General features: G+C 44.7%; 1 protein-coding gene across 3 annotated transcripts; it reads right to left on the bottom strand.

The window, feature by feature from the left end:
- Window positions 1-2,353: 2,353 nt before the first annotated feature.
- On the bottom strand, window positions 2,354-114,201 carry RNF130 (ring finger protein 130). Of its 3 annotated transcripts, none has more exons than XM_077138203.1 (9): window positions 113,955-114,201; window positions 86,212-86,406; window positions 69,404-69,654; window positions 51,203-51,274; window positions 45,288-45,370; window positions 33,535-33,631; window positions 31,398-31,602; window positions 28,380-28,473; window positions 2,355-2,742 (listed from the first exon to the last, which is right to left on the bottom strand). In XM_077138203.1, the coding sequence occupies exons 1-9, from the start codon at window positions 114,199-114,201 to the stop codon at window positions 2,685-2,687; spliced, it is 1,302 nt and encodes a 433-aa protein (XP_076994318.1). In that variant the 3' UTR covers window positions 2,355-2,684. The 3 variants fall into 3 exon arrangements, with proteins under 3 accessions (XP_076994321.1, XP_076994318.1, XP_076994319.1); XM_077138204.1 differs by lacking the exon at window positions 2,355-2,742 and adding an exon at window positions 22,047-22,253; XM_077138206.1 differs by lacking the exon at window positions 28,380-28,473 and having other exon boundaries at window positions 2,354-2,742.
- Window positions 114,202-121,896: the final 7,695 nt, after the last annotated feature.

The raw sequence follows: 121,896 nt of genomic DNA, 5'->3' as shown, positions 1-121,896 counted from the left end.
ATGCCGGTGCTCTACCCCAGCAGGTCTACAGAAGCAGGGCTTGGCCTGGGGCAGGTTTCGGGGAGCCGCCTGTGCCCGCCCTTCCTGGCCCGTTCTCGGGGGTTCCTCCCTTAGGAAGCAGAAAATCACCCAGCTGCAAGTACTGACCTTTTCAGGGTCATGACCCAATTCCCAACGGTGCTCCAGACCCCGCTCAGCAGCTCGGCCGTGCTGGCCTGTCCCTCGGCCAACCCACCGCCCCACGGTTTGGTGAAGGCGGGAGTGGGGCTGGGGGGTACTTGAATGGGTGGCTGCAGGGACTAGAGACGGGCCCAGCTCAGAGCTGTCCACCCAAGGAACTGCGACCAGCGGTAGAACACTGCAAACCCAGCAGCTGGCCAGGACAAAGTGGCCTGCTTCTCTGCCTCTTCCTTTCTTCAAATTGCCTGCCCCACCCCGCAAGAAAATGGTCAGAAGTTCTCGTGCACTTCCTACCTAACAAGTACCACGCCGAGGCTTGCGACACTGGACATGCTAAAATGTTGGGAAGAAACACCTCTCTGTGCTCTGGATCCCAGGGCCAGAAACTCTGCTCCTCAAACCTCAAGATCTCACAGAGCTCCAGCGCAAACAGCCCCTGCTGTGCCCGCCTGCTCCGTGGGTCTCCGGGGTGGCTAGTCTAGGGCTTCCCTGCAGCCCAGCTGTTAGCAAAGCAACAGCTGCTACTTGGGCTAAATAATGTCATCCTCTCTATCCTGAAACACATATCCTTCGTGGAGAAGTTGGCATCTCTCCTAACAAAAAGAAGAGGGTGTGCTCTATGTAAGCAGAGAAGTGGCCCTGAATTTCCAGAAAAGGGTGTCAGACTGGAATCTGAGGCACTGCTCTGACAAAGGGCCTGTAACAGACCTCTTCCTGGTTATTGTATGGTGACTGTGCCCCAGATTTCCCAGAAGTTCCAATATCATATAAATAGATTTTAGGGGCCTGAATTTTTTATTTTCTTTCAAGCAAGTTTATCCTTTTTGTGAAGAAACTGTCTAGAGTGAAATGTAAGGCAGGTGCCTTGGTGAGACTGCACAAATCAGAAGAAACTTCGATGGATCTGAGCTTTGTTTCAGGAACACCAGGTGGCTGTGCGCAGCCAGGTGGGACCCGGACGTGGGCGGCCTCCCTGAGCCGACAGGCCGAGGCCGGTGCCTGGGGGGCCGGTGGGGGCCCAGCCTCCCTATGGGGCGGCCCCTGCGAGCCCTGGGGCACTGGCACTCTGAACCCGGCTCTCTTGAAACAGTTTATCAAAAATATTTTTATAGTACAAAGACTATAAAAAGGAAAAAAAAACCCAAACCAAAACAAAGCCCTTAGTAAAAGGCGAAAAGAAGACGCTGCACAGACCTTAAAAATCTGCACTGTTCCAGCCTCAAATGGTGAGAACTAAAACGCTGCTGCCCCCAGCGCACTCCTCACGCGGCGCAGGGTCCTGGTGTGGGGGGCGCTGCAGGTGCTCCCCGCACGTGTGCGTGCCGTGCCAGGAAAACCTCAGCGCAGGGGACTCGCGGGCCCGCCCTAAGCCTCGTCTGCGCGCACACTGGGGTGGGAGCGCGAGTTGGGCCTCCGCCGCGGGGAGGGGGCGGCTGTGCGGGGGGATCCGGCATGGCAGCGGTCCTGCAAGGCGTTTCTCCCCGGGGGACCTGCTGCCCCTCCCGCTGGGTGGGGGACCAGGGCCCTGGTCCGTGCCCCGGGCCTTCGTCCATCCCAGGCCGAGGCTGGTGGAGAGTTCTGGAGGGCACCCGCCGCTGAAGAGGGGCGCCTGGAGGGCACCGCGAGGAGGCGGCCTGGTCTTCCGGAGAGGGTGGTCAGTTCCGTTTCCATCTTCGCATCCGCCGACCACGGCCGTGGGCTTCGGGGGCGCGGGGCGAGCTCCCTGCAGACAGCACTGCGGAGCAGCGCGGCACACAGCTGCGGGAACGCGTCGGGGCCCGCGCACAGGCCCCCCTGCACACGCCCCCCCCCCCACAGGCCCCCCAAGCACGGTCCCTCCGCACAGATCCCCCCAGCACAGGCCCCCTGCGCACGGTCCCTCCTCCGCACGGCCCACCCTCGCACACGCCCCCCGCGCACTGTCCCTCCTCCGCACGGATCCCCCCAGCACAGGCCCCCGCGCATGGTCCCTCCTCTGCACGGATCCCCCCCCCCCCCCCGCACAGGCCACTCCGCGCACAGCCCACCCCCACGCAGGCTCCCTCCCCGCACAGGCTCCCAGCGCACGCCCGCCCGCCCCCCCCCCCCCCCCGCCACAAGCTCCCGCGCACAGGCCCCGCGCCCCCGCCAGTGCACCCAGAGGCCCGGGGCGGTGCCGAGAGGGGCGGGGGCAGCAGCTGGGGCTCCCCTGGGGTCCAGGCGCTGCAGGCGGGAGCGTCCTGACACCTCGCACGTCGCGGGGCGGCCGCCTCTCCACACGCAGCGGGATCTGGGGGGCTGTCCTCGTGTGATGCACCTGGGCGCGTGGTCCTCAAAAGGCTCACCTCGGGGGGGACTCGGCGATGCAACCCGCCCAGCCTGCCACGCTCGACGCGACCGGCAGGTGCAAACCAAGTGAAGGAGGCGGTGGGCGCCGGTCCCCGGAGCCACCGCCGCGGCCGCCTCGTAAAGATCAGGTTTTGTTCTCATCGTACATGTCCAGGGAAGGCTCCACTGCGGAGAATTCACTCTCGTGGGCCAGGCTGCGCGGGGACAGCGAGTTCCGGTGGAAGAAATGGCCACCTGGAAGAGGAGAGAGAAAGACAGCCTCAGGGGCAGGGGCCTCCGTTCCTGCGGCGGGAGCGGAGGCGTCCCCGGCGCAGCGCACACTTCCCCACGGCCGCGCGGCTGCCTCGGGTTTCGGCGGTGTGTTGGAGCCCGCCATAAAGATCAGAGATTTTTGGGGGGCGAGGTGCATGGTCCGGAAACCGGACTCAGGTGTCCCACATGGCTGTGAGAATTCTACCACTGAGCTCCCCTCCAAGACTAAAGCTTTTAAATAACTGAAATGCCCACCCACCGAGGGCTGACGTCCTCTACATGCATTTGTCCATATTAATGAGAACGAGGCGGTCACACTGTATTGCAGGATAGGGGATAATCTCCAAATACTGGGAAAGAAAACTATCACAGACCACACATTCTTTTCTTGAAAACGTGTCTTGTTCTGTATGCTTAGCCCCAATGCTGTCCAGCACTTGTTGTGTGATTTAGTCCTAGCAAGGGCCAGCGGAAGCCTAGGCCTTGAAGCCACAAGCTTTAGCAGGAAGGACCTGTAGGTCAATGCAGAAGCAAAGTGGGAAGCGAACTGTGTACAGCGAAGCCTTTGGGGAGAAATTCGTAAGGTTAGGGACATTCACAGAAGCGTTGGTTTTAGCTGTTTGCAAACGCGAGCAGAAGAGGGTCTCCTGAGGGTCCCGTGAAGTCCATTTCTGAGCCTGCTGGACTTCCGAGGTGAGAGGCCTTACTGGGGGAAGTTATACTTATTCTTCAAGTGCCCTGTGCCCTGTGCACACGTGTTGCCATGGACACCAAGTCCCCACAGTCACTGAAAGGCTGTTCTGTGAATAAAATGTAGGGATTCTTCTGTTAGGTGGGAGAGTCAAAATCCCGACACCCCCACCCACCTTGGGCTAAAGGAAAATTAGCAGATTAGTGAATAAAAGATGACTTGTTTTAAAACTATATAAAGGAGACATACAAAAACTATATAAAGGAGAGATCTTCTTGGAGAAGACGAGGTGTATATTATGGTAACAGTCTTAAAAAGGTGTACATCAAAAATCTATTTGTATACGTGCAAAATCTCTCTGGGAGTGTACACACAAGACACAGGCAATGGACTGCCGGGAGATGTGCTTTCTGCTTTATATCTTTTGTACTGTTCTGATACTTTTTACTATAGGCATCTATTATTTATTCAGAAAAAATAACTTTAAAAGATTTACAAATATAAAAAAAGGGGATGAGGGGGAAAAAAACTTTATATATACTTTCACAACAACCCTGCAAGACAGATGTGTTATTCTTATTTCATAGACAGAAAAACTGAAGCTCGGAGAGATGAAATAACTTACTCAAAATCACAAAGCTCGGATTAGAATTCAGGTAAATCTGAACTCAAAGCTGAGTATCTTTCAGTTTTATACTCTTAATACAGAAGTAACTTGGACTGGAGCTATGACAGACTGCAAGAAATGTTCAAGAATAATTTAAATTTCCTGGTTGCAACACTACTGATGCCTTTTTTTTCCTGCTAAATAAGAAACAGCAACAGTAAATGAGGAGGAGCATTTTTCTACACTGATCACAGGGAAGCTAAACTTCAGCAACCTCCCAGGGCTTACAGAGGTCCCAGTGACAGCAGAGACGCAAAGTTGCAGCTGCATCTGCTTCTTCTCTAGAAATTTAAAGAACTGTGACACGACGGAAGACAGGTCAGCCTTCAGGGGCTCAGGGTCAGGCCCCTGTTCCCAAGAGTGCCAATGAAATAACTAAAGGGTCTGACAAATTTTTTTAAAAAAACTTTTAATTGTAAAGTATAACATATGTACAAAGCAAAGACAGAAAAAAGCAATAGTTTTCAAAGCGCTCTTCGACACTAGTTACAGGACAGCTCCCAGAGTTTGCAGTGGCGACCTTTCCACCGTCCCAGCTTCTTCCTTCTCGCTGCTCCAGGGCTCTGAGCTGGTGTCACCACAGAGACTCAGCGGCCACACTCCACGCCCGTTTAAGTCTCATTTTCTCTGTGACCCCTCGCCCTCCTCCTCTGATCCTTCCGCGAATCTGCAGGATCTTTCGGCATAGCCCGTTGTCTTTTCCGTGCTGCGAAGGGGCGGGACTTGGCAAACTGAACAATGAGCCTCCCGCTGGAAACCTGGGCTGCGCGGCGCCTAGACAGGTGCCCTGCACACCTGCGCCGGGTTTCCTCTGGTCGCGCCGGGGCTCGCGGCGCTGCGGGCAGCCTTTCTCTCCTGATCCCCTCTAGGCTTATTTCTCTGCGTGACTTCGAGCCTACCTGGCAGGCCCCAGTGCCGGGCAGATGCCTAGATTTGCTCCAGAGGGGCCACAGCCTGTCTTATCATCACATTTTAGGCTTAACATGTCCTGTACCTGCGATGATCAGAATTTCCCCACAGGCCGGTTTGGAGGGTGTATGGACCCCAGAAAGGACCATGTACTTTTAATCCGTTCGTGTGGGTGTAGACCTGTCTGGGAGGGACCTTTTTGCCAGGTTGCTTCAGTGGGGGCTGCCCCGTGGGTCTTAATCCGCTTACCCCGGTCCTTTATGAGAGGGGAAAAGACACAGAGACAGAAGCAAAAAAAGATGAAATTAAGAGAAGCTCACCATAAAAGCCCCACGGGAGGAACTGAGAGGGGACCCATGGGAAACAGACGAGGCCACAGGAGCCAGAGCTGAGAGCAAAAACCCTGGAGTGAAGGGGCAGGAGAGGCTGGCTGCACACCTTCCCACGTGCCAGAGGCGCCCTGGGGGCTGCATGCCTGAAACCCGGATGGTCCCTGGACCACATAAGTCCTGAAACCCAGAGGGGCCAGCCTCTCTAGACATCAGCTAGTTCCATCCCACTATCCCATATTATCAACAGCCCCTTCCAACATGAAAAGGTTGGGCAGAGCCCAAATACCCCTAAAGAGTGGGAGAAAGATCAAAGGAGAAGGAAAAGTTAGAACAGAGAGGATAGGATTTAACAAATGAGCATGACTGCTGAGTCATTATAGTGATACTTCTTTTAGACTCTGGTGTCTTGGAGCAGCTGGAAGGAAACGCCTGAAATTGTGGGAACTGTAACCCACACCAAACTCTAAAATCTGTTCTATAACCACTTCTTGCAATGTATTTTGAAATTTATTGCTTTTTTGAATATATGTTACTTTTCATAAAAAAAAAAAGTCGATTGTGATGATAAAAAAACTTATTCCCTCTAGTCTCCTATATCCTGGAGTAGCTAGAAGGAAAAATCTGAGCGGATCATATGGTAGCCCATGACAAACTCTGGGATCTGTCCTGTAACCACTTGTTAAAGAGTGCTTTGAAAACAAAATAAAACAAAACAAAACAAAATCAATTATCAACAAAAATCCTCAAGTTTATTTTTTGATGTACAATCTATTCTCTCAGTCTCACATAAATACCCATGTCAAGTAATAGTTATAAAGCATAGATGCTAATAAAAAATTTATACCAGAAAAAAGAAATAATGTAAAATTAATTTGATAAAATAAGACACAAGATCATATAAAAATTCCAAATTAGAGAAACATGGGCCTCTAATTAAATACAAATTTAAGGAAATATTCTCTATGTATAGTCTTAACAATGACAAAATAACAAAGTGTACATGTAGAACCTAAAAAAAAAAGGGCAAAAAACTTTTATATCATCTCCCCGAAGACGACATAAAAATGGCCAGAAAGTATATGAAACAAAGCTCAACAGCCATCAGGGAAATGCAAATCAAAATCACAATGTATCATTTCATATCCAACAGAATGGCTGATATTAGAAATTGGGAAATAACAAATGTTGGAGGATGCGGAGAAACAGGCACCCTCATTCACAGTGGTGGCAATGGAAAATCCTAGCTGCGGCTGGGGACGAGAGCTGGCAGCAACTCAGCAAGCCAAGTACGGAAGTGCCACGTGGCCCAGTGATCCCAGTGCCAGGTATTCATCCCAAGTACTGAAAGCAGAGGCTGCATAGATACTCGCACACTGATGCTCAGAACAGCATTGTTTACAATTTCCAAAAGAGGGAAGCAACACAAGTAGCTGTCCACTGATGAATGGACAAATAAAACGTAGTACACACACATGATGGGATGTGACTCAGCTGTGAAAAGGAATGCAGTCCTAACACATGCGACAGCATGGATGAAACCTGAAAACATTATGCTGAGTGGAAGAAGCCAGACACAAAAGGACAAATACTGTATGCTCTCACTGATTATTAGAACCAGCAAACTCATAGAGCCAGAATCTAGACTACAGGTTACCAGGAGACAGGTAGCAATAGGGAATGGGAATTAAGGCTTATAATGCACTGGGTTTTGGAAATCTTTGGTAATAGATGGTGGTGATGGTAGCCCAACATTGTCAATGCAACCAGGAGCACTGAAATACATATTTGAGCATGATTAAAAGTGGAAACGTTAGATTATATATATGGTAACAGAATGAAAATTAAAAAACAAATCCATAGAACCACACTATACAAACTGTGAACCCTAATTTAAACCATGGATTTTTTTTTTTTACAACATTTAGAAATCCTTCCATTCTACATATGCAATCAGTAATTCTTAATATCATCACATAGATGTGTGATCATCATTTCTTAGTACATTTGCATCGATTTAGGAAAAGAACTAGCAAAACAACAGAAAAAGATATAGAATGATAATAGAGAAAAAGATAAAAATAATAATAAAAATAAAAAATAAAAAATATATATAAAAAAGGAAAAAAACAAAAAACACTAACAAAAAAAACTATAGCTCAGATGCAGCTTCATTCAGTGTTTTAACATAATTATATTACAATTAGGTAGTATTGTGCTGTCCATTTTTGAGTTTTTGTATCTAGTCCTGTTGCACAGTCTGTAACCCTTCAGCTCCAATTACCCATTATCTTACCCTGTTTCTAACTCCTGATGGTCTCTGTTACCAATGACATATCCCAAGTTTATTCTCGAATGTTGGTTCACATCAGTGGGACCATACAGTATTTGTCCTTTAGTTTTTGGCTAGTCTCACTCAGCATAATGTTCTCTAGGTCCATCCATGTTATTACATGCTTCATAAGTTTATTCTGTCTTAAAGCTGCATAATATTCCATCGTATGTATATACCACAGTTTGTTTAGCCACTTGTCTGTTGATGGACATTTTGGCTGTTTCCACCTCTTTGCAATTGTAAATAATGCTGCTATAAACGTTGGTGTGCAAATGTCCGTTTGTGTCTTTGCCCTTAAGTCCTTTGAGTAGATACCTAGCAATGGTATTGCTGGGTCGTATGGCATAAACCATGGATTTTAATTAAGAGTCCAATTGTAAAAAATGTGCTGTCATCAATTACAACAAATGTTCCATATAATGCAAGGTATTGGTGGTGGGGTGGTATAAGGGAGTCCTGTACCTTATACATGCTTGTTCTATAAACCCACAATTTCTCTAATAAAGGAAAAATTATAATAATATTTTTGATTCATCAATTATAACAAATGCACCATACTAATGCAAAGTGTGAATAATAGGGAAATCTATGTGTATATGCGCGTGTGGAGGCGTATTTTACACATGATTTTTCTGCAAACCTACAACTTCTCTAATAAAAATAAAAACAAATTAAGAAAAAAAGCACAAACAAAAGAAAAAAGAGATAAAATAGACCTTGTCAAAATGTAAAACTTTAGTGCATTAAAGAGCACTATCAAGAAATTGAGAAGATAACCCAAGGAACTGGAAACATATATGCAGATCACTATCTGATAAGGGTTTAGTATCCAGAACATATAAAGAACTCCTATAACATAACACAAAAAGACAAATAACGCAATTAATAAATGGGAGAAGGAGTTGGTAGAGATAGTTGGTTTGAGGCGCCCAGGGCTCTGCCCCTTCGCAGAAACTGAGCAGCCAATAGAAACGGGCAGAGCTGGGTTCTTCGGTGCTCCAGACAATAGTTAAAGGTTTGCAATAACTGGGCAAGTGTTGAGTAGAGAAAAGAGCTTACACACTATACGTGGTGCCCTCAATTCCCCTCCACGAGCCCGTCTCCAGCCAGGTGTGGGCCAACCATGCCTTGGAGGGGGTCCCTGGTCCCGCTCTGGGGGAGCAGAGCAGCCCCATGTGCACACCAAGGGTCTGTCTATCTGTGGGAGCCTGGTGGACACAACCAGGACACTTATCTGTGGCTTGCTGTCCCAGAACTTGTCCTTCATACAAAAGCAGCTTGTAGACAGCTAAATCAGTGTGAGCAACAATCAAACTGAACAGCCCTGGGACAAAGGATTACTGGCTCTCAGACATGCAATACAGCACCTACGATGGGGAAAGTTTACTTTACAGAGGGAAGAGGTGCATTCAGATCTCTCAAATGGGGGAATGCCTAAGGTCATGTGAGTATGTCCGGGGCAGGATGCATGCTCTGAAAAGACTGAAAAAGGCCTCCACTTTCACCTTGGGCTCCTCTTCAGGCTCACTGACAGAAGGGCTCATCTCTCACGAAGAGCGCCATCTAATAATGAGCCAATTTGCAAACACTATGAAAGGTGGTTTTTGCTTTGGTTTATTTTTGTTGGATCTCAGCACGCAAGAAAATCTGTATCGTATCACTAGTTAGACACAAACTTAGGGAACATATAGAGTACATAACAAAAGATTACAAAAGCAAGCAAAAGCCCATCCAAAGAACAAGATAAAAAGCCAGAAACCATCAATGAAGAAGACCAGACTTTGGACATATCAGATAAAGGTGTTTAAAAAAAAAAGTTAGATGTTCTCAAAGAACTAAAGAAAAATGCAGAGAAGAAACTAGAGGGTATAGGTAAATGGTAAATGATCAAAACAAGCATCTCAATAAAATGACAGAAATTATAAAAAGGAATTAAACAAATTTTGGTGTTGAAAACCACAATAACTGAAATAAAAAATTCTCAACTGCAGATTGGAGGCAGTAAAAGAAAGAAGAAAGAAAGATAAGACAATAGAAATGATTCAGGCTGAGGAGGAGGAAGAAAAAAGGATGAAGAAAAGCAAATAGCTTACAGACCAGTGGTACACCATCAAGTGCATCAATATATATATTACTGGGTCCCCAGAATGAAAAAGAAAGAAAGGGGCAGAAGGAACACTCAAAGAAATAATGGCAAAACATTCCCCAAATTTAAAGAGAGATGCTTATGCTCATTCAAGAAACTCAACAAGCCCCAAACAGGGTCAACCCGGGGAGAAGCACATGGAGACACACAGCCGTCAAATCTGTGAATGCCAAACACAAGGAAAGAGTTCTGAAAACCACAAGAGAAAAGCAATGTGTTATGTATGAGGAAGGGCCAATAAGATTATGAGCTAATTTGTCATCAAAAACCACAGAGGCAGGGGGGAAGTATAATTAATAAAGTATCAGTGGCAGAGAGAGTTCAAATAGAGTCAAGAGGCTACTCTGGAGGTTGGTCTTACCCAAGTTTCACGTAGACCTTGTTACCTATCATAACCTGCCAACCCCCAACCAGGACCATTCCACCCAATCCTAAAGAACATCGAGAGCAATATATAAGATTCCACAAGGGTTCCAGGCACTAGAGTAACTTCCCAGAAACCTACAACCTCCAGATGGGTCCCTGGTCCAGATAAGTCCTGAAACCTCGTCCAGCTTCTCCAGAAAATCAGACAGTTCCATCTCCCGACCCTATCTTAGTGACAGACCCTCCCAATATGGGAAATCTGGAACTATTGCCGCAGGTCAAACACCCCTCGGGAGAGTGACAGAAAGATCAAAGGTGATGGTGGAGTTATAAGGAGAAGATAGGACTTAACAAATAAATATGATTGCTGAATCATTGAACTGATATCTCTTCTGGTCTCCAGTGTTTTGGAGCAGCTGGAAGTGAAAACCTAAAATTGTGAAATTGTAACTCATGTCAAACTCTGGGATATGTTCTACAACTAATTGTGGTACTGTGCTTTGAAATTTATTGCTTTTTTGTATATATGCTATTTTTCACAAAAAAAGAAGGGAAAAAAGTCTATTGTGATCATAAAAAAATATTTAAGCCCTCTAGCCTCCTATATTCTGGATCAGCTAGAAAGAAAAATCTGAGATGATGGTATGGTAGCCCATGACAAACTCTGGGATCTGTCCTGTAACTACGTGTTGAAGAGTGCTTTGAAAACTATTGCTTTTTTATTTCTTTGCTTTGTATATGTGATATACTATACAATTAAAAAAAAAGTTAAAAAAACCCATAGAGGCACGAAGGCAGTTGGAGGAAATATTTAAAGTATTGAAAGAAAACAACTGCCGCCAAGAATTTTATATCTAGTAAGAGATTATCTTTCAAAAATGAGGGAGAGATTAAGACATTCCCAAATAAAAAAGGGAGTTCACTGCCAGACCTTTCCTGTGTGCAGTGCTAAAGGGAACCCTCTGGACTGAAAAGAAAGGATACTGGACAGTGGAATGAAGCCACATGAAGAAATACTCTCCAGTGAAGGTGATGACGTAGGTGGACGTAAACGCCAGAACAGATCAAATGACAGTGGTACAGATTCAGGATGTCAGATTTCAGCTCCATGGTAACTCAAAGAAAATATCTGAAAAACATACACAGAAGGAAAAGAGGAGAGACTCAAAACGGTTCACTACAAAATAGCAAATAAATGTGAAAGTAGGCAATAATGGAAGAGTCAAGGTTAAAAACGTATCATAGTTATAGAAACGGAATAGCAAATGGGAGAAAAAAGTTCTCCATTATCAGTAGTTACTTTAACTGAAAAGTAACTATTAGAGATTAAACTGTCTAATCAAAAGGCAGAAACTGGCAGAATGAATAAAAAAGCATGATACAACTATATGTTGTTTATAAGAAACTCACATTAAAGTCAAAGACAGAGAGGTGAAAGTGAAAGGATGGAAAAATATATGATGCAAATAGGAACAAAAAGAGAGATGAGGTAGCTATACAAAAATTCAGATAAAATAGACTTTAAGTCAAAAACTCTTACGACAATCAAAGAAGGCCACTATATACTGTGAAGGGGTCAATTCAACGAGAAGACATTCCAGTTATAAACACATATGCATGTAATGGGGGGACCAATGTATAAAAAGCAAATATTGACAGATTTGAAGAAAGAAATAGATTGTTCTACATTAATAGCAGTAGACATCAACATGCCACTTTTAATGGACAGAATATCTAGACCGAAGATCAATAAAGAAATGAAAGACTTGAATGATATTATATACCAATTAGATCTAACAGACATACATCGAACACTGCCCCACCACAGCAGAATACACACTTGTCTCAAGTGTGAATTCATGGATCATTCTCTAGGAGAGATCATATTTAAATCACAAAACAAATCTCAATAAATTTAAAAATATTGAAATCTTATAATGTATCATCTTCAATCACAATGGAATGGAGCTAGAAATCAATAACCAAGAGAGAACTGGAAAATGCACAAATATGTGGAAAGCAAACATTAGATTCTTGGCCACAGAAGAAATCACAAGGGAAATTAGGAAGTATCTTGAGGTGAATGAAAATGAAAACACAACACATCAAAATTTATGAGATGCTGCAAAGGCAGTGCTGAGAGATGAATTTATAGCTCTAAATGCTCACATAAAACAGTGACCTAACTCCACACCTGGAGGAACCAGGAATAGATGAGCAAACCAAACCCAATGGGAGCAGAGGAAGGATATAAGAAAGATTAGAGGAGTTAAAAGAAATGGAAAATAAAAAAACAATAGAATCAATGAATTTATAAGTTGTTTCTTGACACAATCAATAAAATCAACAAACCTACACTGACAAAGAAAAAAAGAGTAGGCAAATTATTAAAATCCTAAAAGAAAGTGGGGCATTACAAATGACTCGCAGAAATAATAGTGATTATAGGAAGATGTTATGAAAAATTGTATGTCTATAAATTAGATAACCAAGATGAAATGGGCAAATTCCTGAAGCATGAAAACTATCTACACTAACTCTAGAAGAAAGAGAGGTCTTCAAGGTAACAATAACAAGTGAAAATATGGAATCAGTCATCAAAAGCCAACGAATAAAAAAATCCCAGCAGCAGCTGGATTTGCTAGTGAATTCTACCACAGCCATTCGAGAAGAATCAATACCAATCCTCCTCAAACTCTTCCAAAGTCTAGAAGAGAGATCAATTCATAACTCATTTTGGGAGGCCAACATTTCCCTCACACCAAGGCCAGAAAAGGTGCCTCAATTAAAGAATATTTAAAAAAATCCTCAGCAAAATATTAGCAAAGTGAATCCAACAGCACATTAAAAGAATTATATACCATGATCAAGTGTGATTTATTCCAAGAATGTGAGGCAGTTTAACATAAGAAAGTCAGTTAATTTAATAGACCATTATTACTAAGTTGAAGGGAAAAAACCAGCTGATCATTTCAATTGACAAAAAAAAAAAAAAAGGCATTTGACAAAATTCAGCAGCCCTTCATGACAAAAACCCTCAGAAAACTAGGAAAAGAAGGGGACTTCCTCACGTGCTGAAGGGCACACATGGCCACCCCAGCCAACTGGACACTCAGTGGTGAAGGGCTTTCCCCGGGAAGGAGCTGCACCAGCCACCCAACCCCGTACTGGAAGTTAAAGCCAGAGCAATTAGGGAAGATTTAATAATAATAAAAAATAAAAAGAAAGAAAGGGCATCACATTGGAAAAGAAGAACTTTAACTTTCCTTATATACTAATGACATGAACCTGTAGATAGAAAATTCTGAAAAATCTACAACAAAGTTACCAGAGCTAATAAATGCATTCAGCAAAGTGGTAGAGTACAACATCAACTTACAAAAATCAGTATGTGTTTCCATACACTAGTAGGGAACAATCCCAAAGGAAAATAAGAAAAAATTCCTCTTACAACAGCAACTAAAAGAATCAAATTCTAGGAATAAATTTAACCAAGGATGTAAAGGTCTCATACACAGAAAACTGTAAGACATTGCTAAAATACATCACAGAAGACCTAACCAAATGGAAGGACATCCCATGTTCATGGATAGGAAGACCAAATATCATCTCAGTGTCAATTCTATCCAAAGTGACTTAGAGACTCAATGCAATCTCAATCAAAACCCAACAGCCCTTTTGCAGAAACGGAGAAGCCAATCATCAAATTCATATGGAAGGGTAAGGAGCCATGAATAGACAGAACCATCTTGAAAAACAAAGGTAGACTCACGTCTCCATTTAAAGAGCTATTACAAAGCCGCAGTAGTAAACGGCAGCATGGCTCTGGTCCAAGGACAGATATGCGTATAGATCAATGGAATTGAACTGAGAGTTCAGAAATAAACCCTCAGTCTTTAGCCAAAATATTTTTTTAAAATAACCTCACTGACAAATCTTCATGCACATACATTCCATACGTGGTGTGCAATCAATGGCTCACATCATCACAAAGCCACACACTCATCAGCACGACCATCTCCTAGAACATTCACATCCCTCCAGAAAAAGAAGCAAAAAGAAGGAAGAAAAAAATTCACATATTACACCCCCAGCCCCCCACCCCCACCGACCACCAGCACCTCCATCTACCCAATTTATTCCACCCCCCTGTCCCTCCCATTACCCATTTACCCCTCATCCACATTTTTCTACTCATCTGTCCATACTCTGGATAAAGAGAACATCAGCCACAAGATTCTCACAATCACACAGTCTCAAGAAACAAGGCTACTGCTTACACATAGTGAAATGCTGTTTTTCACCGACAAAATTGCTTGAAAGTGAATGGAGCTGGCAAGTCAATGTGCTCTCAAAACACATTCACAAACTGTTCTCATATTTTACTAGGAAACATTACTTTGCAATGTTGTTTTCCATTAAAAATGCATGGAAGCAGGGCCATAGCCATATTGACCGTGAGGCATCCTGCCAGTTGTGAACATTGTGTATCTATGAAGGAAGGAGCGCCAAGGGGAGTGTGCCTGGCAGACACAGGGACTCTCGAATCATGCACCTTGTTTTTCCTCTTCCCATGTCCCTGTTTACCTGTGGCCAGGGTATTTGCAGGAACCAGGATCCACAAAGAAGACTTATGAGCACTGTTCCTTGTTAGCAAAGGATTTATATATTTCACAAGTGGGCTTAGCTTTCTCAGAGTACAGTACTGTTTCCTGATGAGCACTAGTGAAAGTTTATCAGTTCAAACCCCACGGCGGACCTTCTTTAGCAGGAATTCACAACGGTTTAGATGCTGTAAACTCCTGTAGCTCAGGAACATAACTATTATTTGTTAGTTTGTTTGCTTGGGTTCTTGCAAGAACACATGGGGTGGCTGTTCCAGCAGGTACTGGCTTCATTGTTACCCCAGAGCTTCTTTGCTGTGAAGATGTTTGCATTTCAACACAGCAACTGATACAGATTTTTTTCTTCTTACTGTTTCAGTGACATTTATTTTAAAGACATATAGCTTAAAAATTTATTTTTGTACTGACATTAGTTTGGATGTGCCACTTTTGGCACCAAACATGTATGTCATTTTTATTTCGATTTTATAAAACATGTAAATAATAGCGATATTCTATTAATAGTAAAACTTTATACCTAAAGTAAATGTGTTCCCTCCCCCCCCAAAAAAATGCATGGAAATGTGCGCAGATATTATTATTCCTCGGTTTTTGAAACAGATTATGTTAATGTTAGTGTTAGGCTCAGGGTTAGGTTTAGGGTTAATGTAGGTGTAGCATTAGTGTTAGGTTGTGGGTTAGGGTTAGGGTTAGGCTAGGGTTAGGATTTGGATTGTGCTCAGGGTGGGGTTAAGGTTGGTGTGAAGCTTCAGGTTGGTTTGGGTTTGATGTTGGTTTTTATACAATCATCTTCAAGAAACAAGGCTACTGGAACACAGCTCTACAGTTTCAGGTACTTCTCTCTAGCCTCTCCAATACACCACACACTAAAAATGGATATCTATACAGTGTGTAAGAACAATCTCCAGGATAATCTTACGACTCTGAAATCTCTCCGCCACTGACACTCTCCCTGGTCTCATTTGTTACCTCCCCCCACTAGTCAAGAAGGCCCTCCCAATCCCTTGACGCTGGGTCCCAGCCCAGCCCAACAGCCCCGTCCCATGTGGTCAGGGAGACCCACACCCTTGGGAGTCATGCCCCAAGGAGGGGGGATGCAGCGAGTTCACCCCCCGAGTTGGCTGAGAGAGGCAACATCTGAGCAACAAAAGAGGTTCTCTGGGGGTGACTCTTAGGCAAAATTATAAGTAGCTTAGACTGTCCCCTGCAGGAAGAAGTTTCATATGGGTGAACCCCAAGATCAAGGGCTTGGCCTATTGATATGGTTGTCCTCCCTGCTTGCGAGACTGTAAGAAATTCTCCACATGGAGAAGTTGAATATTTCCCCCTTTCTCCCCAGCCCCACAAGGGGACTTTGCAAATACTTCTTTATTTGCTGCCCAAATTACTCTGAGATATTTGGGGCATCACACTAACCTGGACAAATCAACAAAATCTCATGACTTATTCAAGATTCCATGTACTTATGGTATTAACTAAACTGAACATACAAGTTAGATTAGGTAATACACTATCCAAAATATAAATTTTGCACTAAATAAACGTCTCTTCCTTTGGCCTCAAACAGAAGTTGAAGTTTTAAAATAAGGACGATATCCTCCTTTACCCTGTGTTCTGATCTACCCCAGTCCTGTCCAGATCAGCTTCCTTCCTACCTCTAGTTGAAGTCTGATCACGTTTTCAACGTTTTAACAGTTCCTGTATGGGGTACTGCTGACTTTCATAGCTTCAGAGCTCTAACTGTGAGGCTCAGGTGTCACATAAATACCCGAAGTTTCTGGGAAAGACCAAGTGATATACAAACAGCTTAGGATCTCAGAATTGAGAAATAACAGTTTAAACTCCTGAATAGATGTTACAATCTAGGACCCTTTATGATAGGCCCCAGCCTGATAACGCATGTGCTCAACTTCAGTTCACCAAGGTTTTATATATTAGTCAGTCCATATGACTGAGGCATGATAATATGTCTTTTTGTCCTGACATTTCATTCAACATACAGTCCTTAAGGTTCATTCACCTAGTTGCATGTCCCACAACCTCATTCCTTCCGCAGATAATCAGTAGTCCATTGTGTGTGCACCCCACAGCTCCCCCTTCCATTCCTCAGTCGCGGTGCCCTTAGGCCGCCCCCACCCACTGTGGATGGGAACACTGCCTCCAGAGACCCCAGTGTGCAAACGTCCATTCCGGTCCCTTCTCAGCTCCTCCAGGTATGTACTCAACAACGGGGCTGCAGGATCCTACAGCAGCCCCGCCCCAGCCTCCTGGGGACCCACCACACTGCCCTCCACGGGGCTGCACCTCTCTTTCCCTACCGACGGGGAATAGGGGCATCCCTCTCTCCACATTTCCTCCAGCACTTGTTTCTCTCTGTTCATTCGTAAACAGTTTTATTCACACATCATACAATGACCAACAGATTTTTGAAAAGGGTGCTAAGACCACCAACAGGGAATGAATAATCTCTTCAATGACTAGTTTTGGGAGAACTGGAAATACGTATGCAGAAGAACAAGGTGAAGCCTTACTTCACACCATCTACAAATACTAACCCAAATTGATCAAAGACACAAACATAAGAACAAAATCATTTAAAGTCCTAGAAGAAACAAAGGGAAGCATCTTCAGGCCTTGTTTTAACGGAGGAGTGCCGTCTCGGATGGACACCTGTGAGCGTGCCCACACCTCAGGAGGGGGGCTGGAAGTTTTCCTCCTTGACCTTCTCTGGAATTTGAGTATTTTAACATACCCTTGATTGTCTCTGATGTTACTGAAGTACATATTTTCAGATATTAATGCTAAGAACACAAATACATTTTAGTCTATTTAATGTTTAGAGAGAAATAAAATTACAAAAAAAAAAGCATGTGCAAACGTAAAAACAGATAAATGGGGCGGGCCGCGGTGGCTCAGCGGGCAAGAGTGCTTGCCTGCCGTGCCGGAGGACCCCGGTTCGATTCCCGGCCCCAGCCCATGTAAAAAACAAACAAACAAACAAAATATAATAAAACAAGAAAAAAGAAAATGTTTAAAAAAAATGTTTCCCTTTCTTCCTCCCTTCCTTCCTTCCATCCTTCCTTCCTTCTCTGTCTTTCCTTCCCTTCCTCCCTTTCTCTAAAAAAAAAAAAAAAAAAACAGATAAATGGGACTTCATCATAAACAATTTTTGTACATCAAAGGTTAATCATAAAAGTAAAAAGGCAACCTACAGAATGGGAGAGAATATTTGAGACTCACATATCCAGAAAGGATTTAATATCTTGAATATACAAAGAAATTCTACAACTCAACAACAGAAAGATACACAACCCAGTTAAGAAATGGTAAAGGGCTTGAAGAGATATTTCTCCACTGAAGATACACAAACGGCCAATAAACACACGGAAAAAGATCCTTGCCATCGTCAGCCATCAGAGAAAGCAGCTCAAAGCCACAAAAAGCCAGCACCGCACACTCACAGAACAGCCACTGCCGTGGAAAACTCAAGCACTGGTGGGGACAGGAGGACAGGGAGCCTTGCGTGGGGCTGGGGGGACGGGGGACGTGGCGGTGAAGATAATGTGAAGTTCCCCAGAAGGTTAAGTATGGAAGTGCCACATACTGCAACCCCACGTCTCAGTGTGTGCCCCAGAGAATTCATGGTAGGCATTCAAACAGATATTTGCATACCAGCTTTGTTCATAGCAGCCATATTCACAATTGCCAAGAGGTGGAACTAACCCAAGTTAGTACATATAACCCAAGCGCAAACACACTATACACAGTGGGATATGTCCAGCCACAGAAAGAATGGTGTTCTGATGCACGAGTCCACATGGACGAATCCTGAAGGCCATGCTGAGTGAATAAGCCCCACACAAAGGACAATTAACGCATGACCTCGCGCGTGTGCCATAACCAGAATATGTAAATTGATTGGCAGAAATGTAGGTACGGGTCAACGGGGCAGGGCTGGGGTGGACAGTGGGGAGCGAAGGCTCACATGGCAGTTTCTGTGTGTGGGGGGGGGGGGGCGGGAAAGTTTTATTACTGGGGGGTGATGACCACCACACACTGAAAGGGGCCTAAATGTGTAATCTCAGTTTGCATGTGCGGAGGCTGGTCCCTGACCCATGAGAGGCCCGGTGGGTCCCTGTGCAGAGCTGCTGGCCGCGCTGGGTGCAAGCTGAAGGAGGGGGTGCGCTGGGGGGGGGGAGGGGGCCTGCAGGAGGGGTGCGGGGAGGGGGGCCCACAACAGGGGGACGACGGTGGGGTGGGTGCCACCACAAGTGAGCAGGACACGGGATGAACACGCAGCCTGCCCCTGCCGTGAACGGGGCCCCTGGAACGCGTCTTGGGAGAAAGGGTGCCCTGCCTCGAATTCGGACTCTCATAGCCTCCAAACCTGGGCCAATACATCCCAGTGTTTACGCCGACCCACCGCATGGTGTTTGTTTCAGCAGGCGTGTGGGGCGCTGCTTTGACAAGGACTACAGATGTGGGAGGCTCTGAAACTGGGGAGTGGGCGAGGCTGGGGAGCCGTGCGGGGCTGGGCAGGAGAAGCCCAGGCTGCTGGGAAGAGGATACTGGCAGAAATAAGGCCCTTCAGGCCCTGCCATGAGGCCGCACGGGATGAGGAACGTGGTGCTGGCAGCTGGAGGGACACCGTTGGGCTGTGTGGCGCAGGGGACTCTGTGAAATCGTGCTCTGACGGGGGGAGGCAGAACTCAGCGGCCCTCCAAGCTGCGTGCGGAAGATGCAGCCTGGATCCCCTTGGCAGCTAACAGGAAAATGCGAGAGGAAAGGGGTAAGCTGGGAATTAAGGGCTTCTGCACAAAGGGACCAGACACTGGTGATGGCAACCCCCAGCCTGTCCGGGCAGCGTGTGCCGAGCCCCGGGCCAGAGGCGGTGGCCATGGGTGCAGCCCACATTTCAGTGGAGTCGGGGCTGGAGATGCTGCGTCCAGGCTGATGGGCGGGAGCCCGCCTGGCCCGTGTTCGGCACCCACATGAACTGCTTGTAGAGACAAGATCTTGGTAAATATGGAATGAGTAGGACCACGGCCAGCCTGTCCTGAAAGTGACAAACGAAGGAAGAACAACTTCAAGGGCAGAGCTGTGGAAGCCAAGGTTGCAGCCCGGTGCTTGGAGGGGGCGACCCACATGCCCCTCTCACGGATGGTCTGGCCATCCTGATGTTCAGGGAGGGTGGCCTTCGGCCGGGGAGAACATGGTAGCTGCTCAACGACTTTTAAGGAATGGTGCAGTGAGCACAGGCTGGCGGGAAAAGCAATGCACAAGAGCAGAACGGCCCAGCGAGCTGACCCCGACGAGGCTGCGGCACTGCAGCCCTAATGCTGCCCCGCCAGCTCTTCAGCTGTGCGCATAACGCAGCGTTAGCAGGGAAAACTGGCTGTGTGTGCCAGATGGGAACTCTGCGTTCTCTGCATGACTTTTCTGTAAACCTCAACTGCTCTAAAAAAAAAAAAAAAAGACCATATACTGCATGAGTCCATTTACATAAGACGGCAAATCCACGGAGACAGAAAGCATGTGAGTGCCTGCCACAGGAACATGCGGGCCGAATGCTCATGCATCAGGCATCTTTCGGGGGGATGGAAATGTTCTGGAATTAGACTGTGGTGAGGCTTACACAATCCTGGGAATACAACTAGAAACCACTGAATTGTGTACTTTCGAAGGCTGAAGTTTATGGTCTATGAATTATATCTAAACTAGAAAAACAGAACAAACAAAAAACAAAGAAAAAGTCCTTTAACCACCTGGTAATTAGGGAATCGCTGACAGAGAGAATGCCTGTTATCAGTGTTCTCACTCCTCAGGTGGCTGATAGTCCTCTAAACACATAATTAAAGATCACATAAATACTTCAAAAATTCCCTCATCAAGTTGCTTCCAGAAGACCTTTCTTTTGCTCAGATGTGGGCTGTCTCTAAGCCCAACTCTGTAAGTGAAATCACTGCCCTCTCCCTACGTGGGATATGACATCCAGGGGTGAAAGTCTCCCTGGCAACGTGGGACGTGACTCCCAGGGATGAATCTGGTCCTGACACTGTGGGATCAACAATGCCATCCTGGCCAAAAGGGGGGAAAGAAATGCAACAAATGAGGCATCAGTGGCTGAGAGAGTTCAAATAGAGTCGAGAGTTTACTCTTAACGCAAGCTTCAGCTAGATACTGCTAATTGCCATGGTTTGCCAAACCCCGACTGACACCATTCCTGCCAACCCTAAAGAACACCCAGGGCTCTGTCTGAGACCCTACAAAAGTTTCATGCACTAAGTCTGCTTTCCTGGAACCTATAATTTCCAGAGGGCTCCTAGGCCAGATAAACCCTGAAACTCAGAGGGATCAGTCTCTCCAAGATTATCAATTAACTGCATCCCCTTATCCTTCTGAACATGAAAAATTCAGAACAGGCATTGTCCAAAGATCCCTATAGACTGAGAGAAGGATCAAAGGAGAAGGGGGAGTTATAACAGAGAAGACAGGATTTAACAAATAAGTATGACTGCTGAGTCATTATACTGAAATTTCTTTTAGTCTCCAGTGTTTTGGAGCAGCTAGAAGGAAAAACCTGAAAGTGTGGAACTGTGACCCATACCAAACTCTGAAATCTATTCTGTCACTACCTGTTAAAATGTATTTTGAAATTTATTGCCTTTTTTTTGTGTGTGTATATATTTCACAGTATAAAATGTAAAAAAAGAACTCCCTCATCAAGAAAGCAAAAATATATCATATACATGGGTAAAATTACTTTCCTCCAACTTTTCAGAATTTGCAATTTTTAAGAGAATTCTATGCCAACTAAGTCTAGAACAGATACCATTCATTACTAATCAATCTGTATTTTGGAAAACTCTTCTGACACCCACCTTTTCAACCCACGAGTATTTATGGAGCACTCACTACATGGAAAGCACCCGAGCAGGTGCAGAGGACACAGCAGTGGACGGCAGAGCTAAGTGTCTCTGCTGCTGTGGAGCCAAGGCCCTGGCAGATGAGACCCTGTGCCAACAAAGGCACACGAAATTCTCAGTGAGCACACGGTGAGCTTGAGGGAATGAAAACACATGGACTCACTCCACGAGCACCTCACAGCGTCACTGTGCTGCCTGCGGGCAGCAAGAGCACCTTTCGTCCCTGAGACACGTCCAGACGAATTCCTGGCCTGTGAGCGCCACGCCTGTCTTTCAAACTCGAATAGGCGAATGATACTCAATGGCGCCGGCTTTTTGTTTCATTATTTATTTAATACAAAGCTTTGGCATTAGCAATTTTATGAAAAAATAAAATGTACTAAAAATAAATGCTTGTGTGACATGATCGGTAAATGATGCACAAAAATAGTTCTTTTTTTTCCTTCAAGGCAATCAGTCGGAAAGCAGTTTTTGTTTTCTTCTTCAAAACCATTCTACCCTATGGAGTGAAAGGGAAAAAAGACAGAGGTCAAGAATGAGTCAAAGGGCAGTGGCTGGTATTTTAAAACATCATAGAACATGACTGTGACTGGAGAAGGAGGGGGCCAGGCAACAGCCCTGTTTGGTGAAGTCGGTGAGCTACCAGCATTTTTCTGAAATTGGTGGTTTCAGATCTGTGATCAAGTGTATGCATGATCTTAGAAGTGCTTTAATATTCACAAAAGGCATGCAGGAAAATGTATACTTCTAATATCATCTTGGTTAAAAAATACAGGGGTAATGATTATAGGATGCACAAGCTTTTCTGGTTTAAATTCAGGTTCTAACAGCTGAGTGCTCAGTATCTGCAGCTCTTGTCCTTGAAACACGGCCCCTGTCATCTGCGTGTGCCTCTCCCCACACTAGGTGCTACCGAGTGCCCTGGGCCATGCTGCCTTACCGGGCCCCCAGGCCCAGGTGCACATGATCTCCCCGAGCCCCTGCTCGCCCTCTCCCTGGGCCTCCCTAGGCAGTCTGCCCAGTCCCCAAATCAAGTCCTTGGTTCTGGTGCCTTTTCTTCCACCTGAGCTCCAGACCTGTAGTGCAAACTGCGTCACCTGTGGTGACCATACACCTCTCGAGCATCTCTGGCTTTAACTTCTCCCCAACCCTGACTTCCTCCTGCAACTCCAGACTCAGCCCTTTGCTGTTTATGCTTTTACTGAACCTACCTCCCAATCTTTATCAGTCCAGAATGATTTTTCAGCTAGCAGCAGTTCTCTTTCTGCTGAGAAGCCTCTGAGGTTACCTGCTGTTTACCAAGTCAAGTGCCACTCCCCACTTCCAGCAGGCACACCAAGCCACACCACTCCCTAGCCCTGCTCACGTCTGGCCTGGCCCCTAGACTATTCCCTCTGGGCAGCCTTCCTCGACTACCCCAGGACAAAATCCGCAGTCCCGGTGGATGTGAGGCTGAGCACAGCTGTGCTCGTGTCACACGGGCGATGGCTCTCCCAGTCAGCTCACACAAGCGCATGTTCCAGGCACACCGCAGGCGCACAGCAGATGCACCGCGTGGCTGGCAGGAGCCCTCTCTCTCAGAGCCCCCAAGGGCAAGGCCAGGGCTCCACAAACCCAGCCCGGGCCCCAAGCTTGGCCCCTCCTGGGCATCAGGGAGATGTCGTCCCAGTGATGGGAGGGGCTCAACTTTCCCAGCCAGGGCCCGGGTAAAGGACGTCACTGTACTTTGTTATTTACGGTGTTTCATGCTTACACTAACAAACTGTCTTTATGGTATTTCCTCAGGAAAATGGGTATTAGCTATGGGGACTCAAGATTTTTAAACTTTGTTATTTTTGCTGCCCTTTTAAGAAATTATAAACAATATATATAGCCATGACCTCAAGGTACTACTGAAAAACGAAAAAAAAAAAAGAGTAGAGCACTGCCCCTTATTAAAGGTCCCCATGCATCTTAGTCCAACGCTGGTCACACGTTTCCAGAGAACATGTGTGCCTTCCCCACCACATCACCTGGAGCCTCAACAGCTACGTGCAGCAATTGAAGTCAATGGTGTAATGGAGAGAGGTGGAACTAGAAGGGTTTGCACCCGTGCCCTCCTTCCTCTGGAATCTCCGGGGAGCCCCTCAGTGCCCCCGGGCCTTGGAATGGCTCAGGGAGAAAGAAGAGGAGTCACTACCCACCAGTACATCTCAGACTGAGGGTAGGGGGAAACCTTGCTGGAACTGCTGCAAGAAAGGTAGTCTCAGGAAAATAAAAGTAAATCAAGCAATGGGTGCTAGTGCAGGTAGTGTGGGCCAAAGGTATTAGATGAAGAACTAAAAATTGAAGGTTCTCTTGCTCAGTGTTTCTCAAACTGCAAGCTGTAGCCCATCACTACGTGATGAAGTCGGTTTAGGAGTTCATTTCTTGTACTGACACTGACAAAAGTATGGAGCAGCACGTTATCAGAGGACACTGAATGTAGCAAGGAAAATGTGAAACTTGTTTCTGCTACAGATTTGGGAGTGCGGGCCCACAGGTAAAACGCATCCCTCGGGGTGCCAGGTGGTAAAAACAAGGATAAGCAATGCTGCTCTGCACGCGTGAGCTCTACAAGAGGCAGCTGGAAGAACACCGGGCCCTCAGCCTCCCCGGGCTCTGGTCTCCTAAGAAGGGGTCACTCACGACAGATCATTCGGCAGGGGCGTGCAGACACCCCACGAGGAGCCGCCCCTGCATCAGCCCTGCCTGAACCGCCCGCGTCCGGCAAGCTCACTGGCTTTCCGAGTCTCCCAGGTCCTGGGCGGCAATTCCACTGGTCGAAAGGCCTTCCTGGGGCTCAGCGGAAACCCACCCTCTGTGGCTGCCTCTTGGACTTCCAGAGCTACAGGGAAGTATCCCCTCTTGTGCTGACTGGTCAGCCAACACGGGGCAACTATGAGGATAAAACAAGGCAATATGGGTAAAAGGCCCAGATGCAGGAGGCTCTTTGCAGGCACTCAGAGAACAGCAGCCGCTCTTCTCCGCGGCAGCCCCTCAAATGCCTGGACACAATGCCCAAGTCACCCACGCCACCTCGTTTCTAAGCCAAGCCTCCCCCGTAACACATGCTCATCTCTCCATGTTCCTCTTAAAAAGTGTGCCCAGCAGAATGATTTGGAAATCTTCAGCAGGGAGTGCACCTGGGGGTTCAGGTTCCTTTTCCTACCAGCACACCTAGGAGGAGGAGAGCTCACGGCAGTGCGGGTGGACAACCAAACCCAGTGGCCGCTGCAAAAGCTAGAGCGTCCTCGTGTGGACTTTATGCGACAAGGTGTTACGTCTGTCCTGCTTATTTCATCCTGTTAACCACATCAGACCCATTTCCTCCTGCCAAGACTGTTCTGAATGAAGGGGTGGGTTACACTCCTCTGCAAACCTTCAGGCATGATTTCTAGGAATCAGAAAAGGTCATTAGATGGACACCTAGTCGAACTTCCCATTCAATTCAAAATCCCTTCTAAATCAACCACATATCTTGCAATTTGTTCCTCAAAGAAAAACAATAACTAAAATATCTACTTTCTTATATGAGCGAAAAACAGACCAACACAAATATAAGCTGGTAAATGCTGGGGTTTTTCAAGATTTACTTGAATAACAAAGTAGAGCAGAAAACATTCTTTGGGAATGGAAGTTCAATACCCTTGCTTACCTAAGTACTAGCATAAAGAAGTGTGAGATGAGAATACATAGATATTTACCTTGCAATTGTTTGCTTCCTTGTCTAACTACCTGACTACCATCCTGTTTATATGTGTAAAGTCTCAAAATCTGCCAGATTTGTTTGAGGTGTTAAAAATACTGAAGCACAGCTGGTCATCCTGGAGTACTTAAATCAGACTTTGAAGTGCCTGGAGGGGAGTGGCCCAAAGCCCAGCAACATGGCAGGTGGCCGAGCCCTGGGCCCCTGCAGGAGGGGGTTGGCTGCCAGGGCCCCCTTGCCTGTCTCGCCGCCTCTGCTCTCAGGGTCTGGCCAGCTGCTAGACTGGGCCAAGGAACAGCTAAAGTCACAGCATACAGAGCAGCGCCTGGTAAGGTAGCCAAAAAGTAAACTACTCTGGGAGGTGTGGTGTAGAGGTGAAGTCACAGCACACAGAGCAGGGTCTGTGAGGCGGCTCAAAGAGTAAACTACTCTGGGAGGTGTGGTGTAGAGGTGAAGTTCACCATCAACTTCTCCCAAAGTCACTAAAATGTCCAAAGACAGGAGCTGGTATACAGGAGACTATCTCACGAAAGAAAGTTAAAACAGGGCAATTAAAATGAAAAAGGAATCTCAATTTGGCTGTAAGTTTCTTGGTACATAGAGTCTAAAAGAGAAATAAGACAGATTTCATAGGATTCATGCATGAAGGGATGATCATAAATTTATTTGCTAAAACAACCTTTCCCCTGGAATGAAAAATAGCAGGAAATTTTCATCCACATTTATGAGAATGAGACACTAAGAGTGGGCATAACTTTTTTTAAATCTCCCCCCACAATAAAAACAGCCTTAAAAAATTAGTTATGTCTATTAAAAAAAAAATGTACAAAAGCATAAGTGGGAGAGAAACATCACCCCGAAGTCCTTCCCTGCGACAGGCAGCACTGGCGCTTCGTGCCACTCTCTCCAGCACCTGTGTACACACACTCACTCTTTTTCTTTTGATCTCTCTCTACAGGGGACCATGGAGATCACCCTTCGGGGTGGTTCTGACTGAAGGCACAGTCAAAGTTCAAATGAACGACTCCAGGGCTGACCTTACAGAAAGGCTGGGCACGCCGGGTTGGGCCAGGCGTGGACGTAAGACCCGCGTCCCAGGTCCCCAGGCAGGAGGTATTTATGCACGGCCCTGAAACATGGCGGCCGAGGACCTCGCTTCCGAGGGCCCACACGTCTGTGGAGTGTTCTCTAAAACACCTGATATGTGAACCGAGCACCAGGCAGATTCTGAGTGGTGGTCTGATTACCGCAGAATTACTTAATAATTCTCTAAAAGTGTCCAGAGTGCCGTTATTTGCTGTTATCATTCATCTGCGAAATTTTTAAGTAGGCTTACATTATCTGGTCTGATGGGTCAACATAGGAATAAGTAAAAGAGGTAACTGAAGGTAAAATAAATATTTCCCTCTTGACTGAGGTTTGAACCACAGGCACTGGTGGAGCTCGTGTGGTTCGGGTATGTTATCTCATGGAAGAAATGAAGTTCACTTGTCAATGGTAAGGGCAGATGGCCATGTCAATCAAAGAACTCTGGAGAAATCCCAGCAGAATTGCTTTGGTTAACATTTACTGAGGACTTATTATGTGCCAGGCAGTATGCTAAGCACTCTATGTCCCAATTCTTTCAACCACCCTATGGGGAGGTCCTACAAGAATCCCTGTTTTAAGGGCCAGAAAGTTGAACTTCAGACAAATAAAACTGCCCAGATCTCACAACTAAGCAACGGAGGGGCTGGGAGTGAAATCCAGCGCTGTCCAACTGCACACAGCCTGGGCAGTAACCCCATGCTCTCCTGGGGGGCCAGCTGCTGACCTGAGGATGAAGCTGGACCCAGGCAGCTGAGGGGTGAGAGGTGCCAGCCGACTCATCTGCGGTGGCCAGGACTGCCAAGGGCATTCCTGGTGAGGAGTGCGCCAACAGCTCTGGATAAAACCATGGTGCTGCAATGGAGACTGCCTTACCTGTTGCTTCTATAGTGGACAACAGGCAACCAATTAAGTCAACTGCACGAGCTTGTGTGGCTATTATTCATCAGCTACAGTGCCAGGACATAACTGAATAGGGGCAGCACATGAATTTCATCTGCACAAATTTGGTTCAACTTGGGCAGTGCCCCAGGGTTGCTTTCATTGCTAGTTAGTTTTCACGAATACTGGTGAAAAAAAAAAAAGGACTGAAAAATATCCCACAGTAAATGCCCTAAATTAAAAACAAAACAACAAAACCAGAAAACCTTTTTGATATGTTACCTTGTGTGGAAAGCCACTCTTGGCAAGTCATTGGATCAAAGTGGGTCTTAGCCGCCACCTAGTCCAGCTTTCTGTGTTCTGTAAACAGCTCACCTACGGCAGCCCTGCCCTGCCTGCACCCGCCCTAGGCACGCTCCACTCCCCAAGGCAAACTTGGGTGACGTCTTCCTGTTTTGCACCCTTTGCCCTTTGGAAGTCAGTCTACACTTAAATCCTCTTCCACCCGACAGGCTTCCAAGCGGTTTCCCTGCTGCAGGCTCACGACCCAGTCACTGCTCTCCGGACACAGGCTGTGCCGGTGTTCTGCCCGGCGCTATGTGTGAGACGCCGAGCACACAGTAACGCGAAGAACCAGGGCCAGAGGCATCCGTGTTGCCCCGTTATTCATTCCAAGTCTGTACTCAGGAGACCCCTCCAGATCTTTTTCCAGTGAGCTGCTGTTGAACAAGGTGAGCTCCCACCCTGCACAGTGACTGGACATGTCTGTCCATGAAACCAACTGTCCACTGAGACGTGAGCCCTGTAGTCAGCTTGGAATTGGTGGAAAGCCAAGTCTCTCCACCTTCATGAAAAAAACAGTCTACGTACTTTCTTAGGATTATCTGGTACATGCAACCCAAGCAACAAAACAAACAATGTGCTACTTACTCGTTAGCATTCAAGCTAGCTGTGGCTCTGATGATCATGTAGCAGAGGGTAAGGGCACTGAGCAGGCCAAAACTGGCAATAATAAACCATTCTTCTGTTGACAAAGGAAAGGGAGGAAATCACTCTGAGGTGAAGTCTTAAGTCAAGTCGGTGTCAACATTTCCCGCAAATGCAACGGAGCAGATGTCAACGGAGGCGAAGCCAAGACTGGCCTCAGGAGTGGAGCAGAAGGAGGTGTGCCAGAGCTACCGGCTGGAGGTTAGTGGGAGAAGAGGTGAAAGCTGCAAGGGAGAAAAGAGGGCACGGCCCAGCCATTTCTTCCAGGTAAGGTCCTGGGGCGTGCAGGCAGCGTGGCCGCCAAAAAGCGGGTCCAGAAAATAGGTCTCTAAAACCGCATGGGGACAGGTTTCTAACTGTCGTTTTCGATGGCGCTGAGGTGGACTAGCTGTCCACGTGACCTTCCCTTCTTGTCCAGCCCGTCCCTTCGCGTGGCAGCAGGGCTCCTCCGTAAAGGCGGCTCCTGCGGCCTGGGTGCCCTCCACCAGCCACCTTCCCACCGGCGTGCTCCGTCCTCCTGCGCGTCCTCCTGCGCTGGCAGGCACGGTTCTGATCCACGCCGACAGGCCATCTCGCTGGTCCCGCGCAAGCAGGGCCTCCTGCTCCCGAGCACAGGTTCTGTGGCATCGGCAAGCACAAGCAGGGACTGGGTGCCGCGTGCGCTTCCTGGCCCCACAGAGACTGAGCACCTCTGGTACACGGGGCTCTACGGGCTCTGATCTACCCTCTCTCTAGATCCAGGAAGTCAGTTAATGTAGTCCTTTAACTTTCCAAAGCCTGCATTGTCAAGGGAACATTCTAAAAACCGTATTTATTGAGAACCTCAAAAAAAAAAAAAAATCAAAATCAAAACACCAGAGAACCAATCTGACTTCCTGCAAAGTCTTAATTATAAGATATTTTCTGAGCACATACTAGCTAGGATTGGATTAATAAAGAGTTACATGGTGCAATTTCCCTTACAGCTGCAATAAAGCACAGAGAAGAAAGACTCACACTTGGAATGCAAACTGTTCATATGCAAAAGCTGCTCTTAATAGGTTTTAAAAAAAATCTGGGACCCATGAACCCTAAAATTATATGCAAAACTGTATGTGCCCAGGCATTTTCCTAGAGATAGAGGTGGTGACATTCAAAAGGGTGAGAACTGCTCTACAGGATTCCAGGACACTGAGCTTGCGCCAAACCCATCTGTCTACCCACCTTGGTTTAGATTACTGAAATGCTTAGTAAACCCTTTCTTTTTAGATAACAGTGCAGAGAATGTTTTTTATATTACAAACCACTCATTGGCAGAGTGATTTTATGAAGTTTTTATGCAAGTCAAAATGAACATTTTTCATTTTGTATATATTTCAAATTAGGAAAAATGTATACTGGTGTTTAAAAATACTCAAGAGCTCAACGGTTCTCATGGTCAAGGAGCTTAGCCCAGCTTTCCTTTCTTTTTCTCCGTGCACGCTTCTATTCATGACACACAGACTCATGTCTGAACTTCGGCTGTGTCTGCGTTTTCTGATGGAAGATACCAGGCACATCCAGGTGAGCCATCCAACGCAGGTCCCCCCAGACAGACTGGCTGCAGCCTCTGGAGCGACAGCACACAGAGCTTTGGTCTAATTTCACCACATGAATTTTTTTAACTAACATCATGTGTAAATTCTGCTAAGGGTGATTAATTTGGCCCATGAAGTAATATTTTTTCTCACCAAAATGTAAGACTTTGAAAGGGCTTTTCTATATAAAATATAGTGGGCTCAGTATGTAATGTAGTAGTAGGTGCTCAATAAATGTCTGATTAATAAAGGATCTACTCAGTAAAAACCAACAATCTTTGCCTCTGTTATTACCACTACATCATTTTTTTTAAACATCTAGACTATAAAATCTAAATACCCAAAGTAGGAAAATCATGAAATGCTGCTAAAACAAGTCGTTGGGAAATGGGAGAAATGAGTCAAACTACATTAAAGAATAGTTTTACTCATTTCATTAATGAATGAAGGTTCTTTGCGCTTAGATGAATGACAGAATAAAGCTTGGGTAAGTGTTTTAGTAACAACCTCTGGCTGGTTGAAAGCGTGTCTACTTCAGTTGAAGAGGCCGCAGGAGTCGACAGCGGCCGAGGGAAAAGTGTCCTGCCGCAGGTGGGGCCGTTTTACTGACTCCCAGAGCAAGGCGGAGGCCGTCGGCTTGGAGTTGAAGGGTCACAGCCAAGCAACAGCACGAACCGGAGAAGGCAGCCCAGGGTGGAGACAAGGAGGGGAATGGAAGGCGTGAGTGGAGTGAAGCGCAGACAGAGGAACTGAGGACACGCTGGTCTGTCACAGGAGCATGTGCACCGCGCCCACCCACAGGCCAGCCCCACGCACACTGAGGAACCACGGGACCTTCACAGCTGGCCTGGGGACGACTCGTAAGCAGAGCATCCTCCAGATTTTCTCCTGCCTTGTGCACAACTCTATCAACATCAAATGTCAAGAGGTCAACGTCGAACAAACTTCCGTAAAAAAGTAAAGTGACAACAGACCATCTCAACTATTTCTAAAGTTGTGCACTTTCACATTAAAATTCCAGATCAGCCTCGTGCTAGGTTGTCTGACGTGTGGGAAGCAAAAAGCACTAGCGCTCACCCTTGTAAAACATACCAGGAGAGGCTGTGGACAAGTCTACGTCAAATTCCAAAATCACCTTTTGAAATAGTTTGTAATTTGGCGACTTCGGAACATGTTTATGAAACAAACCTCTGAGGAACCACTCACCAAATGGCAACGACCACTGGGAGTTGGGCACGAATATAAGCTCCCTGCAGTAAGGAGTGTTCCATTATTCCAGCACCTGGGACAACAAAAGCTCACACTTCTTTCTCGGTTCCAGAGGCAGTCACGGTCCAGGAAATGTCTCAGCACTTCTCTGGAGCGGCCACCCATGCCGGACACAAGCCCCAGGATGCCCACTTACTTGTCACTGCAATGTTGATTTCCCCGGCCCTGGGAGTCAGCTCCCCCTCCTGAGGGAGAGGCGAGATCCCTGACGTGCGAAGCGGCTCGAGGCCGAGGGGGTGGCTGCTGGCCAGGTCTCCGAGCGCTGACCTCCGGCTCACCGCCTGGGTTCTGGTGAGTCTTTCCATGTCAAATGCTACGTTATCCGTACACGGCAAGTTTGGCTGCAAGACATTACAGAGTAAAATCATTTTAAGACTAACAAATCCTTTTATAAAATTCTAAATGCTTCACAGCATTGTTAGAAGGGTTAAGGTAACGCATACAAAGCACTTAGAACAGTGCTCTCTTGACACATAAGTACTAAATAACTGTTACATATTTATATATACACACATTCTCTGTTATCTGTCTCTCTATATACACACACACACATTCTCTAATAATAACCAAACAGCACCCAAAGAAAAAGATCGTTCAATAAATTTTTATAGGAGGAGAAGAAAACAAAACAAAAATTCTAAATGTTCGATACCCCACGGAGAAAACTCTCTACCAAGTCTTTTACTATGAGAGTTCCTCTAATTTCTCTCCCATTCTATCCTTTCCATTCTCACCGGGAATTTTTCTTCAAAAGGAATGAATCACCTCCTACCCAAAATGGTCCCGAATGAAACCAAGTCCCACACAGAACGGAGAAATATGGCCCTGCATCTCCTGAAAGGACCGCCACCTTGTGCAGGCGCAGCTCCAGGCAGCAACAGCACAACACCGACTCCTGACTCACGACCAGAGACTGCATGGTCTGGCCGACGGCAGGGTGTGGCAGGGAACGCAAAGCCCTTCCTGGTCCAATTCACTTCCCAGGAGCATTCCATTTATCTGGCAGTCAGTTTTAAAACACCTTCTACCTTAAACCAACCAACAGCCAAAGAAAGCCAAAAAAACTTCAGAATTGCCAGAAAATGGCTGCAGAGCCCAAGCACCCAATCCTGAAGAAGTGTGGAGGTGACTGAGCCAAAGCCTACCAATGACAAAATGAGTATAAAAGTCTCCTGATTTACCTTTTTTTTGTATTTTAAATATGTAAAGTATGTAGGAAGTGTTTTTGTTAAGGAAAAAGAGTACCTTTTCCCCTAAAGTAAAATAACTTTGCAGAGTGAGAAACAATTTGTAGGACAAAATGGATGAAAACAGGAAGTTGAAGAAGTCTTTTTGGAAGTGAATTTTATTGGTTGAGGTTAAGGTTGGCTGTGATTTTTAGTTTTATAAGATTTTTAATAGTTTTCTTATCAGATGTATCTTCATGCAAAACAACAATTTGGTTTTCACAGATTATTTGTTTGCTCTTATTGAGAAGCTATAAAAGGTTTTTAACCACCTGAGTAACCTGCCTAGATGACAAAGACCCTATGTCCTGTCAGACCAAAATACTTATTAATATGCAGGCTGACCATCTCCGTCCTTAGTGTTTAGATGATGCCTCCTCACTTTTAAAACATTGTCTTTTTTAAAATCGTGTTAACTCTCCTATTTAATTCCAAACTTTTATGTCACCTTGATTAAATAAAGAACAACAACAAAAGTAAAAAAAAAAAAAAAGTCTTCTGATTTAGTAATATGGCTAATTGGTTTCCCAAGCAACCTTTGCTTCTTTCAGCCTGCTGTGAACAGCATCTCAGAAGCACAGCTGGGAGAGGCGGCCGAGAAAGGTTGATGCAGAAAACGGACAGCTAGCCAGACCAGCACCTGGCAACACAATCTCTCATCATGAAGAGGGCAGAAAGAATGCTACTGGGCCAGAAGTCAAAAGTCTGTTTCACTCTCTCTTCCTTTCAGGACACTGGAATAAAGGAACGCCAAGTCCTTTCGCCAGCCCAGTTCTTCACCACACACCCACGTCCAACAGAAGCATACTTAAAAAGAGAATTTGTGTCATTATTTATCTTCTCTTCTGAGAGCTCCCTGTGACGGATTAGATTTTAAGTAATCTGGAAGAAAAGACACTGTTGGATCAATAGGGCTACAGGGCAGAGAAGAACTGTATTTTCTTGGGAGACATAACCATGCTTCTTCTTTTCCAAACTGTAGTAACTTAATTCTATTACACTCAGATATGATGCTACACAAAAGCAGTGAAAAAAGAGGAAACCTACCACAATTCCCAGAGCCTTCAAAATATTAAGTTTGCACATAGGACAGGTGCAGTGTTCACTAAGCCAAGGGTCCACGCAGGACTTGTGGAAGACGTGCCTGTAGGACAGCGGAGAGAGACGACAGATTACACGCGGGCATGCCTCCCTCTGCCGTGCTGTGCAGATGCCGCACTGTTTCACAAATAGAAGGGGGGTGCACACGGGTGTTGAGCAAGTCGATGGTGCCATTCTCCCAACAGCACGTCTTACTTCGTGTCTCTGTCTCATATTTTGGTAATTCTCGTATATTTCAAATGTTGTCATTAGTACTAGATCTGTCGTGGTGACCTGTGACCTTTAATGTCACTATCGCTAATGGTCTGGGGGTGCCATGACCCACACCCCTATAAGAACAGTGAACTTAATCAAGAAATGCTGTGTTCCGCCTGCTCCACTGCCAGCCGTGCCCGTCTCTCTCCCTCTCCTAGGGCCTCCCTATTCCCTGAGACAAAACAATACTGAAATTAGGCCAATTAACAACCCCACAATGGCCACTAAGTGTTCAAAGGAAAGGAAGAGTCACACGTCTGTCACTTTAAGTCAAGAGCTACAAATGGCCAAGCTTTGTGAGGAAGGCATGTCAAAAGCTGGGATGGGCCAAAAGCAAGGCCTCTTGTGCCAAACAGTTAACCAACTTGGGAATACAAAGGAAAAGTTCATGAAGGAAATTTAAAGTGCCTCTCCAGTGAACACATGAATGATAAGAAGAGAAAGTGCCTTAGTGCTGATATGGAGAGTTTTAGTGTACTGGATAGAAGATCAAACTAGCCACAACATTTCCTTAAGCCAAAGCCTGATCCAGAGCAAGGTCCCAACTCTTTAATTCTCTGAAGCCCGAGAGAGATAACAAAGCTGCAGAAGACAAATCTGAAGCTAGCAGAGGTTGTTTCGTCAGGTTAAGGGAGGAAGCCGTCTCCATATCATAAGTGTCCAGTGAGATGGCGAGCGCTGACGCAGAAGCTGTAGCGAGTTATCCAGAAGATCTAGCTAAAAAGAACTGATGAAAGCAATTAAACAACAAATTTTCAATGTAGGTGAACAGCCTTCAATTGGAAGACACCATCCAGAACATTCCTACCTAGTGAGGAGAAGTCAATGCCTGGCTTCAAAGCTTCAAAGGACAGGCTGATTCTCCCGTGAGGGGTTAATGCAGCTGGTGAATTTAAATGGAAGCCAATGCTCATTTACCATTCTGAAAATCCTAGGGCCCTTAAGAATTAACCCTAAATCTACTCTGCCTGTGCTCTAGAAATGGGACAAAGCTGGATGGCAGCACATCTGTTTACAACATGGTTTGTTGAATGGTTAAGCCCACAGTCAAGACCTAGTGCTCAGAAAAAAGATTCCTTTGAACATATTTCCGCTCACTGATAAGGCACTTGGTCCCACGAGAGCTTTGCTGCAGATGTACAATGAGATGAACGCTGTCTTCACGCCTGCTAATGTAACATCCACTCTGCAGCCTGCAGATCGAAGGGTCGTTTCAATATTCATCTTGTCACTGAAGACATCCACTTCATAAGGCCGTGGCTGCCACAGATGGTGAGTCCTCTGATGGATCTAGGCAAAGTCATCGAAAACCTCCTAGAAAGGATTCCCCATTCTAGATGCCACTAAGAACATTCATGATTCATGGAAAGAAATAACAGGACTTTGGTAGAAGCTGACTTCAACCGTCTTGGATGACTTTGAGGGGTTAAGACTTGAGCAGTGGACGTCACTGCAGACGTGGTGGAAACAGTCCGAGAACTAGATCAGAAGTGGAGCTTGAAGGTGTGACTGCATGGCAACAATCTCACAACAAAACTTATACATGAGGCATGCTCCATATGAAAGTAGTATTGGGATGGGAATCTATTCCCAGCAAAGGTGCTGTGAACGTTGTTGAAATGACATCAAAGGAGTTAGAACGCTACATCAGCACGGTTGATAAAGCAGTGGCAGGGTTGGAGAATATCAATCCAGTTTTAAAGAAGTTTCACAGTGGGTAAAACACTATCAAACAGCATCACATGCTACGGAGAAATCTTTCATGAAGGGAGGAGTCAACCGAGATGGCCAACTCCATTGCCATGGCCACCGAAACCTTCAGGCCTGCCACCTGGGCAGTTAGTTGCACACTTAAAAGACTACAGGATAGTATAAATTAATTTTCATATGCCCTGGGAAACCAACAAATCTGGTGACTTGCTGTACTGCGGTGTGTAGAGCCGAGCCTGCAACTCTTCACGAGGTGTACCTGTTCTCCTAGCCCGATAATGTGAAGAAATGAAAACTTTAGTCTGTTTTTATCCTTTTAAGACATATTCACAAGACCCAAGAAGTGAATATTGAAGATTTATTAAAATACAACTTGTAGAAAATCTCCTGGGCTTAATCATATATCTATAGTACTATATAATGAGAACTGATTGGTAGAATTTGGCCATTGGGACTTTTATTCCAAATCCCTAAATGGATCTGAGGAAACTTAGGAAATTTATTCAGAAAGGGAGAGGCTTAGCTACACATCCAGGCCCAGTGACCTTCACATGCCCCAGGGACCCCTGAGCGCAGCCCGACGCTCCTCCTGCAGCAGTGCGTCCTCTCGCGGACCTGAGGGGCACCAACGTCCAGAAAGAGCCAAGGACAAGGCGCATGGGGCAGTCCCAGCCTTTCCGGGAAGCCTTCCCCACTGTCACGCACTGGCGCAGGTAACAGAAACTCACACGAAGACAGAAAGGGCTCTCCGCAGGCGGAAAGCCGACCAGGGCCGGGGGAGGGCGCGCACGTCGGCGCCCCAGCAGAAGACCTTCACCTGCACCAAGCACCTGAGCAAACTGGACACGAGCAGCAGGACGGAGACGTCTCCCACTGCCCACACATGCCACACATGAGAGTGCGACGGGACCACGGCTGGGGTGGGGCAAGGGCCCGTGGCCTGCAGCCTCGGGGGTGGGGGGCGAGCAGGCATAACAGGGTCCAGGGGCGCCAGGCCTGCTGCATCTCCCGAGGGCCAGCTCGCCGGCCTTCATCCCAGCTGCAGCAAGAGGGCACCCATTGTCTTTGCTACTAAACCATCCTAGTGCTGACCTTTACAGAAGTGAGGCAAACATGGGGGACGGTGCTTTAGCTTCTGAGATGTGCTGGCTAACAGCCAAAGAATGACCAACAGTGGTCATCAACGACATCAAGCGGGGGTCCCCAAAGCAGCACCGGCCACCAGCTGGCCTCTACCACCTGGCCACCAGAAGCAGGAAGTAAAGGTCACCAACAAAGCCAGCAATCCCCGGGGGCTGCCAGCCACAGACACAGTCTCAGCTCGGCCTCCTGAGGCGCTTGGTGAGAACTAAGCACAGAGGCAAGAGTGCCCGGGATCCCAGTGGGCAAGGGTCCTCCCCCTGTCTGCAGGGGTGCCACAGCTTGGAGGGGCTGGTTCTGACCATGGCAGTGGAAATGTGTGCGCGTGATGAAAGGCTGACTGGGAGGCAGAGAAGAAACTGGGCTTGTGGGAGCAAGGCCCCAACAGTAGGCAAGAGCCAGAACACAGAGTCCCGGCGGGAGGTGGGCCGGTCCCATGTGGATAGGAGGCAAAACGCCAGGGAGAAGGCAGGGCAACAAGCTGCAGGACGGGGTCAGGAAGGGGGGGCACTTCTGTCTGACCGCTGTCATTTCCTCTGGGAAGCCAAGGACACGTCACCTGCTGAGAGTGAGGGATGAAGGGGTAAGTAAAGGTAATGTTTAGGGAGAAGGAATACACCTGCCTACACCTGACAGTGCTGCAAGGACAGAAAGGCAGCATCGACCAGGAAGCGTGACGGGGTGTCCGGGAGGGCTCACAGCCGGTTGAGGTCCACCGGCTGGAGCTGCATCCGCACGGCCTGCCGAGTCCAGGGGAAAGAAAATGAGACGTCAGAGCTGCCTGGCAGCGTAGGCCTGACGAAGACTTCTGAGCTTGGTTTCCAAGACCATATCAACAAAAGGGGAAGGGAAGGGACAAGAGAGCTTGGCAGAGGTGACAGCGCAAAGCAGAAGCATGAGGCAAGACTGGACTTGCAGGCACTCCTTGAGAGGTATCTGCTGGAAACAAAGGTATAGAGTAAAGAGGAGAATTTTGGGGTAGCCAGGGGTGATTTGACCCGCTGGGGGTAGCTTGTAGCACCTGGGGACCTGGGGGTGGTGCCCGGGACACCTGCAAAGCACCCTGCAGCAGCACACAGGAGAGCCCCACAAGACAGGATTGTCTGGTCCAGGGCACCAACAGGGCTCTAGGTCAGAAGGCATCAACATGGGCCCCACAAAGCACCGCTCAATGCAACATTAATTTCTACTGAACCCGAGAATCATGCACTTGTGCCATTTCAGTTAGGTGAACTGTTTAGTTTAGCCGGGCAGTCGTGAAACAAGGTTTAAGGAGAGCAACTACTCGCTGGGATGCAGCTGGGAGAGGAAAGACATGAGCTGCCTCAGAGCGGCATGGAGAACTCAGATGCAGTCAGGGCAGCAACGGCACCGGTCAGACAAGGCCCAACAATGGAAGAGAACCAAGTGAACACTGCACTGCTACGGACACCAAGAACACACTAAGCTTGCCAAAATTTCTAACATTCAAAAGTTGATCAAGAACAAGAAGGCTGAGACTTGCAGGAAGATGCTGACAAGGGAGCTGCTGGGCTCCCTTCTCTCCAGGAAAGCTGTGAGGGCTCCGCACAGCCTTCTGCTGCAGTCCTCAGGCTTCGGAGATCAGGGCACGCTGTGGAGACACAGTGGGCCGCACCCCAGCCTGGATCCTGGTGCCCACTCTCGGGCGCACTGCCAGCAGCTGCATACCCAGACACCCGCGGATATCCAAGGTCCAGCCCTGTTCCAGCGTTTGGCCAGTGAGTTTAGATCATTGTTTTCACGTGTGCCAGGGAGCCTGTGCAGCATTAAGAACAGGCTGCCACCCAAGGGCTGGGGGAGCAGCTGCCTGGGGGCACCACCTGCTGAGCAGGCCGGGGGGGGGGGGGGGGGGGGGGGAAGCACACTCCTGGGGAGTGGAGGGCAAGGCTCTTTGGCGTTTTTACCTTACCCTGTCCCTGGGGTCCTGTGAACTGGTATGTGGCCCCTTCATGGACTCCTGGCCCTGCCTGGATGGATAAAACTAACAAGCAAGTGTCAAAGAAGAGTATTACCACAAACCAAATCAACCACAAAATCTTAGATGAGAGAGAATTTGACTGTCAGAGTAAATTCATCAAGATAATTAGATGCCAAAGACATCAGTAAAAAATTACAAGCCATATAAGAAGCAGGAAGATACGGCTCAGTCAAAAGAGCAAATTACAAAAGATGGAGGACACGCAGAATTTGGAATAACTAATCAAAGATGTCAAACAAATCTCCTAAATTTATGGAGGCTAGACAACACATTCAAACAATCAGTGGGCTAAAGAGGAAATTGCAAGAGAAATCTGTTGATATCTCAAGACAGATGAAAACGAGAACACAACATATCAAAACCTCTGGGATGCAGCAAAGGCTGTGCTGAGAGGGAAATGTATAGCCCTAAGGGCCTATATTAAAAGGAGGGAAGAGCTAAAACCAAAGACCAAACTGCACACCTGGAAGAACTAGAAAAAGAATAGAAAATTAATTCCCATCAAGCAGAAGGAAAGACATAACAAAGATTAGAGTAGAAATAAATGAAATTGCGAACAAAAAAATCAATAGAGAAAATCAACAAAACCAAAAGTTGGTTTTCCTGAAAAAAAAAAATAAACAAAATTGACAAATCTTTAGTTAGACTTAACAAAGAAAGAGAGAGAGGAAAGGTACAAATCAAAAACATCAGAAACAAGAAGTGATACATTCCTAATGACCACACAGAGATAAAAAGGATCACAAGAGAATCCTATGAAGATCTGTACACCAACAAACTACACAATTTCAAGGAAACGGACAATTTGCTAGAAACACACAAACAACTACACTGACTCAAGAGAAGACCTCAACATGCTTACCACAAGTAAAGAGATGGAAATGGTCATCAAAAACCTCCCAACAAATGAAAATCCAGGACCAGATGGCTCCACAGGTAAACGCCACCAAACATTCTAAGAATTCCTGCAAAAAAACTGAAGAGGAGAGTAAGCCACTTAACTCATCCTATGAAGTCAACATCACCCTAATACGAAAGCCAGATAAAGATACTATAAGAAAATTACAGACTGATCTCTGTAATGAATGTAGATGTAAAAACTCTCCACAAAAATATTTGCAAACTGAATACAACAGGATGTTAAAAGCATTATACATCATGATCAAGTGGGTTTTTTCCAGGTATGCAGGGGTGGCGCAGCACAAGAAAATCAATTAAAGTAATAGAGCACATTAACAAACCGAAGGAGAAAAACCACATGATCATCTCAATCGAAGCAGCAAAGGTATCTGACAAAATCTAACCTCCTTTTTGATAAAAACACTTTGGAAGACAGAAATAGAAGGAAACTTTCTCTACATGGTAAAGGGCATGCATGAAGATCCCACAGCTAACACCATACTCAGATTTTAGGTGGAGGACTAAAATCTTTCCCTCTAAGATCGGGAACAAAACAAGCATGCCCACTGTCACCACTCACATTCAGCACTGTACTGGAAGTTCTAGCCAGAGCCATTAGGGAAGAAAAAGAAATAAAAGGCATCCACATGGAAAAGAAGAAGTAGAACTTCCACTATCTGCAGATGGCATGATCCTATACTTGGAAAATCCTAAAGAATCTACAAGAAAGCTACCTGAGCTAATAAATGGGTTCAGTAAAGTGTTGGGGTACAAGATTAACACGCAAAAATTAGGAGTGTTTCTATACAGTAGTAATGAGCAATCCGAGGAGGGACCCAAGAAAAAAATCCACTTCAACTGAAAGAATAAATACGTAGGAATAAATCTAACCGAGGACATATAGAATTTGTACAAAGAATACTACAAAACGTTGCTAAAAGAAATCAAAGAAGATCTAAACGAATGGAAGGACATTCTGTGTTCATGGAGTGGAACATAAATTTGTTAACAGGGCAATTCTACTTAAATTGATTTATAGATTCAAAGCAATCCCAATCAAAATTCCAACAGCCTATTTTACAGAATTGGAAGAGCCAATTATCAAATGTATTTGCAAGGGTAAGAGGCCCCGAATAGTCTAAACCATCTTGAAAAAAGAAGAATGAAGTTGGACGACTCACATTTCCTGACTTTAAAGCATATTACAAAGCTACACTGGTAAAAACATATCATAGTAGCATAAAGATACACATATTGATCAATGGAATTGACTTGAGAGTTCAGAAATAGACCCTGACATCTATGGTCAATTGATTTTTGACAAAGATGGCAAGTCCACTCAAGTGGAACAGAACACTCTCTTCAATAAACAGGATGGGAGAATGAATATCCATATCTGAAAGAATGAGAGAGGTCCCCCATCTCACACCTTATACAAACATTAACTCAAAATGGATCAAAGACCTAAATGTAAGGGCAGGACCATAAAGCTCCTAGAAGAAAACGTAGGGAAGCATCTTTAAGATCGTGTGGTAGGAGGTAGCTTCTTAGACCTTACACCCAAAGCACAAGCAAAAAAAGGGAAAAGCGATCAATGGGACTGCCACAAAACAGAATACTTTTGTGCCTCAAAGGACTCTTGTCAAAAGGGTGAAAAGGCAGCCTACTCAATGGGACAAAATATTTGAAAACCACATATCTGATAAGGGTTGAATATTTAGGATATAGAAAGAAATCCTACAATTCAATGATAAAATGACAACCCAATTAAACAATGGGCAAAAAATCTTGAATAGACATTTTTCCAAAGAGGTTATATAAATGGCTGAAAAGCACATGAAAAGATGCTCAACATCTCTAGCTATTAGGGAAATGCAAATCAAAACCACAATGAGGTATCATTTCACACCTACTAAAACAGTCACTTTTATTCAAACAGAAAACTACAAGTATTGGACAGAAATAGGAACATTCATCACTGGTGATGGGAATACAGAATGGTGAAGCTGCTGTAGGAGACAACCCGGCGATTATACAGAAAACTAAGTATAGAACTGCCATACGATCTGGCAGTCACATGAGCCGGTAGATACCCAGAAGAGCTGAAGGCAGGGACATGAACAGACATTTGCACATCGATGTTCACAGAGGCATTATTCACAATTGCCAAAAGACAGAAACAAACCAAGTGTCCATCAATCGATGAATGCATAAACAAAATGTAGAACATATGTATGATGGAGTATTATTCAAATATAAATAAAAGTCTCCATGCATGTGACAACATGGATGAAACTTGAGGACATTATGTTGAGTGAATAAGTCAGAACAAAAGGACAAATATTGTATGGCCTCATTAATATGCACTAAATACAATGAGCAAACTCACAGTTAATATCTAGAATACAGGTCACCAGAAGACAGAATGAGGACAAGAGAACGTGGAGCTGATGGTTAATCTGTGTGGAATTTATTCTAAAGAAATGGATGGAGGTGATGGGAGTACATTAAACAAGCATAATTAGCAGTGATGATATGTGCGTCATGTAGCTGAAAAGGGAAGCTTAGCCTCATGTGTGTCACTAGAAGGAAAGCCAGGGGATGAAACCAAGGGCTGTGGAACACACTAAGCCTGGTTGTCGACGATGAAGGTATGGTAATAGTGCAAGTACAAGAATGTTCTTCCATGAACTAGAGCAAATGCACATCACTATTACAAGGTGTGAATAGGGTGGCACATGGGTAAAAATACACCTTAATCAAACCATGGACTGTAGTAAATAGTAATATATGAATATTATTCCACCAATTACAAAAATACCCCAACAAAACCCTAGTACCATGCTAAGTGAAAGAAAGCAGACATGTGTTGCTTGACTTCATTTCTATAAACTGTAAATGTAAACAAATTTATAGAGACAGAAAAAAGTCTTTTTTCTGAAAGAAACAGATTAGTGACTATGCAGGGCAGGAAGGACAGAGGGACTGATGGGTGATGCCAGGGGTATCGAGCTTTGCTTTTTGGAGTAATGAAGGTGCTCTGGGACTGACTGTGGTGATGAACGCACAACTCAGAGCACACTAAAAGCCACTCACTGTACACTGTGGATGGTGTGCTGGTTTGTTATGTTCCCTGGAAGAGCCGCGTTATGTTTTGTTTTTTTTTATGCTTATATGGCGGGGTCACATTTCATTCTTTTTCCATGTGAGTATCCTGTTATTGCCACACCATTTTGTTGAATTTCTGTTTGTTTTTTCTTTCTTCCTTTGCCTGTTTGTTTTGGGAAGTGCATGGGCTGGGAATCTAACCTTGGTCTCCCACATGGCAGGCGAAAATTCTACCGCTGAACCACCCTTGTGCCCCCGAGCCCTGTCCTTTTAGTTCCAGTCCAGTCTTGCAGAGCAGACCTCTTCTTCAGGGGTGGCCTTTTGATCTGATGAAGCTGGGAGCCCACTCATTCAAGGCAGGTCTGAGACAGTTTACTGGACTCCTTAAAAGAGCTCTTGGAGGGAGAAAGAGGAGATCTGTCAAAGACAGCTGACACAGATAGTTGGAGATGCATGGAGAACGGACTTGGAGAGCAGAGAATGAAACCAATCCACAGAAGTTTGGAGATGCTGAGATAAGAGATGAAATCCAGAGTCTGCCTCCCAGAAACTAAGTGAGGAACCACAGGAGCTCAGAGAGGAGGCACTGGACCTGAAAGCGGAAAGTACCAAAACCTGGGCACACAGGGCCAGCAGACCTCGCCCTGTGCCTTCGCATGGGACGAGGAACTGGTCAGCCTTCTTGCTGATGCCTTAATGTGGACATCTTCATGGCCTTACAACTGTTCATTTGTAACCTAATAAATCCCCTTAAAAAAGACATTCCATTTCTGGTATATTCTATTCTGGCAACTTTAGCAAATTGAAACAGATGGATTGTATGGTATGTGAATATATCTCAATAAAATTCCTAAAAAAAGAACACAGACGTTGCAAAACCTGCATCTCAGCCACAGAGGTGGATGACATCAACCAGAGCTCTGGCCCTCAGGGGAGCGCCAGAACCACCCAGGTATGTATTGAAAACAAAAATGCCTGGGCTCCCCTGGGATGTGATTCTGAAAGCTCCTCTGCCGATTTGGCACATGGTCAGGTTTGGAAAGCACTGGACTAAACTAAGGAAGTGGAGAACGAACAGCCAAAGGCTGGGAAAGCGGGTGCTGAAGGGGGGGAGAAGGGGAAGCTCCCTGGAAGAGCGTGCCCAGGCGCTCCCCTGCCACGGTGCTCCTCAGCGCAGACGCCTCGGCTCTGGACTTCCCTTTCCCTAGGGCACAAACGTTTCCGGGGAAGCTCAGACACAGAATTCTTCCTGGGAGCACAGAATTGGGAAAGATTTGGTTTCTTCATGGTTGTTCCAGCATCCAAAGAGTTCTGTGCAGGTAAAAATATATATTTTAAAAGCAGGTAGTAACCGATTATGATTTAGAATGGATTCCACCAATCCTTTACCAGGGCTGTGTTTGTATCTAGACTCAGGTTTTTAGATTACAAACAGCTCCACGTGAAGACAGACTGGTCATTATACAGTTTAATTCTTATGGAACAGCTTACATTAAGTTTTTTTATAGATGTTCCTTCATTCGTAAACTAGAGTGGCTTGACTTCTGGAATCTTGGTTTTGCTCTTTCAATATTCAGAATTATTCTTAAGCTCTACAATTTTTTAAAAAACAGATCTTCCTTGGCTCAAAACAGAGTACTGTGTGAATAGACAAAATAATGGCAGTGGCTTCGTGAGGACAACTAGTAACAATTATTCTTTTCATTCACTCATTCCATATTATTAGAAGGCCAGTGTTGTGTGGATGTGTTTTAAATTAAAGAGGGGAGGGGCGAAGAGGAGGCAAAGTTTTTGATTTTAGGCTTGCCAGTAGGCGATTTTATATTTTTACAACTGACAGACAGAATCACAACATCTTAATGTTTCACACTTCCTCTGTTAGGATTGGAGGCTGGCAGCAATCTCCGGGCTCTGTGGAGAACCTCTGCCCATTCTTCGCAGGCCTGGCCAGGGGCCCTCGTCCTCGGGAGGGTGGTACTGCAAGAGCACTGATGGGTAAGCCTGTGCATGGGGACAGGCTCCACAGTCTGCAAAGCATGCCTCATGGCCAACCACGGGGCTTCCCTACCCTTCCCTGCAAGATGCGGATGAAAACACTGACTTCTCAGGGCTGCCGAGAGGTGGGAGGAGACAGCAAATGCCAGTGAGACCTCCTGGAGCAGGGCCCGACCCAGAAGGTCATGTGCCAAGCACCAGTCCTCCGCACTCTGCGTAACAAAGGCCCAGTGAAGACCCACCCGCATCCTGCGAGCTGGTGAGCTGTACCCACAGGGGTGACACTGCTAGGTTCTGCTGGACGCACTCTGATTTTAGATGAGGAACAAGGGGTTGTTTCTGAAACCCACAGGAGATGCGGAATAAAAACTCTCGACAGTGATGTCGCTAAACTATGGTGTGTCTGGAGGTCTACCTGCGTGTTTCTTGTCACCAGACAAGGCCATATGATCTGTCCCTGCCGAAGCAGTAGGCTTGATCTGTTGCCATTCCCTGCTGCAGCTGCGGCAGCTGGGCCTGCAAAGCCAGGGTCTCCCAGAGGCGAGGTATGCGAGCCGCAGCAGCGCCCCTCACTAGAAACTAAGGGACATACTTGCAGGGCAGGACGCGGAGGACATCACTCTGCTTGTAGGCCTCAATGCAGACAGCGCAGTGGTCAAAGTCGGGCTCTGCTTCCTGTAATGCAAAGCACAGGGACAGCATCACACATGGGCACATGGGCAGAAAAACAGCCCAGCCAAGGGTTTTCCTGAGGCAACTGCCTAAGTGAGCGACTGAAAGCTGGAAGGCTATGAAGAACTTATTCAATCTTCATATGCTATAAATATCATGACCCAGATTATGATAATATCTAAGCCAATCCACATCTTTTCAACCAGGTTGTGGTAATTCATACTAATTCTGTTTACGAAACGTCTTAAAATAAGTTGAAATTATTCAAGAGTCACCCCAGCTCTCACCTGTCCTTGTGCCCACACACCCCACTCCCTGCAGCAAGTTTCTGCCTTCAGGCCACTGGCCACCTAGGGTTTTGGGCACTTGCCCAGCGTAACCATGCTACGACTTTCTTACAGTGCCTGGGAAAGCCCCAGCATAAAGCGTATCATTAACGAACCCCTTCTCTGTGTTCAGCCCAAACTGTCTTATGATGTTTCTCTGAATGAAAATTTATCTGACAAGGTAAAAAAAAAAAAAAAAACCCAACTTATAATATCTCCACAGCACTACATCTACTTTGTTACATTTAACATTAAATTACACATCACACTTTCCCATCATTCTACACTTGATGCCATTTAACTTTCATCATGTCCTAAGAACTAGAGAAATAAAGTGGGTGAGGATAAGGTGAGTTCCTGTGAAGAGGCCTTAGTGCGTGGCCTGGACAGTGGGGCGGTGATGGCAGGGGCTGGGCAGGGCAGTCGAATGGGCTCTGGACGGCAGGGGCCAGAGACTCCTGAGCCAGAGGCAGCGTGGCACATTAATGGAACACCTGGCAGACTGCTGCACGGATAGGGGCGGCAGTGTTTGAAGGATGGTGACAGGAGAGAGACGCCATCTCTGTAAGATGAAATGGACTGTGTACAGTGTCTGGCAGGAGGGCAACAAGCAAGGTGGGCCCCAGGACGGCCCAGCCTGCCCCCTGGAGAGGCCTTCCAGCCCGCACAGTGGCCGGGGTCTTGGGTAAGTGAAGAGGACCCAGCCCAGGTGCAGGGAGACCCAGGCTGCTGGAACATGCAGGTAACAAGCAGAGGGCACACTCCAGGGAGCTACAGAAAGGCCTGGGCCTCTGGCCTGAGAACAGGCTTGGCTGCAACTGTCCAAGGCCAGGGAAAGAACCACTGGGAAGGAAAGGCAGGACGAGCCCCGGAATTTGCAAAATTCCCACCGCCAAGAAGAACACTTTCTAAGAAGAGGGGCCTCGAGTGGAGGCCTCAGGAGAGTGTCTCCTCAGAAGAGGGGCCACACTTGGCTGAGACCGAAGGCTGCTCCTCCACAAAGCTTAAAAGCAGGTATCAAAAGGTTTGAGATGATTCCTAGTAAGAGAACTTTGTCGCAGAAGGAAACCCAATAATACTTAAAGAAATCAACAAAATCTGGCATCCAAAACACAATTCACAACATTCAGCAATCAATAAAAAAAAAAGCCAAGCATGCAAAAGAAAGAAGAAAATACAATTAATAGAAACATACCCAGAAATGACACAGATGATAATTAGCAGGTCAGGACATTAAAACAATTACCATAAATATAGAAAAAATGGAACTTAGAGGCAAACAGATCATGATGAGGGGGGGAAGTGAAATATAGAAGACCCAACTCTAAACTTCAGAGATGAAAGTAAGTGTGTTTGAGAGGTTAGACACTGCAGAAGTAAAGATCAGAAAAGTTGGAAGACTCAGCAATAGAAACTCTCCAAAATGAGACACAAAGACTGGGGAAAAAATCAACAGTATCAACGAGCTGAGTGAAGATATCAAGCCATCTAACATATTCGTAACTGAAGTCTCAGAAGGGCGGTGGCGGGAGGGGGGCATAAAATATTTAAAGAAATAATGGCAGAATTTTTTTTTCAAATTTGATGAATATTATAAACTCACAAAAGTCAGATACAAGGAGCCCATCAGACTCCAAGGAGAAGACACGAGAAAAATCACATCAACGTACTTCGCAATCAAATTTCCAAAAACCAATGGTAAAGAGAGAATCTCACAAGCAACCGGAGACAAAAGATATTAATTATATCAAGATGAAAAGAGATAAGAATCAGAAGACTTTTCAACAGAAACTATGTTAGCCAGAAGGAAAAAGTCAACTTACAATTCAATCCCCAGCAAAAACATCTTCTAAATGTGTGAAGAAGAAATGAAAGGTTTTGTAGAAAGGAAAGTAATACCAGATGGAAGTCTGGATCTTCACAACTGAAGAGGCCTATAATGTGCTCAAATATCAAATTTCTTTTCCCTGCATTTCTAACTTATTCCAGTTAATGTCTTCTACAGCTCTTTTGAGTTATTCTGAGAAGCAGAATATAGCTGTTAGGTACTCAAACTGATTGGGTTCAAATTTCAAGTCTGTCGATTCTTGGCTGTTTATCCTTGAGCAATTTACTTAACTTCTCTTGTTCAACTTTAATCCATCCCTAAATTTGATATAAAACAGTCTACCTCATTGGGAAGATTAAAAAAGATGATGCAGATAAAGCACTTCAGAGTGCCCAATACCCATTAAATGATCAATAAGTACTAGCTATTATATTTTTAATTACTGTATTCAATCTGCCTTAATTTTCTGTTAAAACATTTTGAAATAAAAAGAAGTATCTAATAAGTAATTGGAGATATTGGTTAGGAACTGAGAAAAGGAAGCTGGGCAGGATTTAAATTTAGGAGTATAAAATCCCATTATAGCCTTTACAGCCACGAAAGCAGTATATTTCCTCTTAACATAAGACATCTGCATTTATATCCACTTCTGCAAAAAATAGTGTCGTCAAATGGCAGAAGAGAAAAAACAACACCGTGTACAGTTCTGCTGATTCTACAAATATGAAACACATTAATTAAATTACCTGTCATTTACAAAACAATTGCTTAAACTTCTAGGTTCTAAAGTTCATAGAACCTATTTCCAAGAAAATAACAACATTTCCAGGACTTATTACGAATCAATAGACTTTCAATTTATTTTTAATTTTTGCATTGCTTGCATTTGTAAGGATATGTGAATGTAACAGTTTTATGAAATCAGATTTTTGAAACAAAGTTTTTCTTTTTTATTGATTTCTATTTTTGTTCCACAAAATCACTCAAAACTTGTTTAGTATAAGAGCACTATAAATGCCAAGGACTGACTGTCTGGAATAGAAATCCATTTATAACAGCTGGAAGAGAGTGTCAGGGTGCTCTGGGGTGGCTCTGGAAAGTGCGTGGGAATCAGGGAGAGTGGCACCGAACATGTGGAGGGTTGGCAGACCACAGCTTGTGGGCCAAACCTGCCTGTTTTTGTGAGTAAAGTCAGACAGGAATACAACCACTCTTTCATTTATGTTCCGCCAATGGCTGCTTTCTTGGGCTGCAACGGCGGAGCTGAGTAACTGTGAGGGTCTACATGGCTTGTGGAGCTGAAAACATTTAGCATTTGGGCCTTTGCAGAAAAATGTGCAAACCTGTACTTAAGGGAGAAGCAGTTTACAGTGAAGCATGGAAACAGAAGGAAGTCTGATGTGAGATGCGCAGATGTACGGTGACTGTGATCACAACAAACGGGGGTTTTCCAGGGACAGGTTCAGGGAATAGAGCACAAGGACCTAGAACCCGACGAGGACAGAGAGCGACTGCAAACACAGTACTGAAGACACATCAGCGCCAGAGGACAGGGCCAGGCGAATCTACTGCTGTCACCCGAAACCCGGCGCCGACTACCAACTTCAACTTATTCGGGAGCCCCCGGGCCCCTGAAGGGACTGTTCTTTGTTCACACTGCCTCCTCCATTTAGAGTCCTCTGTCTCATGTCTGAATCTCTAAATAAGCACACACCTCACCCATTCGCTAAGGTCCCACTAACCTGCTGACTCCCCTGGCCTCCTGCACACTGGGGCCTCATCTGTTCTTTCTATATGTCAAGCAGGTAGCAAGAAGCACCTGGCAGTAAGGACAGGGACCTCGGACGAGAACACCCTCCTCCCCCGGCCACAGCCCTGGCTCACGGGTGGGCCCCGGGTCCCGGTGACTGACGAGCGCCACTGCCCAGCAACAAGAACAGGACCCATCCCACCCAGACCCCACCCCCACCCCCACCCCCGCTCAAGGGAACAACTTCTCTGGGCCCTAAGTGTTTCACAGGTTACCGGGAGTACTAAAGGCGTGACGCGTAAGATATCACGGCAGCACAGACACCGTCCTTCCGTGCAAGGGGCACTCGGCCAAAACGGGGAGCGCAGGAGGTGCTCCCACTAAGCCAGGAGACAGCTGGTCGGGGTGGCCAGGGACCCTGGGCATGAGGGCCAGCAGGCAGGTCAGAAGCAATGGCAGCAGGGAAAGGAGCCCTCCTCCCGCCAAGTTTCTGCTTCAAAGGGGAAGTGAAGTTGGTTTTGAGAAAAAGTCAGGGTACCTGGGCTGGAGGGAGGCTATGCTGGGGTGTGATTCTGGTGCAGTTACGAGGCCTGCTACCCACCAGCAAGGGCACCACCTGGCCCGCTCCTGGGAAGCCACTGCCATGCCTGCTCGGCCTCTCTCACTCTGCTGCATACCCCACAGTCCGGTCCTCGGCAGGGGACCCACATTCTCATGCACCTGTGTGCAGGTGGAGAGGTGGGGCGTCCCCAAAATTGGCACTTGGAGACCCACACTGCTCACTGGTTTGGGGCCCAGCCGCACCCTGGGCCTTCATCAAGAGTCCACAAGAGCCCGCCAGGTGTCGGTCACCTGGTCAGCAATTCCCCCCTCCTCAGGCAGGGGGCCTGCTTGCTGTGTCACTGCCCCTTGGACAGAAACCCAGCAGGACGCCGCCTTGGAGGTCTAGGAGGGACACACTGGGAAGACATGCTGGCCCTATTGGGAGAGCCTGTTGTGCCCGCCTGGGGAGTACATGGCAGGTTGCATGGGAGCCAGGAACCCCAGGGCCTGCTGAAGCTGTAAGGCCAGGTGGAGAAGAACTCGATGGGGCCAAAGCGCAGCAGTGTTGATGCACCTTGTACTTCCTGCAAGTGCTTTTTTACCTTTGCTTCTTTCCTTAGTGTACAAGAAAATTACTGAACATGTCTCTACCTTCTGGAGCCGTGTCTAGGGAAACCAGACATGGTGAGTCAAGAAAGTGGTAGAACATAGAGGGATGGAGAAGCCTCTGAAATGATTCTTCTGGATGCATCGTTAACATTTCAGAGTGGGGGGTAGAGCAGGAGGCAATTTTGGATCTACACTTTTATAGATGCCATTCTTTTATTTGAGAGATCTGTGAGCATGTCTGCTATGGGGTTTAAAACGAAGCTGCTGTGCTTTAACTCTAGAGCAGAAGTGAGGCTCCACCCTCGTGTGAGGTCTGACCGGGGTGCCTTGGTTTGAGGCCCCAGCACAGCGCTGTCCTGGTGCAGGCCCTCGAAGCTGTGCCCCAACCCTGACCAGCTGTGCCATGTTCTTCCAAGCTGCCGACCACTGTGCAGAGAGCACCTCGTTAATCAAACCCCCTCAACCAGGCCTTCCAGCTTGCACCTATCCGGTGAACAAAACAGAGGGGATTAGCAAAGCCACTGGAGACACAGTGCAGGCTGCAGCAGAGGAGAATGCTACTAAGAGACAGCTTGGCTAACTGCAGGCGACTGGTGACGCCAGCGGCAAGAGTATGTGAAGTCCAGCAGGTACAACTGTGTGGAGGGCTTCCAAATGACAGGCATGCCAAGGATAAGACCTCAAAGAGAAGCTCGTTTAAAATAAAGTATTCTGTAATACGCTTGGAGAAGAAGACTCTTTATTAGTTCTACAACATTAAAGTCATGTCATTACTGTACCTTGTCACCCTTTTTTACGGTTCTGGTTGTCAGTTTGCTGATGGCTTTCTTGGCTGCATCTCCAAGACGACGCTGTGAAATTTGCAAAGAAAAACAGGTATTAAATACAAGATCTCTGAATGATGCTCTCTTTTTCTTAAATAGTTAAATGTACAAAGTCTCCATTATCCTAAATTGCTTTCCATGTCCACAGCATAAGAAGATTCTAAAAAAGCAGTGTAAAAAATTAGAGAAACTGGCAGCTGTCCCTTGGATTCAGCTTTCTGGCTGACCAATGCAAAGTGTGTATAATGAAAAGAGCAGGTGTCATAGTTGCTAGTGCAATATGCATTTTATAATCATCGGAAACATCATCAGAATCGACTTCCTGTACACTCTTACAGAAACTTTCCTTTCCTGTACAAGGATGGTCACTGTCAGACACTTCAACTCTGATTCAGGCCAAGGACACCTGACATGCCCTCCATCCCCCGCTGGGTGAGGGAGAAGGGAAGCCCCGCCATGAGCTGTCCTCCTGTCTCAGCCACTCCTGCGCTCTGTGATGAGGAAAGTGTGTTCGCCTTTCCGGCATGCCATCACTGTCCTGTCTGAGGACGGAGCCAAGGGTGTGTACCCATCACCCAGCTTCAGTGAACAATGTGCTGGCTACATTTTCACGTATTCCCCACCTCCGTTCTGTTTATTGTGCCAGACAATGTCACAGCAAGTCACAAGCTTCATTTAACTTCAGCCAGGAAGTTCTTCATTACACATCTCTGACACATACGGGCCTATACCAGAAATTTGACGCCATTCTCTCTCTTTTTTAAAATTTTTTAATTTTATTTTTTTAAATACCAAAAAAACACCAAACGCAAACATTCCTATTTTGATTATTCTGTTCTACATAAATAATCAGTAATTCACAATATCATCACATAGTTGCATATTCATCATCATGATCATTTCTTGGAACATTTGTGATGCCATTATCTTACCTAATAAAATTAACAGTGATTGATCAACATTGCCTAATATTTGGGTTACACTGCAGTGTTCCCAGTTATCTCAAGCACATCTTTAGTAGCTGCTTGTCTGAATCGGGAGATGAGCTGTGGACAGTGTCTGGGCGCTCTGCCTCTCAAGTCGCCTCCAACCTGCAAGAGTTTTATCTTTCAATGAAGAGCCATATGGCGACTTACTTGGTTGAAATCAAGTGCACATATCTGAAGTACAGAATCTGATGTTTTGACATCTACAGACAACCCATCGTACATAGAAGACCTACATTTGATCATATTTTGCTGGCCTGTGAGGTGGGACTGGCAAGCCACATGGCAATTCTCTGCTTGAGACCCATGGAAGGTTTTCTGTGGCCTTAGGGAGGTGCCACGTGCAAGGCTGACCAGGAATTCTGGGCGTCCTCGGGGTAGGTGGACGCTCTGCAACCCTGGGGCTGCCTTCTCTGTGCAGTCCCCACCTCCTGCCCCGGAGCTGTGCCGTGCTGACGCCAGCCCCCGCCCCGTCTCCCTCCTGACCGGCTCGTGCTCCCTGTTCAGGTGGTCTGTGGCTCTGCCGAGCCTGGGACATTCCCCAGATGCTAGGCTGGACAGTGCTGTGGCGTCCTTGCTTGCTCCCTCTTCTCAGGGATCAATGGCTTTCATTGGCTGAGGTTGGAGTCTTGAAAACATGGTTTCATACAATTTTTCCATTTTTTTCGGGCAGGAGAGTAAATTTAGTCCTTTATTCCATTTAGATCAAAAGCAGAACTCTCTACCATACTTTTCTTTTTTTAATGCCATCTTTAAAAGTTAAAACGGGGTTATTTGTCCTATAAAATGCCCCACATTCTAAATTTGGCTGGTTGTTTTCTCCTGGTGTCATCTTACTTGTTCTGTTTCTTGTAGAAGGGTTGTTGGATTAAGGTTCAATTGTTTTAGCAAGATGCCTTCTATGCACTGCTGTGAACTTCCTAATGCACTGCATCGTGGGGACGCGATGGTGGGCTGTCCAAACGTTAACGACACCGGGCAGATGGGTGTGCTGAGGCTTGCTTCGCTTCATCCGTCCATTACAAAGCTCCCCATCAGCTCTCACCTGCCTTCAGCATCACTGGAGACTGAACCAAATCCTCCCAAAAGGAAGTTCAGGTCCCAAACTCTGGTCCTGGTGTGAAATGATGTGTGAAGACAGGCACACCTCGGAGAAAACGCGGGCTTGGCTCCAGACCACTACCATAAAATGAGTCACAAATTTTTTGGTTTCCTGGCACATAGAAAAGTTACATTTACACTATACTGTAGTCTATTAAATGTGCAATAACACTATGTCTGAAAAAATTTTAGACGTAGTGTTATTTAGAAACACTTTACTGCTATAACACTGCGAACGGCCACCTGAGCCTCGGCGAGTCGCCACTGCAGTGGAGGGCCTGGCTCCTGCACTGGCCGGGTCCGGGGCTGAAGGGCACTGCCTTAAAATAAAACAGTGACGAAGGTGGCCGCCTCGGATGACTCCTTCCTTCACGAAAGATTTCTCTGTAGCGTGTGATGCTGTTTTTTACCCACAGTGGAACTTCTTTAAAACTGGAGTCGATCCTCTCAACCCTGCCACTGCTTTATCGGCTGTGCTGATGGAGTGTTCGAAATTCTCTGTGTCGTTTCCACAGCGCTCGCAGCATCTTCCCTGGGAGTAGATTCCATCTCAAGAAACCACTTTCTCTGCTCATCTATTAGAAGAGACTCTTCACTGTTCAAATTTTATCATGAGATTGTAGCAGTTCAGTCACACCTTCAAGGCCCACTCCTAACTCCAGGTCTCGGCTATTCCCGCCACGTCTGCAGTGACGTCTGCAGTGACTTCATCCTCTCAAGTCCCGAACACTCCCAGTCACCCAGGAGGACGGGGGTTAACTTCTGGATACAGAAAAAACATCTGAAAAAACCCAGCACACCTCCTTGATAAAAAAGGAGGAAATAGGAGTAGAAGAAACCTCCTCAGCATGATAAGGGCATACATGAAAAACCCACAGCTACTGTCACCCTCATGGGGAGTGACTGGAAGCCCCCCACTATGGTCAGGACCAACACAAGGAGGCCACAGCCCCACAGCTGTGTGAACTTTCACCACTGTGCTGGCAGTCCCAGCCAGAGCAACCAGGCAAGAAAAAAGAAATAAAAGGCATCCTAATTGGAAAGGAAGAAATAAAACTTTTCCTATATGAAGATGACATGAGCCTATAGATAGAAAATCCCAAAAAATCCACAACAAAGCTACTACAGATAAACAAATTCAACAAAGTGGCAGGGTACAAGAGCAGCATGCAAAAATCAATAGTGTTTCTATTACTAGCAGTGAACAATCTGAAGAGGAAATCATGAAAATATTCCATTTACGAAAGCAACTAAAAGAATCCTGTATCTAAGGAAAAAATTCAACCAAGGATGTAAAAGATTCATATAGAAAAAACTACAAATCATTGCTAAAAGAAACCAAAGGACTTAAGTAAATGAAAGGACATTCAGTGTCATGGATCAGAAGACTAAATACCATGAAGAAGTCAATTCTATCCAAAGCGATTTATGGATTCAGCACAAACCCAATCAAAATTCCAACTGCTGTCTCTGCAGAAACGGAAAAGCCAATCATCAAATGTATATGGAAGGTAAGTAGCTCTGAATAGTCAAAACCATGTTCAAAATGATGAAGAAATTTTGGAAGACACTTACCAATTTTAAAACTTACTGCAAAACTACAGTAATCAAAACAGTGTGGCACTAGGACAAGGACAGACAGACCAGCACAATCAAATTAAGAGGTCAGAAATAAACCCTCACAACTACAGCCAACTGATTTTTCAAAGGATGCCAAGTCCACTCGGTGGGGAAACAACAGTCTCTTCAACCAATGAAGCTGGGAAAACTGGATATCCACATGCAAAAGAATGCAGGGGGACCCCTACCTCACACCATATACAAAATTCTCTCAAAATGCATTAAAGGTGTAACTAAAAACTACAGAGCTCCAAGAAGAAAGAAATACACTGTTATATCTTTTCACTAAGAGTTATGAAATGGTGGTTTTCTAATGCAGTAATTAATTTATTAGCTGGAACTCTTCCATAAGAGCTTTCCCTCATCAATAATTTGGTTGCTCTGAAACACAATTCACAGTGAAAAAATGGGATGATCAATTCTTTTCTTTTACCAATTTTCAGAGTAACAAGTTAGCGTTCTTACTTTGGGTCTTGACCAGTTATAGCATTTCTCCCTTGGGTACTCAGTCTGCTTGCTGGATGTGAAGACCTGCCTCTTTGAGGGCACTGAGTCTGGCAGCTGTCAACAGTTTCCCTGCTTCCCAGCATGGCACTTGTTTTACATATTTCCTGCTTTAGACCTGGAATAAAGCTTTTCTCCAAATAGCCCCAGTTTCTTTCAGAAGGAAGGCATTTAAAGGCAGTATTACCACAGCCTGGATGTGGGAAAGGATGGATTAGAGACTTGCAATTTTATTAAGGGTGTATTTTCTAATTCTGTCATTTCTTCTGCATTTATTAACAGGAATTCTTCCATAAAGGAGTGTTCATTGCTATCGACTTGCCATTACCACGGGCAGAGGAGCCCTGTATTTCTAGAAAAGGAAAAATAAACCGTGAGTTTATATGATGTTTCCAAATTAAGAAATAAAATTATGGGGTTATTAATAAAGTTTTTTGATTTTGATCTTTCCCTTTTACTATGAAAATCTTGGTTCCTCATATCAGTTACATAATTACTGATTTGCTGCACCCTATGATATGAACACACTTAAAAAACAGCAACCAATATTACTATTAGCAGTAATAGTAATACACTGACTACTAGTATTTCAATCTACTGTATGTATGTATGTATTTATTTATTTATTTTTGCATGGGCAGGCACCGGGAATTAAACCCAGGTCTCCAGCATGGCAGGTGAGAATTCTGCCTGCTGTGGCCCACCCTCTACTCAATTTATTTTAACCTCTGTTCCCCCTATTTATTTATTTATTTATTATCCATATCTTTTACTCATCTGTCCATACCGTAGATAAAAGCATCAGACACAAGGTTTTCACAATCACACAATCACATTGCGAAAGCTGTATCATTATACAATTATCTTCAGGAAACATGGCTACTGGAATACAGCTCTACAGTTTCAGGTACTTCCCTCTAGCCACTCAATACACCATAAACTAAAAAGGGATTTCTATATAATGCATAAGAATAACCTCTAGGATAACCTCTCGACTCTATATGGAATCTCTCAGCCACTGACACTTAATTTTGTCTCATTTCTCTCTTCCTCGTTTTGGTCGAGAGGACTTTCTCCATGCCTTGATGCCGGGTCCCATCCCATCCCAGGATTTCTGTCCCACGTTGCCAGGCAGATTTATACCCCTGGGAGTCAAGTCCCACATAGGCAGAAGGGCAGTGAGTTCACCTGCCGAGCTAGCTTAGAGAGGCCACATTTGAGCAACAAAAGAGGCTCTCTGGGCATGGCTCTTAGGCATAATTATAAGTAGCTTAGACTATCCTTTGCAGGAATAAGTTTCATGGGGGTAAACCCTAAGATTGAGGGCTCAGCCTATTGAATTGGTTGTCCCACTGCTTGTGAGAGTATCAGAAACTCTCCAAATGGGGAAGTTAAATATTCCCTTTTCTCTCTCCCCAGTCCCCCAAGGGGACTCTGCAAATCCTTTTTTATTCTCTGCCCACATCACTCTGGGATTTACTGTGGCATCACACTGACCTGGACAAACCAACAAAGTCTCACTCCCTGTTCAAGATTCCATACACTTACGGTGTTCAACTAAACTGACCTATAAGTTAAATAAGGAAATACACTACCCAAAATATAAATTTTACACCAAATAAACATCTCTCCCTTTAGTCTCACACAGAAGTTGAAGTTTTAAAATAGGGACGACATCCTCCTTTACCCTGTATTCTGATTTATCTTAGTCCTGAACAGATCAGCTTCCTTCATACCTCTACTCGATGTCTGATTTCTTTTTCAATCTTGTAAACAGTTCCTGTATGGGGTACTGCTGACTTTCATAGCTTCAGTGCTCTGAGTCTCAGGTATCATATAAATACCTGAGTCTGTATGTTTTTTAATGGGATTTGGGGAGAGCATATATCCTACTGATTGCATTTTGTTCAGAGCAGAATTTCACTGAAAAGCTGTAAATAGTTCTATGATCAGCCTGGAGTCGGGCTTCCTGATAAGGTGAGTGTGCTGGTTTCAAATCGTATGTATCCCAGAAAATAGTGTTCTTAGGATGGACCTGCTCCTGTGGGTGTGAGCCCTCTATGAGCAGGTTTTCATGAGGTTACTTCAGTTAAGGTGTGGCCGAGGGTGGGTCTCAAAAACCCTCTTCTTTGAGTCCTTTAGAAGAGAATGAAATTCAGACAGAGAGAGAAAAGCCATGGAGGTGAGAAGCTGGAAGCAACGACCCCGGAAGAGAAGGGAGAGGCCAGCAGATGCCGTCACGTGCCTCGCCGAGTGGCAGGAGTCCAGGGTCATCGGCAGCCGGTCTTTGGGAAGACATGTCGTTGTGATGATACCTTGATTTGGACTTTCCTGGCCTCAGGACTCTGAGCGAATAAATTTCCAGTGTTAAAAGTCAATTCATTTTATGGTATTAGCTTTCCGCAGCCCAGGAAACTAAACAGTAGCACAGGAACGACAGGATGCAGTGAGACCCGGTAAGGTCCAGCACCCTGGACAGGCCAGAGGGCCTGGACCAGGCCAGCAGTGGCAGGGAAGAGAGGGGGCCTAGGTTGAGACGGAGGAGCTAGAGCTCACACAACCCAGTGACGGGCTGACATGGGGGATGAGGGCAGGGAGGCCAGGCCAGCTGCCCCCCTTCCATGAGGGAGCCAGCAAGCCAACAGGAATCCACAGAGGGTACCAAGTTAGAGATCTCCCACGAATACTGGCTGTATCCCCTTTCACTTTTGAATTTTCAAAACCTCCTATGGCAAAATTGAAGTGGGCACAATCAAAGCGACAGGCTGAACCCCCAGTCTTGGGGTTTGTTCATATGAAACTTCACCCCACAAAGGATAGGTCAGGCCTACTTAAAATTAGGCCTAAGAGTCACCCCCAAGAGCACCTCTTTTGTTGCTCAGATGTGGCCTCTCTCTCCAGCCAACACAATAAGCAAACTCACCACCCTCCCCCTGTCTACGTGGGACATGACTCCCAGGAGTGTGGACCTTCCTGGCAACGTGGGACAGAAATCCTAGAATGAGCTGGGACTCAGCATCAAGGGATTGAGAAAACCTTCTCAAAAGGGGAAAGAGCAAAATGAGACAAAATAAAGTGTCAATGGCTGAGAGATCCCAAGCAGAGTTGAGAGGTTATCCTTATGCAGTAAATAGATATCACCTTGTCAGTCAAGCTATAATAGAGAGGCTGGAGGGAACTACCTGAAAATGCAGAGCTGTGTTCCAGTAGCCATGTTTCTTGATGGTAATTGTATCATGATAACAGCTTTCGCAATGTGACTGTGTGATTGTGAAAACCTTGTGTCTGATGCTCCTTTTTATCTACCTTATCAACAGACGAGTAAAACATATGGATTTAAAAATAAATAACAGGGGAAACAAATGTTAAAATAAATTTAGTAGATTGAAATGCTAGTGATCAATGGAAGGAAGGGGGAGGGGGTATGTTATGTATGAATTTTTTTCTGTTGTCTTTTTATTTCTTTTTCTGAATTGATGCAAGTGTTTTAAGAAATGATCATGATGATGAATATACAACTATGTGATGATATTGTGAATTACTGATTATACATATAGAATAGAATGATCATGTGTTAAGAATGTTTGTGTCTGTTTGTTGTTTTATTTATTTAAAAAATTAATTTAAAAAAACTGCCTATGGCAAACCTGAAAAGCACTCCTCGTGTCACTACCTTGCTCTGGATTATCTCTTGATGTTCAAGTCATTCCTTCAACACCTGCCATCGCGCTGGGACAGGTACACCTCAGTTAGAGTTTTTGTCTTTTACTTGCATCTGCTTAGAAGTTACTAATCATCTCTCTCAGTTTTAATACATTCTGTATCTTGCTGACACTCAAATATCTTCAATGAATCCATGTTCCTTTTGCAAATATCACTTTTTATTAAGGTCTCTGACCATCACCTGAACACCATACCAGAAAAGTCTTTGTTTTTGAAGGTATGGTCCATGGAGGCAAATACTTTAAATTCACCTGGGGTACTAAAAAATATGAAATACAATGACAGTAGTGCTATTAACATAGAAGTAGGCATAGGTCACCATGTGTAGGGTTTCCCCCTTTCTGCTGGTGACATCCAGGTGCTTGAATAGAACTTTTTCCTGCTGAATGTGTCGATTCAGTCCGTGCCCTCTTCCATCCACTCATACTTCACTATCACCTTTCCCCATCTGTTTCAAAAGCAGCATCCCAACTCTTGTGCAAAGACAGCCGTCTGTGTATGCCCCTCACATCTCCCTTCAGCTCCTGATGTCACCTTGGCTTATTAACATCATCTCGGTTGCTCCTCAGTACTTCCCTCTTTGACAGCTCCTTCCCCCTTAGCCTACTCCAGGAGGTTCAGGTCTAGATGCCTCAGCACGTGACTCGAGCTCTGTGTGCTCTACTACCACTTCACTCTTCTGATGGCAGCTCACAGTCCCCAACTCCCGTCGCTAGGGCTCCAGTCAGCCAACCTTCCTCTCTCCTGTTCTCTCTGTGGGTCTGTAGAGAATGACTCCTCTGCCTAACCTGCCTACGATGAAACCCATTCACCCTCTAAAACCTAGCTCAGATGTCTCTGACTGCCTTGGAAGTGTCACCTGGAGTTGGGACCCTGTGCTAGAGGAGTGACTCTGCCACACACAGCGTTTCATTAGCTGCGCGATCCTTTCAAATAGATGCACAGCTTATTCTTTAATTCACTTCAACATCTGCAGCATCAGCATGGCACGCCAGGCCCTCCGCCAATCCCAGAGGATGCAGAGATGGATTTCTTCAAAATACTTTGGCCTCAAGTGCATATCCATGCTAAAAAACAAAGTCTCAAACTCTTGGTGTATAACATCTAGAAGGCACACAGTCTCTGTGTATAGAAAATGGTATTCACTTACATGAATTGGTTACAATAGCAGGGCAAAAAAAAGATGTCAGAGTATCTGTAGTATATTCAAATATTGTTAAAATAAATCTCAGCTTCCACATCTGTTCTCCTTTTCCAGTTCTTTGGGAATTAATTCCTCACAAACGGTAAACAGAACTCATTCCAATATTAAACAATGTCAAAAGAAGTCTGTCTGCCCGTTTTGACCATAACAACCTTTCCCTAGGGGGGAAATTTTTTTTTTTAATTAATTAAAAAAAAATTAACTAACAAAACATTTAGAAATCATTCCATTCTATATATACAATCAGTAATTCTTAATATCATCACATAGTTGCATATTCATCATTTCTTAGTACATTTGCATCGATTTAGAAAAAGAAATAAAAAGACAACAGAAAAAGAAATAAAACGATAATAGAGAGAGAAAAAAAAAAAAACTATACGTACCATACCCCTTACCCCTTGCCTTCACCTACCACTATTTCAAACTGAATTTATTTTAACATCTGTTCCTGGGGGGGAATCTTGACAGTATACACAACACTTCTCTAGTTTTCTGCCTTTCTATTTTTTTCCAAGTTTGGAAGGAAGAGAGGTTTGAACCCACCACTTCTCCCAGACTGCCTGTGTACATTCCAAATTTAGCTGACCTCGCACAGACAGTCCATGGCCCCCATACTCTTGACATGCAACTGCACTCTCAACTTAGCCAATCACGGACATCCCCAAGTAGTGACAGGCCATAAAACACATCCACTTGAATAACCTAGAGACACTTACAAAGACCAAGGGTAGTGCATATTTAAAGTTGGGGCAAGGAGTTGCTGACAGTTTTAAATACCTTAGAAAATGTGCATTTCGACAGGAAAGTCTCATGAGAAGACATCTCAAATGTAGGAGTCCATCAGACCATGTGATTTTCCATATCTGCCCTATTCTTCAGGAGTAAGGTAAAAGTTTTATTGAACTCTTCTGGGAATCAAACTTCTCTACTCTGGGATTAAAGGTGCAATAAACCATATGTTATCTGCACTGGCACATGGTACTGAAATGCATTCCAGTAGTTTTCAGGAAAGCAAACCACATGCAGCCTGAGCAGCAAACCAAAAAATGAAAGATTCTTCTTATATCACACCTAAAATGCTCTTAATTATGAACATTACGTGGTCCTTAGGAAGTTATTTACAACGTTGTGGCTCTCTTTGGTAGCATTTTCTGTAGAAAGAACTTCTACATGATAATAGTTTGTGGGAGAAAATGGGAGTCACACTTCAAACCCACTGTTTTTCCTTTGCTAATAGTTCTGTCTTCTCTTTTAAAACAGCCAAAGGTTTCAACTTGCTGCCACCTCCTTATTAAAGTTTAATAAGCTAAGCTTTTTAAAACACATAAAAATTTCATAAGCGTTTTTCAATGTTAGGAAAAACGGAAGGAGGTTAGAAAAAAAAAAAGGTCAGAAAATCACTTTCCATTAAAGCAGCTTCTGAAGTGGGATGCTTTGAAATTATCCCCCATGCAATCAGGCACAAAACAAATGCTGTGAAACTACTTCCCTGTGTTGTGGCACCAGTGGGTAGAGGGTTACATTTAATTCTTCAACGTGCACAGGCACCACATGGGTGCTAATGAGAAGCGCCCCTATCAAAGGGCAGTCTCTTGGGACTCCCCCACAGTCCCTGGGATGTGCTACGTTCAACCCACTACTACAGGGTGGCCTACCAAGAACAACATTTCAAAGTAGTGCCTGATGATTTTACTTTTTCATTGTATCATAGTGGCAGCATATTTTAAAAACAAATCTTTAATTTAGTAAAAAAGGAAAAAAGAGTATAAACATGTTACTTAGATACATGAAGTTAGTAACAGAAGAAACAGAAGAGTTGAAACAAGTGACTTATCTCCAGGAAACAAGAAATAGGAATAGGAAGACAACAGACAAGTGAAACAAGCCCTATAGTAGGATTAAGTTTTTAACAAATCATGTTCATGCATTATATTGGCTAAAAATGAAAATTAGGGCGGGCCACAATGGCTAAGGAGGCAGAGTTCTGGCCTGCCATGCCGAGACCCAGGTTTGATTCCCCTCATGCAAAAAAGAAAAAAATTAATGTAAAACGTGAAGACAGCATCACTGAATTAAGAGGGCTGTTAAAAAAAACAACAAAACATCATACAAATGCTATGGTCCCTTTAAGAAGCTAAAGAACTTCAAGTGACATCTATTTTCTTTGAACATTACTTAACTCTGGAATTCCTGATATATACTTTGATTGTAAACGTACAAATGCTGCCATTCTGATAGTGCAGTATTTCTCTATTTCAGTACAATTCGATTTCATGGGTATTCATTTTTGTCTAGTCTCAACAAAAGCGTACATTCTGTGCTAAGGTTATAATTTGATTTTGTATACATATATCTACTTATCTTCAAAGAAAGTGGCATATTTTAGATGAGTTAAAATATTCATTGAATACTCCTTTTATTGCTGTAATCAAATATGTCCAAATAAAAAAAAAAATCACATGGCCCACAACTAATACATTCAACAGGGAAAGACTGAATGCTTTCACCCTAAGATCAGGAACAAGACAAGGATGCCCACTGTCGCTACTGCTCTTCAACATTACACTAAAAGTTCTTACCGGAGCAATTAGGCAAGAAAAAGAAATAAAAGGTATTCAAATTGGAAAGGGAGAAGTAAAAATATCATTCGTGCAGATGACATGATCCTACATACAGAAAATCCCAAAGAATCCACAAGAAAGCAAATGGAGATAAACGAATTCACCAAAGTTGCTGTGTACAAGATCAACACAAAAATCAGTTGTGTTTCTATTGACCAGCAATGGACAATCTGAAAAGGAAATCAAGAAAACAATTCCATTTACAATAACATCTGGAAGACTAAATTACCTAGGAATAAAATTTTTATTGACAGAACAACATACAAACATTCTTAACATATGAACATTCCACACTTAGTGTATAATCAATGGCCCTAGGAATAAATTTAACTAAGGATGTGAGAGACTGAAAACTACAAGACCTTGCAGAGAGAAATTAAAGACAAAACATCCCATGTCCATGGACTGGAGGACTTGATGTTGTTAAGATTTCAATGCTACCAGCTAGGGATTGAATCATGTCCCCCATATAAGGCACGCTCAGGCTCCGGGTCCTGTAAACAGGAGCTCTGAAGATGTTCTTAGTGAAGCTATGCCCAGGCTGAATGAGGGTGGCCCTGATTCAACATGGCTGAGGTCCTTGTAAGCAACGGAAAATGCACATGGAGGGAGACCACAGAAGAATCAAGAAGATGGAAGTCAACATAACCCAGGAGGAAATGCAGCCATGTACACTGCCATGTGATGGAAAAGTCAAGGAACCCCAAAGACTTACCATCAGCCAGAAGATACTGACCCTGGGAGGAAGCAAGTCTTCCAGCGTCTGAAACCACAAGTCAGACAATTCTGGTGTGTGGTATTTGTTTTAGCAGACAGGAAACTGATGTACTACCCAAAGTGATTTACAGATAGAACAAAACCCTGATGAAAACCGCAGCACTCTTTTTACAGAAATGGAAAGTCAACCATTGCGTTCAGATAGAATGGCAAGAGGCCCCAAATAGCCAAAATCATCTTGAAAAATAAGAACAAAGTTGGAGGACTCACACTCCCCAATTTCAAAACTCATTTCAAACTACAGTAATCAAAGCAGTGTGGTGTCTGCATAAAGACCAACAGAACAATGGAACAGAATTCACATGCAAAGCCATCTGGTCCTGGACTTTTCTTTTTGGGAGCTTCTTGATGACTAATTCAATCTCTTCTAATTGGTTTGTTGAGATTGTCTATTTTCTCATGTCAATATTGGTTGTTCATGCCTATTAGGAGGTTGTCCATTTCATCTAGATTTTCTAGTTTATTAGTATATAGCTGCTCATAGTATCCTCTCAAGATCTCCTTATTTCTGTGGGGTCAGTGGTTATATCCCCTCTTCCATATATGATTTTATTTATTAGCATCTTCTCTCTCTCTTTTGCCAGCCTAGCTAAGGGTCCATTGATTTTCTTAAAAAACCAACTTCTGGTTTTGAATTTCTCTATTGTTTTCATATTCTCAATTTTACTTATTTCTGCTCTAATCTTCATTATTTCTTTTGTTTGCTTTTGGGTTAGTTTGCTGTTCTTTCTCTAGTTCTTCCAGGTGAAGTCAGTTCCTCAATTTTTGCTCTTTCTTTTTCTTAAACACAGGCATTTAGGGCAATAAATTTCCCTCTAAGTACTGCCTTTGTTGCAGCCCATAAACTTTGATATGCTGTGTGTTTCATTCTCATTTGCCTTGAGATACTTGCTGATTTCTCTTGTAATTTCTTCCTTGGCCCACTGGCTGTTTAACAGTGTGTTGTTTAGCCTCCATATATTTGTGAATTTTCTGGACCTCTGTTATTGATTTCCAACTTCATTCCATTATGATCTGAGAAAGAGTTTTGTATAATTTCCATCTTTTAAAATGTATTGAGATGTGCTTTGTGACCCAGCAATATGATCTATCCTTGAGAATGATCTATAAGAACTTGAGAAAAATGTGCATCCTGCTGTTATGGGGTATTCTGTAAATGTCTGTTAAGTCTAGTTCGTTTATTGTATTATTCAAATTATCTGTTTCTTTATTGATCCTCTGTCTAGATGTTCTGTCCATTGATGAGAGCAGGGAATTTGAGTCTCTGACTACTACGGTAGAGGTGTCTACTTCTCCCTTCAGTGCTGTCAGTGTTTGCCTCGTGTATTCTGGAGCACTGTGGCTCAGTGCATAAATATTTATGATTGTTACGTCTTCCTGTTGAATTGTTCCTTTTATTAATACATGATGTCCTTCCTTGTTTCTTTTAATTGTTTTACATTTGAAGTCTAATTTGTTGGATAATAGTATAGCTACCCTGACTCTTTTCTGCTTTTTTTTTTTTTTTTTTTGCATGAAATACATTTTCCCAACCTTTCACTTTCAACTTATTTTTGTCCTTGGGTCTAAAGTGAGTCTCTTGTAGACAGCATATAGATGAGTTCTGTTTTTAAAGCATTCTACCAGTCTCTATCTGTTGACTAACCCATTAACATTTAATGTTATTATTGTAAAGGCAGTACTTTCTTCTAGCATTTTGTCTTTTGGGTTTTATATGTTGTGCTGGCTTGAAAGGATTATGCAGCCCAGAGAAGCCATGGCTGATTCTAATCCAATCCTGTGGGAGCGACTGCTTCTTTTAAACCCTATCCAGTACTGTGTGTTGGGAACTTGATTAGAGTATCTCCACGGAGACATGACTCGCTCATTTGTGGGAATTAACTTCTGAATAGAGGGAGATGTGACTCAACCCATTCCAGGTGGGTCTTAATTAGTTTACTGGAATCCTTAAAAGAGGAAGCATTTTTGGAGAGAGTCCCTTTTAGAGCTACAAGAGAGCCACAAGAAACATGAGCATCCACATAGCCAAAGATCTTTGGAAAGAAAGAAGGAAAACGCCTCTGAAGGACTTCTTGAAACAAGAAGCCTGGAGAAAAAGCTAGCAGACCTCGCCATGTTTGTCATATGCCTTTCCAATTGAGAGAGAAACCTTGAACTTCATCGGCCTTTCCTGAGTGATAGTAACCTCCTGTTGGTGACTTAATTTGGACATTTTTATAGACTTGCTTTTAATTGGGACATTTTCATGGCCTTATAATTGTAAACTTGCAACTTAATAAATTTGCCCTTTAAAAAGCCATTCTGTTTTTGGTATATTGCATTCCACCAGCCAGCAAACTAGAACATATATCATATATATATATTTTTCTCTTTTTACCTTTACTGATAGTCTTCATTTCTATACTCTTTCCCAGACATCTCTTTCCTGCCTCTTCCTATCTGCCTGTAGTGCTCCCTTTAGTTTTTCTTGTATAGCTGGTCTCTTAGTCACAAATTCCCTCACTGACTATTCGTATGAAAATGTTTTACTCTCCCCCTCATTTCTGAGTGACAGCTTTGCTGGGTATAGATTTCTTGGTTGGCAGTTTATTTCTCTCAGAATCTTAAATATATCATGCTTTCTTCTTGTCTCATGGTTTCTGCTGAGAAATCCAAACATAATCTTATCGAGCTTTCCTTGTATGTGATGGATTGCTTCCCTCATGCTTCTGTCAAAATTCTCTCATCTTTGACATTTGAAATTCTGAGTAGTAAGTATCTTGCAGTATGTCTATTTTGGTCTATTCTGTTTGGGGTACGCTGTACTTCTTGGTTCTGCAGTTTTATGTCTTTCATAAGAGATGGGAAATTTTCAGAGATTATTTCCTCCATTAGTCTTTGTCCTCCTTTTCCCTTTTCTTCTCCTTCTGGAACACCTACAACACATATATTTGTGCACTTCATGATGTCATTCAAATCTGAGACCCTGCCCATATTTTTTCATTCTTTACCCTACGTTTTCTTTTGTGTGTTGGATTTCAAATGTCCAGTTCTCTAATCCTTTCTTCTGCCTCTTCAAATCTATTGTAGGTTTTCATTATTTTTTCATATCCTCTACTGTGCCTTTCATTCACATAAGTTCCATGATTTGTTTTTCCAAACTTCTGAGTTCTTCTTTGTGTTTGCCCAATGTTTTCTTTCTGTCCTTCCTCAACTTGTTGATTTGATTTTTGATGAGGCTTTGCAGGTCTGTTTGAAAAGAACTGGTATTCCTGACAAAAAAGTACATAACCTAAATCTAATTGTGAAGGAACATTAGGCATCAGACAAACTCAAATACAAAATAACTGGCCTGTATGCTTCCAAAAGCGTCAATGTCGTGAACCAGATTAAGAGAGGCATGGCAACGGAATACAACACATAAACCAATCTGGTATTCTTTGCTATAAAGGACATTACTGAAACAACTTTATAGAATCTGGAAAAGATCGGTAGGCCAGATAATGGCATTGTATCGATGTTAATTTCTTGATTTTGGTAATCAATCTGTTGTTATGGAAGAGAATGTTCCTGTTTTTAGAAAGCACGCAATAAAGTAAGACTTGAACTTACTCTCGCATGGTTAAAAAAGGTATATATACATAGAAAGAAAAGGAAATGTGATAAAATGCCAACAACTGGAGAATCTGGGTGAAGGAGATACTTTGTACTCTTCTTAGAAGTTTTTCCAACTCTGAAATTATGAATAATAAAAATGATCAAAATAAAAAATTTTCAAGTATTTGAAATCAAGGACATGAAGCTAGGCACATAAGTGTTTAATAACTGTAGTTTTCAGATATCTGATACCTATTTTCAGATGAAGAAACAAATTGGGAAGCTATATAAACTGTCCAGAACGGATCATGATAAACTGGTGGTGAAGTGAGGACTGAACTTCGATCTGTCCCATGCCAAAGACTATACTCCCATCACTAGATGAGGAAAAGATGAAAATTTTAACTCCCCTACAGGGATTTGGATATATTCTGGATAAAGAGAGAATGGCATTATAAAAAAAGTGCCTTCAAACGCTTTCAAAGCAACTTACTTCTATTTAATTTTTTTTTTGGCATTTTTAAAAAACTATTTTTATTGTGAAATACAACATATACACAAAAAAGCAGTATTTTTCAAAGAACATTATAACAAGTAGTTTTAGAACAGATTTCAGAGTTTGGTGTGGGTAACAGTTCTACAATTTCAGGTTCTTCCTTCTAGCTGCTCCAAGACACTGGAGACTAAAAAGAAATATCAATATAATGATTTAGCAGTCATACTCACTTGCTAAATCCTACCTTCTCTGTTATAACTCCCCCTTCTCCTTTGATCCTTCTCCCACTCTTAAGGGGTATTTGTGCTATGCCCCTTTTAACTTTTTCATGTTAGAAGGGGCTGTCGATAATATGGGATAGGGGGATGGAACTTGTTGATGTTCTGGAGAGGTTGGGCCCTCTGGGTTTCAGGACTTAACTGGCCTAGGAACCATCTGGAGGTTGTAGGTTCCTGGAAAGTAAACTTAGTACATGGACCTTTTAGGATCTCAGACACAGCCCTGGGTATTCTTTAGGGTTGGCAGGAATGGTGTTGGTTGGGGGTTGGCAAACCATGGTAAAAAGCAATATCTAGGTGAAGCTAGTGTGAGAGCAGCCTTCACTGTAGCCTCCTGACTCTGTTTGAACTCTCTTAGCCATTGATACCTTGTTTTGTTACATTTCTTTTCCCTAGTCCTGGTCTAGAGGGCGTTGTTGATCCCACAGTGCCAGGGCCAAGCTCATCCCTGGGATCGTGTCCCACATAGAAGGGAGGGTAATGAGTTTACTTCAAGGCAATTCACTTAGTTTCCTTCCTCTCCCAGCCTAGCACCTGGACCAGGACCCAAAACCTCAAACTTGGCTCCCAGGGTGGATATTGTGTCTATATTTACAATCAACAAAATGGATAACTAACCAAGAGAAACGTCATCTCCATTACAAAGCAGTATACTGCCTGCCTTTCTTGTGTCTTTATTTTGCAACCAAAACTATGGTGCACTTAGTAGGCAGCAGACAATGGAATTTCTAGGTTGATTCCATGTAGATAGAGAAATTAGTTCTGCTGGTATTTATCTCCCAAACAATTCTTCCCCGCTTTGCACTGACCCCCATATTTGAGCTTAGGGCTATGTCTTTTTTTTTTTTCTGAATAGATAAAACATAGTTCAAAATTCACATGGGAAAAAAAGTCACGCGGAATATAAAGGATGATTCTTCTCCCAACTTCCCGACTCCCTGCTGGAGACACTTGGTGTTGGCAGTTTAAATAGCCAATGCTGTGGCACGTCTCCAACTTAACAGAATTAGCTAGATCATATTATGATATTCAGCTACTTACCTACCTGATATTCCAAGTGATCACTGTGTCTGATAATTTCCCCTTTAGGGCATTTAAAATTACCTTACAATACTCCTGTCCATATGCTTTCAACATATTAAAATATGACTGAACGTTTGTAGTTGCAACTGACGTCTTAATGAAAAAAGAAACAAGTGTGTGTGTGACATGAAGATGTCATGGATTACAGGTGGTGAGAAGTCATCGGAGAATACTGGGAGCTCACCTGGTTCCTGTCACGGACACTGGTGTATCTGATCTTCTGAATGAAGTAGAATATGAGCCAGGCTGAAGAAATAATCATCAAAACAATAAAGGATATCGACACGAAGACCAGAGAGCCACGGCTGAAGTTCTTTGGCGGCATCCGAGTTCCAACAGCTATTGTCATCTGCACAGAGACGTTTTTTTCCAGATAACTCAGAATATCTTTACCCCTCAATTCTGTGATCATAACAGCAACGATACCTCCAGTGCCTGTAATGTAAAATAAATATGCATGCTCAAGGGACATTTTAAACCTCTACAAACATCAAATACAGAAAAATCACCTTAGAAAAAGACTGCAATTTTTTGCTAATGCCAAGAGTCTGCAGATTCAACTTTTCAAAGATGAGATGGGCCTGCAGCTGGGTATACTGGCACCAGGGTGGAGCACAGAACTTGCTGTGTAGAACTTAAGATGCTTAAACAAACTTAAGGCATCAGATGACTGCAATGTTAAGAGTCGTATTAACTTGTCTTACAACTATATTCATAAAACAGATAATTAAAGCAGCTGATATGACAACTTAACATTATACAGCAATGGAAATATGATAGCATCATGGCAGGTTTCCATTGTAAAACCCTTCCCATCTTAAAATTCTTCAGAAAGTCCCAATTCCCTAAGAAAAGGAGAGAAGTGTTATTTTCAGTATAAATTGGTACTTTCCGCCCTAATCATCCTAAAAACCCATTTCTGGAGCATTCTACCTTGTGCAGAGCAGGTACGAGAAGGAGAAAGGAGTACAGGAAGGAGGCTTTCCCATATGAGTGGCGTGGGACAACGCAGGTGACAGGTAACAGTGCGGCAGCAGCCGAGGGCTAATGGGTTGTCCCTTCAGAATAACAGCTGAAACCCAGCTTTGGGCTCCTGTCTAGCTTGACCGGAGTAGGCGCCTTTCTGATCCACTCCCGACCACTTCTGGAATTCAAACCATCCTGAGACAGGCTTAAGCCTCAACATTCCGACAAGTGTGGCATCAAAATACTTTCAGTTTCCAAAAGCTGTCCAGAACATTGGCCACAGCCACAGGCCACTGGAGCTCATCAGAGGACTGTTCTCAAGCTGCCCTCCTAGCCACCTTACTCCTTCTCTCACACCATTTCCAGAGGCAGAAATACACTAAAGGAAAGCACAAGATCTTCCCTCCTCCACAAAAGAAACAATTTCCCACTGTTCCACCACCAGTCTAGCTGCCAGCACAGTCCTTCCACAAGCTCATGCCACGGTGGCAACATGCGAGTTTTACAATTTGCCTTCTTCAGAGAGCCCCTAAGAGAAACTGTAGGTAAGGGCAAGGGAACAGACATTTTATTTTGAGAAACAGAAAATTACAACCACTTATTTAAATTTGAATAACATTTGCACAGATTAAAAAAGTAAACCACCAAAACGACACAAAAAACTCCAACAACTTGCCCTTTTGAAGGCTTCTTAAACAAAAAACATACTGAATACTTAGTTTTGAATGCTTCACTTACCATATTTAGCTAAAAAGACTAACCCTATGTCACATGCAGTGAAAAGACCGTAAGTAACTGCAAAGAAATTCAGTTATGAATTTTCCGAAAAGTGCAAGCCAATGGAACATATACCTATGCATTACCATATTCAAAACTGTTCATCACTTTATAGAACAGCAGTTTATCAGAATACTGATAAAAAATCCAAAAAACAAAAAGAAAATTGCAAAATTAGCAAGCAATAAAGTTAGACCCTAATTATTTTTCTGAAATGAGCTCTGATAAGTAAATTAGAGCAAATCATAAAATAATGCTAAACTACTTTAAATTTCCATATAGAAACCTTAAGTTTGTGCTTTTATAATGTTCAAGAGGCAATGATCTGTGGTATAAGATACCAGGTATGGCTATAAAGTAACTGAGACGGATCCCACTAACTACAGATGACAATCAGTCTCATTGCTTTATAATCACACCAGGTACAAACGGTTTTGGAAATCATTTCTGAGGCTCCCTCTGGAAGACACAAGCTGGAAAAGAGTAGGGAAAGCTGCACAGGTAGCCAAGGGAGCCAAGTAATTGCTTTCATTCAAAGAACACTAAATGAGCACCAACTAACTTCAACTGGAAAGCTGTGTGGGAAAAGAAGTGTTTAATTATTAATGTCATCCATCAAGTCAAGAGTATTTGCTGAGCACATACTGCAATCCAGGCTCCTTTTTAAAGAAAGGGAAGACGACCTGCTGCTGACTGGATGGAAACTGTGTCTATGCTGGCGAGGGCACAGGAGAATTAGGCCTAGAGAAAGAATCCATACACCAGGCTGTCTCAGGACACAGGACAGTGGAGACTGGAAGAAGGAGCGGAGTGGAGGCTAGCACCCTGCCAGCTCAGCAAAATGGAAACCAAGTAACAATCACAGGCAGTCATCAGAGCACCAGTGAGGGCGCCTGTCTGCAGCCATCCTGGGTCTGAAACTCACGTGCAAAACGCTGCTCATTTCTGGAGAGGCTCATGGGCCTCTTGATCCATCCACCCCAAAAGCATGCTTAGTGTGCAGACTCTGACTTAAGGATGACTCACACGCCTGACTTCTTTTCTTCCCTTTTTTTTTTTTTTTTTGTGAAAAATAACATATACACACAAAAAAGCAATAGATTTCAAAGCACAACATAATAATAAGTTGTAGAACAAATTTCAGAGTTTGGCATGAGTTACAATTCCACAATTTTAGATTTTCACTTCTAGCTGCTCTAAGATACTACAGACTAAAAGAGATATCAATTTAATGATTCAGCAGTCATACTCATTTGTTAAACCCTACCTTCTCTGTATAACTCCACCATCACCTTTGATTCTCCTCCCCCAAACCCTACCTTCTCTGTATAACTCCACCATCACCTTTGATCCTCCTCCCCCTGTCTTTAGGGGTATTTGGGCTCTGCCCATTCTAAATTTTTCACATTGGAAGGGGCTGTTGATAATATGGGGTAGGGGGATGGAACTAGCTGACATTCTGGAGAGGCTGGACCCTCTGCATTTCAGGACTTATCTGGTCCAGGGACCCATCTGGAGGTTGTAGGTTTCTGGAAAGTTACCCTAGCACATGGGACCTTTGTAGAATCTTATATAGTACCTTAGATGTTCTTTAGGTTTGGCTGGAATGGTTTTTGTTGGAGGTTGACAAATTATGGTAGGGAGCAATGCCTAACTGAAGTTTGCATAAGAGTGACCTCCAGAGTAGCCTCCCGACTCTATTTGAACTCTCTCAGTTGCTGATATTTTGTTATACTTCTTTCCCTCCGTTTTGGTCAGGAAGGCATTGTTGATTCCACAGTACGAGGGCCAGGTTCATCCCTGGGAGTCATCTCCCACGCTGCCAGGGAGACTTTCCTCTCTGGACGGCATGTCCTGACTCATTATTACTGTTATTAGAGAGTAAGGGTGAATAACACGCAAGGTCCCCACATCACCCCACCACGAGCGCCTTGTACTGCTGTGGATCCATGTTACAATTGATGATGGCATATTTTCACACCTGTACTGGTAATGAATGTCCAGGGTTTAGCTTAGGGCTCACTGTGGAATGTAATTGTAGTGGGCAGGTTCAGGGGACAACCTGGCCAGATGATGGCACCCAGATATTCTTTTGTGCGGACTTAAATCATCAGCATGTAAAACTCATCTATAGCTCATTATGTCTGCCGTCAGCTAAGTGAGGCTTAACAGGAGAGATGAGAAGACGGCTCAGCAGCTTAGACCCAGACATTAAGAAATACAGAAAGGAACTGCCCTGGGGAAAGCCCTGTGTGCCCAGAAGCCGGGAGGTAAGGCCAGCAGACGTCCCGTGTGCCTGCCTGCATGACAGAGGAACCCAGATAAAAGCCAGCAGCCTTTCCTCTGAGGAACTGCAAATTTGTAACTAAATAAATCCCCTTTAAAAAAGCCAATCCATCTCTGGTGTGTTGCAATCCAGCAGTCTTAGCAAACTAAAATACTAGTTGGCACGGATTTTTTTAAAAAATTTTATTCTGTCTCCAAATACACAGTCTAACATGCCTCTTGAATCATGTTCACGTGTATACTTCTGTGCCATTAACTGCGTTCTCAGTGTTGCTGCCATCAGCACCACCCATCACCAAACACGCCTCATCCCAAACAGGAGCCCGCCTATCTCCTTCTCCCCCGGTAACCTGTATTCTAGTTTCTGACCTTATGAGCTTGCTTATTCTAATTGTTTAAAGTTACTGAGATCAAGCGAAATTTGCCCTTTTGTGTCTAGCTTATTTCCCTCAACGTGATTTCTTCGAGGTTCATCCATACTGTCACCTATGAGGACGTTATTCCTTTTCATGGTCAAATGATATTACATTGCATGCACATACCACATCTTCTATTTCCGCTCATCAGTAGACGAACACCCGAGTTGCTTTCACCCATTGGCAACTGTGAATAATGCTGCTAAGAAGACCAGTGCTCACACCCAAGCTCTTCTGGGTCATACCTAGAAGGGACTGCTGGGCCATAAGTCAGCTCTGCACTCAGCTTCCGGAGGAACCGCCAAACTGTTCTCCATAGCGGCTGTTCCATTCACATTCCCACCAGCAATGAGCGAGCGTTCCCATGTCTCCATATCCTCTCCAGCACTTGTTATTTTCTAACAACTCACTTTTGAAATGTGGGGACCCTGGCCCAGCTTCAGGAGGGTTATTGATGCCAGAGAGAATGTATGCTTCAGGGTAAGGCTACAGTTGGGTCCAGCAGCGGTTGGCGAGAGCTGAGGAACAATGAGGCTGCAATGATGTAAGCATTCAGGCAGAAATGGCAAATACCTGAACCATCCAACACCTCCTCAGGAGTAGGGCTAACGCACTGTGGCTGTGGCCTCAGAATCCCACACACTGGTGCGTGCTGGGAAGCCATGATTACCTTACCAGAGATGACAGGTAAAAACTCATTTGTGATCTCTGCTTTCAATTATTTTCTTGAAAATCTTTCTCCATTGTGATTCTTAATGCAAATCTAGGATTTCACTTTTTGGGTCTGCCTGCCTACTTTCATATACAGTTTAAATCTGCTTCCATTTATATTGAAAAAATGCTAAACCCACAGAACAGTTTAAATAATAGTGTGTGAATACTTGTGTACTTTATATTTTCCAACCGGCAATATTTTGCCACATTTGTCCTTTTTTAAAAAATTAATATTATCTTAATATACCAAAAATTCAAACATTTTACTTCTATCAAGCCTCAACTCCCCCTACATTCCCTCTACTTTCTGTCTCTATGAATTTACTACTTCTAGATATTTCACACAAGTGAAAGCACAGACTGTTTGTTCATGTATGCCGTGCCTGTTCCACCTGGGATGATGTTTTCAGTGTTCACTCATTCCTCTTTACAGTAGAATAATGCCTCATTGTATGGGCGCGTCCCATTCTGTTTACTCTTTCATTTATTGATGGATCTTTGGTTTGTTTCTACTTTTTGGCAGTTGTGAAATCATGCTGGGAACCCTGGAGTATAAGCATCTGTTTGTGCTCCAGTTTTTTATTTCTTTGGGAGCTGACCTTAAGAGTGGAACTGCGGGGTCACGTGGTAACTGTTTTAACTTTCTGAGGAATTGCCCTACTGCTTTCCACAGTGGTTGCACCATTTTATCCTTCTACACAGGTGCTCTTCCTGTGTGCATTCATTTTTGTTGCACCAACTGTTCTAGCTTGCTAGCTGCCAGAATGCAATATACCAGGAACGGAATGGCATTTTAAAAGGGGAATTTAATGTTGCTAGTTTACAGTTCTAAGGCCGAGAAAATGTCCCACTTAAAACAAGTCTATAGAAATGTCCAATCAAAGGCATCCAGGGAAAGATATCGTGATTCAAGGAGGCCAATGAAGTTCAGGGTCTCTCTCAAGTGAAAAGGCACATGGTGAACACAGTCAGGGTTTCTCTCTCGGCTGGAAGGGCACATGGCGAACATGGCGTCATCTGCTAGCTTTCTCTCCTGGCTTCCTGTTTCATGAAGCTCATCGGGAGGCGTTTTCCTTCTTCATCTCCAAAGGTTGCTGGCTGGTGGACCCTGCTTCGAGGTGCTACAGCATTCTCTGCTCTCTCCGAATCTCTCTCATTCTCCAAAATGTTTCTTCTTTTATAGGACTCCAGAAACTAATCAAGACCCACCTGAATGGGTGGAGACACGTCTCCACCTAATCCATTTTAACAACCACTCTTGATCACTCAAGATCACATCAAGATGTGACATCTCAAGGGAGATGATCTAATTACAGTTTCAAACATACAGTACTGAACAGGGATTAGAAGAAACAGTTGCCTTTACAAAATGGGATCAGGATTAAAACATAGCTTTTCTAAGGTACATGCATCCTTTCAAACCAGCACACCAAGTGAGAATAAGTTACAAACATCATGACTTTTCATCCTTAAAAACTTCAGCATCATCTCCTAAGGACCAAGGTATTTCACATAACCACAATTCAATCATCACACTCGAGAAATTCATCTCTGATACAACACTGTTCTCTAAAATAGTGTACAGTCCATATTCAAATACCTCTGGCCATCCCAGCAATAACTTTTGTGGTTTTCTGTTTTGTTGTGTTTTGCACCCAGGACCCAAGCCGGGCTTGTGGGCACCACATATTGTTACTGGGTCTAGTCTCCTTTAACCTACAAGAGCTCCTTAGTCATTCCAAACCTTCTGGGAAGGACAGACCAGGTGTTGTGAGATGCCTGGCTGTTCCCACATGATTAGGCCCAGGTTAAACATGTTTTCTAAGCACACTAGGCATGGCACCGTTTCCTCCCAGGGCGGAGCATCAGGGTTCACCTCTGCTGCTGAGGAAGCCAGATTCCCCCACTGTGAAAGTGTCCTTTTCTCTTCTTAATTAATAAGCAATCTTGGGGGAGGGGGTGATATTTTCAGACTGTATGAATATCCAGTTACCCAGGAAACTTTCGCTCAGTGTTTACAGCATCCACAGATACTGGCATGAATTAGTCACTACAATGCTGTCTGCAAAATGAGGACTTTCTAATGCTATAACTTATTCCTACACCTTTTTGTGATCTGATCCTATAATCAGAAGCAATATTACATTTTTCTACTTCTTTTTTTCCCACCTTAAAAAAGTACTGTGAAGTAGGCAACTTTTCTATGAAAAAGAGCCTCCCCACTCCTAGCAATTCTATTTTTTACTGGGAAAAAAGCTAGGTGGAAAAATAGGGTAATGCTTTCTAAACGCCTAACTACAGAATCAATTTTGTGGGGCCCAAAGAAGGAACCTCAGAATTAACCTCCTCTGGGCTCAGCAGTCAGAAGGTTCAACGCTCAAATCCCCAACACAATACTTAATCTATCTGAACTTCAGTTTCCTCTTTCAAAAAAAGTGAGATACTAGCTATAGGCTTCATGGCAGTTACTGAATAAATACTACAGTTTACTGAGCTAATCTCATTTGTATCATCATTACTTACAGAGGGCAAAGGAATACACTCGGGAGGAAACGAAAAATAAACCCTATCACAGAATTTTGGAAATTGTATTCTCTCTTTTAAAGTCCTCCCACTAGCTCAGGAAGCATGCAGGAACTGCTCAGCTCCCAAGAGAGTTACTGCCTGCCATGCCGGAGACCTGGGTTCGAATCCCGGTACCTGCCCATGCCAAAAAAAATTTGTATGTATGTGTGTTAGAGTCAGTTGTCAACTTGGCCAGGTGAGCATACTCAGTCTTGTTGCTGCGGACATAGCCAACGGTATGTGAATCTCACCTGTTGCCAATTACATCAGCAGTCAGCTAGGAGGCGTGTCTGCTGCAATGAGTGACACGTTTGACTTAACTGGCTGGTGCTTAAATGAGAGTACGCAACGTAGCACAGCCTCAGCAGCTCGGCACTCCTCATCTCAGCACTTGCAGCTCAGCCCAGGCCTTTGGAGATGCAGAAAGAAGTCACCCCGGGGAAAGTTGTTGGAACCCAGGGGCCTGGAAAGAAGGCCAGCAGAGATCATCCTGTGCCTTCCACGTAAGAAAGAACCTCAGTGGAAAGTAGCTGCCTTTCCTCTGAAGAACCAACAAAATAAATCCCCTTTTATTAAAGGCCAATCCGTCTCTGGTGTGTTGAATTCCGGCAGCTAGCAAACTAGAACAGTATGCATCACATGGAACACAGAAGAAATATTGGCAAACACATAAGGCAAAAAGATACATACACAATTTAAGTTTTCACTTCCTGTCACACCAGTGAATTTAAATTACAGGCTCTATCTTTTCTTGGTAATTAAGTTCCATATCAAATTAGAAGCTAAAAATTTTAACAATAGTATGTACTATTATTTCATTTTCTCAATGGGTTTTTAGAACAAATATAAGATATTTACATTAATTGGCCCTAATTAAAGGCATTATAATGTCTTTGAGATTTATCTTTAATAGTTTTCAAAAGGTGTAATACTTTCATATAAACAACGTGAATTTTATACATCTCACAAAGTGTGAGGTGAGATTTCTCCCATTCAATGTTGGATACTAAGTTTAAATCATACCAGGAGAAAATTGCAACCAAGAAGTTAGGATTTTAAAAATGATTATGATTTCTGAGTCATTGAACAGATACTTCTTTTTACTTTCTGGTATATTAGGATAGCCAGAGAGAAATACCTGTAATCTCTGAACTGTAATCCAGTTGCCTTAATCCCTGATAATGACTATAACTATATAACTTTTATTTTTTAATTGTAAAAATCTCATGACTGGCCCCTACTTGTACCCTTTCAACTTTAGAGTCTTGTGATCACTAAACACAGCCCCTCATTTATTAATGAAGGGTCTTGGGTCAGCCCAGAACTAACCCACCCCAAGGCCAAAGTTACCTTGATAACTGAGATTGGAGCTAACCAAAATGGGCCCACCTGACATGCGCAGTAGCTTAGACTTTAACGCACAAGTAACCTATACCCCATTATAATACTAAAAATCATGCCCTCATATTAAGGCTGCCATTTTCTTACACAGGTTCTGTAACTAAGTGTGCAACCAATCTGCGCATGCTCGATAATCAGATCACCTCTAATTACATCCTCTGGGGTCACTGTGCTCATTATCCTAAAGCCTGCCCATCTTTTAATGCTACATAAGTATAGTTACTGCAGTTCAGGGAGAAAGATTTTGGGCCACTAGGCCATCTACTCTCCTGCTACGTGCCTAGAAATAAACTCTTTCTCTCTTTGAACCCACGTGTCTCAGGAATTGAAAAAAAGGGTGACGGGGCATTCAACCATTTCTGTTCAACAAGCCAAAAGAGCTAAAATAAGCATCTGACTGCTATAACTGAAGAGCAATATTATTATTTGGTCACAAATTTTTCTAAATCACCTCACCTTGTTTGTAACAATGGAGAGTTTCCACAGGTTCTTACAGAAGATATACAGATAATATTAGAAAGACCTTCCCACTTGACAATGGCTTGACACAATTTAAGACTGTTAACAGTAACGGCAAAGTCTATATGTTTTTAAAAACCAAGAAAATAAATCCTTAATTTTTCTGACAAATGTGCATTATTTTAAACCATCCAAGAGGTTGTAACTTCCCCCTTTTTACTACCACATATCCGCTAACGACATTACAAAGAACTCATTCTGCTAAGTAGAGGTAACAAAGTCAACCACACATGAGCGGTCCTTCCTGCTGGTGACGTCATGGACACCACACTGAAAAACATCCTTCAGTCACCAAAAGAAAGGCATACGCAGAACAGACCCGACCGAGCTCTCGAAGCATCGCAGATAAGGCAAGAAAACACAGCTAATTTAAAATTAGCTAATACTACCTTTCCATTATCTTTAAATGGAAAAAGAAAGCTTGATAACAAAGCAAAGTACCACATTTTAATGCAACACGTATTTATTTTGCTCAAGGCATTCTGCTGACCCCTGAGAACATAAAGATGAATGAAGCACACGGCTTAACTTAAAGACGCCTGTGGTCCTTTCCCCACAGCTAGATGAGGGTGCACAGAATGATAATGTAACAGGAAAGAGAGGTACAAACAGAGGCTTTGAAGATGGCAGGGGCCTTGGACTGTAAACTCAGGGCAGGACCAGGTTTCTTTATTTTCAACTTTTACTGTTAATAACACAATGCCTCACACAGAGAGGTGCAAATCCAGCTTCTATGCTCAAATGAAGAGTGAACACAACTGATGTGGGCATGGAGGGCAAAGCAACGGATCTCAGTCTATTACCTAAAATTCTGAGTTACAGGTTGGGGTGGGTGGGTGGAGGGAACTAGAATCAGAATCCTTACAAGCACCTTAAGTGCCTCCGGCTTGGGGGCCTGACACCTCATGCCAGCAGAACAGGCTGGAGAGCAGCTGTGAGCAGAGAGCTGTGGCACCGAAAAGTTGGACGAGAGCTCTAACTGTGAGACAGAGCGTGTAGGCCCACCTGGCTGGACAGGCAGTGCTGTGGGGGCTGAGTCAGGGCTCCTCAGCCCGGGGCCACCCACCCAGTCCTGGCGGCACAGCTGGACTCAACGGGGAGCTTTGCCCCACAATCCCTCTGACCCTGATCACGGGTGACACTGAAAATGGGACTGCCCCAGACACCTGCTTTCAGGGTTTGTTCTGCCGCTATGTGTTCCTTAGCGCCCCTCCCAAAGCCTGCCACTTCGCCTCCCAAGGCCCTAAGCAGATGGCAGAGGAGGAGCCAGCAACGACCCCTGGTGCTGGCAGCCACTACAGGGAAGAGGCGCCCACCAGCCCAGCTTTCTGGAGGTGACAGACAGGAGATTTCAGATTCATAGAGCCTCAAGCACGGTGAGGAGACAGAGGCGGCTTTCAATGCTAGCTGGCACCAGCCTCACCTCCTTTTTCTTTTAGTCCTTGTCTTAGGAGCATTCTGCTTATAAGACGAAGTTTTAAGTTGAATTTACTATCATCCTTTCTCTTCTTCCAGGTCTGCACATACCAGTTTTCTTCCCCTGGTACTTAGAATCACTGTCACTTTGCTCCCTCCCACCTTCTGCCTGGAAGGCTCCTGTCAACCCCTGCACTAGGGACCCAGCTCAGATGGCCCTTGCTCGGGGCAGCCTTCTCTGCCACCTGGACATCAGTCTTATTTCGGTCAGACTTCTCACAGTTTTGGCTGGTCATCTGATGTCTGTCTTCTCTGCTAGATTATAACTCCAGGGAAGCAGGTATCATGTATGTTTTATTTATGTCTGAAGACCCAAGAGAAGCTCAAAAAATATTTGTTGATTAATTAGCACATCAAATAAAGTCTAAGTCCCTCTGCTTGCTGTCAACCAATTGGCCAAATTTCCTACCATTCCGTCAGACTCCCTGCACCTGAGTCAGATTTCTTATTTCTGCTTTCCCCAACTAAGAGGAACTTCTTCCTCTGGTCAAATCCTGACCCTTACTCAGTACCTAACCCAATAACTCTCTACAAAGCTTTCTGATAAGTCCTTCTCGAGCCCTTCCATGGCGGTGCTCTGGTGTGCCTCACGCAGTGGACGCGCCAAGCTCACACTGAGTAGTCTGTGTGCTCCCCTTGAGAACATCACTTTCACACACTTCTGGTACTCTCTGCAGTGTCTACCTCAGCACACAGAAAATATAACTAATACCTGCTGACTATATTTTGTACTAAATACACGTGAAACAATTAAGTGATATAAAGACCAGAAGAGTGAAGATGGAAGAGTATGCTTAGGAACAGAGAAATAAGCAACCAGCCTTAAAATGAAGGGAACAATGAATCTGAACAATGAAAATTAACAAATTCACTAACTCAGTAAACCTCACAATCACCTACAGCATCTTTCTCACAGGCCTGCACACCTGCCATCTCTAGAGAACATCTTTTCCTCCTGTGGGTTTGCACAAGAGTCTGAGGCCACCTCCTTCCAGCCTGTGACTTCCTTTAATATTTCTTGTAAAGCAGTTCTACTTCCAACAAATCCTCTGTCTTTACTTATCTGGGAATGTCTTTATTTTGCCTTCATTTTTGAAGGATAATTTTGCTATGACAGAAAATTCTTAGTTAAGAGGTTATTTATTATTTTTGGCACATTGAATATGTCCTTCTACTGATTTCTGGCTTCCACTTTTTTTGAGTAAAATTGCCTATCCAATGTTTATCTTCAATGCTAGTTTTACAAACTCCACAAAAGCAAGTATTATTCAGTCGTTAACTATATAATGATGCATGCCTGTCATGGATATTTTCTTTCTTCTTTTTTATTCTTTTTCCTCCCTTTCTCTTGTTTTTCTGCTTTTAAGATCTTCTCTGTCTTTGCCTTAATGCTTTTACTATAACGTGTGTAGGTGTAGATCTCTGCATTTATTCTACTTAGGCTTCTCTGTACTTCTTGAATAATAATGTTCTCACCAAATCTTGGAAGTTTTCAGCCATATTTCTCCAAATATTTTTTTGTTCCTTTTTCTCTTCTCTCCTTCTGAACCCCCTTTCCATACATGTTGGTATATGTGATAATGTCCCACAGGTCTATGAGACTCTGTCCATTTTTCTTCATCTTTTAAAAAATATTCTTCAGAATGGTTCATTTCTATTGATCTATCTTCAAGTTAAATGATTCTTTCTTTTGCCATTTCGAATCTATTGATGAAACCCTCTAGTGAATTTGTCATTTGAGTTATTTCCTTTTGGTTCTTTTTAAATGACCTGTATACCCTTTACTGGAAATCTCTATTTGCTGATACATTGTTGCTATTCATTGTTGTCATGCTTTTCTTCAGTTCTTTAAATATAGGTTCTGCTAGTTCTTTGAAAATACTTGTATTAGCTGCTTTGAAGTCGTTCTCTGCTAAATCCAACGCCTGGGAACACTCACAGACAGCTTCTAGTGACCAGATTTTTCCCTATGAGTCACTTTCCTATTTCTTTGCATGTCTTACAATCTTCAGCTGAGAACTGGACATTTTACACAATACCCCTGTAGCAACTCTGGATCCTGATTTTTCCCCCTTAAGGTTGTTGTTGCCTTATTTACTTGTTTTGTTTAATAATATACCTGGGTTAAATCTATGAAATCTGTCTTCCTTGTGGCATGCAGCCACTGACATCTCTGCTCAGTTTTAATTTTGTGTATGCTCTTTTTTTTCCCCCTTCTTTTTAGGCCTGCCTTCCTAGGTGGTGCCACTGTGTCTGCATAGAGATCAGTCCTCAGCCAATTACTGGACATAGCTTGTGCTCAAACATCTTCACCCGGCAAGGCTTCTGTCACCTGCTAACAGACCTGTACATGGGTTCTGGCCATTTCCAGTTCCACCCTGGGTTTGCCCAAGTCCTTGTGGAGTCTCCTAGGAGCACACACAGTCTCGGGTCAGCCGGGAGCCGGCCTTGCTCTCCCTGCACACAGGAATGCGCCTGCTCACCACTTCAAGCAAGCAGAGCCAAGCCAGAGGCTCTCCTCCACTCACCTGCCTCTGTGGGTCACTTTCGCAGCGAGACTGTGCATGGGTGGCACCCACACTCCAAACAAGGGGAGTTCCTTTCCACACTGCAGAACAAGCTGCCAGTCCTGGCGGCCTCCTCATCCTGGCAGAACTTCCACAGGCCAGCTTGGGGGACATGGGGGCAGCCCCAATTTCACATCTCCTCATTGTTCTACACAAACTAAAGTTTGGCAGTTTATAAAAGCATAAATGTGTCTCTGTTTCATGCCTTTGGCTGATTTCCAGAATGCTGAAATGGCTGTTTTGTTGATTTTGTGCAGTTTTATATTGCTTTTTGGGAAGACGACATGCTGATCACCTCACTTGTCATAGCCAGAAGTACCACCACCCTCCATAACTCTTCAGACCTACCTGATAAATATTTTACAATTTTTTCTTTCTAATGACTTTTATTTTGGATATTTTTCAGATGACAACAAAATCATAAATAATACAATGAATACCTCTGCACTCAATGCTCAGTTAAAGAAATAAAACACTGCAGATGTGTCTGAGGCTTCTCATTTATTTTTCTCTGATCTGATTCCCTTTCTTTCCTCTCTAGAGGGCACCACTGTCCTAAATTTGTTTATTAACCCCATGCACCTTTTTATTCTTTTATGTCTGTATATGTGTTCATAAAGCAATTAGTGTTTTGCAGTTTTTAATTTACTCATATGGTATTTGACTGTACTGTACATATTTTTCTACATTAGTCACTGATATTTTTGCATTTATTCATGTAAATACACAAAGCTTTAATTCATTCACAGTAAACTGCTATACAGACATGCCACAACTGACCCATTCTGTGATCTGCTATAACAGTGCTGCAGCAGATATTCTTGGACATGTCTCTCCACGCACATGTGTGACAGCAAGGCCTGGAGAAGGACACAGAGCAGTTGTAAATGCCTGTGTAAGTACATGAAACCTACACACTTGGAGGGCATGTGGGGGCAGTTCTCGTAAGAAGGGCAGGCAGTGATTGTCCCTACCAAAGGGACTCACGAGCTTCCACAGAATAAATCCCAACACCGGGGGACACTCACAGAGAGTGCTGAGATTTAAGACTCACACGAGGCCTCAGTGCCTGCGCTCTCCAACTCCTACACATGAGGGGCAGGTCAGCCTATGTCACAGGCCACAGCAGTGAAAACTGAGACTAAAATGTAGGTTTTCTAACTTCTTTCCTTTCTTCAAACCGAGAAGGGTAGAGCGAGGACACAGCACCACCTGGACGCCGCCCCACGTGCGCTGATGCAGAAGCTGCATTCTCACAAGACTTGCAGGGGACCCCGACGCACACTACAGCTTCAGACGAGCTCTGGGGACGCACTTAGGAGTGAGAGGGTACGGGCATTCTCTAACTTTCTAAACAGCTATTTACAACACAAAGCCATTCCCTATTGCCCCTAAGCGCACCTCCCCTTCTTTTTTCCTTTCAAAGGTTCCACTTCCTAATACAAAATCCTCAAACTCTACCCTACATTTCCTGATTTGGTTCTGATACACACTACTCCCCTACATTTCCTGATTCGGTTCTGATACACACTACTCTGTGATAAGAGTTACATGATCAAATAAATTTGGGAAACACTAGGTTAATCAAAGTAAAACTGATTCTTTACAACTTCTCAGAGACAGCAATATGTTAATGATCATTAAGAGTCTCTATAAGTAGAATACATTTTAAGCATTTTCCAAACTTATTTTACCATTTAACCTTCTTTCCTCCATGGGTCACCATCTGAATACATGAATGTTTCAAGGAACACGGGTGGGAAATTATGACATATTATTTTATTAGCAACCACCCTCATTTTTAAAACAAAAATTATCATTATTTTTTTTAAGTTGTCTCTTCCCTCTCTTATGGTCCCTGGGTCTTCCCCCACGTAAACTGCTCTCATGCCAGATGCTTCCCTGCAGCTCTGTGCACGTGAAATAACACCAACGAGAAGGAGAATCACATCTGACCCTGCTGACTTCCTCCCCTCTTCCTTTTTCTTCATGCTTTGAGGGAAGAAAAAATCAGTCTGGAATGAAGATAAGGTGTCTTACGTCTAAAATTTCAAGTAGTTTTTCTTCAATCGGAGACAACTGAGGAGAGCAAACTGGCACCTGCTATGAAACTAAGCTGAAAAACTACTGTCTTCAATCCAGTGTTCCCACATAGATGCCCAGTGAAATCAGGATGTCTGTTAATTTCCTTTTGATCACACTGAAGAAATTAAAAGTTACAGGACTCTAGGGATCTCTGGGTGGTGAAAAACACATTCTATTTTATACTTCATGCTTTTCTTTAGCTTCAATTTTTTTCCACAAAGAGCATGCTATTTTGCAATTAGAAAAAAGATCTATTTTCGTTCTAAAAGAATTAGCCTGAAGAAAGAAAACAATCACAGATCCATTAAGTTTAAACCCATCTGCATTAGTCGATCAAGATATATATAAAAGTACCATAGAGTAGGCAAGTGTTCGTAAGATAAATGTCTAAAATGGTTTATGGGAACAAAAGTTAATTATCTAAATAAGTTATTAAAGTCTCAAATCTTTATGGACACAGAGCTAAACATTATCGATGTCAAGACACACTCTGGTGAAATGAAAGAATTTCATCAGCCCTGGGTCTAAGTCTCTCTTTCTCCCTCCTTCTCTCTCCTGTTGGCCCTTCCCTGCTGCAGTCTCCTGGTCTGTAAGATGATGAGAGCCACTGCACTGGTTACTGTGAGGACCAAGACAACATACGCAAAACAAAAAACAACCCAGCACAGTGCCTGGCACAGATCTATACACACGTGCGCGTCCATGCGCATAGTAAGCACTCAATAAAACGCAACTACGTGTTATTAAAACAGCGACCACAGAATATCCTAAATGCGGAACTGGCCAAAAAAAATACTGTTATTACTGTAATTATACCAATTTACCAAATTTAATCAGTTTCAACATTTATCTGATGAGAAAAAAAAGAAATCATCGCAAACAGGTATTTCTTGAGAATCCACAATACATTCTGGGCATGTGATTGTACATTGAATACGCTATTTGTCAAAGTTATCAAACAAAATTTAAACAACATAAAAAGATAAGATTCAATCACAGTTACTTAATAAGTACAAGTTTTATGACTCTTATAGTCATTAGTTAAGAAAAAGGAAGAAACCTTAACGACGGGGAAAAAATACATGCATCCCAACGAGCAAATGTCAACACCAAAAAGAAACAAGGTCACAGGATTATGTTGAAAATTACATGGTTTCATGAGAAGTAGAACACCTACATTAAAAAAAAAGTCCAGGAGGAAAAACAACATCCACAATTACCTGGATGCGTCATAGTGACTGGCTCCTCCTTGGATTTATTATTGTAGATGACTACAGCAGCGGCACTGTGGAAAGCAGCCCGGGAGATCTTCTCTTTGAATGTACAGTTTCCCCGCTGCAGCAAGGCAATCCACTGCTTCGTATTAGGAGGGACAAAGAACCGAGTCTGAGGATCACAGCCCAGATGGTCAGCAACTAAACAGAAAAGAAAAGCACACACATTAGCTGTTTCCCGCACAAAGGTAAAGATCTGATCAAGTCTGTACCCAGGTGCCCCGCGGTCCTCTGAACTCCGAGCAGCTCTAAAGCACGTCAACCCCGCGCTGCCAGCTGAGCTGTGAGTGCACCTACAAGGCACAGCAGAGTCTGGGCCCACATATGTACACAGGGCAAGAGAGGCTCTCTTAACCCATTACCTGCCATGCAAATTCAAACAGTGAACATTTCCTTTTGACTTTAAAACTCACAAAATTTAAAAGACTGATAAAATCCAGGGTAAGGTGGTGAAGAGAAGAGGAAGAAAAGGCAAACAGAGTAAAATAAAACAAAACAGAAATCCAGGTGACTCTGATCTAATCCTGAGTTCAGCTCATTCGTCCAAACTCACTGAGCTCCTGTAGTGAGAAAAGAAGCAAATTTTGCTTGGCTGTAAATAAGGAATGCAAAGTACCCTTCGGTTCAGTTACCAGTGATTCTCTCTGAAATTCAGGCATGTCTGAACAAATTTCTTTCTGAAGGTCTAAGGAAATTAGAAAATTTCAGTTTTGGTCTGTATTTGAAAGTTAAAATAGTTAAGTAACATGAAATTAGAATAAATAGATTAGATTATCCCTCATACATACATATATATATATATATATGATATTTGGAAAAAAAAAATCACTCTATAACACTACGTTGATACATATATTTGTATATATATGTGCCTCCTGGAGGCAGCTACGGCCACACTGCTTGCATTGGGAACAGAGACCCCAACGGTGGCATCAGAAGCAAACAGTGCAGTAATAGTATGTAAAAAGGAACACGCATGGGGATGTGGTCACTCTTAGGACACCTGGCAGCACTCTGCTGAGCAAAAGAAATAGAATGCTTACAGTAAAGAATGCAGAGAAGCCACCAACTGCAAAGATACAGGACATCTATCATTCTTCCTTAAACAATATCTTTCTCCAAATTCTCTTTAAATTACCATGGTGAGAGACTGCAAGGAGAGCACATGTCTTGCAAGGGACAGTAAATGGGAGACAACTGCTGTCACAATTTGATGTGACATACTGCCTGGAACCACTCCCCATCCTTTTCCTTAAACAGTTTCTCCACTCAAACCTGTTTCTCAATCGCAGTAGACAGGAAAAAAAGGTCTATGCTCTGACTTTGGTAGTTAACTATTCAAGAACACAGTCAAAGGATCAGGAAACCTTGAAATCCTGAGAGACTATTTTCTTTCAATGGTGTCTGTTTCACAGATAATTATGCTATCTCAAAATATAAGCATTTAGGTGATGTGTTATGATAATTTTGCTACTTTAGGAAAACTTCCAAATCTGTACCCCAAAAGGGGCAACCAAAGGTTTGGTTTTGAGTATTTCATTTGTTATTTTTCAAAACATGCTTCTGCAAAAACCCTGTAAAGAAATGCATAACCAAAAATATCTAAAAAGCTTCCTACATTTATCTTCTGTAAAATATTCATTTATTTTTCTGTGATGTATACCTCCCTCCCTGTGGCTTCATATGCAATGGCAGTGTAGTAAAGAGGAGAGAATAGTTATGGAAATGAGAACTAGGACCTAAATTCTAGATCAATTACTTACTGGCCGAGTGACTGTCACAGGTAAATTAAACTCTCTGATCTTCAATTTTTACTTATTTATAAAATTTGAGGTACAATCTCCATCTCACAGAACTGTGCATGTGAAAGCCTGTAATAATTCCTTTACTCTTGAGGGTTTTTAAAAAAACAAACGTTTCTGTTTCATCAGTGTTCACCCTCTCTTGTCCTAGCGATCAAACTGATGCCTTGGAGATTTTGTGTCCCAATGTGTGCTGGTCTGAAGCTATTATGTATTCCAGAAAAGCCATATCTTTTAATCCTCATTCAACATTGCTAGGTGGGAGCTTTTGATTGCTTCCATGGAGATGTGACCCACCCAACTGTGGGTGGTAACTTTCGATAAGATGGTTTCTATGGAGCTGTCTCTCCAACCCATTCGAGGTAGGGGTGCTTACTGGAGCCCTTTAAGAGGGAACCATTTTGGAAAACGTACCAGATCCAACAGAGTTCAAATAGCCGAGACCTTCCAGATGCAGAAGAAAACGCCTCTCCCCCACCCCGGTGCTCCATGAAACAAGAGGCCAAGAGGAGAAGCCAGGAGACCTTCGCCGTGCCTTTCCAGATGACAGAGGTGTTCTGGACCCACTGGCCTTTTCTGAGTCAAGGTGTCTTTCCCTGGATGCCTTAGTTTGGACATTTTCATGGCCTCAGAATTGTAAACTTGTAAGTTAATAAAGTCCCCTATTTAAAAGCCATTCCGCTTTTGCTATATCACCTTCCAGCAGCTATTATAAACTAAAACACAATGTATGTGAAATTCACCTACAGCTCAGCTCAGCTCCATCCCACCTCCTTCTGTTTCTGTTTCAACTCTCATTTTCGCTCCCACGTTCCTTCTGACAGCCTCTTTCCTTTCCGAAGAACAGCAGATCAGTAATCTTCACCACGTCCTCAGACGAAAGGACACAGCAAGGGGTGCAACCACACACAAAATATACAACGTACAACGTGAGGGCTTTAAAACTCTCCTTAGGGAATCCCCACCCACAAAGAACAGGGTCTCCGAACCACTCCACGATCAAAGCGAACTCTACAGCACACCGCTGAAAACATGCTCCTGTTCCCCAAATTCACGCAAACTGTCGTCCGTAAGAGGCTCCTGGGAACACTTTTATCAGTAAGAAGAAAACATAGGCAAGTTCCTGGTCGAGGAAGTAGTATCACGATTCAGAAACGGAAACAAGGGTTTTGAAAAATCCCTTAATATCACTGCATGCCTACGTCATTTCGTCTTCCACCTCCACGAGACCCGGGCGCGGAGGCTTCCGGCACGCAGCGCCCACTTCCGGCTGCGGCCCGCGAGGGGCATTGTGGGGCCGCCCGCGAGGGGCACTGTGGGGCCAGACGGCGCGGACGCCCGCAGCAGGCCGCCGTCCCCCGGCTCGCCAGAGTTCCTTCAGGGCACAGGCTGAGAGGGTGGTGGGTCAGAAGGGGAGACCCATACGGAAACAACTCCTCTGACGTCGGCAAGCGGCCAGCTGCCTGCCGCGGAGGGGCTGCGTATGCTGCTGCAGTGGGCGGTGGGAACCCGCTCTGGGCCTTCCCGGTTGGGAACGAGGCCTTGGTGAACTCCTCGACGGGCCAAAGCTATCAGCAGCCCTTCACCTCCGCGACCCCAGCTCACGCCCCGCCACGCCGCTGGGGAAGGGAGAGAGTCCTCAAGGACGCCCGTGCGCGGGGGGCGGGCCCGCGGAGGAGGACGGAGAGGATGGGCCCGCATGGGTCGGGACAGGGAGCGGGAGCCGGAACCCCCGCCGAGCCCTCGGACGGACGCGGCCCCCGCCGAAGGAAGGGGGCGAGGACTGGGGGAAAGCCGGGGAGCTGGTGCGCGGCCGCGGCCACGCGTACACGGTGTAAGATAACCAGGTTCTTAAACGAGGAGTCCATCTGGAATGCGAAAGGAAGGCAGTTCTGGCACGAAGAACCTGGAAGAACCTGTAAATATTCTAAACAATAAATAAATAAAATCTCTTGTGGGGAAGAGTCTGTAACTCTACTTGAATTCATTTGCTACAACTACATTTCTTTAAAATGCAAATGCCCTGCAGAAAAGAGCTCTTATCTCCTCCATCCCGCCTGGCTCACGGTAAATGCTTGAACTACTTGGTGAAGGGAGCAAGTTACAGACAACAGAGGTAGATTAAGACTGGACGTAAAGAAAACCCTTATGCCCAAATCTGTTTCAGGTGAAAATGTTTTGACAGGGCAGTGTCCATCAGCTGTTACTTCCAAATGAAACAAAAATAAAAATAAGCCCGACTAAATTACTCTGAATTTAGATGTTTCCATCACCAACATGTGTTCTGATTAATTTCCTGCCTCTACCTGGTGTTTCCTTATTTTCCCTTTGTTAAATTCTAACTTTAGGACTCAAAGGGAAAAATACAATTCACTTTTGTTCCTGATGTTTTAAAAAATATTTTTATTATAAACAACAAACAGGCATACATTCTTTTTTTCCTAATTTATTAATTAAAAAATTTAACAAATGAAATAAAATATTAACATAGATAATCAGTAACTCACAATATCATCACTTAGTTGCATATTCATCATTTCTTAGAACATTGCATCCATTCAGAAAAAGAAATAAAATGAAAACAGGAAAAAATATATATACTTACCATACCCCTTACCCCTCGCTCTCACCGATCACTAGCATTTCAAACTAAATTTATTTTAACATTTGTTCCCCCTATTATTTATTTTTATTCCATATGTTCTACTCGTCTGTTGATATGGTAGATAAAAGGAGCATCAGACACAAGGTTTTCACAATCACGGAGTCACATTGTGAAAGCTGTATCATTTATTCAATCATCTTCAAGAAACATGGTTACTGGAACACAGCTCTACATTTTCAGGCAGTTCCCTCCAGCCTCTCCATTATATCTGGAATAACAAGGTGATATCTACTTAATGCGTAAGAATAACCTCCAGGATAACCTCTCAACTCTGGAATCTCTCAGCCATTGACACTTTATTTTGTCTCATTTCTCTCTTCCCCCTTTTGGTAGAGAAGGTTTTCTCAATCCCTTGATGCTGAGTCCCAGCTCATTCTAGGATTTCTGTCCACGTTGCCAGGACGGTCCACACCCCTGGGAGTCACGTCCCACGTAGACAGGGGGAGGGCGGTGAGTTTGCTTGTTGTGTTGGCTGGAGAGAGAGGCCACATCTGAGCAACAAAAGAGGTTCTCTTGGGGGTGACTCTTAGGCCAAAATTTTAAGTAGGCTTAAGCCTATCCTTCACAGGAATACGTTTCACAAGGGCAATCCCCAACATTGAGGGCTCAGCCTATTGATTTAGTTGTCCCCAGTGCTTGCGAGAATATCAGAAATTCTCCAAATGGGAAAGCTGAATATTCCCTCCTTTCCCCCCAGCCCCCCAAGGGGACTTTACAAATACTTCTTTGTCCACTACATAGTATTTATTTTTAATATTTATATTCATCAGGTGTTTATTCTTATTGAAATTTTTTTTACTCTTGTTTTCTCAATTTTCCATTAACTTACTCATAACTTTTTTCTCTCAACCTTTTATCTATTTTAGTCCTCTAAGTTTTTATCTTCTCCATTCCTTTGCCTTTTTTTTTCTTTTTGGCCCCTCCTCTTCTCTTACATGTTTCTTTTCTAGTAGGACTTATCAAAATGTCAGCAAAAAATGATCTGGATCCTATTCTTTTTTATTTCAGAAGAGCTTGTATTAATGATCATTTTACTTTTCCCCCTTTTCCTTTCATTTAAAACTGCAGGGCTCTTCCCTCCTAAAAACAGGAGATATCTGAAAAGATTTCCGTTTATGGCTCCACTTTTCAAGAAGCTGCCTGTACCTGCTATTCCCATCTCCTCAGTTTCCACTCTTCATCACAATTCAATCCTTCTGCATTGAATCACCCCTCTAAATTGGCTCTGACTAAAAGACACTAACGGTCTCCAAACTGCCAAGTCCCAGGACACTGTCCTGCAAACCCACCTCTCAGCAACACATCCGGCCCCAGCCCCTCCTCCCTTGCAGCTGCAGCACCACCTCCTCAGGGCTCCCCTCCCCCTCCTTCCCAGCTGCTTCTGCGCAGACTTTTTTCTGACTCCTCACCCACCTTGAACCTGACCTGGTGACATTCAAGAAGACTCTGAGGTAGGCCTAGGATTCTCCAGGGCTGTAACTCTCACTGTGTAGAGACATGCTTTCTTCTTACTGGATCAATGAGGCTGATTAGCATCTATGACAAGCAGCCCTTTTTGGAGAAAGTCTTTTCACTTATTTACATCAACAGTTTCCAATGCCTACAGTGAAACTGGTCAACAGCACACTAAGAATCAGGAGCGGAACACAGGAAATAGGGAAGAGATCCACTGTTAAGCAAAACCCTTGGTCTTGACCTTGGTGGGAGGACGTGTAAAGTCAGGTCTATGGCGGATCAGCCCACACCGACTGTGCCTGTGCCCATGCGGCGCTGCCCCCAGGCAGAGCCCTGAGTCACCCATGGGTTTGAAGTGCTCTGTGAGTTGCCCACCAGCATCTGCTTCAAACACAAAATAAAACCCGAAGTAGGATTTAATTCAGGCCCCTCCAGATCTCCTCCTCACCTCCACATGCTTTAAGTCACCCACGCCTGAGCTCCTGGGGAGACGTATGACCTAGGATGAGCCACATGGGTGACGAACTTACATGACGTACTTGAAGGACAGCTTTTCCCTGATTCCCTGGAGGAGAGAAAGGAGACTGAGGCTCCAGTTAGGAGTCTTCTTACGATGGAGGCGGTGGCCCAGGGACGACGCTGAAGCTGAGGAGGGCAGAGGGCAGAGAGCGGAAGGCGTCCTGCTGCAGTGCAGCTCCTTGAACCCTGCAGGCGGTTCTGCCTCTGAACATCCGGTTCTCAGACACCACACATTTCCTTATTTATTGTTTTTTTTTTTTTTTTTTTTTGAGCAATCTAAATCAGAGATTTTGTTTTCTGGCGCACTCAGCATCTGTGAGCCAAGCAGGACTGCCTCCATCCAGGTGTGACCCTGCAGGGTGGCTCTCTCAATTGAGCAGGACCCAGTTTTGGCAGCTCGAGCCCACCAAGAAGGTCAACCAAAGGGGAGGGGAGCTTCCACTGAAAAGCCCTCTGAGCGCAGCAGCAGCTCACATGCCAATCCTCTGCCTCTCGCCGGGCCTGAGGCAGCCATCCAGGAGAAAGGGCTGCCCTTGAAGGACAGCATGGAGAGAGTTCAGAGGGTCAGGGAAATGTGGATGGGGGAAAGACTCATCTCAATTTTCACTACATTCTCATTGAAACCTAGCATTTCCTTATTTATGAATGCAGACAACAAAACTGTCCATAACTCTAACCAGCAGCGATCTCAGTTATCGCAGATAATGCAAAATACCAGTAATTAGTCGGACAGGCAGACCTACCAGCAGATCCTGCCCCCTCCAGGTTAGTAAAGCAGCATGCATGTGACTGCACCACAAATAATTCAAGCGCGTTGACAGTGGATTTCGATATATGCAATTCCCTTTTCAATCCAGTTTATTTTTACACTTAACACTCTTGAGACGCAGCCCACAAGTGACGCCAGCCTGCTGGAGGATTCTTGACTGCCAGGGTGGGTTCATCTGCATTACTTACTGCACTTACTCATACACTTGGATTTGCTTCTGTGATTTTATTGTGGGCTTTCCCTAAGCTTCCTTCCATTTTTCTCTTCCTTTCCTGCCTCGATTGATCAAATTTACTTTATTCCTCCCTTTTCTTCCCTCTACATGGACAAGACCTATTTTTAGTGGCTGCCCTTAAAATGTGAACATTTAGCTGGATCTCCATTCTCCTCCTGCAGAACCCAGAGCCCTGAATATGTCTATCAGTTTTCCAGGGCTGGGTAACTCGTGGTGGCTGAGACAACAGAAATTCCGCCGATCTGAAGCTGTGGCAGGCCCGCGCCCGAGCGCCCTTAGCGTGTGGCCCCCAAATCTCTGCTCCACCCCCCACGGCTGCCTCTTCTGGACAGCTGTGTGTCCTCCTCTGCTCTGAGGAGGGACTAGTTACCGGACTGACTGCAATTCAGGAGACCCAGGACCCCCTCTCTCATCAAGATCCCTAATTCAGTTACATCTGCCAAGCCTGTTCCCAGCCAAGTAGCCTCCCACGGGATGCGAGGGTTCGGGCGTGGAGGCATCTTCCAGGGAGCCGCCATTCTGCCAGTGATGAAACACCACCCCAGCCGCCCCCACCTACAGGCTGGGCCCTTGTGTCGGTGCTGTCTGGATGCACTGTCCTCCCCCAAGACTTGCGGCTCTGCACAGCCAGTGCTGCAGAGGCGGGCCAGTCCTTCCCACTGACTCTCCCCTCTGAATTCCACTTCTTCCTTTATTCTGCATCCTTGAGAAATTCTTTCAATGAGGATCTATTATGTAGCACACACCCTGTGACTTTTAATCCGAAAACACCTTGCCTTTATCCTTGTTTTGAGCTTAACTGGATAAAAAAAAAAAAGTTCTAGATTTTTACTTTTCTCTTAGCACTCTGAAGATTATCTGGCATCTTCTGTTGATGCTGAGAAAGAGGCTGAACAAAACACTTAAAAATTCACTGTGCAGACTCTTAAATGTTACCATACTCACTTTATAATTTTGAATGTTGTATTAAAAAAAGTAAAATAAAAGTATTTCATATTTTTCTCCTAACTGGAATTTTTTACTTCTTTGGTTATAGGCTCAAGAAACTCTCTTACAATAAATTATAGCCCTTTCACTAGAATTTGATACAAAGAAGGCAACAGTAAAATATCTTCTGTATACCTAGATTGCTGGATATAGCAGTCAATATTGCAAAATGGCCATACACAGCTAACTGTCAGCAAATTTAATTGTCAATAGCTATCCATTATCGTTTGTCTTCTATTCTTAGTTACTGCGCATCTCAAATGGATTCTGATTATTTTTCACATCCTTAGAACTCAAATATATCTGCTGGATGGTCTCCATGACATAATAAAAAGCATCTTAAGAGTAATTTTAAATGATGGCTAATAGAAATCACTTTACATGAAGTTATGTTCAAAAATAATTTGTTACAACAGATACAATAAATACTTCACACGAGAGATACTACAAATCAAAATAACTGAAAATCATAGCTAGGCCCTGGCACAAACATGGGGTCAAAGTACAACATATTATGTGTTAAGTCCTTAGTCACATCACTCCCAGTCCACAGAGGATTACAGTACTGAGTACAACTCTTTCTAGCGCGCTCTTTTTCTTGGCTCCTACACATCGCATTTCCCTCCCATCTCTGCACTCTTCTTTCTCACTTTCCATTGCCTGCCCCTTAGACAGTGGCTATGTAGGGACCCAACTCGGTCAACAGATATTCCATTTCCTTGGGTGCAATAAGGGAGCGTCAGGGCAAAGCAAGGTCATGGGCGCTCATTCGACAGGAGCTGAAAGCAGAAAAGTACAGGACATGGGAGCACCCCTACTCAGTCCTGTTGTTTTTAAATTACTCTTTCTTCACATACTAATGGCTCTGATACAACGACAGCATCGACAAAGAAGAAGAATATCTGGACCATAATTTAAAATATAAGGATGATGGGCTTGAAACAGGGAATAAGAGACCTGTCTAGAGACTGACTGAGCAGAGCTCAAGGGACTTTATTTAAGCTAAGTTGCTGAGGGAGGGGTAGGTAGGGGAACCCAGGGGAAAAACCAGGAACTCAATCCTTATGGAAGACAGTAGAAAAAACAGAACTGCGAGATATTACTCACAGGAGAAAACAAATGAGGACAGGAGATTTAAAGTGTTCATAGTTTGAGACATCCACAAACCAATAAACAGAAGTAATATGCAAAAACTTAAGAGTTTACCTTGAAAATACAAATTGTTACTGGACAAAGGTGGGAGATTTTCTTTGCATGCCCCAGTGAACAATTCTGGAGACACCGGGGTTTCAAAGAGAGAAAACGTTTGTTAATAGACATGAAGCAGGAGATCAGATGGCCTACTGGTCCAAAAATCTGGCAAGTAACAGTTAATTCTGATAGTACTTTTATAGTACTAAAAGATGGGCAGGATTTAGGATAACGAGCACAGTGGCCCCAGATGCTGTAATTAGAGGTGATCTGATTATGGAGAATCTGCCGGCTGATTACATGTTGAGTCACAGAACATACGTAAGAACGTGGCAGCCTTCATATGAGGATGGTGTGATTTCAGTATTCTCTTGAGGTACAGGTGACTTGTAGGTTAAAGTCTAAGCCACTGCACACGGCAGCGGACCCACTGGTTAGATCCAGCTTCGGTTATTTAAGATAACTTTGGGCGTGGGGTGCATTAGTTTTGGGCTGACCTAAGACCCTTCATTAATAAACATTAGGGGTTGTCTTCAGTGACCATAAGACTCTAAAGTAAAAACAGATAAATGGGAACAAGCGGAGGGTCCGTCACAAGGTCTCTGCAGTCACACAGGAAGAAGATAAAGGAATACAGTCATCAAGGCCACGGCACAGTCGCCTGATGACAGCTTCACAACTTCAGCTTTTTCCTTCCGGCTATTTTTAAACACTTAGAAAGTCAAAGGAAATAGTATATAAGGACTTAATAATTGTAATCATTTGTTAATCCCTAACTTCTCAGTTATAAAAATATTCATGCATGTAGTGAGGTGAGTCTTAAGACTGGCTTATAATGACGGAAGAGCATACTTAAGCTACAAAACTACTATTTACAGGAAAAAATGAGACACAGCTGTTTTATGTCAAGATAACACATGTCCTCCAAGGAGATACAAGTAAACAGATGCACTAAAGAACAGATCTGAGAGAGAGAGAGAGAGAGAGAAGAAATTCTGTTTGGATGGGGCAATGAACCAGGCCAACCAGCCAAATGACATGAATCAGTGACGGCAAAGTTCCTGACAGACAACAAACCTGGCAGGCAAGAAAGAGCACCAACGGGGACTGCCGTTACCGACGACGTGCTTTTATCTATCTAGTCCCGCCGAGAGCAGGACGTCTCACCCCTTCCCTGAGCCGCTCCCCACCGAGGCCGCGGTGGACAACCCGGGAACTGTTGCCCGAACCTGAATATGGAGACAGAATGAGAAGTGATTGGCAACCTAGAAGGAAGTGACCGACACATTTTAGAGTTTGCAAAACCCAGGGCTAAGGAAGCTAGGTTATTACAAATTATCTTGATGAGACAGGAAATGAGACATTACTTGAAGAAACCAGAAAAAATGCATAAGATAAGTTAAACTTCAAGGGAGGCTCCACAAAAGTTGTAAAGATGAATATAAGATAACAGTACAAAATAGTATATATTTTTTTCAAAAATTCAAAAGCCTCTCAGAAAGAGTTGAAGGTCATTAAAATGACAGTAACAAACAAAGGGGCTTCCCTCATTCCCTTTCCAAAAACAATTAAAAAAAAAATATTCACAGCAAGAACAGGGGAAAAAATGCCAGCTGCTCAGGGCTAACGAAAATGATGAAGACATCTCTCAAAATCTTTTTAGCTTTTGTTTTTGCTTCTCTGTCCAGAATAAGCTGGCAACTGAGATCAGAGCAAGGCGAAGGGACACTGAAACCTAAAACTCATGGAGATGATAAGAAAGCAAAAGTAGTCTTACATGGTGTTTCTCTGTTACATATTCTAACTTCATCTCATGGAAACGGCTCTTTGTATCCTGTGCATTCATGCTGGTTTCTTCAACTGATCATTTTTTTCCATTAAGGTAATCTGTAATTACCCAACTTTCTCTGCCCTGGGACTTGCAAACTTAAAAATGATATAGTTGCTTTCTTCCAAATTTCCCGACCCTTTTGCTTCTGCTTTACCACGTTTAAACCTTTCCCGACCCTTGACCCCACTTTCTCTTTCCTGGAAAGACACTCTTTGCTGAGCTCTGGAGACCACGCACCTCCTCCATCTTCCTTGGCTTCTCCTCCACCCACCTTTAGGGGCAGGCGCCCTCCCCACCCCCACTTGGATTACTACCTATTCGGCCATAACGCCCAATTTCACCCACCTGATACATCCAATCCAATCACCTACCAGACATCATTGTCCCAGGCGCCAAGACAATTCATCTTTCCTCCAGGAATCTATTCCTCCTCCAGCATTTCCTATTTCAGAGCCCACTGTTAGGCCATAAACGGACACGTCTCCCTTTCCAATGCCCCCATATCCAATTAGGCACCACGTCCTGCTGACCCCAACTCTTAAGCATCTCGGAAATGTGTCTGTTTCTCTCCATCTCTCCTGCAACCCTCTCTAAACGTCCACCCTGTTCTAGTCTGCCGGAGCTGCCAGAACCAACACCCCAGAGATGGACTGCTCATAATAAAAGGGGATTTATTTAGTTAAAAATGTGTAGTTCTTCAGAGGAAAGGCAGCTAACTTTCAACTGAGGTTCTTTCTTACGTGGGAAAGCACAGGATGGTCTCTGCTGGCCTTCTCTCCAGGCCTCTGGGTTCCAACAACTTTCCCCGGGATGATTCCTTTCCGCATCTCCAAAGGCCTGGGCTGAGCTGCGAGTGCTGAGATGAGGAATGCTGAGCTGCTTGCGCTGTGCTGTGCTGAGCTCTTCATTAAACATCACTCATTGAAGAAAGCACTCCCCTTAAAGACTGCATACATCATCAGCCATAGCTGAGCTTCCCAAGCTAATGATTCAAATCCACAGCAACAGAACTTGGCACCATCACCTGGCCAAGCTGACACCTGACCCTAACTACCACACTCCCTCTGCTCCATTCTCGCCAGTCATGGGACACGCTCTCCACTGTGCTCTCCATGGGTCCCCAATACATGTACTACACTTATACATGAAACACTCTAGTGGTTTCTTTGACATTAGTTTAATATTTTAAAGCCTACCATTTAGGCTACTAGTTAATAAGAGCTATAATAAATATCTATTTTTAATAGTCCTGATGTTCATTTCTAATTTTTTTTCGGCTTTCTTTTCCATACCTGGTCAGCTGTTTTAACCTCTGATGGGAGTTAAAAAGAACTTATACAGGAGTAGAAAAATTACCACCTCTGACACCTGTTTCTTTTTGCTTTTACACTGTAGGAATCTTTCGTCAGGCATTAGCCCATTTCAAAAGGGACAGTTTAATCAAAAGTAGATGGTCTTGGGAGGGCCACGGTGGCTCAGCAGGCAGAGTTCTTGCCTGCCATGCCAGAGACCAAGGTTCAATTCCGGGTGTCTGCCCATGCAAAAAAAATAGAAAAAAGAAAGAAGGAAAAAGCAGATGGTTTCACTATAATGACATGGAATCATTATAAATGGGTGGGACTTTTTTTTTCGGCATGGGCAGGCACCAGGAATCAAACCTGGGTCTCTGGCATGGCAGGTGAGAACTCTGCCTGCTGAGCCACCATGGCCCACCCACCCAGGTGGGACCTTTTGATTAGATGATTTCCATGGAGATGTCTCCACCCATTCAAGGTGGGGTTGCTTACTGGAACTGTTTAAGAGGGAAGCATTTTGGAAAGAGTGCAGGCAGCCAGAGACCTATAGAGATGAAGAAAGAAAATGCTGCTGGGGGAGCTTCATGAAACAAGAAGCCTGGATTGAGAAAGCTAGCAGATGCCACCATGTTTACCATGAGCCTTTCAAGTTGAGAGACAAATTCTGAATGTCATCAGCCTTCTCGAACCAAAGTATCTTGCCCTGTATGCCTGAGATTGGACATTTCTGTAGACTTGCTTTAATTTGGACATTCTCACGACCGTAGAACATGTAAAGTTGCAACTTAATAAACTCCGTCCTTCTAAAAGCCATTCCGTTTCTGGTATATCACATTCTGGCAGCTTGCAAGCTAGAACACCACGTGATTGTGAAAACCCTGTGTCTGATTTTTTATCCAGGGTACGAACAGATGAGTAAATATAAATAAATCTTATTTACATATAAACATATATAAATATAAACATATAAATAGAAAAAAATAAATAACTGGGGGAAATAAAGGTTAAAAATTGGGTAGACTGAAATACCGTGGGTCAAGAGGGAGGGGTAAGGGATGTATGAGTTCTTTTTTTTTTCTTTTTCTTGAGTGATGCAAATGTTCTAAAAGTGATCATGGTGATGAATACACAACTGTGTGATATTGTGAGCCACTCGTAAAATATGGTTGGACTGTGTATGTGTGGGTATTTCTCAATAAAAATTTTTTTTTAAAGTACATGGTCTCATACATAAATTCACTCAACTGAGCCCACGTCATTTAGGAACATACTGAGAACAAACCCAGCAGCGAGGGACTCACTGGCATGCCCTCTGCACACACGGGGCCCCACTCCCTCTTCACTCGGGACCTCAGACACCATATCACATGTGACTGAGGAATACAGACGATGTCAATCCATAAATGTCAGTAAAGCTTAATTCACTACCTATTATAGGTAGAAGGATTTTTTTAATTAAAAAAAGTTTAGAAAAGTGACTAGATACAAGGTCAACATGCAAAAAGTAAAAGTCAACTGTATTTCTACATGCCAGAAACAATCAGAAAATGAAACTTTTAAAATGCCATTTCAAACAGCATTGACACTGAAACTACAAAAAAATCACTGAAAGGAATTACAGATGACCTAAAAAAAAACAAAAATGGAAAGACAGGTCATGCTCACGGATCCAATGACTTAATATTGTAAAGATGGCAATACTCTCCAAATGGACCTACAGATTCAATACCACCATGTGAAAATACTAGCTGGACTTTTATTTTTAACATTTTTATTGTGAAATACAACATATATACATAAAAAAGAAAAAGCAATAATTTTCAAAGTACATTTTGCCAAATTGTTACAGACGTGATTTTAAAGTTTGGTATAGGTTACAATTCTACAATTTCAGGTTTTTCCTTTTAGCTGCTCCAAGACACTGGAGGCTAAAAGAAATGTCAGTATAATAACTCAGCAGTCACACTCACTTGCTAAATCCTATCTTCTCGACTATAACGCCTTCTCCTTTGATCTTCTCCCACTCTTTAGGGGTATTTGGGCTCTGCCCACTCTCACTTTTCATGTTGGAAGGGGCTGTCGATAATATGGGATGGGAGATGCAACTAGCTGTCGTTCTGGAGAGGCTGGGCCCTCTGAGTTTCAGGACTTAAGTGGCCTAGGACTCTTCTGGAGGTTGTAGGTTTCTGGAAAGTTCCTCCAGTGCACGGAACCTTTGTAGGATCTCAGATAGAGCCCTGGGCGTTCTTTAGGGTTGGCAGGAATGGTGTCGATTGGTGTTTGGCAATATCTGGCTGAAGCTAATGTGAGAGTAGCCTCCAGAATTGCCTCACGACTCTACTGGAGCTCTCTTGACTACCGATATCTTCTTTTGTTACATTCCTTCCCCCCTACCCCCCTGCCCCACCCTGGCCCAGAAGGAATTGTCAATTCCACGGTGCCAAGGCCAGGCTCATCCCTGGCAGTCAGGGTAACTAGAATTTTCTTGCAGAGATTGGTAAGCTGATTTTACCACTCTTACAGAAATGCAAAGGACCAGAATAGTCAAATCAATCTTGAAAAAGAACAAAATTGGGAATAATATAGCAGTTACATTTGGTCCAAGGCTGTAAATATTATTTCCAGATTTTGAGATGCTGTGCTATGTATGAATAATTTGGCATCTCCCTGAAACTTTGGGTACCTGTGTGACACGTAAGACTCAGCGTTGGAGTTCTACAGCTCTGAAAGTGCGCATTGCTATATACAACAACTGTAAAAGAAACCAAAATAGAGATCAGGCTTCAATTAGCGATAAGAATAAAGCAGACTGGGTTGAGACATAAGGTAAATCAGAATACAGGGGTAAGAAGACATTGTCTGTATTACACAACTTCACCTACTGTATGAGACTGAAGAAACAGAGGTTTATTTTGTCCAAAACCTAAATTTTCTGTAGCACATAATCTAACTCAACCTGTCTGGATAGCTAATTTAAACAACCTACACTCATGGAGCCCAGAATGAGGATGAGGGTTTGTAGTTCTGTAAAGCTAATCTAATGTAAGGCCCAGATACAATCAGAGTATGTTAAGAAGATAATTAAAAAGTACTGGCAAAGTGCCTTGAAGGATGGGAGAGAAAATGTGGAACTATTAAGCTTTATCACCATGGAACCCCCTGACACTCTCTCTAACATTAGGGACACCCAAGTTAATAGGGCAAGTTGTGAAGTTTATTTCCGTGGTGGAGAAGCTAAGCTTCCCATAATTATTCCTACGAGTTGCTTCCAGAGGACCTCTTTTGTTGCTCAGATATGGCCTCTCTCTAAGCTTAACTCTGCAAGTGAAATCATTTCCCCCCTAAGTGGAACATGATGTCCATGGGTGAAAGTCTCCCTGGCAACATGGGATATGACTCCCATGGATGAGCCTGGCCCTGACACTATGGGATCGACAATGCCTTCTAGACCAGGAGGGGGAAATGAAATGTAACAAAACAAGATATTGGTGGCTGAGAGAGTTCAAATAGAGTGGAGAGGCTACTCTGGAGGCTACTCTTACACTAGCTTCAGCCAGTTACTGCTAATTACCATGGTTTTCCAACCCCCAACCAAAACCATTCCTGCCAACCCTCAAGAATACCCACGGCTCTGAGACCCTAAAAAAGTCCATGCACTAAGATTACTTTCCAGAAACCTACAACCTCTAGATGGGCTTCTAGGCCAGTTAAGTCCTGAAACCCAGAGGTCCCAGCCTCTCCAGAACATCAACTAGTTCCATCTCCCTACCCCATATTATCAATACCCCTTTCCAACATGAAAAAGTTAGAATGGGCAGAGCCCAAATACCCCTAAAGATTGGGAGAAGGATCAAAGGAGGAGGAGGAGTTAACACAGAGAAGAAAGGATTTAACAAATGAGTACGACTGCTGAGTCAAAATGATGATATTTCCTTAAGTCTCCAGTGTCTTGGAACAGCTGGAAGGAAAAACCTGAAATTGTGGAACCATAACCCACACTAACTCTGAAATCTGTTCTACAACTATTTGTTAAAATGTTCCTTGAAATTTATTGCTTTTTTGTATATATGTTGTATCTCACAATAAAAAATGGGGGACTCATATTCCCCAATTCAAAACTTACTACAAGAGAGTTGGTTCTGGCCCAAACATAGAGATAAATGGGGCAGAGCTGAAATTAACAAACAAACCAAATATATCACAAGGGTACCAACACAATTCAGTATCTTTTCCAACAAATGGCGCTAGGACAACTGGACATCCACATGCACAAAAATGAAGGTAGAACCCTACCTCACATCATACATAGAAATTTCAAACTCAAAATGGATCAAAGACCTAAAACTCTAAACTGTTGCAAGAAAACATAGTGAAACTGAAATACTACAAAATCTTGTTACTGTGGAGATACAAGTTCTTCAGAAAAAGGATTCAATTTGGTTAAACATGAATTTATATTTTTCGTAAGCTTAAACTTTAAGTAGTAATTCTAACACTTTTGATCAGTAAACTGTATAAGCTCAAGAAAATCAAACCCAAGTAGTGTAAAACTTCATGTTTGTATTATACTCAACAATTATAAATCAGAGAAGAGTTGTTTTAATGAAATTTAAAACATTTAACTTGTCTTGTTCACCAAAGATATTCATAAATTATGTGAATTTGAATTCTTAAAATGTTTTGAGTTGGTTTCTTGGAGAATATATGCTAGTCCATTTAAAGTTTGCTAATTCAATTTCCTTATTTTCAGGGAATTTTAGGAACATTCCATTTATATAAACAATGCTTATCTAGATATGCCAATCAGTACAGAGCTCCTTTAATTTTAGAGATTTTATAATCTATTAATGCCATCTGGAGGTAAGGCAACATTATACCCTCCCATAATCTGAGGTAAAGGTGCTTCTTAATTACAGGCAGAGATAAACAGGCACAGATAAATAGAGAAGCACATAATTTGAATTCTACAAGAGTGAAGACAGAAACAAACTCCCAATTCCAGACATCAAATAACTGTTTCCCCCCAGAGGGCAAGAAATTCTTAATGGATTTGTGCTCATCAATAAAGAAAATGATTGACAAATAAAAAAAAAAAAAAGAAAGAAAGAAAACATAGTGTATCTTTACAACCATGGGTTAGGCAAGTTTCTAAAAAGCAACAACAAAAAAAACAGATAAAACATAACATCAAAAAATAAAACTTCTGAGCTGCAAATAATATCATCATGAAAGTAAATAGACAAGTTACAAAATATCTGGAAGCATAGAAACTTGTACCCAGAATATATAAAGAATGCGTACAGCCCAAAAAATAAAAAGACAACCCAATTTTAAAATGGGCAAAAGATTTGAAAAGCTTTCCTCCAAAATGGTCAATAAGCACATGAAGATATTAACATCATTAGTGAAATTCAAATTAAATCTCGATGAAATACAATTTCACACACATTAGGATGGTTATAATTTAGAGAGACAGACATTAATAAGGCTTGAAGAAGACGTGGAGAAACTGGAACCCTCATACAGTGCTGGTGGGGATGTGAAATGATGCAGCTGCTTTGGGGAACAGTTTGACAGTTGCTCAGAAGTTAAATACAGAGTCACCATGTAACATGGCAGTTCCACCCCAGGTATATGCCCAAGAGGAATGAATACATACATCCACACAAAAACTCGTACATGAACTTCACAACAGCATTTTCCGTAACGGGCAAAACACAGAAAAGATTCATGCCTATCAAGTGACAAATGGATACAGAAAATAGGGTACGCATCCATACAATGGAATATTACTCAGTCATAAAAAGGAATGAAGGACCAATACATAGTACAACATGGATGAACCTTGAAAACATTATGCTAAGTGAAAGAAGCAAGTCATGAAAGACCATATATTGCATAATTTCATGTATATGAAAAATCCATAACAGACAGAAAGATTAGTGGTCGCCAGGGGTAGGGGGGATGGAGAGTAACCGGCAACGGATGAAGGGTTTCTTTTGGGGTGATGAGAATATTCTATAATTAGATCGTGGGGTGGTTGTACAACTCTTTTTATGCTAAAAAATACTGAATTATACACTTCAATGGGTGTGCTTTATAGTATGTGAATTATATCTCAATAAAGCTGTCAATAAACAGAGGGGAGGATGGATGGATGAATGGACAGTGTTGAGAGGAAACCATCAAAAGATGTACAAGATCTTTACAGAGAAAACTGTGTAAGACATTATTGAGGTACATTAAATAAGAACTAACAGGAGGAGGAATACGCACGTTCATGGATTCAGAGTCTCAATATTATACAGACATCAACCCTCCTCAAATCAATCTGATTTAGTAGAATCTTAACCAAAACACCAGTAGGTTGGGATTCCACATGTGCCGGTTTGATCCTAGTATATACCCCAGAAGAGACATGTTCTCATCCTGCTCCAATCTTGTGGAGGCAGACCTATTGCTTTTGATTAGGTTGTTTCCATGGAGATATGACCCACTCAATTGTGGCTGTGGCCTTTTGATTAGATGGAGCTGTGACTCCACCCATTCAAGATGGGTCTTGATTAGTTTACTGGAGTCCTTTAAAAGGGAGGCATTTTGGAGAAAACACAGCTGCTTCAGAGCTGACAGAGATGCAGACACCTGGAGATGCTTGGAGAGCCGACAGAGAGAGCAGACGCCTAGACACGGATGTCTGGAGATGCAGAGCCCAGCAGACGTCGTCATGTGCCTTCCCATGAAATGCTGACAAGCCAGAACCCAGAGCTGTGTCCTGAGGAGCTGAGTGAGGCCCACAGACGCTTAGAGAGGAAGCCACTGGCACCAGAAGCTGGAAGCAATGGAACCGGGAACAAGGACCAGCAGATGTCAGCCACGTGCCTTCCCACGTAATAAACAGACAATGGGCCTTCCCTGAGTCAAGGGATCTTTCTATGGATGCCTTAGTTTGGACCTTTTTATGGCTCAGAACTGTAAACATGTAATTTAATAAATTCCCTTTTGAAAAGCTGTTTCATTTCTGGTGTATTGCCTTCTGGCAGTATTTAAACAGGCCAAAACACCATGTATATATAGTTTAAAAAAGATACAGGCATAATCTATCATGTTCTAGGTCAGGACAGCATGTACCTTTGGCAAGAACAGTGGCAGGAGACATGGGGAGGGGGACTTCTGGGGATATAATATTCTGTTTCTTGACAAGGTTTGTGGTCAAGTCAGTGTGTTCACTCTATGATAATTCATCAACTTGTAAACTCATGATAGTATATTTTCCTGTTTATGCAACAGCTTTTTAAAATGTTATGTATGTATTTTAATCTGGTTACCTCACTTCCCAGGTTAAAACTCTTTAATAGTTTTCCATTCCTTTTAGGACGAAGTCCAAAGTCCAAACATGGCCTAAAAACCACCCACTTATCTTCTTTACTGCACACACTGCTTCCTTACTCTCTAATGCCTTTCAGTTCCTCGAGCACACCAAACTCTCCTGGCTATTCCGTCTTCACACATTCTCTCTGCCTGGAGTGGTCGTCCTTTCTGTCCCCCTCTAACCTTCATTCATGGCGGCTCATGCTTAAATCTGGACTTAAATATTATTTCTTCTGGGAAGCCTCCCCTGGCACCATCCTAGGCTGGGTCAGCTCCCCCATGCATGCTCTATTAGTATCCTAATGCTTTCCCCAAGGACTATTAGATAATTAGCATGAACTGCCTGGTTAACGTCTCCCTTCCCCTCCAGACCTCACACAGGTGCCGACTTACCCCTTCCAACCCAGCCTGCAGGAGCTCACAGGAGATGCCCAATGATTATTTGAATTATTTGAAGCAGTCTCCCACATGAGTTTAGGGTTTCTGACCCCATGAATTATAATCTGGTGACAATGTGCAAAGTAGAAACTGAACCACTGACAGTGCCTTTGAGGACTCACAGAAAAGAGGTGTTAGAAAATGAACAAATATAAATAGAACTCCAGTATTTTAAAAAATGATGAAGACAAATTGTGCAAGCTATAGACAGGTTAGGACAGCACTAATTCTTAGCAAAATTTCCATAACGATAATTAAAGGAATGCTCCATAGGGAAAGCTGCGACCACTCGGTGCTAGCGCAGATTCACTACATGGGGTAGGCAGGATAGTGGGTTCGCACAGGCTCCATGACCTGGGCCTCGGGACCTGTGAGGGCGCCAGCTTACACGGCAAGGGGGAACTATGCTTGCAGATGGAAGGAGTGTGCTATCAGCTCACTTTATAATCAGATTATCCTGGCCGCACCCAGTGGACCTAATTTAATCACAAGGGGCCTTTAAAGGCAGAAGGTCCGATTCATCAGGGAGATAGCAGGAAGATGTCTGTACTGCTGGCTCTGAAGACGAAAGAAGGTGTCACAAGCCAAGCAATGCAGGCAGGGTCAAGAAATTGGAAAAGACAAAGAAATGGAGTTTCCCCTAGACTCTCCAGAAGAAATGCAGTCTTGCCAACACCTTGATTTTAATCTAGGGAGGGCTGTTTCAGACTTCTGACCTCTAGAAGATAATCAGTCTGTGCTGTTTTAAGCCACTAATCTGTGGTAACCTCTTCTAGTGGCAACAGAAACTATGGGTAGAGACATAATAAACTGGCTTCTTTTCCTTACTCGGCATGGCTCTTGCCTGGCAGATCCGGTAACACGGAGTAAATTAAATGTCTTTATATTGCTTTCATCAAAGCACTTACGTCCTTTACATCATAAGATAAAGACATATGAGCTACATGCAAAGTCCATCAAGTGAATTAGAAAACTCTGTGAAATGCCCACCAAGAGTGCCGATTAATGGAATATTTCAACCCTCCCAAGTTTATAGTATCACAGCACACGGTTTGTTCATTCACACTCTTTGATATTTTTATAACAGATTTAGAGCAGGGATTCTTAACTTTGTATCTGTGGGGTTCTGTGAGCATCTGAACCTCCTAAACGTTGCTCAAAGTGTTCTGTATTGTACATAAATATGTCTGCTTTTCATTTTTCTGCCGAAAGGTCCATAGCTGTCATCAAAATCTTCAAGAGGATCTACAGCTCCAAGGACTCAGATGACGATTCATAAATCTGCATTTACAGATGACACAAAGCTGCCAAAGAGAGCAAAGACTGTGGATGGCAAACCAGGATCCTAAAAACACTTGGAAGGTTGAACAAAATGGCTGAACCTAGCAGAGATAAAATGACACAACTTTGGAGCAGCCGCTACGAAAGAGATTCGGAAGGTTTAAGCAACAGCAAGCTCAGCATGGGTCTGTGATTAGGACGACCAGACAACTCCTGTGACCTGAGGCATGCATCCAAGATGATGGTCGAAGGAGTCCCGGGCTGTTCTGCACTGAACAAACCAAAGCTGTGGTATTGTGTTAAATTCTGGGCTCCCTTTAAATGGAAAACAGATAAACAATATGTGCAGGGAAACCAGAATGCTCAAGATACCATGTTATCTAGGAATGGGTGAAAGAATTAGGGATACGGAACCTAGAGGCTGAGGCAGACAAGGAAGTGAATTGTGCTCTACAAACATTTGAATCAATTTTGTTTTCATATGAAAAAAACTCACCAGTTTTCCAAAGATAGCTATGGCAGATTTCTGTCACTGACTGTGTTTAAGCTAGGCTGTGCAGTCACCTGATAGGAGGGCTGAAGCCAGACCGGCAGCCAGACGTGACGGTGGCTGCTGACTCTAATCTTTCTCCGTATCTCCATCTGCAGCTTTCACCAGGTCACACCGTGCAGCCCCCTTACCGTGGCAAACCCTGGACGGGGTGAGTCGGGGGTGGAAGTGAGTGGGGAGCCAGCCAAGAGGCACCCACTGCAAGGAAAACGCAGCGAGCCAGGAGGTGACAGGTCAGCACAGCTGCAGGGTGGGGGCGAAGAGCCTGAAGGACAGAGGGGAAGAGGTGGTCAAGAGCTCATATTCCCACTGGAAGGCCGACGAGAAGCACAGACGGGGCCTCAAGGAGCTCCATGAGTGGGTGCTGTGCTGTGGGGTTGTGACTGGCCCAGAGAAGGCCATGTTCTCTCACTCTACTCCTGAGGCTGCCGGCCTGCCGTGAGCGGACCTTCAGCTCAGGGCCTGACCACTCTCAACTGACCACTCTCAACTGACCACTCACGTGGTCTGGATCCTCCTGCTTGATCCTCGAAGAGCATAAAACACGCACAGAGCCCAAGAGAAGCTCAAAGAGAAAGTCCCTGAGAAGATGAGAGAAAAGCCACAGGTGGAAAAGCCAGAAGCTGAAGCAACGAAACCCAGGAGAGAAGGGCCAGCAGATGCCCAACCTGCCCGAAACGGGCCTTCAGAGGAGGCACCGTCCTGTTGATGCCTTACGTGGACATTTTCATGGCCTTAGAACTTGCGATTTGCAAGCTAATAAATCCTCATTATAAAAAAGCCAACCCGTTTCTGCTCTGTCGCATTCCAGTGGTTTTAGCAAACTGCAACACTCGGTAAAGTGTCAAAATTAGTATTGCTCCTGTCATAAGAAAAAATTGCTAGAAGTCAAGAGAAGCAGAGACCAAGGCAGACAGAATACAAGACGAAAGCTGCTGGGCTGAGGTGGCAGCTGGGGGTGTGGGCACCGGCGGTGTGCCGAGGTGGATGCGACGACACAAGGTTGAGAAGCCAGCTTTGAGGGGAGGGCCGGCCCACCTGGCCACTAACAGGGGAGGACGGCGGGGGGGGGGGGGGGGGGGCTGCGGTGGCAGACTGGGAGGGGAAAAGAATTAAAAATCCAGTTTTGGGCTTATCAATTTCGAGATGTCCTTGAGACATTTAAATAAAGACACCAAGTAGACAGGTGAATGAATCTACAGCAGAGAAGGGGACTGAGCTAAAAGTAAAGGTACAGGAAGGGGTAAATATGGAGAGATTAAAAAACAAACTGCTGTCTTAGAGTGGTCTCGCGCTTCTTCACAAGAGAACTCCACAGGACAACTGGATGTTGCTGAGTGCCCGCTGGTTCTGCTTAAAATTGGTCGTCTCCAACCTCAGCCCGCTGGGTTCTGAGATTCTCCCCAGCAACCTTCAGCTGCCTGGCTGTGGCCACGGCGAATGGCAGGTGGCTCAGCCCGGTCCGAGCTTTCACCACGTGGGTGTGAAAGAGGGACAGAGGAAAGAGACCATTCTCGCCAGGAGTCCTGGGGCCCGGGACGCCCCCACCGTGGCCACGCACGCTGCTTTGCTCAGGGAGACCCAGGCCGCACCCCAGGCGGGCCAGTGGGGGGTTCGGGGGGCCGGGCCAGGGAAGTTCGGCCACAAAGGGGGGGCGCGGACCCAGCCGGAGCGTCCTATTAACAGGAGGAACATCTGTGTGTAAAGGCAAAGATTGCAAACAGAACGGAAAATAACGCTACGCAAAAACATTCCCTAAACTGCACAGTGCAATAAAAACATAGTTTATTGAACATCTCCTTTCTCTTCCCGTCAGGCTATCTGCATTCTGTCAAAATTTGGTTATCACCTACAACTCCTTTTGAATGATTTCATTTCAGAGTCTCTGCTCCCAGAAATTCTGAGGTCTCCAGTAGCTCTGCCATGGTGAATTCTACCTCTGCAATCACCTCCCCACGAAACGCTTCCACCATCCCAGTCTTCCTCACTGTGAGTCAGGCCTTTAAAATCCAATTTCAGGTTTAGCAGAATCTTCCAATAGGATCACTTTTTAAACATATAAAACTAAGTTTATTTGAGGGTAATTTCACTGCATCTTTACAAGCTGGCAAGATGGGGGGGCAGGCAGTTCATATCCTGGTAAAATTTTTCTCTATGGCTATTACAGTCAATCTGAAAAATTCTATGCAAGGCAAAAAGTGGCTGACAGCAAATGCTCCCCCCAAGCACATTTGCGTCCAAGTGGGACCAGCAACACGGGGCCTTCTCTCCCACACCGTCCCTTGCTCTAGGCGCAAACACATGGTGGTGTGAACACACAGCACGCGCCTCCAGTGTGTTCCCGCAGCAAAGAGGCAGAGGACGCCGAATGCACTTCCACGCACACTTTAAGTTAGTGATCTGAAAGCCACTGCAGCTGGGTCCTTCAAAACCGCATTTCTGAAAACAAATTCTCACCAGTCAAAAAATAAAATCCGGTGGTGTCAAACAAATCAATCTCCATTCGCCAATGCATCATATTTAACAACAAAGAACACGTGTATCATTATTTATGAAGTGCAATTTTTTATTCTTTATAAAGCATACTCTAAAAGGTAAAACCTTCTAAAACGTACTTTTTAAATACCAAAGCACTTGAGAAAAAAATTGTCATATTTGATTTTTTGGCATGGGCAGGCACCTGGAATTCAACCCAGGTCTCCGGCATTGCAGACAAGAACTCTGCCACTGAGTCACCATGGCCTGCCCTATATTTTTAAAGGACTATGACAGTAATTCATACATATGTCTAACTTTGCAATTCATACATATTAACTGACTGCAGCATTGCAAAATAACAAGGAAAATTCTAATTTCACAAAGTAAGTCATGATTTAAAATAGGTCACCATGACAAACTCCAGGAAAACTATAAAGTTCTTTTATCTGTACATTCATTTATTGTGAGTTTCTGTCAGGTAGTGATTAACACGTTCGCCCAAAACAGCTTTGCCTTAAGTCAGGAAATTCTGTCTCCTAATTTTTTTTGCCACTTGAATATCACTTAGCTTAGTGACCAGCCCTCAATAAACGAGTTAAGACTTCTCTTTGGCACAAAAGTATAAGAGCATAGAGCTCACAAACATAATGCAACATTTTTCTAAAAATATAAAATTTTGATTCTCACTAAATAAAGAATAGGTACTGTAAAACACCCAAACACTACTCCAATTTTTAAACCATTTTCTTAAGCACAAATAAATTTAAACAGGTCTCTCCCACCATCCCTGTTATAACACACTTTTCTAAGCTCCTGCTGCAAAAGCAGAATATCTTGGATTTCACACATGCCGGCAGGTGTGATGTGACTGAGAGGCAAGACATGGCCGGAGAGACCCCCGCTAGGATGTGGAGACCCCACTAGGATGCGGAGCCCGCCCCCGCTAGGATGTGCAGCCCCCCACTAGGATGTGGAGACCCCAGTGAGGATGCGGAGCCCACGCTAGGATGCGGAGCCCCCACTAAGATGTGGAGACCCCCGTGAGGCTGTGGAGCCCCCGCTAGGAAGTGATGTCTCCTTGGGCCTCCCCTGTCCGCATCCCGATGGAGCCCAGCACACGGTGAAATGCCAAGTCCTACCTGCTGGAAGGAACGAGCAGATGCACCCCAAGCACTTAACGAGCCGCACTGCCGGTGGCTCCCAGCACCACCAGGAAAACAGAGAGCGACCCCCCCCCCCGCCCGGGCAAGGCAGAGGCCAGCCCAGGGCAACAGCGCTGGGCAGTCCTTAGGCACGGCGAAGCCCATCCGCGTGGAGACTCAGGGGCCAACAGGTCTTGTCCTTGAAGACGCAGGGACATCTACCTCTCAGCAGCCAGGACCTCCTTCCTTTCCCCGAGGGCCCCCCCACCTCCAGGCCAGTTAGGCCTGGGCGCGACGACACTCCCACTTTCTCACCTAAGGTACATCGCTCCCGACTTCCTCCCGTGCAAGGTTTCCCAGAGTGGAGCTCTGTTTGCGGTGGCAGGAATCTCAAGTGGGAGCCCGGGCCTGGGGTGCCGAGGGGCCGCGCCCCAAACACAAACCACAGGTCTCAAAATGCTGTGCTCCTGAACCTCTCGCTGCACAACAGCTTCCCCTCGCCCTCCTCCTCTCTCCACGTGACCCTCATGTCCTCAGCACAGAAAAGAGGCCACCATTGTTCCTGCAGAGTCTGGCAACACTGCGCGCGTCCCAACCACAGTGACTGGCACTGAGCAGGCACCCAAATACTTACTGAACGAGCAACCCACAGAAGCTATTTCCATGGCCAGCTGGGACGTGGCCGTTTTTAGCAAAGTGGAGTGAGAAATGCACATGAAGCCCCTGATTTCTTGCAAAAATGAACATTCTACAGGCAGGTCTAAGGCGGGGACAGGCTACCCTGAAGGGCTTGGGGAATTCCTTCCCCCTCCCCCACAGTCTGTCTCAAAGAAGAAAACAGCTTTCCAACTTAACCCATGAACACAGAGGGGCACGAGGTTTCAATATTTTTGCATTTAAAAGCAAACACTCTGATCTCAGTTAGACGGCCTACTTTAGGTCATCTCACCATGAATAGCAGGTTGAAAAGAAAAAATCCCCTCTCAGCATTCTCAAGGTGGGAAAGGGGATGGCCAAGAGAGCAGACATTAAAAAAAAAAAAAAGTTCAGCGTGCCCCAAAACAGAAAAATCTTACTCCACCATGTGCAAAGTTTCCTTTAAAACGTAATCAGCCATTTATCCAAGCGCACATTTAACGTCAAATGATTCACCAAACAGCTCATCTTTATAGAGAAGCCAGGGGTTTCAAAGACAGTTCTTGACAAATTTATCTTATTTCCAGCCTGACCTGAAAACTTGGCTACTGGTTCCAACTGGTATCAGATTCTTCATAACGGGGAGACTGTCAGGAGTCGAATGACAGTGAAACTGCGGGGGCACAACGGGGGCCAGAAAGCAACAGGGACGACAAGGAGCCCCTCTCCTCCTCCTCCTCCTGCCCCTCGTCACTTACGGGAACTGCACGTTTCGACGTTAGAAAGGAGCCCCGTCTTCCAAATGCAGTGCAGTGTGCACGGGGGCCCCCGGCCTGTCCCCCGGTCCCGGCTGAGCGCCCCCGGCCTGTCACCCCGAACCTGGCTGAGCGCCCCCGGCCTGTCCCCCCGGACCCGGTCGTGCGCCCCCGGCCTCACCCTGCCGGTCCCGACTGAGCGTGGGGGCCCCCAGCCTCTCCGCGCTCAGGCCCGCCGCGCCCCCCGGCCTGTCCCCCAGCGCCGGCCGCGCGCCCCCCGCGTCATCCTCACCTCCGTGGAGCGGCAGCGGCGCCAGCACCTGGCCGCGGACCTCGGCCTTGGGCGAGTCGAGCCCGAAGCGGCCGCGGTCGACGCGGAAGGTGAGCGGGGCTCCGCGGCCGGGCTCCTGCACCGTCACGTTGATGAGCGCCGTGTAGTACTCCTGGCCCGCGGCGTCCGCCCGCGCCCGCCCCAGCGCGCAGGCCAGCAGCGCCAGCGCCGCCACCCCGGCCGGGCCCGCCCGCGCCGCGCCGCCCATGCTGCTCCGGCCGCCGCCGACCGCCGCCGACCGCCGCCGACCGCCGACCGGCTCCGGGCCGCGGGGGCGGGGCGCGCGGGGATGAGCGGGGGGGCGGGGCGCGGGGCCGAGCACGCGGAGGGCCGTCCGCGGGGATGGCGCGTCAGGCTGCGCGCGGGCGAGGGCTCGGAGCGCCTCGAGGGCGGCGGGGGCGGCCCCACTCCATCCCTGGGGGCACTACCGTGGGGGCGCGCGGCCCCGAGGGGACGGGCCCAGAACGGACTAGATAGGGCCGAGTCCCGCGGCCGCCGCGACCCCGCCGGCCGGGCGGCACTGCGCAGGCCCGAGGCACGGCCCCGCCCACTGCCGACACGGTCGCACCGCGCAAGCTCGAGGCTGGGCCCCGCCCCGTACTGGCCGGGCAGCACTGCGCAGGCCCGAAGCGCGGTCCCGCCCCCTGTCGGCCGGGCGGCCCCGCACAAGCCTCAGGCGCGGCCCCGCCCTTCCCCACTGATTGCCTGGCGGCTCTGAGCAGACCTAGAGCGCGGCCCCGCTCCCGACCCCGCGCATGCGCGCCGGGCCGCGCTGGCCTCCCGCCCGTGCGCACGCAGGCCCAGGAGTGCGAGAACCCGCCGGGTGGGCGCAGGTGGTGGACCGCGGCGCCCTGCGGATGGGAGCGCGGGCTCGGCGGGGAGGCCGACTGCCCAGCGCCGGGAGGTACTGTTGCCCTTCAGTCAGGTGACCGGGAACTTCTCCTTTCCAAGGGTCAACCAGGTCGGCCTGCTGGGGGTCCCTGTCGTGAGCGTGGCGGGCCCGGGGCCGGGACTGCGGGGGACAGACCAGCCCATTGCGGTGTCGCAAGAGACGCCCACGAGTTCCTCAAAAAGCTGAATATAGAATTGCCATAGACCCAGCAATACCATTGCTAGGTATCTACTCAAAGGACTTAAGGGCAAAGACACAAACGGACATTTGCACACCAATGTTTATAGCAGCATTATTTACAATTGCAAAGAGATGGAAACAGCCAAAATCTCCATCAACAGAAGAGTGGCTAAACAAACTGTGGTATATACATACGATGGAATATTATGCAGCTTTAAGACAAGATAAGCTTATGAACCATGTAATAACATGAATGGACCTAGAGAATATTATGCTGAGTGAATCCAGCCAAAAACTAAAGGACAAATACTGTATGGTCCCACTGATGTGAACGGACATTCGAGAATAAACTTGAAATATGTCATTGGTAACAGAGTCCAGCAGGAGTTAGAAACAGGGTAAGACAATGGGTAATTGAAGCTGAAGGGATACAGACTGTGCAACAGGACTAGATACAAAAACTCAAAAATGGACAGCACAATAATACCTAATTGTAAAGTAATCATGTTAAAACACTGAATGAAACTGCATCTGAGCTATAGGTTTTTGTTTTGTTTTGTTTTGTTTTGTTTTGATTTTACTATTATTACTTTTATTTTTTTCTCTATATTAACATTCTATATCTTTTTCGGTTATGTTGCTAGTTCTTCTAAACCAATGCAAATGTACTAAGAAATGATGATCATGCATCTATGTGATGATGTTAAGAATTAATGATTGCATATGTAGAATGGTATGATCTCTAAATGTTGGGTTAATTTCTTTTTTTCCGTTAATTAAAAAAAAAAAAAAGAGAGAAGGGATAATTGGAGCTGAAGGGATACAGACTGTACAACGGGACTGGATATAAAAACTCAGAAATGGACAGCACAATACTACCCAATTGTAATGCAATTATGTTAAAACACTGAATGAAGCTGCATGTGAGGTATAGGTTTTTTGTTTTTTTTTTTTGTTTTTTTTTCTTTCTATTATTGTTTTAATTCTTATTCTGTTGTCTTTTTATTTCTTTTTCTAAATCGATGCAAATGTACTAAGAAATGATGAATATGCAACTATGTGATGTTATTAAGAATTACTGATTGTACATGTAGATTGGAATGATTTCTAATTGTTTTGTTAATTCTTTTTTTAATTAATAAAAAAAAAAAAAAAGAGACGCCCGCGAGGGTCCGCGTCGGGGGCTGGTGTGGGCTGGAGGGGCCGGGTCTTCTCCGGGCCGGGGCGGGGCGGGGTCGGCACGGGGCGGGGTGGGGGCGGGGCGGGATGGGGGGACGGGGGTCCGGGGACACGCGGGGCGGGGGTGGGGGCGGCGGGGGGCGGCCGCCTTGCCCAGCTGTCCACCAAGCCCGGGTCCCGGTGACTCCGGGCACGGGCGCGCGTGCGGCCCAAACGCAGGGTGTGGATGAGGCCCTTGGCAGGCTGGCCGTGCGCGTGCTGCCCGGACCCCTGTGGGGTGCGGACCCCTGTGGGGTGCGGACCCACGGTCCGCCCTTGGAGGAGCAGACGGAAGACCGGGCAGCCGCTGAGGACAGCAGAGCAGCCCCCAGCTTCCGCCCTGACAGGCGCGTTGGGACCATTCACTTCCCTTGAGTCAGGGTATCTTTCCCGGGATGCCTTAGTTTGAACATTTTATGACCTTAGAACTGTAAACTTGTAACTTGATAAATCCCCTTTACAAAATCTGAGGGGTTTCTGGTGAACTGCATTCGGCAACATTAGAAAACCAAATCAGGACAACTGCGTCTCTAAAACAACTTCATGCCCCCCTTGTTCTAGTGTCCCCAAACATATGAAATTGTCTTTTTCCCCAGTTTTCTTGGAGGGTCTGACAAAGATGCCGCGTGGACTTTGTTCATGTCCTCTGGCGCCCGCGGCTCTACCAGGGCCTGCCCACGCTGCCCTTGCAGCTCCTGGTGAGCGGTGGCCTCTCTGGCAGGCTGGTGGGTCACACAGACATGCTGTATTCTCCTTTTCATGTGTAAGTACTTCAGTTATCCTGCGCTTCCTATCACCTTGTTTTGATATTTCCTCATTTTAAAGACTATACCGGGAAGCCTAAAAAGTGATGACGAGCCCCACTGCCGTCCCTGATCTCATCAGGGCTGGGCTGGGCTGCGGTCCCCTAGCTGGCAGGGCAGAGTGGGCGAGGGCTGGGTGACTGTGGAAACGCCTGCGGGTGGGCCAAGAAGGGCCTAGCAGAGGAAGCGCTCAGACTTGGGAACTGCCACGTTCCAGGGACTGGAGGCCAGACCCCCAGAGACCGGAGGCCTTCGAGGTGCCCCCTTTGCCACAGAGGAAGGTGACACCCAGCGGATGCGTGGTGGGCCCGGGGTGTACGGCTTGGGGCTGGCTGTGGACCTCACCCACTGCACAGCCTCGGCAGCGGCGGGCTCAGGACCACTGGGACTCCTTCTCCTAGGGAGCCTGAGGCTGGGGGCCGGGCTGTGCCTGGGATGGTGGGTGGGGTCAGGAGGCTGCGCAGGCCCGGGGCTCAGATGGCCTTTGCTGGGACTGAAGACAGCACCTTGGGGTGTGAAGGGCAGGAAAGAGCCCAGAGGGAGGAGGTGGCAGAGGGCTGAGTGGGCCTGGAGTGGCCCCTGTGCGGTGCTGGCCTCCTCCTGGCCCGAGTGGCAGTCCCTGCGGCCGGCTGGGCCCTCTGCCTGTATGGGCAGTGGAGACAGAAAGGGCCCAGCTTGCACAGAAAGACCATCTCCTGGAAGGCCGCAGGCCAGCTCATCTGGAGACAGGCAGGCAAGGGCAGCTCCCAGGTGGTCCTGGGGCGCTGGGCAGCCGGAAGCGAGGGGAGGCTGCATCCCTTCAGGGAGAAAGCTCCTGGTCTGCCAGCCTTGGCTCAGGTACCCACACCTTGGCTGTAAAAGGGCAGCGCACCTTGAGGTCAGCCCCGTGGGGAAGCACTAGATGGAGGAGACATGCCCCAAGGCTGATGTGGGCTCCCAGGGCACGGGCAGGCAAGGGCATCTGCTCCTGCAGGGTACCTCAGCAGCTGCCCAGTGCCACTGCCTGCCAGTGAGTGTTGGCGGGTCTCTTCCACGAGTGAAAGAGAATTACTTCCAAGCCTCTCTTTAGACATGTCACCCAGCTGGGAGACATGCTCCTCCCAGGTCTCTCATGGTCAGCCAGGAGTCGGGTATCAGAGGCTCTGAGCCCCAGGTGCTTTTCCATGACTGGCAGCCTGAACATTTGGGCAGAGCAGCACAGCACAAACTGGCAGCCCAGAACCAGCCCCAGCCACCGTGTGTCTTAAACAAACATTCAACGCAGTGGGGACAAAAAGGTGCATCAGGATGCTTACTACCTATAAACTGGGTTCTTTGTTAACAGATCATGGTGCCGGAAGTCCAAGGAAGATTATACAGCTGCTAATGTATCGAGCAAGCTGTACCAGTATGAAGACTGTTCATAATGTAGTGCTGAGTACAAAAACAGAAGACAAAACAAACCACTGGTTGCCGCAGGCAGGGTAAGTGCACGTGTGTGCTCAGGGACAGGAAGTAACCAGCAAAATGGGGTTTTGGGGGAGGATTATGGGTGATTCCTTTTTTTTCTTTTCAGAATTTTTTGTTGTTTTTACAGTCATAAAAAGGCTCTTCTGATGACCCAGGAGGGACCATTGAGAGGTCTACTAGAAGTGGTGGTGGGAACAGGGGAGGGGATGGGGGGCTTGGGGCCAGCAGGGTTGGGAGGGCTGTTCGAGCCATGGTCAAATTTTCCTTCACAGGCTAGAAGCCCCTTAGCGCTCCCCACACAGTTAGTGATTCTGTTACCATCCCTTGGGAAAAAAGAGTGAGAGAAATTAAAAAAAAACTTTTATTGAGAAATCACACACATACAGTTTATAAATGGTGTACAATCAGTGGCTCACAACATCATCACATAGCTGTGTATTCATCACCACAATCATTTTTTAGAACATTTGCATCACTCCAGAAAAAGACATAAAAAGAAAAATTAATATATCCCGTACGCCTTACTCTTCCTTCTCATTGATTACTAGTATTCCAAACTTTCTAATTTTTTTGTCCCTTGTTCCCCCCCCATATTTTATTTATTTATTTATCCTTATCTTTTTCACTCAGCTGTCTATACCCTGGATAAAAGGAGCATCAGACACAAGGGTTTCACACTCACGTGGTCACACTGTAAAAGCTATTGTTCTAGGTTGCTAGCTGCCGGAATGCAATATACCAGAAACAAAATGGCTTTTTAAAAGGCGAATTTAATAAATTGTTAGTTTATAGTTCCCAATTAAAATAAGTCAATAGAAATGTCCAATCTAAGGCATCCAGGGAAAGATACCTTGGTTCAAGAAGTCCAATGAAGTTCAGGGTTTCTCTCTTATCTGGAAGGGCACATGGCAAACTCAGCGTCATCTGCTTTCTCTCCTGGCTTCCTGTTTCATGAAGATCCCGGGAGGCATTTTCCTTCTTCACATCCAAAGCATTGGCTGATGGACTCTCTGCTTCTCGTGGCTGTCATTCTTCTCTGCTCTCTCTGAATCTCTCATTCTCCAAAATGGTTCCTCTTTTATAGGACTCCAGAAACTAATCAAGATCCACCCATGGGTGGAGACATGTTGTCATCTAATCCAGTTTAGCAATCGCTCTTGATTGCATCACATCTCCAGGAAAGATGATCTGATTACAGTTTCAAACATACAGTATTGAATAGGGATTATTCTGCCTTTATGAAATGGGATTTAGATTAAAACATGGCTTTCCTAGGGGACATACATCCTTTGAAACCAGCACAGATCTATAGTTATACAGTTGTCTTTAAGAATCAAGGCTACTGGAACACAGCTCAACAGTTTAGGTACTTCCCTCCAGCCACTCCAATGCACCATAAACTAAAAAGGGATATCTATATGATGCATAAGAATAACCTCCAGGATAACTTCTCGACTCTGAAATCTCTCAGCTACTGACACTTTATTTTGTCTCATTTCTCTCTTCCTCTTGGTTAAGAAAGCTTTGAAAGGTAGAAGTTTGCTCTCTTTGCTGTGTACACCTTTGTTAAAGGTAAATTTCACTTTATTGCAATACATGGGATATGAGTGCTGACAATGTTTGCATGAGAAGTCATTGGCAATTGGTGCCAATTTGGTATTTTACTTTGTTACACAAGGCAGAAGGGAGCCCACCCATTACACATGCGGGATTCATTGTTAGTTGTCATTCCTGCCAAGCATTTTTGCCCGAGGGAATGTTACAGAAAGGTCAAGAGCACATTTCCCCAGTGAAACATATACTCCATAGTGGGTAAAAATATCCTAAGAAAGTGTCATGGAGGGATCCAGGTCTGTTCAGATATGTGGGTCATCTTTCATCCATATGCAGAGCTTGCATCTGCAGGTCCACGGTTCGTGCCAAGAGGCTGTGTGCCAGCGTGTGGAAGAGGTGGCAGGTGCTGCGAGGGTCACTCGGTGCGCGTTCCAGCCCCTTCGTCCTCGCTTGACTCTACTGTATAGCTTGTGGGAGATAAAGACTCCATTTTCCTATCTGGGCATCTTATCCATCCATCCACCCATCTGTCCATCTGTCCCTCCCTCCCTTTATCCTTCCATCTGTCCATCTGCCCATCCATCCTTCCACCTACCCATTATTCAGTACATTTTCAATGAGAGGCAGTTTTAGGTACTCAGAATATGTAAGTAAACAATCAGTCAAAGGTCCTCCCTTTCGTGACACGTTGCAGCATGATCCAGTCCATCTGTTGCCACATCATCCCCTTCCTCACGCATTAAGGATGGTGGGAAAGGAAGGGAGAAGCAGGCTGGGGCCCTGATAATTTCCCTGAGACGCTTCACGCACCCTCTACATTCTTCTGCACTTTCTGTTGTGTGTGGGGAAAAATAAACTCCTCCTTTGCTTAAACCACTGTGTGAAAGAATGTTATTTGTATCTCAACACAATTCTGATACACATAGAGAAAAAGTTGTGTATGTGGGGGGGAGGGGGATGCACAGAAAAACTCTAGGTTTTTGGTTTCTTAGCATCCTGAAATTTCTTCCATAATGATCTTTTTTTAAAGACCTCAAAATTAGGCCCAGCCTAGAAAAAGGACCGTGTCTCAGCTTGGTAGGGATGCTATGACGTATCCCACACACTCGCTGGCTCAAACAACAGGAATTTATTGGCTCATGGTTTGGAGGTTAGAAGTCCAGCATCAAGGTTTTGACAGGCCATGCTTTCTCCCAGAGTCTGGCGCTCTGGTGCTGGCTTGCCAGTGGTCCTTGGGGTTCCTTGACTTGTAGAAGCATCTCTGTTCCCATCACATGGCCTTCTCTGCTCCTCTGGCTTCTCCTAACTGACAGGGTCTGAACTTCCTCATAAGAACTTCCACCATATTAAATTAAATCCCACCCTCATTCAGTTTGGCCTTACCTTAACCAAGAACATCTTTAAAGGTCTTGTTTACAGATGGGCTCATACCTATAGGACTGGGCATTAGAACTTGGACATGTCTTTTGTGGGGTAGGTGAGTCAGTCCCTAACTGAGCCCCTCCTGACTGATGAGATTCAACTCTGCGAATGAAGAAGTTGGGATTTTCTGCAGTGAGTTGGGGATGGGCTCACAGCACGCTACACAGGGACAGAGCAGAATGCAATAGTTGGGTCATTTTGGATACAGGTATCAGAAACCCAACTCAACCAGGAGGAGAATTTACTAGGTCACTTAGAAATAGCCAGGGGATTGGTTTAACTCCAGCCACAACGGAATCCGGGACATGAAACGATGTCATTGGGTTGGGCTCCCTCTCTCAGCCTTCCCGTCTTCTGTGTGACCTGCGCTCTCTGGTGGTGAGCT

This window comes from Tamandua tetradactyla, chromosome 20 (genome assembly GCF_023851605.1).
Source record: "Tamandua tetradactyla isolate mTamTet1 chromosome 20, mTamTet1.pri, whole genome shotgun sequence".
Lineage (NCBI taxonomy): Eukaryota > Metazoa > Chordata > Mammalia > Pilosa > Myrmecophagidae > Tamandua > Tamandua tetradactyla.
Note: the sequence above shows the minus strand (reverse complement) of the source record. Positions and strands in the feature narration are given on the sequence as shown.

Excerpts from the sequence above, each read along its gene's own strand:
- RNF130 (XM_077138203.1), bottom strand. The coding sequence starts at position 114,201 with ATGGGCGGCGCGGCGCGGGCGGGCCCGGCCGGGGTGGCGGCGCTGGCG. Across the intron at positions 86,407-113,954 it reads GCCGCTGCCGCTCCACGGAG|TTGCTGACCATCTGGGCTGT; the intron begins GTGAGGATGACG and ends TTTTCTGTTTAG. Across the intron at positions 69,655-86,211 it reads AGTCACTATGACGCATCCAG|GCACTGGAGGTATCGTTGCT; the intron begins GTAATTGTGGAT and ends TTTACATTACAG.